Here is a 143238-nt window from a genome sequence, read left to right on the forward strand (position 1 = left end):
AGAGACCTAGGGGAATCCAAGGAGGGGTAACTTGCGGGGCTCGGACCAGGTTCTGTTACCCAGAATCCTTTGCAAACCCCAAAAAGTGGCTAAAAAAACAAGTTTTCCTCACATTTCGGTGACAGAAAGTTCTGGAATCTGAGAGGAGCCACAAATTTCCTTCCACCCAGCGTTCCCCCAAGTCTCCCGATAAAAATGATACCTCACTTGTGTGGGTAGGCCTAGCGCCCGCGTCAGGAAACGCCCCAAAGCGCAACGTGGACACATCCATATTTTTGGATGAAAACAGAGGTGTTTTTTGCGAAGTGCCTACCTGTAGATTTTGGCCTCTAGCTCAGCCGGCACCTAGGGAAACCTACCAAACCTGTGCATTTCTGAAAACTAGAGACATAGGGGAATTCAAGCAGAGGTGACTTGCAGGGCTCGGACCAGGTTCTGTTACCCAGAATCCTTTGCAAACCTCAAAAAGTGGCTAAAAAAACAAGTTTTCCTCACATTTCGGTGACAGAAAGTTCTGGAATCTGAGAGGAGCCACAAATTTCCTTCCACCCAGCGTTCCCCCAAGTCTCCCGATAAAAATGATACCTCACTTGTGTGGGTAGGCCTAGCGCCCGCGACAGGAAACGCCTCAAAGCGCAACGTGGACACATCCAAATTTTTGGAAGAAAGCAGAGGTGGTTTTTGCTAAGTGCCTACCTGTAGATTTTGGCCTCTAGATCAGCTGGCACCTAGTGAAACCTACCAAACCTGTGCATTTCTGAAAACTAGAGACCTAGGGGAATCCAAGGAGGGGTGACTTGCGGGGCTCGGACCAGGTTCTGTTACCCAGAATCCTTTGCAAACCCCAAAAAGTGGCTAAAAAAACAAGTTTTCCTCACATTTCGGTGACAGAAAGTTCTGGAATCTGAGAGGAGCCACAAATTTCCTTCCACCCAGCGTTCCCCCAAGTCTCCCGATAAAAATGATACCTCACTTGTGTGGGTAGGCCTATCGCCCACGTCAGGAAACGCCCCAAAGCGCAACGTGGACACATCCAAATTTTTGGATGAAAACAGAGGTGTTTTTTGCGAAGTGCCTTCCTGTAGATTTTGGCCTCTAGCTCAGCCGGCACCTAGGGAAACCTACCAAACCTGTGCATTTCTGAAAACTAGAGACATAGGGGAATTCAAGCAGAGGTGACTTGCGGGGCTCGGACCAGGTTCTGTTACCCAGAATCCTTTGCAAACCTCAAAAAGTGGCTAAAAAAACAAGTTTTCCTCACATTTCGGTGACAGAAAGTTCTGGAATCTGAGAGGAGCCACAAATTTCCTTCCACCCAGCGTTCCCCCAAGTCTCCCGATAAAAATGATACCTCACTTGTGTGGGTAGGCCTAGCGCCCGCGACAGGAAACGCCTCAAAGCGCAACGTGGACACATCCAAATTTTTGGAAGAAAGCAGAGGTGGTTTTTGCTAAGTGCCTACCTGTAGATTTTGGCCTCTAGATCAGCTGGCACCTAGTGAAACCTACCAAACCTGGGCATTTCTGAAAACTAGAGACCTAGGGGAATCCAAGGAGGGGTGACTTGCGGGGCTCGGACCAGGTTCTGTTACCCAGAATCCTTTGCAAACCTCAAAAAGTGGCTAAAAAAACAAGTTTTCCTCACATTTCGGTGACAGAAAGTTCTGGAATCTGAGAGGAGCCACAAATTTCCTTCCACCCAGCGTTCCCCCAAGTCTCCCGATAAAAATGATACCTCACTTGTGTGGGTAGGCCTAGCGCCCGCGTCAGGAAACGCCCCAAAGCGCAACGTGGACACATCCAAATTTTTGGATGAAAACAGAGGTGTTTTTTGCGAAGTGCCTACCTGTAGATTTTGGCCTCTAGCTCAGCCGGCACCTAGGGAAACCTACCAAACCTGTGCATTTCTGAAAACTAGAGACATAGGGGAATTCAAGCAGAGGTGACTTGCGGGGCTCGGACCAGGTTCTGTTACCCAGAATCCTTTTGCAAACCTCAAAAAGTGGCTAAAAAAACAAGTTTTCCTCACATTTCGGTGACAGAAAGTTCTGGAATCTGAGAGGAGCCACAAATTTCCTTCCACCCAGCGTTCCCCCAAGTCTCCCGATAAAAATGATACCTCACTTGTGTGGGTAGGCCAAGCGCCCGCGACAGGAAACCGCCCAAAGCGCAATGTGGACACATCCACATTTTTGGAAGAAAACAGAGGTGTTTTTTGCAAAGTGCCTACCTGTAGATTTTGGCCCCTAGCTCAGCCGGCACCTAGGGAAACCTACCAAACCTGTGCATTTCTGAAAACTAGATACCTAGGGGAATCCAAGGAGGGGTGACTTGTGGGGCTCGGACCAGGTTCTGTTACCCAGAATCCTTTGCAAACCTCAAAAAGTGGCTAAAAAAACAAGTTTTCCTCACATTTCGGTGACAGAAAGTTCTGGAATCTGAGAGGAGCCACAAATTTCCTTCCACCCAGCGTTCCCCCAAGTCTCCCGATAAAAATGATACCTCACTTGTGTGGGTAGGCCTAGCGCCCGCGTCAGGAAATGCCCCAAAGCGCAACGTGGACACATCCAAGTTTTTGGAAGAAAACAGAGGTGTTTTTTGCGAAGTGCCTACCTGTAGATTTTGGCCTCTAGCTCAGCCGGCACCTAGGGAAACCTACCAAACCTTTGCATTTCAGAAAACTAGAGACATAGGGGAATTCAAGGAGAGGTGACTTGCGGGGCTCGGACCAGGTTCTGTTACCCAGAATCCTTTGCAAACCTCAAAAAGTGGCTAAAAAAACAAGTTTTCCTCACATTTCGGTGACAGAAAGTTCTGGAATCTGAGAGGAGCCACAAATTTCCTTCCACCCAGCGTTCCCCCAAGTCTCCCGATAAAAATGATACCTCACTTGTGTGGGTAGGCCTAGCGCCCGCGACAGGAAACGCCCCAAAGCGCAACGTGGACACATCCAAATTTTTGGAAGAAAACAGAGGTGTTTTTTGCAAAGTGCCTACCTGTAGATTTTGGCCCCTAGCTCAGCCGGCACCCAGGGAAACCTACCAAACCTGTGCATTTCTGAAAACTAGATACCTAGGGGGATCCAAGGAGGGGTGACTTGTGGGGCTCGGACCAGGTTCTGTTACCCAGAATCCTTTGCAAACCTCAAAAAGTGGCTAAAAAAACAAGTTTTCCTCACATTTCGGTGACAGAAAGTTCTGGAATCTGAGAGGAGCCACAAATTTCCTTCCACCCAGCGTTCCCCCAAGTCTCCCGATAAAAATGATACCTCACTTGTGTGGGTAGGCCTAGCGCCGCGTCAGGAAACGCCCCAAAGCGCAACGTGGACACATCCAAGTTTTTGGAAGAAAACAGAGGTGTTTTTTGCGAAGTGCCTACCTGTAGATTTTGGCCTCTAGCTCAGCCGGCACCTAGGGAAACCTACCAAACCTGTGCATTTCTGAAAACTAGAGACCTAGGGGAATCCAAGGAGGGGTAACTTCCGGGGCTCGGACCAGGTTCTGTTACCCAGAATCCTTTGCAAACCTCAAAAAGTGGCTAAAAAAACAAGTTTTCCTCACATTTCGGTGACAGAAAGTTCTGGAATCTGAGAGGAGCCACAAATTTCCTTCCACCCAGCGTTCCCCCAAGTCTCCCGATAAAAATGATACCTCACTTGTGTGGGTAGGCCTAGCGCCCGCGACAGGAAACGCCTCAAAGCGCAACGTGGACACATCCAAATTTTTGGAAGAAAACAGAGGTGTTTTTTGCGAAGTGACTACCTGTAGATTTTGGCCTCTAGCTCAGCCGGCACCTAGGGAAACCTACCAAACCTGTGCATTTCTGAAAACTAGAGACCTAGGGGAATCCAAGGAGGGGTGACTTGTGGGGCTCGGACCAGGTTCTGTTACCCAGAATCCTTTGCAAACCTCAAAAAGTGGCTAAAAAAACAAGTTTTCCTCACATTTCGGTGACAGAAAGTTCTGGAATCTGAGAGGAGCCACAAATTTCCTTCCACCCAGCGTTCCCCCAAGTCTCCCGATAAAAATGATACCTCACTTGTGTGGGTAGGCCTAGCGCCCGCGTCAGGAAACGCCCCAAAGCGCAACGTGGACACATCCAAATTTTTGGATGAAAACAGAGGTGTTTTTTGCGAAGTGCCTACCTGTAGATTTTGGCCTCTAGCTCAGCCGGCACCTAGGGAAACCTACCAAACCTGTGCATTTCTGAAAACTAGAGACATAGGGGAATTCAAGCAGAGGTGACTTGCGGGGCTCGGACCAGGTTCTGTTACCCAGAATCCTTTGCAAACCTCAAAAAGTGGCTAAAAAAACAAGTTTTCCTCACATTTCGGTGACAGAAAGTTCTGGAATCTGAGAGGAGCCACAAATTTCCTTCCACCCAGCGTTCCCCCAAGTCTCCCGATAAAAATGATACCTCACTTGTGTGGGTAGGCCTAGCGCCCGCGACAGGAAACGCCTCAAAGCGCAACGTGGACACATCCAAATTTTTGGAAGAAAACAGAGGTGTTTTTTGCGAAGTGCCTACCTGTAGATTTTGGCCTCTAGCTCAGCCGGCACCTAGGGAAACCTACCAAACCTGTGCATTTCTGAAAACTAGAGACCTAGGGGAATCCAAGGAGGGGTGACTTGTGGGGCTCGGACCAGGTTCTGTTACCCAGAATCCTTTGCAAACCTCAAAAAGTGGCTAAAAAAACAAGTTTTCCTCACATTTCGGTGACAGAAAGTTCTGGAATCTGAGAGGAGCCACAAATTTCCTTCCACCCAGCGTTCCCCCAAGTCTCCCGATAAAAATGATACCTCACTTGTGTGGGTAGGCCTAGCGCCGCGTCAGGAAACGCCCCAAAGCGCAACGTGGACACATCCAAGTTTTTGGAAGAAAACAGAGGTGTTTTTTGCGAAGTGCCTACCTGTAGATTTTGGCCTCTAGCTCAGCCGGCACCTAGGGAAACCTACCAAACCTGTGCATTTCTGAAAACTAGAGACCTAGGGGAATCCAAGGAGGGGTAACTTCCGGGGCTCGGACCAGGTTCTGTTACCCAGAATCCTTTGCAAACCTCAAAAAGTGGCTAAAAAAACAAGTTTTCCTCACATTTCGGTGACAGAAAGTTCTGGAATCTGAGAGGAGCCACAAATTTCCTTCCACCCAGCGTTCCCCCAAGTCTCCCGATAAAAATGATACCTCACTTGTGTGGGTAGGCCTAGCGCCCGCGACAGGAAACGCCTCAAAGCGCAACGTGGACACATCCAAATTTTTGGAAGAAAACAGAGGTGTTTTTTGCGAAGTGCCTACCTGTAGATTTTGGCCTCTAGCTCAGCCGGCACCTAGGGAAACCTACCAAACCTGTGCATTTCTGAAAACTAGAGACCTAGGGGAATCCAAGGAGGGGTGACTTGTGGGGCTCGGACCAGGTTCTGTTACCCAGAATCCTTTGCAAACCTCAAAAAGTGGCTAAAAAAACAAGTTTTCCTCACATTTCGGTGACAGAAAGTTCTGGAATCTGAGAGGAGCCACAAATTTCCTTCCACCCAGCGTTCCCCCAAGTCTCCCGATAAAAATGATACCTCACTTGTGTGGGTAGGCCTAGCGCCCGCGACAGGAAACGCCTCAAAGCGCAACGTGGACACATCCAAATTTTTGGAAGAAAGCAGAGGTGGTTTTTGCTAAGTGCCTACCTGTAGATTTTGGCCTCTAGATCAGCTGGCACCTAGTGAAACCTACCAAACCTGTGCATTTCTGAAAACTAGAGACCTAGGGGAATCCAAGGAGGGGTGACTTGCGGGGCTCGGACCAGGTTCTGTTACCCAGAATCCTTTGCAAACCCCAAAAAGTGGCTAAAAAAACAAGTTTTCCTCACATTTCGGTGACAGAAAGTTCTGGAATCTGAGAGGAGCCACAAATTTCCTTCCACCCAGCGTTCCCCCAAGTCTCCCGATAAAAATGATACCTCACTTGTGTGGGTAGGCCTATCGCCCACGTCAGGAAACGCCCCAAAGCGCAACGTGGACACATCCAAATTTTTGGATGAAAACAGAGGTGTTTTTTGCGAAGTGCCTACCTGTAGATTTTGGCCTCTAGCTCAGCCGGCACCTAGGGAAACCTACCAAACCTGTGCATTTCTGAAAACTAGAGACATAGGGGAATTCAAGCAGAGGTGACTTGCGGGGCTCGGACCAGGTTCTGTTACCCAGAATCCTTTGCAAACCTCAAAAAGTGGCTAAAAAAACAAGTTTTCCTCACATTTCGGTGACAGAAAGTTCTGGAATCTGAGAGGAGCCACAAATTTCCTTCCACCCAGCGTTCCCCCAAGTCTCCCGATAAAAATGATACCTCACTTGTGTGGGTAGGCCTAGCGCCCGCGACAGGAAATGCCTCAAAGCGCAACGTGGACACATCCAAATTTTTGCAAGAAAGCAGAGGTGGTTTTTGCTAAGTGCCTACCTGTAGATTTTGGCCTCTAGATCAGCTGGCACCTAGTGAAACCTACCAAACCTGTGCATTTCTGAAAACTAGAGACCTAGGGGAATCCAAGGAGGGGTGACTTGCGGGGCTCGGACCAGGTTCTGTTACCCAGAATCCTTTGCAAACCTCAAAAAGTGGCTAAAAAAACAAGTTTTCCTCACATTTCGGTGACAGAAAGTTCTGGAATCTGAGAGGAGCCACAAATTTCCTTCCACCCAGCGTTCCCCCAAGTCTCCCGATAAAAATGATACCTCACTTGTGTGGGTAGGCCTAGCGCCCGCGTCAGGAAACGCCCCAAAGCGCAACGTGGACACATCCAAATTTTTGGATGAAAACAGAGGTGTTTTTTGCGAAGTGCCTACCTGTAGATTTTGGCCTCTAGCTCAGCCGGCACCTAGGGAAACCTACCAAACCTGTGCATTTCTGAAAACTAGAGACATAGGGGAATTCAAGCAGAGGTGACTTGCGGGGCTCGGACCAGGTTCTGTTACCCAGAATCCTTTTGCAAACCTCAAAAAGTGGCTAAAAAAACAAGTTTTCCTCACATTTCGGTGACAGAAAGTTCTGGAATCTGAGAGGAGCCACAAATTTCCTTCCACCCAGCCTTCCCCCAAGTCTCCCGATAAAAATGATACCTCACTTGTGTGGGTAGGCCTAGCGCCCGCGACAGGAAACGCCCCAAAGCGCAATGTGGACACATCCACATTTTTGGAAGAAAACAGAGGTGTTTTTTGCAAAGTGCCTACCTGTAGATTTTGGCCCCTAGCTCAGCCGGCACCTAGGGAAACCTACCAAACCTGTGCATTTCTGAAAACTAGATACCTAGGGGAATCCAAGGAGGGGTGACTTGTGGGGCTCGGACCAGGTTCTGTTACCCAGAATCCTTTGCAAACCTCAAAAAGTGGCTAAAAAAACAAGTTTTCCTCACATTTCGGTGACAGAAAGTTCTGGAATCTGAGAGGAGCCACAAATTTCCTTCCACCCAGCGTTCCCCCAAGTCTCCCGATAAAAATGATACCTCACTTGTGTGGGTAGGCCTAGCGCCCGCGTCAGGAAATGCCCCAAAGCGCAACGTGGACACATCCAAGTTTTTGGAAGAAAACAGAGGTGTTTTTTGCGAAGTGCCTACCTGTAGATTTTGGCCTCTAGCTCAGCCGGCACCTAGGGAAACCTACCAAACCTTTGCATTTCTGAAAACTAGAGACATAGGGGAATTCAAGGAGAGGTGACTTGCGGGGCTCGGACCAGGTTCTGTTACCCAGAATCCTTTGCAAACCTCAAAAAGTGTCTAAAAAAACAAGTTTTCCTCACATTTCGGTGACAGAAAGTTCTGGAATCTGAGAGGAGCCACAAATTTCCTTCCACCCAGCGTTCCCCCAAGTCTCCCGATAAAAATGATACCTCACTTGTATGGGTAGGCCTAGCGCCCGCGACAGGAAACGCCCCAAAGCGCAACGTGGACACATCCAAATTTTTGGAAGAAAACAGAGGTGTTTTTTGCAAAGTGCCTACCTGTAGATTTTGGCCCCTAGCTCAGCCGGCACCCAGGGAAACCTACCAAACCTGTGCATTTCTGAAAACTAGATACCTAGGGGAATCCAAGGAGGGGTGACTTGTGGGGCTCGGACCAGGTTCTGTTACCCAGAATCCTTTGCAAACCTCAAAAAGTGGCTAAAAAAACAAGTTTTCCACACATTTCGGTGACAGAAAGTTCTGGAATCTGAGAGGAGCCACAAATGTCCTTCCACCCAGCGTTCCCCCAAGTCTCCCGATAAAAATGATACCTCACTTGTGTGGGTAGGCCTAGCGCCGCGTCAGGAAACGCCCCAAAGCGCAACGTGGACACATCCAAGTTTTTGGAAGAAAACAGAGGTGTTTTTTGCGAAGTGCCTACCTGTAGATTTTGGCCTCTAGCTCAGCCGGCACCTAGGGAAACCTACCAAACCTGTGCATTTCTGAAAACTAGAGACCTAGGGGAATCCAAGGAGGGGTAACTTCCGGGGCTCGGACCAGGTTCTGTTACCCAGAATCCTTTGCAAACCTCAAAAAGTGGCTAAAAAAACAAGTTTTCCTCACATTTCGGTGACAGAAAGTTCTGGAATCTGAGAGGAGCCACAAATTTCCTTCCACCCAGCGTTCCCCCAAGTCTCCCGATAAAAATGATACCTCACTTGTGTGGGTAGGCCTAGCGCCCGCGTCAGGAAATGCCCCAAAGCGCAACGTGGACACATCCAAGTTTTTGGAAGAAAACAGAGGTGTTTTTTGCGAAGTGCCTACCTGTAGATTTTGGCCTCTAGCTCAGCCGGCACCTAGGGAAACCTACCAAACCTTTGCATTTCTGAAAACTAGAGACATAGGGGAATTCAAGGAGAGGTGACTTGCGGGGCTCGGACCAGGTTCTGTTACCCAGAATCCTTTGCAAACCTCAAAAAGTGTCTAAAAAAACAAGTTTTCCTCACATTTCGGTGACAGAAAGTTCTGGAATCTGAGAGGAGCCACAAATTTCCTTCCACCCAGCGTTCCCCCAAGTCTCCCGATAAAAATGATACCTCACTTGTATGGGTAGGCCTAGCGCCGCGTCAGGAAACGCCCCAAAGCGCAACGTGGACACATCCAAGTTTTTGGAAGAAAACAGAGGTGTTTTTTGCAAAGTGCCTACCTGTAGATTTTGGCCTCTAGCTCAGCCGGCACCTAGGGAAACCTACCAAACCTGTGCATTTCTGAAAACTAGAGACCTAGGGGAATCCAAGGAGGGGTAACTTCCGGGGCTCGGACCAGGTTCTGTTACCCAGAATCCTTTGCAAACCTCAAAAAGTGGCTAAAAAAACAAGTTTTCCTCACATTTCGGTGACAGAAAGTTCTGGAATCTGAGAGGAGCCACAAATTTCCTTCCACCCAGCGTTCCCCCAAGTCTCCCGATAAAAATGATACCTCACTTGTGTGGGTAGGCCTAGCGCCCGCGACAGGAAACGCCTCAAAGCGCAACGTGGACACATCCAAATTTTTGGAAGAAAACAGAGGTGTTTTTTGCGAAGTGCCTACCTGTAGATTTTGGCCTCTAGCTCAGCCGGCACCTAGGGAAACCTACCAAACCTGTGCATTTCTGAAAACTAGAGACCTAGGGGAATCCAAGGAGGGGTGACTTGTGGGGCTCGGACCAGGTTCTGTTACCCAGAATCCTTTGCAAACCTCAAAAAGTGGCTAAAAAAACAAGTTTTCCTCACATTTCGGTGACAGAAAGTTCTGGAATCTGAGAGGAGCCACAAATTTCCTTCCACCCAGCGTTCCCCCAAGTCTCCCGATAAAAATGATACCTCACTTGTGTGGGTAGGCCTAGCGCCCGCGTCAGGAAACGCCCCAAAGCGCAACGTGGACACATCCAAATTTTTGGATGAAAACAGAGGTGTTTTTTGCGAAGTGCCTACCTGTAGATTTTGGCCTCTAGCTCAGCCGGCACCTAGGGAAACCTACCAAACCTGTGCATTTCTGAAAACTAGAGACATAGGGGAATTCAAGCAGAGGTGACTTGCGGGGCTCGGACCAGGTTCTGTTACCCAGAATCCTTTGCAAACCTCAAAAAGTGGCTAAAAAAACAAGTTTTCCTCACATTTCGGTGACAGAAAGTTCTGGAATCTGAGAGGAGCCACAAATTTCCTTCCACCCAGCGTTCCCCCAAGTCTCCCGATAAAAATGATACCTTACTTGTGTGGGTAGGCCTAGCGCCCGCGACAGGAAACGCCTCAAAGCGCAACGTGGACACATCCAAATTTTTGGAAGAAAACAGAGGTGTTTTTTGCGAAGTGCCTACCTGTAGATTTTGGCCTCTAGCTCAGCCGGCACCTAGGGAAACCTACCAAACCTGTGCATTTCTGAAAACTAGAGACCTAGGGGAATCCAAGGAGGGGTGACTTGTGGGGCTCGGACCAGGTTCTGTTACCCAGAATCCTTTGCAAACCTCAAAAAGTGGCTAAAAAAACAAGTTTTCCTCACATTTCGGTGACAGAAAGTTCTGGAATCTGAGAGGAGCCACAAATTTCCTTCCACCCAGCGTTCCCCCAAGTCTCCCGATAAAAATGATACCTCACTTGTGTGGGTAGGCCTAGCGCCGCGTCAGGAAACGCCCCAAAGCGCAACGTGGACACATCCAAGTTTTTGGAAGAAAACAGAGGTGTTTTTTGCGAAGTGCCTACCTGTAGATTTTGGCCTCTAGCTCAGCCGGCACCTAGGGAAACCTACCAAACCTGTGCATTTCTGAAAACTAGAGACCTAGGGGAATCCAAGGAGGGGTAACTTCCGGGGCTCGGACCAGGTTCTGTTACCCAGAATCCTTTGCAAACCTCAAAAAGTGGCTAAAAAAACAAGTTTTCCTCACATTTCGGTGACAGAAAGTTCTGGAATCTGAGAGGAGCCACAAATTTCCTTCCACCCAGCGTTCCCCCAAGTCTCCCGATAAAAATGATACCTCACTTGTGTGGGTAGGCCTAGCGCCCGCGACAGGAAACGCCTCAAAGCGCAACGTGGACACATCCAAATTTTTGGAAGAAAACAGAGGTGTTTTTTGCGAAGTGCCTACCTGTAGATTTTAGCCTCTAGCTCAGCCGGCACCTAGGGAAACCTACCAAACCTGTGCATTTCTGAAAACTAGAGACCTAGGGGAATCCAAGGAGGGGTGACTTGTGGGGCTCGGACCAGGTTCTGTTACCCAGAATCCTTTGCAAACCTCAAAAAGTGGCTAAAAAAACAAGTTTTCCTCACATTTCGGTGACAGAAAGTTCTGGAATCTGAGAGGAGCCACAAATTTCCTTCCACCCAGCGTTCCCCCAAGTCTCCCGATAAAAATGATACCTCACTTGTGTGGGTAGGCCTAGCGCCCGCGACAGGAAACGCCTCAAAGCGCAACGTGGACACATCCAAATTTTTGGAAGAAAGCAGAGGTGGTTTTTGCTAAGTGCCTACCTGTAGATTTTGGCCTCTAGATCAGCTGGCACCTAGTGAAACCTACCAAACCTGTGCATTTCTGAAAACTAGAGACCTAGGGGAATCCAAGGAGGGGTGACTTGCGGGGCTCGGACCAGGTTCTGTTACCCAGAATCCTTTGCAAACCCCAAAAAGTGGCTAAAAAAACAAGTTTTCCTCACATTTCGGTGACAGAAAGTTCTGGAATCTGAGAGGAGCCACAAATTTCCTTCCACCCAGCGTTCCCCCAAGTCTCCCGATAAAAATGATACCTCACTTGTGTGGGTAGGCCTATCGCCCACGTCAGGAAACGCCCCAAAGCGCAACGTGGACACATCCAAATTTTTGGATGAAAACAGAGGTGTTTTTTGCGAAGTGCCTACCTGTAGATTTTGGCCTCTAGCTCAGCCGGCACCTAGGGAAACCTACCAAACCTGTGCATTTCTGAAAACTAGAGACATAGGGGAATTCAAGCAGAGGTGACTTGCGGGGCTCGGACCAGGTTCTGTTACCCAGAATCCTTTGCAAACCTCAAAAAGTGGCTAAAAAAACAAGTTTTCCTCACATTTCGGTGACAGAAAGTTCTGGAATCTGAGAGGAGCCACAAATTTCCTTCCACCCAGCGTTCCCCCAAGTCTCCCGATAAAAATGATACCTCACTTGTGTGGGTAGGCCTAGCGCCCGCGACAGGAAATGCCTCAAAGCGCAACGTGGACACATCCAAATTTTTGCAAGAAAGCAGAGGTGGTTTTTGCTAAGTGCCTACCTGTAGATTTTGGCCTCTAGATCAGCTGGCACCTAGTGAAACCTACCAAACCTGTGCATTTCTGAAAACTAGAGACCTAGGGGAATCCAAGGAGGGGTGACTTGCGGGGCTCGGACCAGGTTCTGTTACCCAGAATCCTTTGCAAACCTCAAAAAGTGGCTAAAAAAACAAGTTTTCCTCACATTTCGGTGACAGAAAGTTCTGGAATCTGAGAGGAGCCACAAATTTCCTTCCACCCAGCGTTCCCCCAAGTCTCCCGATAAAAATGATACCTCACTTGTGTGGGTAGGCCTAGCGCCCGCGTCAGGAAACGCCCCAAAGCGCAACGTGGACACATCCAAATTTTTGGATGAAAACAGAGGTGTTTTTTGCGAAGTGCCTACCTGTAGATTTTGGCCTCTAGCTCAGCCGGCACCTAGGGAAACCTACCAAACCTGTGCATTTCTGAAAACTAGAGACATAGGGGAATTCAAGCAGAGGTGACTTGCGGGGCTCGGACCAGGTTCTGTTACCCAGAATCCTTTTGCAAACCTCAAAAAGTGGCTAAAAAAACAAGTTTTCCTCACATTTCGGTGACAGAAAGTTCTGGAATCTGAGAGGAGCCACAAATTTCCTTCCACCCAGCGTTCCCCCAAGTCTCCCGATAAAAATGATACCTCACTTGTGTGGGTAGGCCTAGCGCCCGCGACAGGAAACGCCCCAAAGCGCAATGTGGACACATCCACATTTTTGGAAGAAAACAGAGGTGTTTTTTGCAAAGTGCCTACCTGTAGATTTTGGCCCCTAGCTCAGCCGGCACCTAGGGAAACCTACCAAACCTGTGCATTTCTGAAAACTAGATACCTAGGGGAATCCAAGGAGGGGTGACTTGTGGGGCTCGGACCAGGTTCTGTTACCCAGAATCCTTTGCAAACCTCAAAAAGTGGCTAAAAAAACAAGTTTTCCTCACATTTCGGTGACAGAAAGTTCTGGAATCTGAGAGGAGCCACAAATTTCCTTCCACCCAGCGTTCCCCCAAGTCTCCCGATAAAAATGATACCTCACTTGTGTGGGTAGGCCTAGCGCCCGCGTCAGGAAATGCCCCAAAGCGCAACGTGGACACATCCAAGTTTTTGGAAGAAAACAGAGGTGTTTTTTGCGAAGTGCCTACCTGTAGATTTTGGCCTCTAGCTCAGCCGGCACCTAGGGAAACCTACCAAACCTTTGCATTTCTGAAAACTAGAGACATAGGGGAATTCAAGGAGAGGTGACTTGCGGGGCTCGGACCAGGTTCTGTTACCCAGAATCCTTTGCAAACCTCAAAAAGTGTCTAAAAAAACAAATTTTCCTCACATTTCGGTGACAGAAAGTTCTGGAATCTGAGAGGAGCCACAAATTTCCTTCCACCCAGCGTTCCCCCAAGTCTCCCGATAAAAATGATACCTCACTTGTATGGGTAGGCCTAGCGCCCGCGACAGGAAACGCCCCAAAGCGCAACGTGGACACATCCAAATTTTTGGAAGAAAACAGAGGTGTTTTTTGCAAAGTGCCTACCTGTAGATTTTGGCCCCTAGCTCAGCCGGCACCCAGGGAAACCTACCAAACCTGTGCATTTCTGAAAACTAGATACCTAGGGGAATCCAAGGAGGGGTGACTTGTGGGGCTCGGACCAGGTTCTGTTACCCAGAATCCTTTGCAAACCTCAAAAAGTGGCTAAAAAAACAAGTTTTCCTCACATTTCGGTGACAGAAAGTTCTGGAATCTGAGAGGAGCCACAAATGTCCTTCCACCCAGCGTTCCCCCAAGTCTCCCGATAAAAATGATACCTCACTTGTGTGGGTAGGCCTAGCGCCGCGTCAGGAAACGCCCCAAAGCGCAACGTGGACACATCCAAGTTTTTGGAAGAAAACAGAGGTGTTTTTTGCGAAGTGCCTACCTGTAGATTTTGGCCTCTAGCTCAGCCGGCACCTAGGGAAACCTACCAAACCTGTGCATTTCTGAAAACTAGAGACCTAGGGGAATCCAAGGAGGGGTAACTTCCGGGGCTCGGACCAGGTTCTGTTACCCAGAATCCTTTGCAAACCTCAAAAAGTGGCTAAAAAAACAAGTTTTCCTCACATTTCGGTGACAGAAAGTTCTGGAATCTGAGAGGAGCCACAAATTTCCTTCCACCCAGCGTTCCCCCAAGTCTCCCGATAAAAATGATACCTCACTTGTGTGGGTAGGCCTAGCGCCCGCGTCAGGAAATGCCCCAAAGCGCAACGTGGACACATCCAAGTTTTTGGAAGAAAACAGAGGTGTTTTTTGCGAAGTGCCTACCTGTAGATTTTGGCCTCTAGCTCAGCCGGCACCTAGGGAAACCTACCAAACCTTTGCATTTCTGAAAACTAGAGACATAGGGGAATTCAAGGAGAGGTGACTTGCGGGGCTCGGACCAGGTTCTGTTACCCAGAATCCTTTGCAAACCTCAAAAAGTGTCTAAAAAAACAAGTTTTCCTCACATTTCGGTGACAGAAAGTTCTGGAATCTGAGAGGAGCCACAAATTTCCTTCCACCCAGCGTTCCCCCAAGTCTCCCGATAAAAATGATACCTCACTTGTATGGGTAGGCCTAGCGCCCGCGACAGGAAACGCCCCAAAGCGCAACGTGGACACATCCAAATTTTTGGAAGAAAACAGAGGTGTTTTTTGCAAAGTGCCTACCTGTAGATTTTGGCCCCTAGCTCAGCCGGCACCCAGGGAAACCTACCAAACCTGTGCATTTCTGAAAACTAGATACCTAGGGGAATCCAAGGAGGGGTGACTTGTGGGGCTCGGACCAGGTTCTGTTACCCAGAATCCTTTGCAAACCTCAAAAAGTGGCTAAAAAAACAAGTTTTCCTCACATTTCGGTGACAGAAAGTTCTGGAATCTGAGAGGAGCCACAAATTTCCTTCCACCCAGCGTTCCCCCAAGTCTCCCGATAAAAATGATACCTCACTTGTGTGGGTAGGCCTAGCGCCGCGTCAGGAAACGCCCCAAAGCGCAACGTGGACACATCCAAGTTTTTGGAAGAAAACAGAGGTGTTTTTTGCGAAGTGCCTACCTGTAGATTTTGGCCTCTAGCTCAGCCGGCACCTAGGGAAACCTACCAAACCTGTGCATTTCTGAAAACTAGAGACCTAGGGGAATCCAAGGAGGGGTAACTTCCGGGGCTCGGACCAGGTTCTGTTACCCAGAATCCTTTGCAAACCTCAAAAAGTGGCTAAAAAAACAAGTTTTCCTCACATTTCGGTGACAGAAAGTTCTGGAATCTGAGAGGAGCCACAAATTTCCTTCCACCCAGCGTTCCCCCAAGTCTCCCGATAAAAATGATACCTCACTTGTGTGGGTAGGCCTAGCGCCCGCGACAGGAAACGCCTCAAAGCGCAACGTGGACACATCCAAATTTTTGGAAGAAAACAGAGGTGTTTTTTGCGAAGTGCCTACCTGTAGATTTTGGCCTCTAGCTCAGCCGGCACCTAGGGAAACCTACCAAACCTGTGCATTTCTGAAAACTAGAGACCTAGGGGAATCCAAGGAGGGGTGACTTGTGGGGCTCGGACCAGGTTCTGTTACCCAGAATCTTTTGCAAACCTCAAAAAGTGGCTAAAAAAACAAGTTTTCCTCACATTTCGGTGACAGAAAGTTCTGGAATCTGAGAGGAGCCACAAATTTCCTTCCACCCAGCGTTCCCCCAAGTCTCCCGATAAAAATGATACCTCACTTGTGTGGGTAGGCCTAGCGCCCGCGTCAGGAAACGCCCCAAAGCGCAACGTGGACACATCCAAATTTTTGGATGAAAACAGAGGTGTTTTTTGCGAAGTGCCTACCTGTAGATTTTGGCCTCTAGCTCAGCCGGCACCTAGGGAAACCTACCAAACCTGTGCATTTCTGAAAACTAGAGACATAGGGGAATTCAAGCAGAGGTGACTTGCGGGGCTCGGACCAGGTTCTGTTACCCAGAATCCTTTGCAAACCTCAAAAAGTGGCTAAAAAAACAAGTTTTCCTCACATTTTGGTGACAGAAAGTTCTGGAATCTGAGAGGAGCCACAAATTTCCTTCCACCCAGCGTTCCCCCAAGTCTCCCGATAAAAATGATACCTCACTTGTGTGGGTAGGCCTAGCGCCCGCGACAGGAAACGCCTCAAAGCGCAACGTGGACACATCCAAATTTTTGGAAGAAAACAGAGGTGTTTTTTGCGAAGTGCCTACCTGTAGATTTTGGCCTCTAGCTCAGCCGGCACCTAGGGAAACCTACCAAACCTGTGCATTTCTGAAAACTAGAGACCTAGGGGAATCCAAGGAGGGGTGACTTGTGGGGCTCGGACCAGGTTCTGTTACCCAGAATCCTTTGCAAACCTCAAAAAGTGGCTAAAAAAACAAGTTTTCCTCACATTTCGGTGACAGAAAGTTCTGGAATCTGAGAGGAGCCACAAATTTCCTTCCACCCAGCGTTCCCCCAAGTCTCCCGATAAAAATGATACCTCACTTGTGTGGGTAGGCCTAGCGCCGCGTCAGGAAACGCCCCAAAGCGCAACGTGGACACATCCAAGTTTTTGGAAGAAAACAGAGGTGTTTTTTGCGAAGTGCCTACCTGTAGATTTTGGCCTCTAGCTCAGCCGGCACCTAGGGAAACCTACCAAACCTGTGCATTTCTGAAAACTAGAGACCTAGGGGAATCCAAGGAGGGGTAACTTCCGGGGCTCGGACCAGGTTCTGTTACCCAGAATCCTTTGCAAACCTCAAAAAGTGGCTAAAAAAACAAGTTTTCCTCACATTTCGGTGACAGAAAGTTCTGGAATCTGAGAGGAGCCACAAATTTCCTTCCACCCAGCGTTCCCCCAAGTCTCCCGATAAAAATGATACCTCACTTGTGTGGGTAGGCCTAGCGCCGCGTCAGGAAACGCCCCAAAGCGCAACGTGGACACATCCAAGTTTTTGGAAGAAAACAGAGGTGTTTTTTTGCGAAGTGCCTACCTGTAGATTTTGGCCTCTAGCTCAGCCGGCACCTAGGGAAACCTACCAAACCTGTGCATTTCTGAAAACTAGAGACCTAGGGGAATCCAAGGAGGGGTAACTTCCGGGGCTCGGACCAGGTTCTGTTACCCAGAATCCTTTGCAAACCTCAAAAAGTGGCTAAAAAAACAAGTTTTCCTCACATTTCGGTGACAGAAAGTTCTGGAATCTGAGAGGAGCCACAAATTTCCTTCCACCCAGCGTTCCCCCAAGTCTCCCGATAAAAATGATACCTCACTTGTGTGGGTAGGCCTAGCGCCCGCGTCAGGAAATGCCCCAAAGCGCAACGTGGACACATCCAAGTTTTTGGAAGAAAACAGAGGTGTTTTTTGCGAAGTGCCTACCTGTAGATTTTGGCCTCTAGCTCAGCCGGCACCTAGGGAAACCTACCAAACCTTTGCATTTCTGAAAACTAGAGACATAGGGGAATTCAAGGAGAGGTGACTTGCGGGGCTCGGACCAGGTTCTGTTACCCAGAATCCTTTGCAAACCTCAAAAAGTGTCTAAAAAAACAAGTTTTCCTCACATTTCGGTGACAGAAAGTTCTGGAATCTGAGAGGAGCCACAAATTTCCTTCCACCCAGCGTTCCCCCAAGTCTCCCGATAAAAATGATACCTCACTTGTGTGGGTAGGCCTAGCGCCGCGTCAGGAAACGCCCCCAAGCGCAACGTGGACACATCCAAGTTTTTGGAAGAAAACAGAGGTGTTTTTTTGCGAAGTGCCTACCTGTAGATTTTGGCCTCTAGCTCAGCCGGCAGCTAGGGAAACCTACCAAACCTGTGCATTTCTGAAAACTAGAGACCTAGGGGAATCCAAGGAGGGGTAACTTCCGGGGCTCGGACCAGGTTCTGTTACCCAGAATCCTTTGCAAACCTCAAAAAGTGGCTAAAAAAACAAGTTTTCCTCACATTTCGGTGACAGAAAGTTCTGGAATCTGAGAGGAGCCACAAATTTCCTTCCACCCAGCGTTCCCCCAAGTCTCCCGATAAAAATGATACCTCACTTGTGTGGGTAGGCCTAGCGCCCGCGACAGGAAACGCCTCAAAGCGCAACGTGGACACATCCAAGTTTTTGGAAGAAAACAGAGGTGTTTTTTTGCGAAGTGCCTACCTGTAGATTTTGGCCTCTAGCTCAGCCGGCACCTAGGGAAACCTACCAAACCTGTGCATTTCTGGAAAACTAGAGACCTAGGGGAATCCAAGGAGGGGTGACTTGTGGGGCTCGGACCAGGTTCTGTTACCCAGAATCTTTTGCAAACCTCAAAAAGTGGCTAAAAAAACAAGTTTCCTCACATTTCGGTGACAGAAAGTTCTGGAATCTGAGAGGAGCCACAAATTTCCTTCCACCCAGCGTTCCCCCAAGTCTCCCGATAAAAATGATACCTCACTTGTGTGGGTAGGCCTAGCGCCCGCGTCAGGAAACGCCCCAAAGCGCAACGTGGACACATCCAAATTTTTGGATGAAAACAGAGGTGTTTTTTGCGAAGTGCCTACCTGTAGATTTTGGCCTCTAGCTCAGCCCGGCACCTAGGGAAACCTACCAAACCTGTGCATTTCTGAAAACTAGAGACATAGGGGAATTCAAGCAGAGGTGACTTGCGGGGCTCGGACCAGGTTCTGTTTACCCAGAATCCTTTGCAAACCTCAAAAAGTGGCTAAAAAAACAAGTTTTCCTCACATTTCGGTGACAGAAAGTTCTGGAATCTGAGAGGAGCCACAAATTTCCTTCCACCCAGCGTTCCCCCAAGTCTCCCGATAAAAATGATACCTCACTTGTGTGGGTAGGCCTAGCGCCCGCGACAGGAAACGCCTCAAAGCGCAACGTGGACACATCCAAATTTTTGGAAGAAAACAGAGGTGTTTTTTGCGAAGTGCCTACCTGTAGATTTTGGCCTCTAGCTCAGCCGGCACCTAGGGAAACCTACCAAACCTGTGCATTTCTGAAAACTAGAGACCTAGGGGAATCCAAGGAGGGGTGACTTGTGGGGCTCGGACCAGGTTCTGTTACCCAGAATCCTTTGCAAACCTCAAAAAGTGGCTAAAAAAACAAGTTTTCCTCACATTTCGGTGACAGAAAGTTCTGGAATCTGAGAGGAGCCACAAATTTCCTTCCACCCAGCGTTCCCACAAGTCTCCCGATAAAAATGATACCTCACTTGTGTGGGTAGGCCTAGCGCCGCGTCAGGAAACGCCCCAAAGCGCAACGTGGACACATCCAAGTTTTTGGAAGAAAACAGAGGTGTTTTTTGCGAAGTGCCTACCTGTAGATTTTGGCCTCTAGCTCAGCCGGCACCTAGGGAAACCTACCAAACCTGTGCATTTCTGAAAACTAGAGACCTAGGGGAATCCAAGGAGGGGTAACTTCCGGGGCTCGGACCAGGTTCTGTTACCCAGAATCCTTTGCAAACCTCAAAAAGTGGCTAAAAAAACAAGTTTTCCTCACATTTCGGTGACAGAAAGTTCTGGAATCTGAGAGGAGCCACAAATTTCCTTCCACCCAGCGTTCCCCCAAGTCTCCCGATAAAAATGATACCTCACTTGTGTGGGTAGGCCTAGCGCCCGCGACAGGAAACGCCTCAAAGCGCAACGTGGACACATCCAAATTTTTGGAAGAAAACAGAGGTGTTTTTTGCGAAGTGCCTACCTGTAGATTTTGGCCTCTAGCTCAGCCGGCACCTATTGAAACCTACCAAACCTGTGCATTTCTGAAAACTAGAGACCTAGGGGAATCCAAGGAGGGGTGACTTGTGGGGCTCGGACCAGGTTCTGTTACCCAGAATCCTTTGCAAACCTCAAAAAGTGGCTAAAAAAACAAGTTTTCCTCACATTTCGGTGACAGAAAGTTCTGGAATCTGAGAGGAGCCACAAATTTCCTTCCACCCAGCGTTCCCCCAAGTCTCCCGATAAAAATGATACCTCACTTGTGTGGGTAGGCCTAGCGCCCGCGACAGGAAACGCCCCAAAGCGCAACGTGGACACATCCAAATTTTTGGAAGAAAACAGAGGTGTTTTTTGCGAAGTGCCTACCTGTAGATTTTGGCCCCTAGCTCAGCCGGCACCTAGGGAAACCTACCAAACCTGTGCATTTCTGAAAACTAGAGACCTAGGGGAATCCAAGGAGGTGTAACTTCCGGGGCTCGGACCAGGTTCTGTTACCCAGAATCCTTTGCAAACCTCAAAAAGTGGCTAAAAAAACAAGTTTTCCTCACATTTCGGTGACAGAAAGTTCTGGAATCTGAGAGGAGCCACAAATTTCCTTCCACCCAGCGTTCCCCCAAGTCTCCCGATAAAAATGATACCTCACTTGTGTGGGTAGGCCTAGCGCCCGCGTCAGGAAACGCCCCAAAGCGCAACGTGGACACATCCAAATTTTTGGATGAAAACAGAGGTGTTTTTTGCGAAGTGCCTACCTGTAGATTTTGGCCTCTAGCTCAGCCGGCACCTAGGGAAACCTACCAAACCTGTGCATTTCTGAAAACTAGAGACATAGGGGAATTCAAGCAGAGGTGACTTGCGGGGCTCGGACCAGGTTCTGTTACCCAGAATCCTTTGCAAACCTCAAAAAGTGGCTAAAAAAACAAGTTTTCCTCACATTTCGGTGACAGAAAGTTCTGGAATCTGAGAGGAGCCACAAATTTCCTTCCACCCAGCGTTCCCCCAAGTCTCCCGATAAAAATGATACCTCACTTGTGTGGGTAGGCCTAGCGCCCGCGACAGGAAACGCCTCAAAGCGCAACGTGGACACATCAAAATTTTTGGAAGAAAACAGAGGTGTTTTTTGCGAAGTGCCTACCTGTAGATTTTGGCCTCTAGCTCAGCCGGCACCTAGGGAAACCTACCAAACCTGTGCATTTCTGAAAACTAGAGACCTAGGGGAATCCAAGGAGGGGTGACTTGTGGGGCTCGGACCAGGTTCTGTTACCCAGAATCCTTTGCAAACCTCAAAAAGTGGCTAAAAAAACAAGTTTTCCTCACATTTCGGTGACAGAAAGTTCTGGAATCTGAGAGGAGCCACAAATTTCCTTCCACCCAGCGTTCCCCCAAGTCTCCCGATAAAAATGATACCTCACTTGTGTGGGTAGGCCTAGCGCCGCGTCAGGAAACGCCCCAAAGCGCAACGTGGACACATCCAAGTTTTTGGAAGAAAACAGAGGTGTTTTTTGCGAAGTGCCTACCTGTAGATTTTGGCCTCTAGCTCAGCCGGCACCTAGGGAAACCTACCAAACCTGTGCATTTCTGAAAACTAGAGACCTAGGGGAATCCAAGGAGGGGTAACTTCCGGGGCTCGGACCAGGTTCTGTTACCCAGAATCCTTTGCAAACCTCAAAAAGTGGCTAAAAAAACAAGTTTTCCTCACATTTCGGTGACAGAAAGTTCTGGAATCTGAGAGGAGCCACAAATTTCCTTCCACCCAGCGTTCCCCCAAGTCTCCCGATAAAAATGATACCTCACTTGTGTGGGTAGGCCTAGCGCCCGCGACAGGAAACGCCTCAAAGCGCAACGTGGACACATCCAAATTTTTGGAAGAAAACAGAGGTGTTTTTTGCGAAGTGCCTACCTGTAGATTTTGGCCTCTAGCTCAGCCGGCACCTAGGGAAACCTACCAAACCTGTGCATTTCTGAAAACTAGAGACCTAGGGGAATCCAAGGAGGGGTGACTTGTGGGGCTCGGACCAGCTTCTGTTACCCAGAATCCTTTGCAAACCTCAAAAAGTGGCTAAAAAAACAAGTTTTCCTCACATTTCGGTGACAGAAAGTTCTGGAATCTGAGAGGAGCCACAAATTTCCTTCCACCCAGCGTTCCCCCAAGTCTCCCGATAAAAATGATACCTCACTTGTGTGGGTAGGCCTAGCGCCCGCGACAGGAAACGCCCCAAAGCGCAACGTGGACACATCCAAATTTTTGGAAGAAAACAGAGGTGTTTTTTGCGAAGTGCCTACCTGTAGATTTTGGCCCCTAGCTCAGCCGGCACCTAGGGAAACCTACCAAACCTGTGCATTTCTGAAAACTAGATACCTAGGGGAATCCAAGGAGCGGTGACTTGTGGGGCTCGGACCAGGTTCTGTTACCCAGAATCCTTTGCAAACCTCAAAAAGTGGCTAAAAAAACAAGTTTTCCTCACATTTCGGTGACAGAAAGTTCTGGAATCTGAGAGGAGCCACAAATTTCCTTCCACCCAGCGTTCCCCTAAGTCTCCCGATAAAAATGATACCTCACTTGTGTGGGTAGGCTTGGCGCCCGCGACAGGAAACGCCCCAAAGCGCAACGTGGACACATCCAAATTTTTGGAAGAAAACAGAGGTGTTTTTTGCGAAGTGCCTACCTGTAGATTTTGGCCTCTAGCTCAGCCGGCACCTAGGGAAACCTACCAAACCTGTGCATTTCTGAAAACTAGAGACATAGGGGAATTCAAGGAGAGGTGACTTGCGGGGCTCGGGGTTCTGTTACCCAGAATCCTTTGCAAACCTCAAAAAGTGGCTAAAAAAACAAGTTTTCCTCACATTTCGGTGACAGAAAGTTTTGGAATCTGAGAGGAGCCACAAATTTCCTTCCACCCAGCGTTCCCCCAAGTCTCCCGATAAAAATGATACCTCACTTGTGTGGGTAGGCCTAGCGCCCGTGACAGGAAACGCCCCAAAGCGCAACGTGGACACATCCAAGTTTTTGGAAGAAAACAGAGGTGTTTTTTGCGAAGTGCCTACCTGTAGATTTTGGCCTCTAGCTCAGCCGGCACCTAGGGAAACCTACCAAACCTGTGCATTTCTGAAAACTAGAGACATAGGGGAATTCAAGCAGAGGTGACTTGCGGGGCTCGGACCAGGTTCTGTTACCCAGAATCCTTTGCAAACCTCAAAAAGTGGCTAAAAAAACAAGTTTTTCCTCACATTTCGGTGACAGAAAGTTCTGGAATCTGAGAGGAGCCACAAATTTCCTTCCACCCAGCGTTCCCCCAAGTCTCCCGATAAAAATGATACCTCACTTGTGTGGGTAGGCCTAGCGCCCGCGACAGGAAACGCCTCAAAGCGCAACGTGGACACATCCAAATTTTTGGAAGAAAGCAGAGGTGGTTTTTGCTAAGTGCCTACCTGTAGATTTTGGCCTCTAGATCAGCTGGCACCTAGTGAAACCTACCAAACCTGTGCATTTCTGAAAACTAGAGACCTAGGGGAATCCAAGGAGGGGTGACTTGTGGGGCTCGGACCAGGTTCTGTTACCCAGAATCCTTTGCAAACCTCAAAAAGTGGCTAAAAAAACAAGTTTTCCTCACATTTCGGTGACAGAAAGTTCTGGAATCTGAGAGGAGCCACAAATTTCCTTCCACCCAGCGTTCCCCCAAGTCTCCCGATAAAAATGATACCTCACTTGTGTGGGTAGGCCTAGCGCCCGCGTCAGGAAACGCCCCAAAGCGCAACGTGGACACATCCACATTTTTGGATGAAAACAGAGGTGTTTTTTGCGAAGTGCCTACCTGTAGATTTTGGCCTCTAGCTCAGCCGGCACCTAGGGAAACCTACCAAACCTGTGCATTTCTGAAAACTAGAGACATAGGGGAATTCAAGCAGAGGTGACTTGCGGGGCTCGGACCAGGTTCTGTTACCCAGAATCCTTTTGCAAACCTCAAAAAGTGGCTAAAAAAACAAGTTTTCCTCACATTTCGGTGACAGAAAGTTCTGGAATCTGAGAGGAGCCACAAATTTCCTTCCACCCAGCGTTCCCCCAAGTCTCCCGATAAAAATGATACCTCACTTGTGTGGGTAGGCCTAGCGCCCGCGACAGGAAACGCCCCAAAGCGCAATGTGGACACATCCACATTTTTGGAAGAAAACAGAGGTGTTTTTTGCAAAGTGCCTACCTGTAGATTTTGGCCCCTAGCTCAGCCGGCACCTAGGGAAACCTATCAAACCTGTGCATTTCTGAAAACTAGATACCTAGGGGAATCCAAGGAGGGGTGACTTGTGGGGCTCGGACCAGGTTCTGTTACCCAGAATCCTTTGCAAACCTCAAAAAGTGGCTAAAAAAACAAGTTTTCCTCACATTTCGGTGACAGAAAGTTCTGGAATCTGAGAGGAGCCACAAATTTCCTTCCACCCAGCGTTCCCCCAAGTCTCCCGATAAAAATGATACCTCACTTGTGTGGGTAGGCCTAGCGCCCGCGTCAGGAAATGCCCCAAAGCGCAACGTGGACACATCCAAGTTTTTGGAAGAAAACAGAGGTGTTTTTTGCGAAGTGCCTACCTGTAGATTTTGGCCTCTAGCTCAGCCGGCACCTAGGGAAACCTACCAAACCTTTGCATTTCTGAAAACTAGAGACATAGGGGAATTCAAGGAGAGGTGACTTGCGGGGCTCGGACCAGGTTCTGTTACCCAGAATCCTTTGCAAACCTCTAAAAGTGGCTAAAAAAACAAGTTTTCCTCACATTTCGGTGACAGAAAGTTCTGGAATCTGAGAGGAGCCACAAATTTCTTTCCACCCAGCGTTCCCCCAAGTCTCCCGATAAAAATGATACCTCACTTGTGTGGGTAGGCCTAGCGCCCGCGACAGGAAACGCCCCAAAGCGCAACGTGGACACATCCAAATTTTTGGAAGAAAACAGAGGTGTTTTTTGCAAAGTGCCTACCTGTAGATTTTGGCCCCTAGCTCAGCCGGCACCCAGGGAAACCTACCAAACCTGTGCATTTCTGAAAACTAGATACCTAGGGGAATCCAAGGAGGGGTGACTTGTGGGGCTCGGACCAGGTTCTGTTACCCAGAATCCTTTGCAAACCTCAAAAAGTGGCTAAAAAAACAAGTTTTCCTCACATTTCGGTGACAGAAAGTTCTGGAATCTGAGAGGAGCCACAAATTTCCTTCCACCCAGCGTTCCCCCAAGTCTCCCGATAAAAATGATACCTCACTTGTGTGGGTAGGCCTAGCGCCGCGTCAGGAAACGCCCCAAAGCGCAACGTGGACACATCCAAGTTTTTGGAAGAAAACAGAGGTGTTTTTTGCGAAGTGCCTACCTGTAGATTTTGGCCTCTAGCTCAGCCGGCACCTAGGGAAACCTACCAAACCTGTGCATTTCTGAAAACTAGAGACCTAGGGGAATCCAAGGAGGTGTAACTTCCGGGGCTCGGACCAGGTTCTGTTACCCAGAATCCTTTGCAAACCTCAAAAAGTGGCTAAAAAAACAAGTTTTCCTCACATTTCGGTGACAGAAAGTTCTGGAATCTGAGAGGAGCCACAAATTTCCTTCCACCCAGCGTTCCCCCAAGTCTCCCGATAAAAATGATACCTCACTTGTGTGGGTAGGCCTAGCGCCCGCGACAGGAAACGCCTCAAAGCGCAAAGTGGACACATCCAAATTTTTGGAAGAAAACAGAGGTGTTTTTTGCGAAGTGCCTACCTGTAGATTTTGGCCTCTAGCTCAGCCGGCACCTAGGGAAACCTACCAAACCTTTGCATTTCTGAAAACTAGAGACCTAGGGGAATCCAAGGAGGTGTAACTTCCGGGGCTCGGACCAGGTTCTGTTACCCAGAATCCTTTGCAAACCTCAAAAAGTGGCTAAAAAAACAAGTTTTCCTCACATTTCGGTGACAGAAAGTTCTGGAATCTGAGAGGAGCCACAAATTTCCTTCCACCCAGCGTTCCCCCAAGTCTCCCGATAAAAATGATACCTCACTTGTGTGGGTAGGCCTAGCGCCCGCGTCAGGAAACGCCCCAAAGCGCAACGTGGACACATCCAAATTTTTGGATGAAAACAGAGGTGTTTTTTGCGAAGTGCCTACCTGTAGATTTTGGCCTCTAGCTCAGCCGGCACCTAGGGAAACCTACCAAACCTGTGCATTTCTGAAAACTAGAGACATAGGGGAATTCAAGCAGAGGTGACTTGCGGGGCTCGGACCAGGTTCTGTTACTCAGAATCCTTTGCAAACCTCAAAAAGTGGCTAAAAAAACAAGTTTTCCTCACATTTCGGTGACAGAAAGTTCTGGAATCTGAGAGGAGCCACAAATTTCCTTCCACCCAGCGTTCCCCCAAGTCTCCCGATAAAAATGATACCTCACTTGTGTGGGTAGGCCTAGCGCCAGCGACAGGAAACGCCTCAAAGCGCAACGTGGACACATCCAAATTTTTGGAAGAAAACAGAGGTGTTTTTTGCGAAGTGCCTACCTGTAGATTTTGGCCTCTAGCTCAGCCGGCACCTAGGGAAACCTACCAAACCTGTGCATTTCTGAAAACTAGAGACAAAGGGGAATTCAAGGAGAGGTGACTTGCGGGGCTCGGGGTTCTGTTACCCAGAATCCTTTGCAAACCTCAAAAAGTGGCTAAAAAAACAAGTTTTCCTCACATTTCGGTGACAGAAAGTTCTGGAATCTGAGAGGAGCCACAAATTTCCTTCCACCCAGCGTTCCCCCAAGTCTCCCGATAAAAATGATACCTCACTTGTGTGGGTAGGCCTAGCGCCCGTGACAGGAAACGCCCCAAAGCGCAACGTGGACACATCCAAGTTTTTGGAAGAAAACAGAGGTGTTTTTTGCGAAGTGCCTACCTGTAGATTTTGGCCTCTAGCTCAGCCGGCACCTAGGGAAACCTACCAAACCTGTGCATTTCTGAAAACTAGAGACCTAGGGGAATCCAAGGAGGGGTAACTTGCGGGGCTCGGACCAGGTTCTGTTACCCAGAATCCTTTGCAAACCTCAAAAAGTGGCTAAAAAAACAAGTTTTCCTCACATTTCGGTGACAGAAAGTTCTGGAATCTGAGAGGAGCCACAAATTTCCTTCCACCCAGCGTTCCCCCAAGTCTCCCGATAAAAATGATACCTCACTTGTGTGGGTAGGCCTAGCGCCCGCGACAGGAAACGCCTCAAAGCGCAACGTGGACACATCCAAATTTTTGGAAGAAAGCAGAGGTGGTTTTTGCTAAGTGCCTACCTGTAGATTTTGGCCTCTAGATCAGCTGGCACCTAGTGAAACCTACCAAACCTGTGCATTTCTGAAAACTAGAGACCTAGGGGAATCCAAGGAGGGGTGACTTGCGGGGCTCGGACCAGGTTCTGTTACCCAGAATCCTTTGCAAACCCCAAAAAGTGGCTAAAAAAACAAGTTTTCCTCACATTTCGGTGACAGAAAGTTCTGGAATCTGAGAGGAGCCACAAATTTCCTTCCACCCAGCGTTCCCCCAAGTCTCCCGATAAAAATGATACCTCACTTGTGTGGGTAGGCCTAGCGCCCGCGACAGGAAACGCCCCAAAGCGCAACGTGGACACATCCAAATTTTTGGAAGAAAACAGAGGTGTTTTTTGCGAAGTGCCTACGTGTAGATTTTGGCCTCTAGCTCAGCCAGCACCTAGGGAAACCTACCAAACCTGTGCATTTCTGAAAACTGGAGACATAGGGGAATTCAAGGAGAGGTGACTTGCGGGGCTCGGATCAGGTTCTGTTATCCAGAATCCTTTGCAAACCTCAAAAAGTGGCTAAAAAAACAAGTTTTCCTCACATTTCGGTGACAGAAAGTTCTGGAATCTGAGAGGAGCCACAAATTTCCTTCCACCCAGCGTTCCCCCAAGTCTCCCGATAAAAATGATACCTCACTTGTGTGGGTAGGCCTAGCGCCCGCGACAGGAAACGCCCCAAAGCGCAACGTGGACACATCCAAATTTTTGGAAGAAAACAGAGGTGTTTTTTGCGAAGTGCCTACCTGTAGATTTTGGTCCCTAGCTCAGCCGGCACCTAGGGAAACCTACCAAACCTGTGCATTTCTGAAAACTAGATACCTAGGGGAATCCAAGGAGGGGTGACTTGTGGGGCTCGGACCAGGTTCTGTTACCCAGAATCCTTTGCAAACCTCAAAAAGTGGCTAAAAAAACAAGTTTTCCTCACATTTCGGTGACAGAAAGTTCTGGAATCTGAGAGGAGCCACAAATTTCCTTCCACCCAGCGTTCCCCCAAGTCTCCCGATAAAAATGATACCTCACTTGTGTGGGTAGGCTTGGCGCCCGCGACAGGAAACGCCCCATAGCGCAACGTGGACACATCCAAATTTTTGGAAGAAAACAGAGGTGTTTTTTGCGAAGTGCCTACCTGTAGATTTTGGCCTCTAGCTCAGCCGGCACCTAGGGAAACCTACCAAACCTGTGCATTTCTGAAAACTAGAGACAAAGGGGAATTCAAGGAGAGGTGACTTGCGGGGCTCGGGGTTCTGTTACCCAGAATCCTTTGCAAACCTCAAAAAGTGGCTAAAAAAACAAGTTTTCCTCACATTTCGGTGACAGAAAGTTCTGGAATCTGAGAGGAGCCACAAATTTCCTTCCACCCAGCGTTCCCCCAAGTCTCCCGATAAAAATGATACCTCACTTGTGTGGGTAGGCCTAGTGCCCGTGACAGGAAACGCCCCAAAGCGCAACGTGGACACATCCAAGTTTTTGGAAGAAAACAGAGGTGTTTTTTGCGAAGTGCCTACCTGTAGATTTTGGCCTCTAGCTCAGCCGGCACCTAGGGAAACCTACCAAACCTGTGCATTTCTGAAAACTAGAGACCTAGGGGAATCCAAGGAGGGGTAACTTGCGGGGCTCGGACCAGGTTCTGTTACCCAGAATCCTTTGCAAACCTCAAAAAGTGGCTAAAAAAACAAGTTTTCCTCACATTTCGGTGACAGAAAGTTCTGGAATCTAAGAGGAGCCACAAATTTCCTTCCACCCAGCGTTCCCCCAAGTCTCCCGATAAAAATGATACCTCACTTGTGTGGGTAGGCCTAGCGCCCGCGACAGGAAACGCCCCAAAGCGCAACGTGGACACATCCAAATTTTTGGAAGAAAACAGAGGTGTTTTTTGCGAAGTGCCTACGTGTAGATTTTGGCCTCTAGCTCAGCCAGCACCTAGGGAAACCTACCAAACCTGTGCATTTCTGAAAACTGGAGACATAGGGGAATTCAAGGAGAGGTGACTTGCGGGGCTCGGATCAGGTTCTGTTATCCAGAATCCTTTGCAAACCTCAAAAAGTGGCTAAAAAAACAAGTTTTCCTCACATTTCGGTGACAGAAAGTTCTGGAATCTGAGAGGAGCCACAAATTTCCTTCCACCCAGCGTTCCCCCAAGTCTCCCGATAAAAATGATACCTCACTTGTGTGGGTAGGCCTAGCGCCCGCGACAGGAAACGCCCCAAAGCGCAACGTGGACACATCCACATTTTTTGAAGAAAACAGAGGTGTTTTTTGCAAAGTGCCTACCTGTAGATTTTGGCCCCTAGCTCAGCCGGCACCTAGGGAAACCTACCAAACCTGTGCATTTCTGAAAACTAGATACCTAGGGGAATCCAAGGAGGGGTGACTTGTGGGGCTCGGACCAGGTTCTGTTACCCAGAATCCTTTGCAAACCTCAAAAAGTGGCTAAAAAAACAAGTTTTCCTCACATTTCGGTGACAGAAAGTTCTGGAATCTGAGAGGAGCCACAAATTTCCTTCCACCCAGCGTTCCCCCAAGTCTCCCGATAAAAATGATACCTCACTTGTGTGGGTAGGCCTAGCGCCCGCGACAGGAAACGCCTCAAAGCGCAACGTGGACACATCCAAATTTTTGGAAGAAAACAGAGGTGTTTTTTGCGAAGTGCCTACCTGTAGATTTTGGCCTCTAGCTCAGCCGGCCCCTAGGGAAACCTACCAAACCTGTGCATTTCTGAAAACTAGAGACCTAGGGGAATCCAAGGAGGGGTGACTTGTGGGGCTCGGACCAGGTTCTGTTACCCAGAATCCTTTGCAAACCTCAAAAAGTGGCTAAAAAAACAAGTTTTCCTCACATTTCGGTGACAGAAAGTTCTGGAATCTGAGAGGAGCCACAAATTTCCTTCCACCCAGCGTTCCCCCAAGTCTCCCGATAAAAATGATACCTCACTTGTGTGGGTAGGCCTAGCGCCCGCGACAGGAAACGCCCCAAAGCGCAACGTGGACACATCCAAATTTTTGGAAGAAAACAGAGGTGTTTTTTGCGAAGTGCCTACCTGTAGATTTTGGCCTCTAGCTCAGCCGGCACCTAGGGAAACCTACCAAACCTTTGCATTTCTGAAAACTAGAGACATAGGGGAATTCAAGGAGAGGTGACTTGCGGGGCTCGGACCAGGTTCTGTTACCCAGAATCCTTTGCAAACCTCAAAAAGTGGCTAAAAAAACAAGTTTTCCTCACATTTCGGTGACAGAAAGTTCTGGAATCTGAGAGGAGCCAAAAATTTCCTTCCACCCAGCGTTCCCCCAAGTCTCCCGATAAAAATGATACCTCACTTGTGTGGGTAGGCCTAGCGCCCGCGACAGGAAACGCCTCAAAGCGCAACGTGGACACATCCAAATTTTTGGAAGAAAGCAGAGGTGGTTTTTGCTAAGTGCCTACCTGTAGATTTTGGCCTCTAGATCAGCTGGCACCTAGTGAAACCTACCAAACCTGTGCATTTCTGAAAACTAGAGACCTAGGGGAATCCAAGGAGGGGTGACTTGCGGGGCTCGGACCAGGTTCTGTTACCCAGAATCCTTTGCAAACCTCAAAAAGTGGCTAAAAAAACAAGTTTTCATCACATTTCGGTGACAGAAAGTTCTGGAATCTGAGAGGAGCCACAAATTTCCTTCCACCCAGCCTTCCCCCAAGTCTCCCGATAAAAATGATACTTCACTTGTGTGGGTAGGCCTAGCGCCCGCGTCAGGAAACGCCCCAAAGCGCAACGTGGACACATCCACATTTTTGGATGAAAACAGAGGTGTTTTTTGCGAAGTGCCTACCTGTAGATTTTGGCCTCTAGCTCAGCCGGCACCTAGGGAAACCTACCAAACCTGTGCATTTCTGAAAACTAGAGACATAGGGGAATTCAAGCAGAGGTGACTTGCGGGGCTCGGACCAGGTTCTGTTACCCAGAATCCTTTTGCAAACCTCAAAAAGTGGCTAAAAAAACAAGTTTTCCTCACATTTCGGTGACAGAAAGTTCTGGAATCTGAGAGGAGCCACAAATTTCCTTCCACCCAGCGTTCCCCCAAGTCTCCCGATAAAAATGATACCTCACTTGTGTGGGTAGGCCTAGCGCCCGCGACAGGAAACGCCTCAAAGCGCAACGTGGACACATCCAAATTTTTGGAAGAAAGCAGAGGTGGTTTTTGCTAAGTGCCTACCTGTAGATTTTGGCCTCTAGATCAGCTGGCACCTAGTGAAACCTACCAAACCTGTGCATTTCTGAAAACTAGAGACCTAGGGGAATCCAAGGAGGGGTGACTTGTGGGGCTCGGACCAGGTTCTGTTACCCAGAATCCTTTGCAAACCTCAAAAAGTGGCTAAAAAAACAAGTTTTCCTCACATTTCGGTGACAGAAAGTTCTGGAATCTGAGAGGAGCCACAAATTTCCTTCCACCCAGCGTTCCCCCAAGTCTCCCGATAAAAATGATACCTCACTTGTGTGGGTAGGCCTAGCGCCCGCGTCAGGAAACGCCCCAAAGCGCAACGTGGACACATCCACATTTTTGGATGAAAACAGAGGTGTTTTTTGCGAAGTGCCTACCTGTAGATTTTGGCCTCTAGCTCAGCCGGCACCTAGGGAAACCTACCAAACCTGTGCATTTCTGAAAACTAGAGACATAGGGGAATTCAAGCAGAGGTGACTTGCGGGGCTCGGACCAGGTTCTGTTACCCAGAATCCTTTTGCAAACCTCAAAAAGTGGCTAAAAAAACAAGTTTTCCTCACATTTCGGTGACAGAAAGTTCTGGAATCTGAGAGGAGCCACAAATTTCCTTCCACCCAGCGTTCCCCCAAGTCTCCCGATAAAAATGATACCTCACTTGTGTGGGTAGGCCTAGCGCCCGCGACAGGAAACGCCCCAAAGCGCAATGTGGACACATCCACATTTTTGGAAGAAAACAGAGGTGTTTTTTGCAAAGTGCCTACCTGTAGATTTTGGCCCCTAGCTCAGCCGGCACCTAGGGAAACCTACCAAACCTGTGCATTTCTGAAAACTAGATACCTAGGGGAATCCAAGGAGGGGTGACTTGTGGGGCTCGGACCAGGTTCTGTTACCCAGAATCCTTTGCAAACCTCAAAAAGTGGCTAAAAAAACAAGTTTTCCTCACATTTCGGTGACAGAAAGTTCTGGAATCTGAGAGGAGCCACAAATTTCCTTCCACCCAGCGTTCCCCCAAGTCTCCCGATAAAAATGATACCTCACTTGTGTGGGTAGGCCTAGCGCCCGCGTCAGGAAATGCCCCAAAGCGCAACGTGGACACATCCAAGTTTTTGGAAGAAAACAGAGGTGTTTTTTGCGAAGTGCCTACCTGTAGATTTTGGCCTCTAGCTCAGCCGGCACCTAGGGAAACCTACCAAACCTTTGCATTTCTGAAAACTAGAGACATAGGGGAATTCAAGGAGAGGTGACTTGCGGGGCTCGGACCAGGTTCTGTTACCCAGAATCCTTTGCAAACCTCTAAAAGTGGCTAAAAAAACAAGTTTTCCTCACATTTCGGTGACAGAAAGTTCTGGAATCTGAGAGGAGCCACAAATTTCTTTCCACCCAGCGTTCCCCCAAGTCTCCCGATAAAAATGATACCTCACTTGTGTGGGTAGGCCTAGCGCCCGCGACAGGAAACGCCCCAAAGCGCAACGTGGACACATCCAAATTTTTGGAAGAAAACAGAGGTGTTTTTTGCAAAGTGCCTACCTGTAGATTTTGGCCCCTAGCTCAGCCGGCACCCAGGGAAACCTACCAAACCTGTGCATTTCTGAAAACTAGATACCTAGGGGAATCCAAGGAGGGGTGACTTGTGGGGCTCGGACCAGGTTCTGTTACCCAGAATCCTTTGCAAACCTCAAAAAGTGGCTAAAAAAACAAGTTTTCCTCACATTTCGGTGACAGAAAGTTCTGGAATCTGAGAGGAGCCACAAATTTCCTTCCACCCAGCGTTCCCCCAAGTCTCCCGATAAAAATGATACCTCACTTGTGTGGGTAGGCCTAGTGCCCGTGACAGGAAACGCCCCAAAGCGCAACGTGGACACATCCAAGTTTTTGGAAGAAAACAGAGGTGTTTTTTGCGAAGTGCCTACCTGTAGATTTTGGCCTCTAGCTCAGCCGGCACCTAGGGAAACCTACCAAACCTGTGCATTTCTGAAAACTAGAGACCTAGGGGAATCCAAGGAGGGGTAACTTGCGGGGCTCGGACCAGGTTCTGTTACCCAGAATCCTTTGCAAACCTCAAAAAGTGGCTAAAAAAACAAGTTTTCCTCACATTTCGGTGACAGAAAGTTCTGGAATCTAAGAGGAGCCACAAATTTCCTTCCACCCAGCGTTCCCCCAAGTCTCCCGATAAAAATGATACCTCACTTGTGTGGGTAGGCCTAGCGCCCGCGACAGGAAACGCCCCAAAGCGCAACGTGGACACATCCAAATTTTTGGAAGAAAACAGAGGTGTTTTTTGCGAAGTGCCTACGTGTAGATTTTGGCCTCTAGCTCAGCCAGCACCTAGGGAAACCTACCAAACCTGTGCATTTCTGAAAACTGGAGACATAGGGGAATTCAAGGAGAGGTGACTTGCGGGGCTCGGATCAGGTTCTGTTATCCAGAATCCTTTGCAAACCTCAAAAAGTGGCTAAAAAAACAAGTTTTCCTCACATTTCGGTGACAGAAAGTTCTGGAATCTGAGAGGAGCCACAAATTTCCTTCCACCCAGCGTTCCCCCAAGTCTCCCGATAAAAATGATACCTCACTTGTGTGGGTAGGCCTAGCGCCCGCGACAGGAAACGCCCCAAAGCGCAACGTGGACACATCCACATTTTTTGAAGAAAACAGAGGTGTTTTTTGCAAAGTGCCTACCTGTAGATTTTGGCCCCTAGCTCAGCCGGCACCTAGGGAAACCTACCAAACCTGTGCATTTCTGAAAACTAGATACCTAGGGGAATCCAAGGAGGGGTGACTTGTGGGGCTCGGACCAGGTTCTGTTACCCAGAATCCTTTGCAAACCTCAAAAAGTGGCTAAAAAAACAAGTTTTCCTCACATTTCGGTGACAGAAAGTTCTGGAATCTGAGAGGAGCCACAAATTTCCTTCCACCCAGCGTTCCCCCAAGTCTCCCGATAAAAATGATACCTCACTTGTGTGGGTAGGCCTAGCGCCCGCGACAGGAAACGCCTCAAAGCGCAACGTGGACACATCCAAATTTTTGGAAGAAAACAGAGGTGTTTTTTGCGAAGTGCCTACCTGTAGATTTTGGCCTCTAGCTCAGCCGGCACCTAGGGAAACATACCAAACCTGTGCATTTCTGAAAACTAGAGACCTAGGGGAATCCAAGGAGGGGTGACTTGTGGGGCTCGGACCAGGTTCTGTTACCCAGAATCCTTTGCAAACCTCAAAAAGTGGCTAAAAAAACAAGTTTTCCTCACATTTCGGTGACAGAAAGTTCTGGAATCTGAGAGGAGCCACAAATTTCCTTCCACCCAGCGTTCCCCCAAGTCTCCCGATAAAAATGATACCTCACTTGTGTGGGTAGGCCTAGCGCCCGCGACAGGAAACGCCCCAAAGCGCAACGTGGACACATCCAAATTTTTGGAAGAAAACAGAGGTGTTTTTTGCGAAGTGCCTACCTGTAGATTTTGGCCTCTAGCTCAGCCGGCACCTAGGGAAACCTACCAAACCTTTGCATTTCTGAAAACTAGAGACATAGGGGAATTCAAGGAGAGGTGACTTGCGGGGCTCGGACCAGGTTCTGTTACCCAGAATCCTTTGCAAACCTCAAAAAGTGGCTAAAAAAACAAGTTTTCCTCACATTTCGGTGACAGAAAGTTCTGGAATCTGAGAGGAGGCAAAAATTTCCTTCCACCCAGCGTTCCCCCAAGTCTCCCGATAAAAATGATACCTCACTTGTGTGGGTAGGCCTAGCGCCCGCGACAGGAAACGCCTCAAAGCGCAACGTGGACACATCCAAATTTTTGGAAGAAAGCAGAGGTGGTTTTTGCTAAGTGCCTACCTGTAGATTTTGGCCTCTAGATCAGCTGGCACCTAGTGAAACCTACCAAACCTGTGCATTTCTGAAAACTAGAGACCTAGGGGAATCCAAGGAGGGGTGACTTGCGGGGCTCGGACCAGGTTCTGTTACCCAGAATCCTTTGCAAACCTCAAAAAGTGGCTAAAAAAACAAGTTTTCCTCACATTTCGGTGACAGAAAGTTCTGGAATCTGAGAGGAGCCACAAATTTCCTTCCACCCAGCCTTCCCCCAAGTCTCCCGATAAAAATGATACTTCACTTGTGTGGGTAGGCCTAGCGCCCGCGTCAGGAAACGCCCCAAAGCGCAACGTGGACACATCCACATTTTTGGATGAAAACAGAGGTGTTTTTTGCGAAGTGCCTACCTGTAGATTTTGGCCTCTAGCTCAGCCGGCACCTAGGGAAACCTACCAAACCTGTGCATTTCTGAAAACTAGAGACATAGGGGAATTCAAGCAGAGGTGACTTGCGGGGCTCGGACCAGGTTCTGTTACCCAGAATCCTTTTGCAAACCTCAAAAAGTGGCTAAAAAAACAAGTTTTCCTCACATTTCGGTGACAGAAAGTTCTGAAATCTGAGAGGAGCCACAAATTTCCTTCCACCCAGCGTTCCCCCAAGTCTCCCGATAAAAATGATACCTCACTTGTGTGGGTAGGCCTAGCGCCCGCGACAGGAAACGCCTCAAAGCGCAACGTGGACACATCCAAATTTTTGGAAGAAAGCAGAGGTGGTTTTTGCTAAGTGCCTACCTGTAGATTTTGGCCTCTAGATCAGCTGGCACCTAGTGAAACCTACCAAACCTGTGCATTTCTGAAAACTAGAGACCTAGGGGAATCCAAGGAGGGGTGACTTGTGGGGCTCGGACCAGGTTCTGTTACCCAGAATCCTTTGCAAACCTCAAAAAGTGGCTAAAAAAACAAGTTTTCCTCACATTTCGGTGACAGAAAGTTCTGGAATCTGAGAGGAGCCACAAATTTCCTTCCACCCAGCGTTCCCCCAAGTCTCCCGATAAAAATGATACCTCACTTGTGTGGGTAGGCCTAGCGCCCGCGTCAGGAAACGCCCCAAAGCGCAACGTGGACACATCCACATTTTTGGATGAAAACAGAGGTGTTTTTTGCGAAGTGCCTACCTGTAGATTTTGGCCTCTAGCTCAGCCGGCACCTAGGGAAACCTACCAAACCTGTGCATTTCTGAAAACTAGAGACATAGGGGAATTCAAGCAGAGGTGACTTGCGGGGCTCGGACCAGGTTCTGTTACCCAGAATCCTTTTGCAAACCTCAAAAAGTGGCTAAAAAAACAAGTTTTCCTCACATTTCGGTGACAGAAAGTTCTGGAATCTGAGAGGAGCCACAAATTTCCTTCCACCCAGCGTTCCCCCAAGTCTCCCGATAAAAATGATACCTCACTTGTGTGGGTAGGCCTAGCGCCCGCGACAGGAAACGCCCCAAAGCGCAATGTGGACACATCCACATTTTTGGAAGAAAACAGAGGTGTTTTTTGCAAAGTGCCTACCTGTAGATTTTGGCCCCTAGCTCAGCCGGCACCTAGGGAAACCTACCAAACCTGTGCATTTCTGAAAACTAGATACCTAGGGGAATCCAAGGAGGGGTGACTTGTGGGGCTCGGACCAGGTTCTGTTACCCAGAATCCTTTGCAAACCTCAAAAAGTGGCTAAAAAAACAAGTTTTCCTCACATTTCGGTGACAGAAAGTTCTGGAATCTGAGAGGAGCCACAAATTTCCTTCCACCCAGCGTTCCCCCAAGTCTCCCGATAAAAATGATACCTCACTTGTGTGGGTAGGCCTAGCGCCCGCGTCAGGAAATGCCCCAAAGCGCAACGTGGACACATCCAAGTTTTTGGAAGAAAACAGAGGTGTTTTTTGCGAAGTGCCTACCTGTAGATTTTGGCCTCTAGCTCAGCCGGCACCTAGGGAAACCTACCAAACCTTTGCATTTCTGAAAACTAGAGACATAGGGGAATTCAAGGAGAGGTGACTTGCGGGGCTCGGACCAGGTTCTGTTACCCAGAATCCTTTGCAAACCTCTAAAAGTGGCTAAAAAAACAAGTTTTCCTCACATTTCGGTGACAGAAAGTTCTGGAATCTGAGAGGAGCCACAAATTTCTTTCCACCCAGCGTTCCCCCAAGTCTCCCGATAAAAATGATACCTCACTTGTGTGGGTAGGCCTAGCGCCCGCGACAGGAAACGCCCCAAAGCGCAACGTGGACACATCCAAATTTTTGGAAGAAAACAGAGGTGTTTTTTGCAAAGTGCCTACCTGTAGATTTTGGCCCCTAGCTCAGCCGGCACCCAGGGAAACCTACCAAACCTGTGCATTTCTGAAAACTAGATACCTAGGGGAATCCAAGGAGGGGTGACTTGTGGGGCTCGGACCAGGTTCTGTTACCCAGAATCCTTTGCAAACCTCAAAAAGTGGCTAAAAAAACAAGTTTTCCTCACATTTCGGTGACAGAAAGTTCTGGAATCTGAGAGGAGCCACAAATTTCCTTCCACCCAGCGTTCCCCCAAGTCTCCCGATAAAAATGATACCTCACTTGTGTGGGTAGGCCTAGCGCCGCGTCAGGAAACGCCCCAAAGCGCAACGTGGACACATCCAAGTTTTTGGAAGAAAACAGAGGTGTTTTTTGCGAAGTGCCTACCTGTAGATTTTGGCCTCTAGCTCAGCCGGCACCTAGGGAAACCTACCAAACCTGTGCATTTCTGAAAACTAGAGACCTAGGGGAATCCAAGGAGGTGTAACTTCCGGGGCTCGGACCAGGTTCTGTTACCCAGAATCCTTTGCAAACCTCAAAAAGTGGCTAAAAAAACAAGTTTTCCTCACATTTCGGTGACAGAAAGTTCTGGAATCTGAGAGGAGCCACAAATTTCCTTCCACCCAGCGTTCCCCCAAGTCTCCCGATAAAAATGATACCTCACTTGTGTGGGTAGGCCTAGCGCCCGCGACAGGAAACGCCTCAAAGCGCAAAGTGGACACATCCAAATTTTTGGAAGAAAACAGAGGTGTTTTTTGCGAAGTGCCTACCTGTAGATTTTGGCCTCTAGCTCAGCCGGCACCTAGGGAAACCTACCAAACCTTTGCATTTCTGAAAACTAGAGACCTAGGGGAATCCAAGGAGGTGTAACTTCCGGGGCTCGGACCAGGTTCTGTTACCCAGAATCCTTTGCAAACCTCAAAAAGTGGCTAAAAAAACAAGTTTTCCTCACATTTCGGTGACAGAAAGTTCTGGAATCTGAGAGGAGCCACAAATTTCCTTCCACCCAGCGTTCCCCCAAGTCTCCCGATAAAAATGATACCTCACTTGTGTGGGTAGGCCTAGCGCCCGCGTCAGGAAACGCCCCAAAGCGCAACGTGGACACATCCAAATTTTTGGATGAAAACAGAGGTGTTTTTTGCGAAGTGCCTACCTGTAGATTTTGGCCTCTAGCTCAGCCGGCACCTAGGGAAACCTACCAAACCTGTGCATTTCTGAAAACTAGAGACATAGGGGAATTCAAGCAGAGGTGACTTGCGGGGCTCGGACCAGGTTCTGTTACTCAGAATCCTTTGCAAACCTCAAAAAGTGGCTAAAAAAACAAGTTTTCCTCACATTTCGGTGACAGAAAGTTCTGGAATCTGAGAGGAGCCACAAATTTCCTTCCACCCAGCGTTCCCCCAAGTCTCCCGATAAAAATGATACCTCACTTGTGTGGGTAGGCCTAGCGCCCGCGACAGGAAACGCCTCAAAGCGCAACGTGGACACATCCAAATTTTTGGAAGAAAACAGAGGTGTTTTTTGCGAAGTGCCTACCTGTAGATTTTGGCCTCTAGCTCAGCCGGCACCTAGGGAAACCTACCAAACCTGTGCATTTCTGAAAACTAGAGACAAAGGGGAATTCAAGGAGAGGTGACTTGCGGGGCTCGGGGTTCTGTTACCCAGAATCCTTTGCAAACCTCAAAAAGTGGCTAAAAAAACAAGTTTTCCTCACATTTCGGTGACAGAAAGTTCTGGAATCTGAGAGGAGCCACAAATTTCCTTCCACCCAGCGTTCCCCCAAGTCTCCCGATAAAAATGATACCTCACTTGTGTGGGTAGGCCTAGCGCCCGTGACAGGAAACGCCCCAAAGCGCAACGTGGACACATCCAAGTTTTTGGAAGAAAACAGAGGTGTTTTTTGCGAAGTGCCTACCTGTAGATTTTGGCCTCTAGCTCAGCCGGCACCTAGGGAAACCTACCAAACCTGTGCATTTCTGAAAACTAGAGACCTAGGGGAATCCAAGGAGGGGTAACTTGCGGGGCTCGGACCAGGTTCTGTTACCCAGAATCCTTTGCAAACCTCAAAAAGTGGCTAAAAAAACAAGTTTTCCTCACATTTCGGTGACAGAAAGTTCTGGAATCTGAGAGGAGCCACAAATTTCCTTCCACCCAGCGTTCCCCCAAGTCTCCCGATAAAAATGATACCTCACTTGTGTGGGTAGGCCTAGCGCCCGCGACAGGAAACGCCTCAAAGCGCAACGTGGACACATCCAAATTTTTGGAAGAAAGCAGAGGTGGTTTTTGCTAAGTGCCTACCTGTAGATTTTGGCCTCTAGATCAGCTGGCACCTAGTGAAACCTACCAAACCTGTGCATTTCTGAAAACTAGAGACCTAGGGGAATCCAAGGAGGGGTGACTTGCGGGGCTCGGACCAGGTTCTGTTACCCAGAATCCTTTGCAAACCCCAAAAAGTGGCTAAAAAAACAAGTTTTCCTCACATTTCGGTGACAGAAAGTTCTGGAATCTGAGAGGAGCCACAAATTTCCTTCCACCCAGCGTTCCCCCAAGTCTCCCGATAAAAATGATACCTCACTTGTGTGGGTAGGCCTAGCGCCCGCGACAGGAAACGCCCCAAAGCGCAACGTGGACACATCCAAATTTTTGGAAGAAAACAGAGGTGTTTTTTGCGAAGTGCCTACGTGTAGATTTTGGCCTCTAGCTCAGCCAGCACCTAGGGAAACCTACCAAACCTGTGCATTTCTGAAAACTGGAGACATAGGGGAATTCAAGGAGAGGTGACTTGCGGGGCTCGGATCAGGTTCTGTTATCCAGAATCCTTTGCAAACCTCAAAAAGTGGCTAAAAAAACAAGTTTTCCTCACATTTCGGTGACAGAAAGTTCTGGAATCTGAGAGGAGCCACAAATTTCCTTCCACCCAGCGTTCCCCCAAGTCTCCCGATAAAAATGATACCTCACTTGTGTGGGTAGGCCTAGCGCCCGCGACAGGAAACGCCCCAAAGCGCAACGTGGACACATCCAAATTTTTGGAAGAAAACAGAGGTGTTTTTTGCGAAGTGCCTACCTGTAGATTTTGGTCCCTAGCTCAGCCGGCACCTAGGGAAACCTACCAAACCTGTGCATTTCTGAAAACTAGATACCTAGGGGAATCCAAGGAGGGGTGACTTGTGGGGCTCGGACCAGGTTCTGTTACCCAGAATCCTTTGCAAACCTCAAAAAGTGGCTAAAAAAACAAGTTTTCCTCACATTTCGGTGACAGAAAGTTCTGGAATCTGAGAGGAGCCACAAATTTCCTTCCACCCAGCGTTCCCCCAAGTCTCCCGATAAAAATGATACCTCACTTGTGTGGGTAGGCTTGGCGCCCGCGACAGGAAACGCCCCATAGCGCAACGTGGACACATCCAAATTTTTGGAAGAAAACAGAGGTGTTTTTTGCGAAGTGCCTACCTGTAGATTTTGGCCTCTAGCTCAGCCGGCACCTAGGGAAACCTACCAAACCTGTGCATTTCTGAAAACTAGAGACAAAGGGGAATTCAAGGAGAGGTGACTTGCGGGGCTCGGGGTTCTGTTACCCAGAATCCTTTGCAAACCTCAAAAAGTGGCTAAAAAAACAAGTTTTCCTCACATTTCGGTGACAGAAAGTTCTGGAATCTGAGAGGAGCCACAAATTTCCTTCCACCCAGCGTTCCCCCAAGTCTCCCGATAAAAATGATACCTCACTTGTGTGGGTAGGCCTAGTGCCCGTGACAGGAAACGCCCCAAAGCGCAACGTGGACACATCCAAGTTTTTGGAAGAAAACAGAGGTGTTTTTTGCGAAGTGCCTACCTGTAGATTTTGGCCTCTAGCTCAGCCGGCACCTAGGGAAACCTACCAAACCTGTGCATTTCTGAAAACTAGAGACCTAGGGGAATCCAAGGAGGGGTAACTTGCGGGGCTCGGACCAGGTTCTGTTACCCAGAATCCTTTGCAAACCTCAAAAAGTGGCTAAAAAAACAAGTTTTCCTCACATTTCGGTGACAGAAAGTTCTGGAATCTGAGAGGAGCCACAAATTTCCTTCCACCCAGCGTTCCCCCAAGTCTCCCGATAAAAATGATACCTCACTTGTGTGGGTAGGCCTAGCGCCCGCGACAGGAAACGCCCCAAAGCGCAACGTGGACACATCCAAATTTTTGGAAGAAAACAGAGGTGTTTTTTGCGAAGTGCCTACGTGTAGATTTTGGCCTCTAGCTCAGCCAGCACCTAGGGAAACCTACCAAACCTGTGCATTTCTGAAAACTGGAGACATAGGGGAATTCAAGGAGAGGTGACTTGCGGGGCTCGGATCAGGTTCTGTTATCCAGAATCCTTTGCAAACCTCAAAAAGTGGCTAAAAAAACAAGTTTTCCTCACATTTCGGTGACAGAAAGTTCTGGAATCTGAGAGGAGCCACAAATTTCCTTCCACCCAGCGTTCCCCCAAGTCTCCCGATAAAAATGATACCTCACTTGTGTGGGTAGGCCTAGCGCCCGCGACAGGAAACGCCCCAAAGCGCAACGTGGACACATCCACATTTTTTGAAGAAAACAGAGGTGTTTTTTGCAAAGTGCCTACCTGTAGATTTTGGCCCCTAGCTCAGCCGGCACCTAGGGAAACCTACCAAACCTGTGCATTTCTGAAAACTAGATACCTAGGGGAATCCAAGGAGGGGTGACTTGTGGGGCTCGGACCAGGTTCTGTTACCCAGAATCCTTTGCAAACCTCAAAAAGTGGCTAAAAAAACAAGTTTTCCTCACATTTCGGTGACAGAAAGTTCTGGAATCTGAGAGGAGCCACAAATTTCCTTCCACCCAGCGTTCCCCCAAGTCTCCCGATAAAAATGATACCTCACTTGTGTGGGTAGGCCTAGCGCCCGCGACAGGAAACGCCTCAAAGCGCAACGTGGACACATCCAAATTTTTGGAAGAAAACAGAGGTGTTTTTTGCGAAGTGCCTACCTGTAGATTTTGGCCTCTAGCTCAGCCGGCACCTAGGGAAACCTACCAAACCTGTGCATTTCTGAAAACTAGAGACCTAGGGGAATCCAAGGAGGGGTGACTTGTGGGGCTCGGACCAGGTTCTGTTACCCAGAATCCTTTGCAAACCTCAAAAAGTGGCTAAAAAAACAAGTTTTCCTCACATTTCGGTGACAGAAAGTTCTGGAATCTGAGAGGAGCCACAAATTTCCTTCCACCCAGCGTTCCCCCAAGTCTCCCGATAAAAATGATACCTCACTTGTGTGGGTAGGCCTAGCGCCCGCGACAGGAAACGCCCCAAAGCGCAACGTGGACACATCCAAATTTTGGGAAGAAAACAGAGGTGTTTTTTGCGAAGTGCCTACCTGTAGATTTTGGCCCCTAGCTCAGCCGGCACCTAGGGAAACCTACCAAACCTGTGCATTTCTGAAAACTAGATACCTAGGGGAATCCAAGGAGGGGTGACTTGTGGGGCTCGGACCAGGTTCTGTTACCCAGAATCCTTTGCAAACCTCAAAAAGTGGCTAAAAAAACAAGTTTTCCTCACATTTCGGTGACAGAAAGTTCTGGAATCTGAGAGGAGCCACAAATTTCCTTCCACCCAGCGTTCCCCCAAGTCTCCCGATAAAAATGATACCTCACTTGTGTGGGTAGGCCTAGCGCCCGTGACAGGAAACGCCCCAAAGCGCAACGTGGACACATCCAAGTTTTTGGAAGAAAACAGAGGTGTTTTTTGCGAAGTGCCTACCTGTAGATTTTGGCCTCTAGCTCAGCCGGCACCTAGGGAAACCTACCAAACCTGTGCATTTCTGAAAACTAGAGACATAGGGGAATTCAAGCAGAGGTGACTTGCGGGGCTCGGACCAGGTTCTGTTACCCAGAATCCTTTGCAAACCTCAAAAAGTGGCTAAAAAAACAAGTTTTCCTCACATTTCGGTGACAGAAAGTTCTGGAATCTGAGAGGAGTCAAAAATTTCCTTCCACCCAGCGTTCCCCCAAGTCTCCCGATAAAAATGATACCTCACTTGTGTGGGTAGGCCTAGCGCCCGCGACAGGAAACGCCTCAAAGCGCAACGTGGACACATCCAAATTTTTGGAAGAAAGCAGAGGTGGTTTTTGCTAAGTGCCTACCTGTAGATTTTGGCCTCTAGATCAGCTGGCACCTAGTGAAACCTACCAAACCTGTGCATTTCTGAAAACTAGAGACCTAGGGGAATCCAAGGAGGGGTGACTTGCGGGGCTCGGACCAGGTTCTGTTACCCAGAATCCTTTGCAAACCTCAAAAAGTGGCTAAAAAAACAAGTTTTCCTCACATTTCGGTGACAGAAAGTTCTGGAATCTGAGAGGAGCCACAAATTTCCTTCCACCCAGCCTTCCCCCAAGTCTCCCGATAAAAATGATACTTCACTTGTGTGGGTAGGCCTAGCGCCCGCGTCAGGAAACGCCCCAAAGCGCAACGTGGACACATCCACATTTTTGGATGAAAACAGAGGTGTTTTTTGCGAAGTGCCTACCTGTAGATTTTGGCCTCTAGCTCAGCCGGCACCTAGGGAAACCTACCAAACCTGTGCATTTCTGAAAACTAGAGACATAGGGGAATTCAAGCAGAGGTGACTTGCGGGGCTCGGACCAGGTTCTGTTACCCAGAATCCTTTTGCAAACCTCAAAAAGTGGCTAAAAAAACAAGTTTTCCTCACATTTCGGTGACAGAAAGTTCTGGAATCTGAGAGGAGCCACAAATTTCCTTCCACCCAGCGTTCCCCCAAGTCTCCCGATAAAAATGATACCTCACTTGTGTGGGTAGGCCTAGCGCCCGCGACAGGAAACGCCCCAAAGCGCAATGTGGACACATCCACATTTTTGGAAGAAAACAGAGGTGTTTTTTGCAAAGTGCCTACCTGTAGATTTTGGCCCCTAGCTCAGCCGGCACCTAGGGAAACCTACCAAACCTGTGCATTTCTGAAAACTAGATACCTAGGGGAATCCAAGGAGGGGTGACTTGTGGGGCTCGGACCAGGTTCTGTTACCCAGAATCCTTTGCAAACCTCAAAAAGTGGCTAAAAAAACAAGTTTTCCTCACATTTCGGTGACAGAAAGTTCTGGAATCTGAGAGGAGCCACAAATTTCCTTCCACCCAGCGTTCCCCCAAGTCTCCCGATAAAAATGATACCTCACTTGTGTGGGTAGGCCTAGCGCCCGCGTCAGGAAATGCCCCAAAGCGCAACGTGGACACATCCAAGTTTTTGGAAGAAAACAGAGGTGTTTTTTGCGAAGTGCCTACCTGTAGATTTTGGCCTCTAGCTCAGCCGGCACCTAGGGAAACCTACCAAACCTTTGTATTTCTGAAAACTAGAGACATAGGGGAATTCAAGGAGAGGTGACTTGCGGGGCTCGGACCAGGTTCTGTTACCCAGAATCCTTTGCAAACCTCAAAAAGTGGCTAAAAAAACAAGTTTTCCTCACATTTCGGTGACAGAAAGTTCTGGAATCTGAGAGGAGCCACAAATTTCTTTCCACCCAGCGTTCCCCCAAGTCTCCCGATAAAAATGATACCTCACTTGTGTGGGTAGGCCTAGCGCCCGCGACAGGAAACGCCCCAAAGCGCAACGTGGACACATCCACATTTTTGGAAGAAAACAGAGGTGTTTTTTGCAAAGTGCCTACCTGTAGATTTTGGCCCCTAGCTCAGCCGGCACCCAGGGAAACCTACCAAACCTGTGCATTTCTGAAAACTAGATACCTATGGGAATCCAAGGAGGGGTGACTTGTGGGGCTCGGACCAGGTTCTGTTACCCAGAATCCTTTGCAAACCTCAAAAAGTGGCTAAAAAAACAAGTTTTCCTCACATTTCGGTGACAGAAAGTTCTGGAATCTGAGAGGAGCCACAAATTTCCTTCCACCCAGCGTTCCCCCAAGTCTCCCGATAAAAATGATACCTCACTTGTGTGGGTAGGCCTAGCGCCGCGTCAGGAAACGCCCCAAAGCGCAACGTGGACACATCCAAGTTTTTGGAAGAAAACAGAGGTGTTTTTTGCGAAGTGCCTACCTGTAGATTTTGGCCTCTAGCTCAGCCGGCACCTAGGGAAACCTACCAAACCTGTGCATTTCTGAAAACTAGAGACCTAGGGGAATCCAAGGAGGTGTAACTTCCGGGGCTCGGACCAGGTTCTGTTACCCAGAATCCTTTGCAAACCTCAAAAAGAGGCTAAAAAAACAAGTTTTCCTCACATTTCGGTGACAGAAAGTTCTGGAATCTGAGAGGAGCCACAAATTTCCTTCCACCCAGCGTTCCCCCAAGTCTCCCGATAAAAATGATACCTCACTTGTGTGGGTAGGCCTAGCGCCCGCGACAGGAAACGCCTCAAAGCGCAAAGTGGACACATCCAAATTTTTGGAAGAAAACAGAGGTGTTTTTTGCGAAGTGCCTACCTGTAGATTTTGGCCTCTAGCTCAGCCGGCACCTAGGGAAACCTACCAAACCTGTGCATTTCTGAAAACTAGAGACCTAGGGGAATCCAAGGAGGGGTGACTTGTGGGGCTCGGACCAGGTTCTGTTACCCAGAATCCTTTGCAAACCTCAAAAAGTGGCTAAAAAAACAAGTTTTCCTCACATTTCGGTGACAGAAAGTTCTGGAATCTGAGAGGAGCCACAAATTTCCTTCCACCCAGCGTTCCCCCAAGTCTCCCGATAAAAATGATACCTCACTTGTGTGGGTAGGCCTAGCGCCCGCGTCAGGAAACGCCCCAAAGCGCAACGTGGACACATCCAAATTTTTGGATGAAAACAGAGGTGTTTTTTGCGAAGTGCCTACCTGTAGATTTTGGCCTCTAGCTCAGCCGGCACCTAGGGAAACCTACCAAACCTGTGCATTTCTGAAAACTAGAGACATAGGGGAATTCAAGCAGAGGTGACTTGCGGGGCTCGGACCAGGTTCTGTTACTCAGAATCCTTTGCAAACCTCAAAAAGTGGCTAAAAAAACAAGTTTTCCTCACATTTCGGTGACAGAAAGTTCTGGAATCTGAGAGGAGCCACAAATTTCCTTCCACCCAGCGTTCCCCCAAGTCTCCCGATAAAAATGATACCTCACTTGTGTGGGTAGGCCTAGCGCCCGCGACAGGAAACGCCTCAAAGCGCAACGTGGACACATCCAAATTTTTGGAAGAAAACAGAGGTGTTTTTTGCGAAGTGCCTACCTGTAGATTTTGGCCTCTAGCTCAGCCGGCACCTAGGGAAACCTACCAAACCTGTGCATTTCTGAAAACTAGAGACCTAGGGGAATCCAAGGAGGGGTGACTTGTGGGGCTCGGACCAGGTTCTGTTACCCAGAATCCTTTGCAAACCTCAAAAAGTGGCTAAAAAAACAAGTTTTCCTCACATTTCGGTGACAGAAAGTTCTGGAATCTGAGAGGAGCCACAAATTTCCTTCCACCCAGCGTTCCCCCAAGTCTCCCGATAAAAATGATACCTCACTTGTGTGGGTAGGCCTAGCGCCGCGTCAGGAAACGCCCCAAAGCGCAACGTGGACACATCCAAGTTTTTGGAAGAAAACAGAGGTGTTTTTTGCGAAGTGCCTACCTGTAGATTTTGGCCTCTAGCTCAGCCGGCACCTAGGGAAACCTACCAAACCTGTGCATTTCTGAAAACTAGAGACCTAGGGGAATCCAAGGAGGTGTAACTTCCGGGGCTCGGACCAGGTTCTGTTACCCAGAATCCTTTGTAAACCTCAAAAAGTGGCTAAAAAAACAAGTTTTCCTCACATTTCGGTGACAGAAAGTTCTGGAATCTGAGAGGAGCCACAAATTTCCTTCCACCCAGCGTTCCCCCAAGTCTCCCGATAAAAATGATACCTCACTTGTGTGGGTAGGCCTAGCGCCCGCGACAGGAAACGCCTCAAAGCGCAACGTGGACACATCCAAATTTTTGGAAGAAAACAGAGGTGTTTTTTGCGAAGTGCCTACCTGTAGATTTTGGCCTCTAGCTCAGCCGGCACCTAGGGAAACCTACCAAACCTGTGCATTTCTGAAAACTAGAGACCTAGGGGAATCCAAGGAGGGGTGACTTGTGGGGCTCGGACCAGGTTCTGTTACCCAGAATCCTTTGCAAACCTCAAAAAGTGGCTAAAAAAACAAGTTTTCCTCACATTTCGGTGACAGAAAGTTCTGGAATCTGAGAGGAGCCACAAATTTCCTTCCACCCAGCGTTCCCCCAAGTCTCCCGATAAAAATGATACCTCACTTGTGTGGGTAGGCCTAGCGCCCGCGACAGGAAACGCCCCAAAGCGCAACGTGGACACATCCAAATTTTTGGAAGAAAACAGAGGTGTTTTTTGCGAAGTGCCTACCTGTAGATTTTGGCCCCTAGCTCAGCCGGCACCTAGGGAAACCTACCAAACCTGTGCATTTCTGAAAACTAGATACCTAGGGGAATCCAAGGAGGGGTGACTTGTGGGGCTCGGACCAGGTTCTGTTACCCAGAATCCTTTGCAAACCTCAAAAAGTGGCTAAAAAAACAAGTTTTCCTCACATTTCGGTGACAGAAAGTTCTGGAATCTGAGAGGAGCCACAAATTTCCTTCCACCCAGCGTTCCCCCAAGTCTCCCGATAAAAATGATACCTCACTTGTGTGGGTAGGCTTGGCGCCCGCGACAGGAAACGCCCCATAGCGCAACGTGGACACATCCAAATTTTTGGAAGAAAACAGAGGTGTTTTTTGCGAAGTGCCTACCTGTAGATTTTGGCCTCTAGCTCAGCCGGCACCTAGGGAAACCTACCAAACCTGTGCATTTCTGAAAACTAGAGACAAAGGGGAATTCAAGGAGAGGTGACTTGCGGGGCTCGGGGTTCTGTTACCCAGAATCCTTTGCAAACCTCAAAAAGTGGCTAAAAAAACAAGTTTTCCTCACATTTCGGTGACAGAAAGTTCTGGAATCTGAGAGGAGCCACAAATTTCCTTCCACCCAGCGTTCCCCCAAGTCTCCCGATAAAAATGATACCTCACTTGTGTGGGTAGGCCTAGCGCCCGTGACAGGAAACGCCCCAAAGCGCAACGTGGACACATCCAAGTTTTTGGAAGAAAACAGAGGTGTTTTTTGCGAAGTGCCTACCTGTAGATTTTGGCCTCTAGCTCAGCCGGCACCTAGGGAAACCTACCAAACCTGTGCATTTCTGAAAACTAGAGACCTAGGGGAATCCAAGGAGGGGTAACTTGCGGGGCTCGGACCAGGTTCTGTTACCCAGAATCCTTTGCAAACCTCAAAAAGTGGCTAAAAAAACAAGTTTTCCTCACATTTCGGTGACAGAAAGTTCTGGAATCTGAGAGGAGCCACAAATTTCCTTCCACCCAGCGTTCCCCCAAGTCTCCCGATAAAAATGATACCTCACTTGTGTGGGTAGGCCTAGCGCCCGCGACAGGAAACGCCTCAAAGCGCAACGTGGACACATCCAAATTTTTGGAAGAAAGCAGAGGTGGTTTTTGCTAAGTGCCTACCTGTAGATTTTGGCCTCTAGATCAGCTGGCACCTAGTGAAACCTACCAAACCTGTGCATTTCTGAAAACTAGAGACCTAGGGGAATCCAAGGAGGGGTGACTTGCGGGGCCCGGACCAGGTTCTGTTACCCAGAATCCTTTGCAAACCCCAAAAAGTGGCTAAAAAAACAAGTTTTCCTCACATTTCGGTGACAGAAAGTTCTGGAATCTGAGAGGAGCCACAAATTTCCTTCCACCCAGCGTTCCCCCAAGTCTCCCGATAAAAATGATACCTCACTTGTGTGGGTAGGCCTAGCGCCCGCGACAGGAAACGCCCCAAAGCGCAACGTGGACACATCCAAATTTTTGGAAGAAAACAGAGGTGTTTTTTGCGAAGTGCCTACGTGTAGATTTTGGCCTCTAGCTCAGCCAGCACCTAGGGAAACCTACCAAACCTGTGCATTTCTGAAAACTGGAGACATAGGGGAATTCAAGGAGAGGTGACTTGCGGGGCTCGGATCAGGTTCTGTTATCCAGAATCCTTTGCAAACCTCAAAAAGTGGCTAAAAAAACAAGTTTTCCTCACATTTCGGTGACAGAAAGTTCTGGAATCTGAGAGGAGCCACAAATTTCCTTCCACCCAGCGTTCCCCCAAGTCTCCCGATAAAAATGATACCTCACTTGTGTGGGTAGGCCTAGCGCCCGCGACAGGAAACGCCCCAAAGCGCAACGTGGACACATCCAAATTTTTGGAAGAAAACAGAGGTGTTTTTTGCGAAGTGCCTACCTGTAGATTTTGGTCCCTAGCTCAGCCGGCACCTAGGGAAACCTACCAAACCTGTGCATTTCTGAAAACTAGATACCTAGGGGAATCCAAGGAGGGGTGACTTGTGGGGCTCGGACCAGGTTCTGTTACCCAGAATCCTTTGCAAACCTCAAAAAGTGGCTAAAAAAACAAGTTTTCCTCACATTTCGGTGACAGAAAGTTCTGGAATCTGAGAGGAGCCACAAATTTCCTTCCACCCAGCGTTCCCCCAAGTCTCCCGATAAAAATGATACATCACTTGTGTGGGTAGGCTTGGCGCCCACGACAGGAAACGCCCCATAGCTCAACGTGGACACATCCAAATTTTTGGAAGAAAACAGAGGTGTTTTTTGCGAAGTGCCTACCTGTAGATTTTGGCCTCTAGCTCAGCCGGCACCTAGGGAAACCTACCAAACCTGTGCATTTCTGAAAACTAGAGACCTAGGGGAATCCAAGGAGGTGTAACTTCCGGGGCTCGGACCAGGTTCTGTTACCCAGAATCCTTTGCAAACCTCAAAAAGTGGCTAAAAAAACAAGTTTTCCTCACATTTCGGTGACAGAAAGTTCTGGAATCTGAGAGGAGCCACAAATTTCCTTCCACCCAGCGTTCCCCCAAGTCTCCCGATAAAAATGATACCTCACTTGTGTGGGTAGGCCTAGCGCCCGTGACAGGAAACGCCCCAAAGCGCAACGTGGACACATCCAAGTTTTTGGAAGAAAACAGAGGTGTTTTTTGCGAAGTGCCTACCTGTAGATTTTGGCCTCTAGCTCAGCCGGCACCTAGGGAAACCTACCAAACCTGTGCATTTCTGAAAACTAGAGACCTAGGGGAATCCAAGGAGGGGTAACTTGCGGGGCTCGGACCAGGTTCTGTTACCCAGAATCCTTTGCAAACCTCAAAAAGTGGCTAAAAAAACAAGTTTTCCTCACATTTCGGTGACAGAAAGTTCTGGAATCTGAGAGGAGCCACAAATTTCCTTCCACCCAGCGTTCCCCCAAGTCTCCCGATAAAAATGATACCTCACTTGTGTGGGTAGGCCTAGCGCCCGCGACAGGAAACGCCTCAAAGCGCAACGTGGACACATCCAAATTTTTGGAAGAAAGCAGAGGTGGTTTTTGCTAAGTGCCTACCTGTAGATTTTGGCCTCTAGATCAGCTGGCACCTAGTGAAACCTACCAAACCTGTGCATTTCTGAAAACTAGAGACCTAGGGGAATCCAAGGAGGGGTGACTTGCGGGGCTCGGACCAGGTTCTGTTACCCAGAATCCTTTGCAAACCCCAAAAAGTGGCTAAAAAAACAAGTTTTCCTCACATTTCGGTGACAGAAAGTTCTGGAATCTGAGAGGAGCCACAAATTTCCTTCCACCCAGCGTTCCCCCAAGTCTCCCGATAAAAATGATACCTCACTTGTGTGGGTAGGCCTAGCGCCCGCGACAGGAAACGCCCCAAAGCGCAACGTGGACACATCCACATTTTTTGAAGAAAACAGAGGTGTTTTTTGCAAAGTGCCTACCTGTAGATTTTGGCCCCTAGCTCAGCCGGCACCTAGGGAAACCTACCAAACCTGTGCATTTCTGAAAACTAGATACCTAGGGGAATCCAAGGAGGGGTGACTTGTGGGGCTCGGACCAGGTTCTGTTACCCAGAATCCTTTGCAAACCTCAAAAAGTGGCTAAAAAAACAAGTTTTCCTCACATTTCGGTGACAGAAAGTTCTGGAATCTGAGAGGAGCCACAAATTTCCTTCCACCCAGCGTTCCCCCAAGTCTCCCGATAAAAATGATACCTCACTTGTGTGGGTAGGCCTAGCGCCCGCGACAGGAAACGCCCCAAAGCGCAACGTGGACACATCCAAATATTTGGAAGAAAACAGAGGTGTTTTTTTGCGAAGTGCCTACCTGTAGATTTTGGCCTCTAGCTCAGCCGGCACCTAGGGAAACCTACCAAACCTGTGCATTTCTGAAAACTAGAGACATAGGGGAATTCAAGGAGAGGTGACTTGCCTGGCTCGGACCAGGTTCTGTTACCCAGAATCCTTTGCAAACCTCAAAAACTGGCTAAAAAAACAAGTTTTCCTCACATTTCGGTGACAGAAAGTTCTGGAATCTGAGAGGAGCCACGAATTTCCTTCCACCCAGCGTTCCAGCAAGTCTCCCGATACAAATGATACCTCACTTGTGTGGGTAGGCCTAGCGCCCGTGACAGGAAACACCCCAAAGCGCAACGTGGACACATCCAAATTTTTGGAATAAAACAGAGGATTTTTTAGCGAAGTGCCTACCTGTAGATTTTGGCCTCTAGCTCAGCCGGCACCTAGGGAAACCTACCAAACCTGTGCATTTCTGAAATCTAGAGACCTAGGGGAATCCAAGGAGGGGTGACTTGCGGGGCTCGGACCAGGTTCTGTTACCCAGAATCCTTTGCAAACTTCAAAAAGTGGCTAAAAAAACAAGTTTTCCTCACATTTTGGTGACAGAAAGTTCTGGAATCTGAGAGGAGCCACAAATTTCCTTCCACCCAGCGTTCCCCGTGTCTCCCGATAAAAATGATACCTTACTTGTGTGGGTAGGCCTAGCGCCGGCAACAGGAAATGCCCCAAAACACAACATGGACACATCCTATTTTTTGATAGAAAACACATCTGTTTTTTACCAAAGGGCCAACCTGTAGATTTTGGCATCTAGCTCAGCCGGCCCCTAGGGAAACCTACCAAACCTGTGCATTTCTGAAAACTAGAGACCTAGGGGAATCCAAGGAGGGGTGACTTGCGGGGCTCGGACCAGGTTCTGTTACCCAGAATCCTTTGCAAACCTCAAAAAGTGGCTAAAAAAACAAGTTTTCCTCACATTTCGGTGACAGAAACTTCTGGAATCTGAGAGGAGCCACAAATTTCCTTCCACCCAGCGTTCCCCCCAAGTCTCCCGATAAAAATGATACCTCACTTGTGTGGGTAGGCCTAGCGCCCGCGACAGGAAACGCCTCAAAGCGCAACGTGGACACATCCAAATTTTTGGAAGAAAGCAGAGGTGGTTTTTGCTAAGTGCCTACCTGTAGATTTTGGCCTCTAGATCAGCTGGCACCTAGTGAAACCTACCAAACCTGTGCATTTCTGAAAAATAGAGACCTAGGGGAATCCAAGGAGGGGAGACTTGTGGGGCTCGGACCAGGTTCTGTTACCCAGAATCCTTTGCAAACCTCAAAAAGTGGCTAAAAAAACAAGTTTTCCTCACATTTCGGTGACAGAAAGTTCTGGAATCTGAGAGGAGCCACAAATTTCCTTCCACCCAGCGTTCCCCCAAGTCTCCCGATAAAAATGATACCTCACTTGTGTGGGTAGGCCTAGCGCCCGCGTCAGGAAACGCCCCAAAGCGCAACGTGGACACATCCAAGTTTTGGAAGAAAACAGAGGTGTTTTTTGCGAAGTGCCTACCTGTAGATTTTGGCCTCTAGCTCAGCCGGCACCTAGGGAAACCTACCAAACCTGTGCATTTCTGAAAACTAGAGACATAGGGAATTCAAGGAGAGGTGAGTTGCGGGGCTCGGATCAGGATCTGTTATCCAGAATCCTTTGCAAACCTCAAAAAGTGGCTGAAAAAAACAAGTTTTCCTCACATTTCGGTGACAGAAAGTTCTGGAATCTGAGAGGAGCCACAAATTTCCTTCCACCCAGCGTTCCCCCAAGTCTCCCGATAAAAATGATACCTCACTTGTGTGGGTAGGCCTAGCGCCCGCGACAGGAAACGCCCCAAAGCGCAACGTGGACACATCCAAATTTTTTGAAGAAAACAGAGGTGTTTTTTGCAAAGTGCCTACCTGTAGATTTTGGCCCCTAGCTCAGCCGGCACCTAGGGAAACCTACCAAACCTGTGCATTTCTGAAAACTAGATACCTAGGGGAATCCAAGGAGGGGTGACTTGTGGGGCTCGGACCAGGTTCTGTTACCCAGAATCCTTTGCAAACCTCAAAAAGTGGCTAAAAAAACAAGTTTTCCTCACATTTCGGTGACAGAAAGTTCTGGAATCTGAGAGGAGCCACAAATTTCCTTCCACCCAGCGTTCCCCCAAGTCTCCCGATAAAAATGATACCTCACTTGTGTGGGTAGGCTTGGCGCCCGCGACAGGAAACGCCCCAAAGCGCAACGTGGACACATCCAAATTTTTGGAAGAAAACAGAGGTGTTTTTTGCGAAGTGCCTACCTGTAGATTTTGGCCTCTAGCTCAGCCGGCATCTAGGGAAACCTACCAAACCTGTGCATTTCTGAAAACTAGAGACATAGGGGAATTCAAGGAGAGGTGACTTGCGGGGCTCGGACCAGGTTCTGTTACCCAGAATCCTTTGCAAACCTCAAAAAGTGGCTAAAAAAACAAGTTTTCCTCACATTTCGGTGACAGAAAGTTCTGGAATCTGAGAGGAGCCACAAATTTCCTTCCACCCAGCGTTCCCCCAAGTCTCCCGATAAAAATGATACCTCACTTGTGTGGGTAGGCCTAGCGCCCGTGACAGGAAACGCCCCAAAGCGCAACGTGGACACATCCAAGTTTTTGGAAGAAAACAGAGGTGTTTTTTGCGAAGTGCCTACCTTTAGATTTTGGCCTCTAGCTCAGCCGGCACCTAGGGAAACCTACCTAACCTGTGCATTTCTGAAAACTAGATACCTAGGGGAATCCAAGGAGGGGTGACTTGTGGGGCTCGGAACAGGTTCTGTTACCCAGAATCCTTTGCAAACCTCAAAAAGTGGCTAAAAAAACAAGTTTTCCTCACATTTCGGTGACAGAAAGTTCTGGAATCTGAGAGGAGCCACAAATTTCCTTCCACCCAGCGTTCCCCCAAGTCTCCCGATAAAAATGATACCTCACTTGTGTGGGTAGGCCTAGCGCCCGCGTCAGGAAACGCCCCAAAGCGCAACGTGGACACATCCAAATTTTTGGATGAAAACAGAGGTGTTTTTTGCGAAGTGCCTACCTGTAGATTTTGGCCTCTAGCTCAGCCGGCACCTAGGGAAACCTACCAAACCTGTGCATTTCTGAAAACTAGAGACATAGGGGAATTCAAGCAGAGGTGACTTGCGGGGCTCTGACCAGGTTCTGTTACCCAGAATCCTTTGCAAACCTCAAAAAGTGGCTAAAAAAACAAGTTTTCCTCACATTTCGGTGACAGAAAGTTCTGGAATCTGAGAGGAGCCACAAATTTCCTTCCACCCAGCGTTCCCCCAAGTCTCCCGATAAAAATGATACCTCACTTGTGTGGGTAGGCCTAGCGCCCGCGACAGGAAACGCCCCAAAGCGCAACGTGGACACATCCAAATTTTTGGAAGAAAACAGAGGTGTTTTTTGCAAAGTGCCTACCTATGGATTTTGGCCCCTAGCTCAGCCGGCACCTAGGGAAACCTACCAAACCTGTGCATTTCTGAAAACTAGATACCTAGGGGAATCCAAGGAGGGGTGACTTGTGGGGCTCGGACCAGGTTCTGTTACCCAGAATCCTTTGCAAACCCCAAAAAGTGGCTAAAAAAACAAGTTTTCCTCACATTTCGGTGACAGAAAGTTCTGGAATCTGAGAGGAGCCACAAATTTCCTTCCACCCAGCGTTCCCCCAAGTCTCCCGATAAAAATGATACCTCACTTGTGTGGGTAGGCCTAGCGCCCGCGACAGGAAACGCCCCAAAGCGCAACGTGGACACATCCAAATTTTTGGAAGAAAACAGAGGTGTTTTTTGCGAAGTGCCTACCTGTAGATTTTGGCCTCTAGCTCAGCCAGCACCTAGGGAAACCTACCAAACCTGTGCATTTCTGAAAACTAGAGACATAGGGGAATTCAAGGAGAGGTGAGTTGCGGGCTCGGATCAGGTTCTGTTATCCAGAATCCTTTGCAAACCTCAAAAAGTGGCTAAAAAAACAAGTTTTCCTCACATTTCGGTGACAGAAAGTTCTGGAATCTGAGAGGAGCCACAAATTTCCTTCCACCCAGCGTTCCCCCAAGTCTCCCGATAAAAATGATACCTCACTTGTGTGGGTAGGCCTAGCACCCGTGACAGGAAACGCCCCAAAGCGCAACGTGGACACATCCAAATTTTTGGAAGAAAACAGAGGTGTTTTTTGCAAAGTGCCTACCTGTAGATTTTGGCCCCTAGCTCAGCCGGCACCTAGGGAAACCTACCAAACCTGTGCATTTCTGAAAACTAGATACCTAGGGGAATCCAAGGAGGGGTGACTTGTGGGGCTCGGACCAGGTTCTGTTACCCAGAATCCTTTGCAAACCTCAAAAAGTGGCTAAAAAAAAAAGTTTTCCTCACATTTCGGTGACAGAAAGTTCTGGAATCTGAGAGGAGCCACAAATTTCCTTCCACCCAGCGTTCCCCCAAGTCTCCCGATAAAAATGATACCTCACTTGTGTGGGTAGGCCTAGCGCCCGCGACAGGAAACGCCCCAAAGCGCAACGTGGACACATCCAAATTTTTGGAAGAAAACAGAGGTGTTTTTTGCGAAGTGCCTACCTGTAGATTTTGGCCTCTAGCTCAGCCGGGCACCTAGGGAAACCTACCAAACCTGTGCATTTCTGAAAACTAGAGACATAGGGGAATTCAAGGAGAGGTGACTTGCGGGGCTCGGACCAGGTTCTGTTACCCAGAATCCTTTGCAAACCTCAAAAACTGGCTAAAAAAACAAGTTTTCCTCACATTTCGGTGACAGAAAGTTCTGGAATCTGAGAGGAACCACAAATTTCCTTCCACCCAGCGTTCCCCCAAGTCTCCCGATAAAAATGATACCTCTCTTGTGTGGGTAGGCTTGGCGCCCGCGACAGGAAACGCCCCAAAGCGCAACGTGGACACATCCAAATTTTTGGAAGAAAACAGAGGTGTTTTTTGCGAAGTGCTTACCTGTAGATTTTGGCCTCTAGCTCAGCCGGCACCTAGGGAAACATACCAAATCTGTGCATTTCTGAAAACTAGAGACATAGGGGAATTCAAGTAGAGGTGACTTGCGGGGCTCGGACCAAGTTCTGTTACCCAGAATCCTTTGCAAACCTCAAAAAGTGGCTAAAAAAACAAGTTTTCCTCACATTTCGGTGACAGAAAGTTCTGGAATCTGAGAGGCGCCACAAATTTCCTTCCACCCAGCGTTCCCCCAAGTCTCCCGATAAAAATGATACCTCACTTGTGTGGGTAGGCCTAGCGCCCGTGACAGGAAACGCCCCAAAGCGCAACGTGGACACATCCAAGTTTTTGGAAGAAAACAGAGGTGTTTTTTGCGAAGTGCCTACCTGTAGATTTTGGCCTCTAGCTCAGCCGGCACCTAGGGAAACCTACCAAACCTGTGCATTTCTGAAAACTAGAGACCTAGGGGAATCCAAGGAGGGGTAACTTGCGGGGCTCGGACCAGGTTCTGTTACCCAGAATCCTTTACAAACCTCAAAAAGTGGCTAAAAAAACAAGTTTTCCTCACATTTCGGTGACAGAAAGTTCTGGAATCTGAGAGGAGCCACAAATTTCCTTCCACCCAGCGTTCCCCAAGTCTCCCGATAAAAATGATACCTCACTTGTGTGGGTAGGCCTAGCGCCCGTGACAGGAAACGCCTCAAAGCGCAACGTGGACACATCCAAATTTTTGGAAGAAAGCAGAGGTGGTTTTTGCTAAGTGCCTACCTGTAGATTTTGGCCTCTAGATCAGCTGGCACCTAGTGAAACCTACCAAACCTGTGCATTTCTGAAAACTAGAGACCTAGGGGAATCCAAGGAGGGGTGACTTGCGGGGCTCGGACCAGGTTCTGTTACCCAGAATCCTTTGCAAACCCCAAAAAGTGGCTAAAAAAACAAGTTTTCCTCACATTTCGGTGACAGAAAGTTCTGGAATCTGAGAGGAGCCACAAATTTCCTTCCATCCAGCGTTCCCCCAAGTCTCCCGAAAAAAATGATACCTCACTTGTGTGGGTAGGCCTAGCGCCCGCGACAGGAAACGCCCCCAAAGCGCAACGTGGACACATCCACATTTTTGGAAAGAAAACAGAGGTGTTTTTTGCGAAGTGCCTACGTGTAGATTTTGGCCTCTAGCTCAGCCAGCACCTAGGGAAACCTACCAAACCTGTGCATTTCTGAAAACTGGAGACATAGGGGGAATTCAAGGAGAGGTGACTTGCGTGGCTCGGATCAGGTTCTGTTATCCAGAATCCTTTGCAAACCTCAAAAAGTGGCTAAAAAAACAAGTTTTCCTCACATTTCGGTGACAGAAAGTTCTGGAATCTGAGAGGAGCCACAAATTTCCTTCCACCCAGCGTTACCCCAAGTCTCCCGATAAAAATGATACCTCACTTGTGTGGGTAGGCCTTGCGCCCGCGATAGGAAACGCCCCAAAGCGCAACGTGGACACATCCAAATTTTTTGAAGAAAACAGAGGTGTTTTTTGCAAAGTGCCTACCTGTAGATTTTGGCCCCTAGCTCAGTCGGCACCTAGGGAAACCTACCAAACCTGTGCATTTCTGAAAACTAGATACCTAGGGGAATCCAAGGAGGGGTGACTTGTGGGGCTCGGACCAGGTTCTGTTACCCAGAATCCTTTGCAAACCTCAAAAAGTGGCTAAAAAAACAAGTTTTCCTCACATTTCGGTGACAGAAAGTTCTGGAATCTGAGAGGAGCCACAAATTTCCTTCCACCCAGCGTTCCCCCAAGTCTCCCGATAAAAATGATACCTCACTTGTGTGGGTAGGCCTAGCGCCCGCGACAGGAAACGCCCCAAAGCGCAACGTGGACACATCCAAATTTTTGGAAGAAAACAGAGGTGTTTTTTGCGAAGTGCCTACCTGTAGATTTTGGCCTCTAGCTCAGCCGGCACCTAGGGAAACCTACCAAACCTGTGCATTTCTGAAAACTAGAGACATAGGGGAATTCAAGGAAAGGTGACTTGCGGGGCTCGGACCAGGTTCTGTTACCCAGAATCCTTTGCAAACCTCAAAAAGTGGCTAAAAAAACAAGTTTTCCTCACATTTCGGTGACAGAAAGTTCTGGAATCTGAGAGGAGCCACAAATTTCCTTCCACCCAGCGTTCCCCCAAGTCTCCCGATAAAAATGATACCTCACTTGTGTGGGTAGGCCTAGCGCCCGCGACAGGAAACGCCCCAAAGCGCAACGTGGACACATCCAAATTTTTGGAAGAAAATAGAGGTGTTTTTTGCAAAGTGCCTACCTGTAGATTTTGGCCCCTAGCTCAGCCGGCACCTAGGGAAACCTACCAAACCTGTGCATTTCTGAAAACTAGATACCTAGGGGAATCCAAGGAGGGGTGACTTGTGGGGCTCGGACCAGGTTCTGTTACCCAGAATCCTTTGCAAACCTCAAAAAGTGGCTAAAAAAACAAGTTTTCCTCACATTTCGGTGACAGAAAGTTCTTGAATCTGAGAGGAGCCACGAATTTCCTTCCACCCAGCGTTCCAGCAAGTCTCCCGATACAAATGATACCTCACTTGTGTGGGTAGGCCTAGCGCCCGTGACAGGAAACACCCCAAAGCGCAACGTGGACACATCCAAATTTTTGGAATAAAACAGAGGATTTTTTAGCGAAGTGCCTACCTGTAGATTTTGGCCTCTAGCTCAGCCGGCACCTAGGGAAACCTATCAAACCTGTGCATTTCTGAAATCTAGAGACCTAGGGGAATCCAAGGAGGGGTGACTTGCGGGGCTCGGACCAGGTTCTGTTACCCAGAATCCTTTGCAAACTTCAAAAAGTGGCTAAAAAAACAAGTTTTCCTCATATTTCGGTGACAGAAAGTTCTGGAATCTGAGAGGAGCCACAAATTTCCTTCCACCCAGCGTTCCCCGTGTCTCCCGATAAAAATGATACCTTACTTGTGTGGGTAGGCCTAGCGCCCGCAACAGGAAATGCCCCAAAACACAACATGGACACATCCTATTTTTTGATAGAAAACACATCTGTTTTTTACCAAAGGGCCAACCTGTAGATTTTGGCATCTAGCTCAGCCGGCCCCTAGGGAAACCTACCAAACCTGTGCATTTCTGAAAACTAGAGACCTAGGGGAATCCAAGGAGGGGTGACTTGCGGGGCTCGGACCAGGTTCTGTTACCCAGAATCCTTTGCAAACCTCAAAAAGTGGCTAAAAAAACAAGTTTTCCTCACATTTCGGTGACAGAAAGTTCTGGAATCTGAGAGGAGCCACAAATTTCCTTCCACCCAGCGTTTCCCCAAGTCTCCCGATAAAAATGATACCTCACTTGTGTGGGTAGGCCTAGCGCCCGCGACAGGAAACGCCTCAAAGCGCAACGTGGACACATCCAAATTTTTGGAAGAAAGCAGAGGTGGTTTTTGCTAAGTGCCTACCTGTAGATTTTGGCCTCTAGATCAGCTGGCACCTAGTGAAACCTACCAAACCTGTGCATTTCTGAAAACTAGAGACCTAGGGGAATCCAAGGAGGGGTGACTTGTGGGGCTCGGACCAGGTTCTGTTACCCAGAATCCTTTGCAAACCTCAAAAAGTGGCTAAAAAAACAAGTTTTCCTCACATTTCGGTGACAGAAAGTTCTGGAATCTGAGACGAGCCACAAATTTCCTTCCACCCAGCGTTCCCCCAAGTCTCCCGATAAAATTGATACCTCACTTGTGTGGGTAGGCCTAGCGCCCGCGTCAGGAAACGCCCCAAATCGCAACGTGGACACATCCAAGTTTTTGGAAGAAAACAGAGGTGTTTTTTGCGAAGTGCCTACCTGTAGATTTTGGCCTCTAGCTCAGCCGGCACCTAGGGAAACCTACCAAACCTGTGCATTTCTGAAAACTAGAGACCTAGGGGAATCCAAGGAGGGGTGACTTGCGGGGTTCGGACCAGGTTCTGTTACCCAGAATCCTTTGCAAACCTCAAAAAGTGGCTAAAAAACACAAGTTTTCCTCACATTTCGGTGACAGAAAGTTCTGGAATCTGAGAGGAGCCACAAATTTCCTTCCACCCAGCGTTCCCCCAAGTCTCCCGATAAAAATTATACCTCACTTGTGTGGGTAGGCCTAGCGCCCGCGAAAGGAAACGCCCCAAAGCGCAACGTGGACACATCCACATTTTTGGAAGAAAACAGAGGTGTTTTTCGCGAAATGACTACCTGTAGATTTTGGCCCCTAGCTCAGCCGGCACCTAGGGAAACCTACCAAACCTGTGCATTTCTGAAAACTAGATACCTAGGGGAATCCAAGGAGGGGTGACTTGTGGGGCTCGGACCAGGTTCTGTTACCCAGAATCCTTTGCAAACCTCAAAAAGTGGCTAAAAAAACAAGTTTTCCTCACATTTCGGTGACAGAAAGTTCTGGAATCTGAGAGGAGCCACAAATTTCCTTCCACCCAGCGTTCCCCCAAGTCTCCCGATAAAAATGATAACTCACTTGTGTGGGTAGGCCTAGCGCCCGCGACAGGAAACGCCCCAAAGCGCAACGTGGACACATCCAAATTTTTGGAAGAAAACAGAGGTGTTTTTTGCGAAGTGCCTACCTGTAGATTTTGGCCTCTAGCTCAGCCGGCACCTAGGGAAACCTACCAAACCTTTGCATTTCTGAAAACTAGAGACATAGGGGAATTCAAGGAGAGGTGACTTGCGGGGCTCGGACCAGGTTCTGTTACCCAGAATCCTTTGCAAACCTCAAAAAGTGGCTAAAAAAACAAGTTTTCCTCACATTTCGGTGACAGAAAGTTCTGGAATCTGAGAGGAGCCACAAATTTCCTTCCACCCAGCGTTCCCCCAAATCTCCCGATAAAAATGATACCTCACTTGTGTGGGTAGGCCTAGCGCCCGCGACAGGAAACGCCCCAAAGCGCAACGTGGACACATCCAAATTTTTGGAAGAAAACAGAGGTGTTTTTTGCAAAGTGCCTACCTGTAGATTTTGGCCCCTAGCTCAGCCGGCACCTAGGGAAACCTACCAAACCTGTGCATTTCTGAAAACTAGATACCTAGGGGAATCCAAGGAGGGGTGACTTGTGGGGCTCGGACCAGGTTCTGTTACCCAGAATCCTTTGCAAACCTCAAAAAGTGGCTAAAAAAACAAGTTTTCCTCACATTTCGGTGACAGAAAGTTCTGGAATCTGAGAGGAGCCACAAATTTCCTTCCACCCAGCGTTCCCCCAAGTCTCCCGATAAAAATGATACCTCACTTGTGTGGGTAGGCCTAGCGCCCGCGTCAGGAAACGCCCCAATGCGCAACGTGGACACATCCAAGTTTTTGGAAGAAAACAGAGGTGTTTTTTGCGAAGTGCCTACCTGTAGATTTTGGCCTCTAGCTCAGCCGGCACCTAGGGAAACATACCAAACCTGTGCATTTCTGAAAACTAGAGACCTAGGGGAATCCAAGGAGGGGTAACTTGCGGGGCTCGGACCAGGTTCTGTTACCCAGAATCCTTTGCAAACCACAAAAAGTGGCTAAAAAAACAAGTTTTCCTCACATTTCGGTGACAGAAAGTTCTGGAATCTGAGAGGAGCCACAAATTTCCTTCCACCCAGCGTTCCCCCAAGTCTCCCGATAAAAATGATACCTCACTTGTGTGGGTAGGCCTAGCGCCCGCGACAGGAAACGCCTCAAAGCGCAACGTGGACACATCCAAATTTTTGGAAGAAAGCAGAGGTGGTTTTTGCTAAGTGCCTACCTGTAGATTTTGGCCTCTAGATCAGCTGGCACCTAGGGAAACCTACCAAACCTGTGCATTTCTGAAAACTAGAGACCTAGGGGAATCCAAGGAGGGGTGACTTGAGGGGCTCGGACCAGGTTCTGTTACCCAGAATCCTTTGCAAACCCCAAAAAGTGGCTAAAAAAACAAGTTTTCCTCACATTTCGGTGACAGAAAGTTCTGGAATCTGATAGGAGCCACAAATTTCCTTCCACCCAGCGTTCCCCCAAGTCTCCCGATAAAAATGATACCTCACTTGTGTGGGTAGGCCTAGCGCCCGCGACAGGAAACGCCCCAAAGCGCAACGTGGACACATCCAAATTTTTGGAAGAAAACAGAGGTGTTTTTTGCGAAGTGCCTACCTGTAGATTTTGGCCTCTAGCTCAGCCGGCACCTAGGGAAACCTACCAAACCTGTGCATTTCTGAAAACTAGGGACATAGGGGAATTCAAGGAGAGGTGACTTGCGGGGCTCGGACCATGTTCTGTTATCCAGAATCCTTTGCAAACCTCAAAAAGTGGCTAAAAAAACAAGTTTTCCTCACATTTCGGTGACAGAAAGTTCTGGAATCTGAGAGGAGCCACAAATTTCCTTCCACCCAGCGTTCCCCCAAGTCTCCCGATAAAAATGATACCTCACTTGTGTGGGTAGGCCTAGCGCCCGCGACAGGAAACGCCCCAAAGCGCAACGTGGACACATCCAAATTTTTTGAAGAAAACAGAGGTGTTTTTTGCAAAGTGCCTACCTGTAGATTTTGGCCCCTAGCTCAGCCGGCACCTAGGGAAACCTACCAAACCTGTGCATTTCTGAAACTTAGATACCTAGGGGAATCCAAAGAGGGGTGACTTGTGGGGCTCTGACCAGGTTCTGTTACCCAGAATCCTTTGCAAACCTCAAAAAGTGGCTAAAAAAACAAGTTTTCCTCACATTTCGGTGACAGAAAGTTCTGGAATCTGAGAGGAGCCACAAATTTACTTCCACCCAGCGTTCCCCCAAGTCTCCCGATAAAAATGATACCTCACTTGTGTGGGTAGGCCTAGCGCCCGCGTCAGGAAACGCCCCAAAGCGCAACGTGGACACATCCAAGTTTTTGGAAGAAAACAGAGGAGTTTATTGCGAAGTGCCTACCTGTAGATTTTGGCCTCTAGCTCAGCCGGCACCTAGGGAAAACTACCAAACCTGTGCATTTCTGAAAACTAGAGACCTAGGGGAATCCAAGGAGGGGGGACTTGCGGGGTTCGGACCAGGTTCTGTTACCCAGAATCCTTTGCAAACCTCAAAAAGAGGCTAAAAAACACAAGTTTTCCTCACATTTCGGTGACAGAAAGTTCTGGAATCTGAGAGGAGCCACAAATTTCCTTCCACCCAGCGTTCCCCCAAGTCTCCCGATAAAAATGATACCTCACTTGTGTGGGTAGGCCTAGCGCCCGCGACAGGAAACGCCCCAAAGTGCAACGTGGACACATCCAAATTTTTGGAAGAAAACAGAGGTTTTTTTTCGCAATGCCTACCTGTAGATTTTGGCCCCTAGCTCAGCCGGCACCTAGGGAAACCTACCAAACCTGTGCATTTCTGAAAACTAGATACCTAGGGGAATCCAAGGAGGGGTGACTTGTGGGGCTCAGACCAGGTTCTGTTACCCAGAATCCTTTGCAAACCTCAAAAAGTGGCTAAAAAAACAAGTTTTCCTCACATTTTGGTGACCGAAAGTTCTGGAATCTGAGAGGAGCCACAAATTTCCTTCCACCCAGCGTTCCCCCAAGTCTCCCGATAAAAATGATACCTCACTTGTGTGTGTAGGCCTAGCGCCCACGACAGGAAACGCCCCAAAGCGCAACGTGGACACATCCAAATTTTTGGAAGAAAACAGAGGTGTTTTTTGCGAAGTGCCTACCTGTAGATTTTGGCCTCTAGCTCAGCCGGCACCTAGGGAAACCTACCAACCCTGTGCATTTCTGAAAACTAGAGACATAGCGGAATTCAAGGAGAGGTGACTTGCGGGGCTCGGACCAGGTTCTGTTATCCAGAATCCTTTGCAAACCTCAAAAAGTGGCTAAAAAAACAAGTTTTCCTCACATTTCGGTGACAGAAAGTTCTGGAATCTGAGAGGAGCCACAAATTTCCTTCCACCCAGCGTTCCCCCAAGTCTCCCGATAAAAATGATACCTCACTTGTGTGGGTAGGCCTAGCGCCCACGACAGGAAACGCCCCAAAGCGCAACGTGGACACATCCAAATTTTTTGAAGAAAACAGAGGTGTTTTTTGCAAAGTGCCTACCTGTAGATTTTGGCCCCTAGCTCAGCCGGCACCTAGGGAAACCTACCAAACCTGTGCATTTCTGAAAACTAGATACCTAGGGGAATCCAAGGAGGGGTGACTTGTGGGGCTCGGACCAGGTTCTGTTACCCAGAATGCTTTGCAAACCTCAAAAAGTGGCTAAAAAAACAAGTTTTCCTCACATTTCGGTGACAGAAAGTTCTGGAATCTGAGAGGAGCCACAAATTTCCTTCCACCAAGCGTTCCCCCAAGTCTCCCGATAAAAATGATACCTCACTTGTGTGGGTAGGCCTAGCGCCCGCGTCAGGAAACGCCCCAAAGCGCAACGTGGACACATCCAAGTTTTTGGAAGAAAACAGAGGTGTTTTTTGCGAAGTGCCTACCTGTAGATTTTGGCCTCTAGCTCAGCCGGCACCTAGGGAAACCTACCAAACCTGTGCATTTCTGAAAACTAGAGACCTAGGGGAATCCAAGGAGGGGTGACTTGCGGGGTTCGGACCAGGTTCTGTTACCCAGAATCCTTTGCAAACCTCAAAAAGTGGCTAAAAAACACAAGTTTTCCTCACATTTCGGTGACAGAAAGTTCTGGAATCTGAGAGGAGCCACAAATTTCCTTCCACCCAGCGTTCCCCCAAGTCTCCCGATAAAAATGATACCTCACTTGTGTGGGTAGGCCTAGCACCCGCGACAGGAAACGCCCCAAAGCGCAACGTGGACACATCCAAATTTTTGGAAGAAAACAGAGGTGTTTTTCGCGAAATGCCTACCTGTAGATTTTGGCCCCTAGCTCAGCCGGCACCTAGGGAAACCTACCAAACCTGTACATTTCTGAAAACTAGATACCTAGGGGAATCCAAGGAGGGGTGACTTGTGGGGCTCGGACCAGGTTCTGTTACCCAGAATCCTTTGCAAACCTCAAAAAGTGGCTAAAAAACACAAGTTTTCCTCACATTTCGGTGACAGAAAGTTCTGGAATCTGAGAGGAGCCACAAATTTCCTTCCACCCAGCGTTCCCCCAAGTCTCCCGATAAAAATGATACCTCACTTGTGTGGGTAGGCCTAGCACCCGCGACAGGAAACGCCCCAAAGCGCAACGTGGACACATCCAAATTTTTGGAAGAAAACAGAAGTGTTTTTTGCGAAGTGCCTACCTGTAGATTTTGGCCTCTAGCTCAGCCGGCACCTAGGGAAACCTACCAAACCTGTGCATTTCTGAAAACTAGAGACATAGGGGAATTCAAGGAGAGGTGACTTGCGGGGCTCGGACCAGGTTCTGTTACCCAGAATACTTTGCAAACCTCAAAAAGTGGCTAAAAAAACAAGTTTTCCTCACATTTCGGTGACAGAAAGTTCTGGAATCTGAGAGGAGCCACAAATTTCCTTCCACCCAGCGTTCCCACAAGTCTCCCGATAAAAATGATACCTCACTTGTGTGGGTAGGCCTAGCGCCCGCGACAGGAAACGCCCCAAAGCGCAACGTGGACACATCCAAATTTTTTGAAGAAAACAGAGGTGTTTTTTGCAAAGTGCCTACCTGTAGATTTTGGCCCCTAGCTCAGCCGGCACCTAGGGAAACCTACCAAACCTGTGCATTTCTGAAAACTAGATACCTAGGGGAATCCAAGGAGGGGTGACTTGTGGGGCTCGGACCAGGTTCTGTTACCCAGAATGCTTTGCAAACCTCAAAAAGTGGCTAAAAAAACAAGTTTTCCTCTCATTTCGGTGACAGAAAGTTCTGGAATCTGAGTGGAGCCACAAATTTCCTTCCACCCAGCGTTCCCCCAAGTCTCCCGATAAAAATGATACCTCACTTGTGTGGGTAGGCCTAGCGCCCGCGTCAGGAAACGCCCCAAAGCGCAACGTGGACACATCCAAGTTTTTGGAAGAAAACAGAGGTGTTTTTTGCGAAGTGCCTACCTGTAGATTTTGGCCTCTAGCTCAGCCGGCACCTAGGGAAACCTACCAAACCTGTGCATTTCTGAAAACTAGAGACCTAGGGGAATCCAAGGAGGGGTGACTTGCGGGGTTCGGACCAGGTTCTGTTACCCAGAATCCTTTGCAAACCTCAAAAAGTGGCTAAAAAACACAAGTTTTCCTCACATTTCGGTGACAGAAAGTTCTGGAATCTGAGAGGAGCCACAAATTTCCTTCCACCCAGCGTTCCCCCAAGTCTCCCGATAAAAATGATACCTCACTTGTGTGGGTAGGCCTAGCACCCGCGACAGGAAACGCCCCAAAGCGCAACGTGGACACATCCAAATTTTTGGAAGAAAACAGAGGTGTTTTTCGCGAAATGCCTACCTGTAGATTTTGGCCCCTAGCTCAGCCGGCACCTAGGGAAACCTACCAAACCTGTACATTTCTGAAAACTAGATACCTAGGGGAATCCAAGGAGGGGTGACTTGTGGGGCTCGGACCAGGTTCTGTTACCCAGAATCCTTTGCAAACCTCAAAAAGTGGCTAAAAAAACAAGTTTTCCTCACATTTCGGTGACAGAAAGTTCTGGAATCTGAGAGGAGCCACAAATTTCCTTCCACCCAGCGTTCCCCCAAGTCTCCCGATAAAAATGATACCTCACTTGTGTGTGTAGGCCTAGCGCCCGCGACAGGAAACGCCCCAAAGCGCAACGTGGACACATCCAAATTTTTGGAAGAAAACAGAGGTGTTTTTTGCGAAGTGCCTACCTGTAGATTTTGGCCTCTAGCTCAGCCGGCACCTAGGGAAACCTACCAAACCTGTGCATTTCTGAAAACTAGAGACATAGGGGAATTCAAGGAGAGGTGACTTGCGGGGCTCGGACCAGGTTCTGTTACCCAGAATCCTTTGCAAACCTCAAAAAGTGGCTAAAAAAACAAGTTTTCCTCACATTTCGGTGACAGAAAGTTCTGGAATCTGAGAGGAGCCACAAATTTCCTTCCACCCAGCGTTCCCACAAGTCTCCCGATAAAAATGATACCTCACTTGTGTGGGTAGGCCTAGCGCCCACGACAGGAAACGCCCCAAAGCGCAACGTGGACACATCCAAATTTTTGGAAGAAAACAGAGGTGTTTTTTGCAAAGTGCCTACCTGTAGATTTTGGCCCCTAGCTCAGCCGGCACCTAGGGAAACCTACCAAACCTGTGCATTTCTGAAAACTAGATACCTAGGGGAATCCAAGGAGGGGTGACTTGTGGGGCTCGGACCAGGTTCTGTTACCCAGAATCCTTTGCAAACCTCAAAAAGTGGCTAAAAAAACAAGTTTTCCTCACATTTCGGTGACAGAAAGTTCTGGAATCTGAGAGGAGCCACAAATTTCCTTCCACCAAGCGTTCCCCCAAGTCTCCCGATAAAAATGATACCTCACTTGTGTGTGTAGGCCTAGCGCCCGCGACAGGAAACTCCCCAAAGCGCAACGTGGACACATCCAAATTTTTGGAAGAAAACAGAGGTGTTTTTTGCGAAGTGCCTACCTGTAGATTTTGGCCTCTAGCTCAGCCGGCACCTAGGGAAACCTACCAAACCTGTGCATTTCTGAAAACTAGAGACATAGGGGAATTCAAGGAGAGGTGACTTGCGGGGCTCGGACCAGGTTCTGTTATCCAGAATCCTTTGCAAACCTCAAAAAGTGGCTAAAAAAACAAGTTTTCCTCACATTTCGGTGACAGAAAGTTCTGGAATCTGAGAGGAGCCACAAATTTCCTTCCACCCAGCGTTCCCCCAAGTCTCCCGATACAAATGATACCTCACTTTTGTGGGTAGGCCTAGCGCCCGCGACAGGAAACGCCCCAAAGCGCAACGTGGACACATCCAAATTTTTTGAAGAAAACAGAGGTGTTTTTTGCAAAGTGCCTACCTTTAGATTTTGGCCCCTAGCTCAGCCGGCACCTAGGGAAACCTACCAAACCTGTGCATTTCTGAAAGCTAGATACCTAGGGGAATCCAAGGAGGGGTTACTTGTGGGGCTCGCACCAGGTTCTGTTACCCAGAATCCTTTGCAAACCTCAAAAAGTGGCTAAAAAAAAAAGTTTTCCTCACATTTCGGTGACAGAAAGTTCTGGAATCTGAGAGGAGCCACAAATTTCCTTCCACCCAGCGTTCCCCCAAGTCTCCCGATAAAAATGATACCTCACTTGTGTGGGTAGGCCTAGCGCCCGCGTCAGGAAATGCCCCAAAGCGCAACGTGGACACATCCAAGTTTTTGGAAGAAAACAGAGGTGTTTTTTGCGAAGTGCCTACCTGTAGATTTTGGCCTCTAGCTCAGCCGGCACCTAGGGAAACCTACCAAACCTGTGCATTTCTGAAAACTAGAGACCTAGGGGAATCCAAGGAGGGGTGACTTGCGGGGTTCGGACCAGGTTCTGTTACCCAGAATCCTTTGCAAACCTCAAAAAGTGGCTAAAAAACACAAGTTTTCCTCACATTTCGGTGACAGAAAGTTCTGGAATCTGAGAGGAGCCACAAATTTCCTTCCACCCAGCGTTCCCCCAAGTCTCCCGATAAAAATGATACCTCACTTGTGTGGGTAGGCCTAGCGCCAGCGACAGGAAACGCCCCAAAGCGCAACGTGGACACATCCAAATTTTTGGAAGAAAACAGAGGTGTTTTTCGCGAAATGCCTACCTGTAGATTTTGGCCCCTAGCTCAGCCGGCACCTAGGGAAACCTACCAAACCTGTGCATTTCTGAAAACTAGATACCTAGGGGAATCCAAGGAGGGGTGACTTGTGGGGCTCGGACCAGGTTCTGTTACCCAGAATCCTTTGCAAACCTCAAAAAGTGGCTAAAAAAACAAGTTTTCCTCACATTTCGGTGACAGAAAGTTCTGGAATCTGAGAGGAGCCACAAATTTCCTTCCACCCAGCGTTCCCCCAAGTCTCCCGATAAAAATGATACCTCACTTGTGTGTGTAGGCCTAGCGCCCGCGACAGGAAACGCCCCAAAGCGCAACGTGGACCCATCCAAATTTTTGGAAGAAAACAGAGGTGTTTTTTGCGAAGTGCCTACCTGTAGATTTTGGCCTCTAGCTCAGCCGGCACCTAGGGAAACCTACCAAACCTGTGCATTTCTGAAAACTAGAGACATAGGGGAATTCAAGGAGAGGTGACTTGCGGGGCTCGGACCAGGTTCTGTTACCCAGAATCCTTTGCAAACCTCAAAAAGTGGCTAAAAAAACAAGTTTTCCTCACATTTCGGTGACAGAAAGTTCTGGAATCTGAGAGGAGCCACAAATTTCCTTCCACCCAGCGTTCCCACAAGTCTCCCGATAAAAATGATACCTCACTTGTGTGGGTAGGCCTAGCGCCCACGACAGGAAACGCCCCAAAGCGCAACGTGGACACATCCAAATTTTTGGAAGAAAACAGAGGTGTTTTTTGCAAAGTGCCTACCTGTAGATTTTGGCCCCTAGCTCAGCCGGCACCTAGGGAAACCTACCAAACCTGTGCATTTCTGAAAACTAGATACCTAGGGGAATCCAAGGAGGGGTGACTTGTGGGGCTCGGACCAGGTTCTGTTACCCAGAATCCTTTGCAAACCTCAAAAAGTGGCTAAAAAAACAAGTTTTCCTCACATTTCGGTGACAGAAAGTTCTGGAATCTGAGAGGAGCCACAAATTTCCTTCCACCCACCGTTCCCCCAAGTCTCCCGATAAAAATGATACCTCACTTGTGTGGGTAGGCCTAGCGCCCGCGTCAGGAAACGCCCCAAAGCGCAACGTGGACACATCCAAGTTTTTGGAAGAAAACAGAGGTGTTTTTTGCGAAGTGCCTACCTGTAGATTTTGGCCTCTAGCTCAGCCGGCACCTAGGGAAACCTACCAAACCTGTGCATTTCTGAAAACTAGAGACCTAGGGGAATCCAAGGAGGGGTGACTTGCGGGGTTCGGACAAGGTTCTGTTACCCAGATTCCTTTGCAAACCTCAAAAAGTGGCTAAAAAACACATGTTTTCCTCACATTTCGGTGACAGAAAGTTCTGGAATCTGAGAGGAGCCACAAATTTCCTTCCACCCAGCGTTCCCCCAAGTCTCCCGATAAAAATGATACCTCACTTGTGTGGGTAGGCCTAGCGCCCGCGACAGGAAACGCCCCAAAGCGCAACGTGGACACATCCAAATTTTTGGAAGAAAACAGAGGTGTTTTTTGCAAAGTGCCTACCTGTAGATTTTGGCCCCTAGCTCAGCCGGCACCTAGGGAAACCTACCAAACCTGTGCATTTCTGAAAACTAGATACCTAGGGGAATCCAAGGAGGGGTGACTTGTGGGGCTCGGACCAGGTTCTCTTACCGAGAATCCTTTGCAAACCTCAAAAAGTGGCTAAAAAAACAAGTTTTCCTCACATTTCGGTGACAGAAAGTTCTGGAATCTGAGAGGAGCCACAAATTTCCTTCCACGCAGCGTTCCCCCAAGTCTCCCGATAAAAATGATACCTCACTTGTGTGGGTAGGCCTAGCGCCCGCGTCAGGAAACGCCCCAAAGCGCAACGTGGACACATCCAAGTTTTTGGAAGAAAACAGAGGTGTTTTTTGCGAAGTGCCTACCTGTAGATTTTGGCCTCTAGCTCAGCCGGCACCTAGGGAAACCTACCAAACCTGTGCATTTCTGAAAACTAGAGACCTAGGGGAATCCAAGGAGGGGTGACTTGCGGGGCGCGGACCAGGTTCTGTTACCCAGAATCCTTTGCAAACCCCAAAAAGTGGCTAAAAAAACAAGTTTTCCTCACATTTCGGTGACAGAAAGTTCTGGAATCTGATAGGAGCCACAAATTTCCTTCCACCCAGCGTTCCCCCAAGTCTCCCGATAAAAATGATACCTCACTTGTGTGGGTAGGCCTAGCGCCCGCGACAGGAAACGCCCCAAAGCGCAACGTGGACACATCCAAATTTTTGGAAGAAAACAGAGGTGTTTTTTGCGAAGTGCCTACCTGTAGATTTTGGCCTCTAGCTCAGCCGGCACCTAGGGAAACCTACCAAACCTGTGCATTTCTGAAAACTAGGGACATAGGGGAATTCAAGGAGAGGTGACTTGCGGGGCTCGGACCATGTTCTGTTATCCAGAATCCTTTGCAAACCTCAAAAAGTGGCTAAAAAAACAAGTTTTCCTCACATTTCGGTGACAGAAAGTTCTGGAATCTGAGAGGAGCCACAAATTTCCTTCCACCCAGCGTTCCCCCAAGTCTCCCGATAAAAATGATACCTCACTTGTGTGGGTAGGCCTAGCGCCCGCGACAGGAAACGCCCCAAAGCGCAACGTGGACACATCCAAATTTTTTGAAGAAAACAGAGGTGTTTTTTGCAAAGTGCCTACCTGTAGATTTTGGCCCCTAGCTCAGCCGGCACCTAGGGAAACCTACCAAACCTGTGCATTTCTGAAACCTAGATACCTAGGGGAATCCAAAGAGGGGTGACTTGTGGGGCTCTGACCAGGTTCTGTTACCCAGAATCCTTTGCAAACCTCAAAAAGTGGCTAAAAAAACAAGTTTTCCTCACATTTCGGTGACAGAAAGTTCTGGAATCTGAGAGGAGCCACAAATTTCCTTCCACCCAGCGTTCCCCCAAGTCTCCCGATAAAAATGATACCTCACTTGTGTGGGTAGGCCTAGCGCCCGCGTCAGGAAACGCCCCAAAGCGCAGCGTGGACACATCCAAGTTTTTGGAAGAAAACAGAGGAGTTTATTGCGAAGTGCCTACCTGTAGATTTTGGCCTCTAGCTCAGCCGGCACCTAGGGAAACCTACCAAACCTGTGCATTTCTGAAAACTAGAGACCTAGGGGAATCCAAGGAGGGGGGACTTGCGGGGTTCGGACCAGGTTCTGTTACCCAGAATCCTTTGCAAACCTCAAAAAGTGGCTAAAAAACACAAGTTTTCCTCACATTTCGGTGACAGAAAGTTCTGGAATCTGAGAGGAGCCACAAATTTCCTTCCACCCAGCGTTCCCCCAAGTCTCCCGATAAAAATGATACCTCACTTGTGTGGGTAGGCCTAGCGCCCGCGACAGGAAACGCCCCAAAGTGCAACGTGGACACATCCAAATTTTTGGAAGAAAACAGAGGTGTTTTTCGCGAAATACCTACCTGTAGATTTTGGCCCCTAGCTCAGCCGGCACCTAGGGAAACCTACCAAACCTGTGCATTTCTGAAAACTAGATACCTAGGGGAATCCAAGGAGGGGTGACTTGTGGGGCTCGGACCAGGTTCTGTTACCCAGAATCCTTTGCAAACCTCAAAAAGTGGCTAAAAAAACAAGTTTTCCTCACATTTCGGTGACAGAAAGTTCTGGAATCTGAGAGGAGCCACAAATTTCCTTCCACCCAGCGTTCCCCCAAGTCTCCCGATAAAAATGATACCTCACTTGTGTGTGTAGGCCTAGCGCCCGCGACAGGAAACGCCCCAAAGCGCAACGTGGACACATCCAAATTTTTGGAAGAAAACAGAGGTGTTTTTTGCGAAGTGCCTACCTGTAGATTTTGGCCTCTAGCTCAGCCGGCACCTAGGGAAACCTACCAAACCTGTGCATTTCTGAAAACTAGAGACATAGGGGAATTCAAGGAGAGGTGACTTGCGGGGCTCGGACCAGGTTCTGTTATCCAGAATCCTTTGCAAACCTCAAAAAGTGGCTAAAAAAACAAGTTTTCCTCACATTTCGGTGACAGAAAGTTCTGGAATCTGAGAGGAGCCACAAATTTCCTTCCACCCAGCGTTCCCCCAAGTCTCCCGATAAAAATGATACCTCACTTGTGTGGGTAGGCCTAGCGCCCGCGACAGGAAACGCCCCAAAGCGCAACGTGGACACATCCACATTTTTTGAAGAAAACAGAGGTGTTTTTTGCAAAGTGCCTACCTGTAGATTTTGGCCCCTAGCTCAGCCGGCACCTAGGGAAACCTACCACACCTGTGCATTTCTGAAAACTAGATACCTAGGGGAATCCAAGGAGGGGTGACTTGTGGGGCTCGGACCAGGTTCTGTTACCCAGAATGCTTTGCAAACCTCAAAAAGTGGCTAAAAAAACAAGTTTTCCTCACATTTCGGTGACAGAAAGTTCTGGAATCTGAGAGGAGCCACAAATTTCCTTCCACCCAGCGTTCCCCCAAGTCTCCCGATAAAAATGATACCTCACTTGTGTGGGTAGGCCTAGCGCCCGCGTCAGGAAACGCCCCAAAGCGCAACGTGGACACATCCAAATTTTTGGAAGAAAACAGAGGTGTTTTTCGCGAAATGCCTACCTGTAGATTTTGGCCCCTAGCTCAGCCGGCACCTAGGAAACCTACCAAACCTGTACATTTCTGAAAACTAGATACCTAGGGGAATCCAAGGAGGGGTGACTTGTGGGGCTCGGACCAGGTTCTGTTACCCAGAATCCTTTGCAAACCTCAAAAAGTGGCTAAAAAAACAAGTTTTCCTCACATTTCGGTGACAGAAAGTTCTGGAATCTGAGAGGAGCCACAAATTTCCTTCCACCCAGCGTTCCCCCAAGTCTCCCGATAAAAATGATACCTCACTTGTGTGTGTAGGCCTAGCGCCCGCGACAGGAAACGCCCCAAAGCGCAACGTGGACACATCCAAATTTTTGGAAGAAAACAGAGGTGTTTTTTGCGAAGTGCCTACCTGTAGATTTTGGCCTCTAGCTCAGCCGGCACCTAGGGAAACCTACCAAACCTGTGCATTTCTGAAAACTAGAGACATAGGGGAATTCAAGGAGAGGTGACTTGCGGGGCTCGGACCAGGTTCTGTTACCCAGAATCCTTTGCAAACCTCAAAAAGTGGCTAAAAAAACAAGTTTTCCTCACATTTCGGTGACAGAAAGTTCTGGAATCTGAGAGGAGCCACAAATTTCCTTCCACCCAGCGTTCCCACAAGTCTCCCGATAAAAATGATACCTCACTTGTGTGGGTAGGCCTAGCGCCCACGACAGGAAACGCCCCAAAGCGCAACGTGGACACATCCAAATTTTTGGAAGAAAACAGAGGTGTTTTTTGCAAAGTGCCTACCTGTAGATTTTGGCCCCTAGCTCAGCCGGCACCTAGGGAAACCTACCAAACCTGTGCATTTCTGAAAACTAGATACCTAGGGGAATCCAAGGAGGGGTGACTTGTGGGGCTCGGACCAGGTTCTGTTACCCAGAATCCTTTGCAAACCTCAAAAAGTGGCTAAAAAAACAAGTTTTCCTCACATTTCGGTGACAGAAAGTTCTGGAATCTGAGAGGAGCCACAAATTTCCTTCCACCAAGCGTTCCCCCAAGTCTCCCGATAAAAATGATACCTCACTTGTGTGTGTAGGCCTAGCGCCCGCGACAGGAAACGCCCCAAAGCGCAACGTGGACACATCCAAATTTTTGGAAGAAAACAGAGGTGTTTTTTGCGAAGTGCCTACCTGTAGATTTTGGCCTCTAGCTCAGCCGGCACCTAGGGAAACCTACCAAACCTGTGCATTTCTGAAAACTAGAGACATAGGGGAATTCAAGGAGAGGTGACTTGCGGGGCTCGGACCAGGTTCTGTTATCCAGAATCCTTTGCAAACCTCAAAAAGTGGCTAAAAAAACAAGTTTTCCTCACATTTCGGTGACAGAAAGTTCTGGAATCTGAGAGGAGCCACAAATTTCCTTCCACCCAGCGTTCCCCCAAGTCTCCCGATAAAAATGATACCTCACTTGTGTGGGTAGGCCTAGCGCCAGCGACAGGAAACGCCCCAAAGCGCAACGTGGACACATCCAAATTTTTTGAAGAAAACAGAGGTGTTTTTTGCAAAGTGCCTACCTTTAGATTTTGGCCCCTAGCTCAGCCGGCACCTAGGGAAACCTACCAAACCTGTGCATTTCTGAAAGCTAGATACCTAGGGGAATCCAAGGAGGGGTTACTTGTGGGGCTCGCACCAGGTTCTGTTACCCAGAATCCTTTGCAAACCTCAAAAAGTGGCTAAAAAAAAAAGTTTTCCTCACATTTCGGTGACAGAAAGTTCTGGAATCTGAGAGGAGCCACAAATTTCCTTCCACCCAGCGTTCCCCCAAGTCTCCCGATAAAAATGATACCTCACTTGTGTGGGTAGGCCTAGCGCCCGCGTCAGGAAATGCCCCAAAGCGCAACGTGGACACATCCAAGTTTTTGGAAGAAAACAGAGGTGTTTTTTGCGAAGTGCCTACCTGTAGATTGTGGCCTCTAGCTCAGCCGGCACCTAGGGAAACCTACCAAACCTGTGCATTTCTGAAAACTAGAGACCTAGGGGAATCCAAGGAGGGGTGACTTGCGGGGTTCGGACCAGGTTCTGTTACCCAGAATCCTTTGCAAACCTCAAAAAGTGGCTAAAAAACACAAGTTTTCCTCACATTTCGGTGACAGAAAGTTCTGGAATCTGAGAGGAGCCACAAATTTCCTTCCACCCAGCGTTCCCCCAAGTCTCCCGATAAAAATGATACCTCACTTGTGTGGGTAGGCCTAGCGCCAGCGACAGGAAACGCCCCAAAGCGCAACGTGGACACATCCAAATTTTTGGAAGAAAACAGAGGTGTTTTTCGCGAAATGCCTACCTGTAGATTTTGGCCCCTAGCTCAGCCAGCACCTAGGGAAACCTACCAAACCTGTGCATTTCTGAAAACTAGATACCTAGGGGAATCCAAGGAGGGGGTGACTTGTGGGGCTCGGACCAGGTTCTGTTACCCAGAATCCTTTGCAAACCTCAAAAAGTGGCTAAAAAAACAAGTTTTCCTCACATTTCGGTGACAGAAAGTTCTGGAATCTGAGAGGAGCCACAAATTTCCTTCCACCCAGCGTTCCCCCAAGTCTCCCGATAAAAATGATACCTCACTTGTGTGTGTAGGCCTAGCGCCCGCGACAGGAAACGCCCCAAAGCGCAACGTGGACACATCCAAATTTTTGGAAGAAAACAGAGGTGTTTTTTGCGAAGTGCCTACCTGTAGATTTTGGCCTCTAGCTCAGCCGGCACCTAGGGAAACCTACCAAACCTGTGCATTTCTGAAAACTAGAGACATAGGGGAATTCAAGGAGAGGTGACTTGCGGGGCTCGGACCAGGTTCTGTTACCCAGAATCCTTTGCAAACCTCAAAAAGTGGCTAAAAAAACAAGTTTTCCTCACATTTCGGTGACAGAAAGTTCTGGAATCTGAGAGGAGCCACAAATTTCCTTCCACCCAGCGTTCCCACAAGTCTCCCGATAAAAATGATACCTCACTTGTGTGGGTAGGCCTAGCGCCCACGACAGGAAACGCCCCAAAGCGCAACGTGGACACATCCAAATTTTTGGAAGAAAACAGAGGTGTTTTTTGCAAAGTGCCTACCTGTAGATTTTGGCCCCTAGCTCAGCCGGCACCTAGGGAAACCTACCAAACCTGTGCATTTCTGAAAACTAGATACCTAGGGGAATCCAAGGAGGGGTGACTTGTGGGGCTCGGACCAGGTTCTGTCACCCAGAATCCTTTGCAAACCTCAAAAAGTGGCTAAAAAAACAAGTTTTCCTCACATTTCGGTGACAGAAAGTTCTGGAATCTGAGAGGAGCCACAAATTTCCTTCCACCCACCGTTCCCCCAAGTCTCCCGATAAAAATGATACCTCACTTGTGTGGGTAGGCCTAGCGCCCGCGTCAGGAAACGCCCCAAAGCGCAACGTGGACACATCCAAGTTTTTGGAAGAAAACAGAGGTGTTTTTTGCGAAGTGCCTACCTGTAGATTTTGGCCTCTAGCTCAGCCGGCACCTAGGGAAACCTACCAAACCTGTGCATTTCTGAAAACTAGAGACCTAGGGGAATCCAAGGAGGGGTGACTTGCGGGGTTCGGACAAGGTTCTGTTACCCAGATTCCTTTGCAAACCTCAAAAAGTGGCTAAAAAACACATGTTTTCCTCACATTTCGGTGACAGAAAGTTCTGGAATCTGAGAGGAGCCACAAATTTCCTTCCACCCAGCGTTCCCCCAAGTCTCCCGATAAAAATGATACCTCACTTGTGTGGGTAGGCCTAGCGCCCGCGACAGGAAACGCCCCAAAGCGCAACGTGGACACATCCAAATTTTTGGAAGAAAACAGAGGTGTTTTTTGCAAAGTGCCTACCTGTAGATTTTGGCCCCTAGCTCAGCCGGCACCTAGGGAAACCTACCAAACCTGTGCATTTCTGAAAACTAGATACCTAGGGGAATCCAAGGAGGGGTGACTTGTGGGGCTCGGACCAGGTTCTCTTACCCAGAATCCTTTGCAAACCTCAAAAAGTGGCTAAAAAAACAAGTTTTCCTCACATTTCGGTGACAGAAAGTTCTGGAATCTGAGAGGAGCCACAAATTTCCTTCCACGCAGCGTTCCCCCAAGTCTCCCGATAAAAATGATACCTCACTTGTGTGGGTAGGCCTAGCGCCCGCGTCAGGAAACGCCCCAAAGCGCAACGTGGACACATCCAAGTTTTTGGAAGAAAACAGAGGTGTTTTTTGCGAAGTGCCTACCTGTAGATTTTGGCCTCTAGCTCAGCCGGCACCTAGGGAAACCTACCAAACCTGTGCATTTCTGAAAACTAGAGACCTAGGGGAATCCAAGGAGGGGTGACTTGCGGGGCTCGGACCAGGTTCTGTTACCCAGAATCCTTTGCAAACCCCAAAAAGTGGCTAAAAAAACAAGTTTTCCTCACATTTCGGTGACAGAAAGTTCTGGAATCTGATAGGAGCCACAAATTTCCTTCCACCCAGCGTTCCCCCAAGTCTCCCGATAAAAATGATACCTCACTTGTGTGGGTAGGCCTAGCGCCCGCGACAGGAAACGCCCCAAAGCGCAACGTGGACACATCCAAATTTTTGGAAGAAAACAGAGGTGTTTTTTGCGAAGTGCCTACCTGTAGATTTTGGCCTCTAGCTCAGCCGGCACCTAGGGAAACCTACCAAACCTGTGCATTTCTGAAAACTAGGGACATAGGGGAATTCAAGGAGAGGTGACTTGCGGTGCTCGGACCATGTTCTGTTATCCAGAATCCTTTGCAAACCTCAAAAAGTGGCTAAAAAAACAAGTTTTCCTCACATTTCGGTGACAGAAAGTTCTGGAATCTGAGAGGAGCCACAAATTTCCTTCCACCCAGCGTTCCCCCAAGTCTCCCGATAAAAATGATACCTCACTTGTGTGGGTAGGCCTAGCGCCCGCGACAGGAAACGCCCCAAAGCGCAACGTGGACACATCCAAATTTTTTGAAGAAAACAGAGGTGTTTTTTGCAAAGTGCCTACCTGTAGATTTTGGCCCCTAGCTCAGCCGGCACCTAGGGAAACCTACCAAACCTGTGCATTTCTGAAACCTAGATACCTAGGGGAATCCAAAGAGGGGTGACTTGTGGGGCTCTGACCAGGTTCTGTTACCCAGAATCCTTTGCAAACCTCAAAAAGTGGCTAAAAAAACAAGTTTTCCTCACATTTCGGTGACAGAAAGTTCTGGAATCTGAGAGGAGCCACAAATTTCCTTCCACCCAGCGTTCCCCCAAGTCTCCCGATAAAAATGATACCTCACTTGTGTGGGTAGGCCTAGCGCCCGCGTCAGGAAACGCCCCAAAGCGCAGCGTGGACACATCCAAGTTTTTGGAAGAAAACAGAGGAGTTTATTGCGAAGTGCCTACCTGTAGATTTTGGCCTCTAGCTCAGCCGGCACCTAGGGAAACCTACCAAACCTGTGCATTTCTGAAAACTAGAGACCTAGGGGAATCCAAGGAGGGGGGACTTGCGGGGTTCGGACCAGGTTCTGTTACCCAGAATCCTTTGCAAACCTCAAAAAGTGGCTAAAAAACACAAGTTTTCCTCACATTTCGGTGACAGAAAGTTCTGGAATCTGAGAGGAGCCACAAATTTCCTTCCACCCAGCGTTCCCCCAAGTCTCCCGATAAAAATGATACCTCACTTGTGTGGGTAGGCCTAGCGCCCGCGACAGGAAACGCCCCAAAGTGCAACATGGACACATCCAAATTTTTGGAAGAAAACAGAGGTGTTTTTCGCGAAATACCTACCTGTAGATTTTGGCCCCTAGCTCAGCCGGCACCTAGGGAAACCTACCAAACCTGTGCATTTCTGAAAACTAGATACCTAGGGGAATCCAAGGAGGGGTGACTTGTGGGGCTCGGACCAGGTTCTGTTACCCAGAATCCTTTGCAAACCTCAAAAAGTGGCTAAAAAAACAAGTTTTCCTCACATTTCGGTGACAGAAAGTTCTGGAATCTGAGAGGAGCCACAAATTTCCTTCCACCCAGCGTTCCCCCAAGTCTCCCGATAAAAATGATACCTCACTTGTGTGTGTAGGCCTAGCGCCCGCGACAGGAAACGCCCCAAAGCGCAACGTGGACACATCCAAATTTTTGGAAGAAAACAGAGGTGTTTTTTGCGAAGTGCCTACCTGTAGATTTTGGCCTCTAGCTCAGCCGGCACCTAGGGAAACCTACCAAACCTGTGCATTTCTGAAAACTAGAGACATAGGGGAATTCAAGGAGAGGTGACTTGCGGGGCTCGGACCAGGTTCTGTTATCCAGAATCCTTTGCAAACCTCAAAAAGTGGCTAAAAAAACAAGTTTTCCTCACATTTCGGTGACAGAAAGTTCTGGAATCTGAGAGGAGCCACAAATTTCCTTCCACCCAGCGTTCCCCCAAGTCTCCCGATAAAAATGATACCTCACTTGTGTGGGTAGGCCTAGCGCCCGCGACAGGAAACGCCCCAAAGCGCAACGTGGACACATCCACATTTTTTGAAGAAAACAGAGGTGTTTTTTGCAAAGTGCCTACCTGTAGATTTTGGCCCCTAGCTCAGCCGGCACCTAGGGAAACCTACCACACCTGTGCATTTCTGAAAACTAGATACCTAGGGGAATCCAAGGAGGGGTGACTTGTGGGGCTCGGACCAGGTTCTGTTACCCAGAATGCTTTGCAAACCTCAAAAAGTGGCTAAAAAAACAAGTTTTCCTCACATTTCGGTGACAGAAAGTTCTGGAATCTGAGAGGAGCCACAAATTTCCTTCCACCCAGCGTTCCCCCAAGTCTCCCGATAAAAATGATACCTCACTTGTGTGGGTAGGCCTAGCGCCCGCGTCAGGAAACGCCCCAAAGCGCAACGTGGACACATCCAAGTTTTTGGAAGAAAACAGAGGTGTTTTTTGCGAAGTGCCTACCTGTAGATTTTGGCCTCTAGCTCAGCCGGCACCTAGGGAAACCTACCAAACCTGTGCATTTCTGAAAACTAGAGACCTAGGGGAATCCAAGGAGGGGTGACTTGCGGGGTTCGGACCAGGTTCTGTTACCCAGAATCCTTTGCAAACCTCAAAAAGTGGCTAAAAAACACAAGTTTTCCTCACATTTCGGTGACAGAAAGTTCTGGAATCTGAGAGGAGCCACAAATTTCCTTCCACCCAGCGTTCCCCCAAGTCTCCCGATAAAAATGATACCTCACTTGTGTGGGTAGGCCTAGCGCCCGCGACAGGAAACGCCTCAAAGCGCAACGTGGACACATCCAAATTTTTGGAAGAAAACAGAGGTGTTTTTTGCGAAGTGCCTACCTGTAGATTTTGGCCTCTAGCTCAGCCGGCACCTAGGGAAACCTACCAAACCTGTGCATTTCTGAAAACTAGAGACCTAGGGGAATCCAAGGAGGGGTGACTTGTGGGGCTCGGACCAGGTTCTGTTACCCAGAATCCTTTGCAAACCTCAAAAAGTGGCTAAAAAAACAAGTTTTCCTCACATTTCGGTGACAGAAAGTTCTGGAATCTGAGAGGAGCCACAAATTTCCTTCCACCCAGCGTTCCCCCAAGTCTCCCGATAAAAATGATACCTCACTTGTGTGGGTAGGCCTAGCGCCCGCGTCAGGAAACGCCCCAAAGCGCAACGTGGACACATCCACATTTTTGGATGAAAACAGAGGTGTTTTTTGCGAAGTGCCTACCTGTAGATTTTGGCCTCTAGCTCAGCCGGCACCTAGGGAAACCTACCAAACCTGTGCATTTCTGAAAACTAGATACCTAGGGGAATCCAAGGAGGGGTGACTTGTGGGGCTCGGACCAGGTTCTGTTACCCAGAATCCTTTGCAAACCTCAAAAAGTGGCTAAAAAAACAAGTTTTCCTCACATTTCGGTGACAGAAAGTTCTGGAATCTGAGAGGAGCCACGAATTTCCTTCCACCCAGCGTTCCAACAAGTCTCCCGATACAAATGATACCTCACTTGTGTGGGTAGGCCTAGCGCCCGTGACAGGAAACACCCCAAAGCGCAACGTGGACACATCCAAATTTTTGGAATAAAACAGAGGATTTTTTAGCGAAGTGCCTACCTGTAGATTTTGGCCTCTAGCTCAGCCGGCACCTAGGGAAACCTACCAAACCTGTGCATTTCTGAAATCTAGAGACCTAGGGGAATCCAAGGAGGGGTGACTTGCGGGGCTCGGACCAGGTTCTGTTACCCAGAATCCTTTGCAAACTTCAAAAAGTGGCTAAAAAAACAAGTTTTCCTCACATTTTGGTGACAGAAAGTTCTGGAATCTGAGAGGAGCCACAAATTTCCTTCCACCCAGCGTTCCCCGTGTCTCCCGATAAAAATGATACCTTACTTGTGTGGGTAGGCCTAGCGCCGGCAACAGGAAATGCCCCAAAACACAACATGGACACATCCTATTTTTTGATAGAAAACACATCTGTTTTTTACCAAAGGGCCAACCTGTAGATTTTGGCATCTAGCTCAGCCGGCCCCTAGGGAAACCTACCAAACCTGTGCATTTCTGAAAACTAGAGACCTAGGGGAATCCAAGGAGGGGTGACTTGCGGGGCTCGGACCAGGTTCTGTTACCCAGAATCCTTTGCAAACCTCAAAAAGTGTCTAAAAAAACAAGTTTTCCTCACATTTCGGTGACAGAAAGTTCTGGAATCTGAGAGGAGCCACAAATTTCCTTCCACCCAGCGTTCCCCCAAGTCTCCCGATAAAAATGATACCTCACTTGTGTGGGTAGGCCTAGCGCCCGCGACAGGAAACGCCTCAAAGCGCAACGTGGACACATCCAAATTTTTGGAAGAAAGCAGAGGTGGTTTTTGCTAAGTGCCTACCTGTAGATTTTGGCCTCTAGATCAGCTGGCACCTAGTGAAACCTACCAAACCTGTGCATTTCTGAAAAATAGAGACCTAGGGGAATCCAAGGAGGGGTGACTTGTGGGGCTCGGACCAGGTTCTGTTACCCAGAATCCTTTGCAAACCTCAAAAAGTGGCTAAAAAAACAAGTTTTCCTCACATTTCGGTGACAGAAAGTTCTGGAATCTGAGAGGAGCCACAAATTTCCTTCCACCCAGCGTTCCCCCAAGTCTCCCGATAAAAATGATACCTCACTTGTGTGTGTAGGCCTAGCGCCCGCGTCAGGAAACGCCCCAAAGCGCAACGTGGACACATCCAAGTTTTTGGAAGAAAACAGAGGTGTTTTTTGCGAAGTGCCTACCTGTAGATTTTGGCCTCTAGCTCAGCCGGCACCTAGGGAAACCTACCAAACCTGTGCATTTCTGAAAACTAGAGACATAGGGGAATCCAAGGAGGGGTGACTTGCGGGGCTCGGACCAGGTTCTGTTACCCAGAATCCTTTGCAAACCTCAAAAAGTGGCTAAAAAAACAAGTTTTCCTCACATTTCGGTGACAGAAAGTTCTGGAATCTGAGAGGAGCCACAAATTTCCTTCCACCCAGCGTTCCCCCAAGTCTCCCGATAAAAATGATACCTCACTTGTGTGGGTAGGCCTAGTGTCCGCGACAGGAAACGCCCCAAAGCGCAATGTGGACACATCCAAATTTTGGGAAGAAAACAGAGGTGTTTTTTGCAAAGTGACTACCTGTAGATTTTGGCCCCTAGCTCAGCCGGCACCTAGGGAAACCTACCAAACCTGTGCATTTCTGAAAACTAGATACCTAGGGGAATCCAAGGAGGGGTGACTTGTGGGGCTTGGACCAGGTTCTGTTACCCAGAATCCTTTGCAAACCTCAAAAAGTGGCTAAAAAAATAAGTTTTCCTCACATTTCGGTGACAGAAAGTTCTGGAATCTGAGAGGAGCCACAAATTTCCTTCCACCCAGCGTTCCCCCAAGTCTCCCGATAAAAATGATACCTCACTTGTGTGGGTAGGCCTAGCGCCCGCGTCAGGAAATGCCCCAAAGCGCAACGTGGACACATCCAAGTTTTTGGAAGAAAACAGAGGTGTTTTTTGCGAAGTGCCTACCTGTAGATTTTGGCCTCTAGCTCAGCCGGCACCTAGGGAAACCTACCAAACCTTTGCATTTCTGAAAACTAGAGACATAGGGGAATTCAAGGAGAGGTGACTTGCGGGGCTCGGACCAGGTTCTGTTACCCAGAATCCTTTGCAAACCTCAAAAACTGGCTAAAAAAACAAGTTTTCCTCACATTTCGGTGACAGAAAGTTCTGGAATCTGAGAGGAGCCACAAATTTCCTTCCACCCAGCGTTCCCCCAAGTCTCCCGATAAAAATGATACCTCACTTGTGTGGGTAGGCCTAGCGCCGGCGACAGGAAACGCCCCAAAGCGCAACGTGGACACATCCAAATTTTTGGAAGAAAACAGAGGTGTTTTTTGCAAACTGCCTACCTGTAGATTTTGGCCCCTAGCTCAGCCGGCACCTAGGGAAACCTACCAAACCTGTGCATTTCTGAAAACTAGATACCTAGGGGAATCCAAGGAGGGGTAACTTGCGGGGCTCGGACCAGGTTCTGTTACCCAGAATCCTTTGCAAACCTCAAAAAGTGGCTAAAAAAACAAGTTTTCCTCACATTTCGGTGACAGAAAGTTCTGGAATCTGAGAGGAGCCACAAATTTCCTTCCACCCAGCGTTCCCCCAAGTCTCCCGATAAAAATGATACCTCACTTGTGTGGGTAGGCCTAGCGCCCGCGACAGGAAACGCCTCAAAGCGCAACGTGGACACATCCAAATTTTTGGAAGAAAGCAGAGGTGGTTTTTGCTAAGTGCCTACCTGTAGATTTTGGCCTCTAGATCAGCTGGCACCTAGTGAAACCTACCAAACCTGTGCATTTCTGAAAACTAGAGTCCTAGGGGAATCCAAGGAGGGGTGACTTGCGGGGCTCGGACCAGGTTCTGTTACCCAGAATCCTTTGCAAACCCCAAAAAGTGGCTAAAAAAACAAGTTTTCCTCACATTTCGGTGACAGAAAGTTCTGGAATCTGAGAGGAGCCACATATTTCCTTCCACCCAGCGTTCCCCCAAGTCTCCCGATAAAAATGATACCTCACTTGTGTGGGTAGGCCTAGCGCCCGCGAAAGGAAACGCCCCAAAGCGCAACGTGGACACATCCAAATTTTTGCAAGAAAACAGATGTGTTTTTTGCGAAGTGCCTACCTGTAGATTTTGGCCTCTAGCTCAGCCGGCACCTAGGGAAACCTACCAAACCTGTGCATTTCTGAAAACTAGAGACATAGGGGAATTCAAGGAGAGGTGACTTGCGGGGCTCGGACCAGGTTCTGTTATCCAGAATCCTTTGCAAACCTCAAAAAGTGGCTAAAAAAACAAGTTTTCCTCACATTTCGGTGACAGAAAGTTCTGGAATCTGAGAGGAGCCACAAATTTCCTTCCACCCAGCGTTCCCCCAAGTCTCCCGATAAAAATGATACCTCACTTGTGTGGGTAGGCCTAGCGCCCGCGACAGGAAACGCCCCAAAGCGCAACGTGGACACATCCAAATTTTTTGAAGAAAACAGAGGTGTTTTTTGCAAAGTGCCTACCTGTAGATTTTGGCCCCTAGCTCAGCCGGCACCTAGGGAAACCTACCAAACCTGTGCATTTCTGAAAACTAGATACCTAGGGGAATCCAAGGAGGGGTGACTTGTGGGGCTCGGACCAGGTTCTGTTACCCAGAATCCTTTGCAAACCTCAAAAAGTGGCTAAAAAAACAAGTTTTCCTCACATTTCGGTGACAGAAAGTTCTGGAATCTGAGAGGAGCCACAAATTTCCTTCCACCCAGCGTTCCCCCAAGTCTCCCGATAAAAATGATACCTCACTTGTGTGGGTAGGCTTGGCGCCCGCGACATGAAACGCCCCAAAGCGCAACGTGGACACATCCAAATTTTTGGAAGAAAACAGAGGTGTTTTTTGCGAAGTGCCTACCTGTAGATTTTGGCCTCTAGCTCAGCCGGCACCTAGGGAAACCTACCAAACCTGTGCATTTCTGAAAACTAGAGACATAGGGGAATTCAAGGAGAGGTGACTTGCGGGGCTCGGACCAGGTTCTGTTACCCAGAATCCTTTGCAAACCTCAAAAAGTGGCTAAAAAAACAAGTTTTCCTCACATTTCGGTGACAGAAAGTTCTGGAATCTGAGAGGAGCCACAAATTTCCTTCCACCCAGCGTTCCCCCAAGTCTCCCGATAAAAATGATACCTCACTTGTGTGGGTAGGCCTAGCGCCCGTGACAGGAAACGCCCCAAAGCGCAACGTGGACACATCCAAGTTTTTGGAAGAAAACAGAGGTGTTTTTTGCGAAGTGCCTACCTGTAGATTTTGGCCTCTAGCTCAGCCGGCACCTAGGGAAACCTACCTAACCTGTGCATTTCTGAAAACTAGATACCTAGGGGAATCCAAGGAGGGGTGACTTGTGGGGCTCGGAACAGGTTCTGTTACCCAGAATCCTTTGCAAACCTCAAAAAGTGGCTAAAAAAACAAGTTTTCCTCACATTTCGGTGACAGAAAGTTCTGGAATCTGAGAGGAGCCACAAATTTCCTTCCACCCAGCGTTCCCCCAAGTCTCCCGATAAAAATGATACCTCACTTGGGTGGGTAGGCCTAGCGCCCGCGTCAGGAAACGCCCCAAAGCGCAACGTGGACACATCCAAATTTTTGGATGAAAACAGAGGTGTTTTTTGCGAAGTGCCTACCTGTAGATTTTGGCCTCTAGCTCAGCCGGCACCTAGGGAAACCTACCAAACCTGTGCATTTCTGAAAACTAGAGACATAGGGGAATTCAAGCAGAGGTGACTTGCGGGGCTCGGACCAGGTTCTGTTACCCAGAATCCTTTGCAAACCTCAAAAAGTGGCTAAAAAAACAAGTTTTCCTCACATTTCGGTGACAGAAAGTTCTGGAATCTGAGAGGAGCCACAAATTTCCTTCCACCCAGCGTTCCCCCAAGTCTCCCGATAAAAATGATACCTCACTTGTGTGGGTAGGCCTAGCGCCCGCGTCAGGAAATGCCCCAAAGCGCAACGTGGACACATCCAAGTTTTTGGAAGAAAACAGAGGTGTTTTTTGCGAAGTGCCCACCTGTAGATTTTGGCCTCTAGCTCAGCCGGCACCTAGGGAAACCTACCAAACCTTTGCATTTCTGAAAACTAGAGACATAGGGGAATTCAAGGAGAGGTGACTTGCGGGGCTCGGACCAGGTTCTGTTACCCAGAATCCTTTGCAAACCTCAAAAAGTGGCTAAAAAAACAAGTTTTCCTCACATTTCGGTGACAGAAAGTTCTGGAATCTGAGAGGAGCCACAAATTTCCTTCCACCCAGCGTTCCCCCAAGTCTCCCGATAAAAATGATACCTCACTTGTGTGGGTAGGCCTAGCGCCCGCGACAGGAAACGCCCCAAAGCGCAACGTGGACACATCCAAATTTTTGGAAGAAAACAAAGGTGTTTTTTGCAAAGTGCCTACCTGTAGATTTTGGCCCCTAGCTCAGCCGGCACCTAGGGAAACCTACCAAACCTGTGCATTTCTGAAAACTAGATACCTAGGGGAATCCAAGGAGGGGTGACTTGTGGGGCTCGGACCAGGTTCTGTTACCCAGAATCCTTTGCAAACCTCAAAAAGTGGCTAAAAAAACAAGTTTTCCTCACATTTCGGTGACAGAAAGTTCTGGAATCTGAGAGGAGCCACAAATTTCCTTCCACCCAGCGTTCCCCCAAGTCTCCCGATAAAAATGATACCTCACTTGTGTGGGTCGGCCTAGCGCCCGCGACAGGAAACGCCTCAAAGCGCAACGTGGACACATCCAAATTTTTGGAATAAAGCAGAGGTGGTTTTTGCTAAGTCCCTACCTGTAGATTTTGGCCTCTAGATCAGCTGGCACCTAGTGAAACCTACCAAACCTGTGCATTTCTGAAAACTAGAGACCTAGGGGAATCCAAGGAGGGGTGACTTGCGGGGCTCGGACCAGGTTCTGTTACCCAGAATCCTTTGCAAACCCCAAAAAGTGGCTAAAAAAACAAGTTTTCCTCACATTTCGGTGACAGAAAGTTCTGGAATCTGAGAGGAGCCACAAATTTCCTTCCACCCAGCGTTCCCCCAAGTCTCCCGATAAAAATGATACCTCACTTGTGTGGGTAGGCCTAGCGCCCGCGACAGGAAACGCCCCAAAGCGCAACGTGGACACATCCAAATTTTTGGAAGAAAACAGAGGTGTTTTTTGCGAAGTGCCTACCTGTAGATTTTGGCCTCTAGCTCAGCCAGCACCTAGGGAAACCTACCAAACCTGTGCATTTCTGAAAACTAGAGACATAGGGGAATTCAAGGAGAGGTGAGTTGCGGGGCTCGGATCAGGTTCTGTTATCCAGAATCCTTTGCAAACCTCAAAAAGTGGCTAAAAAAACAAGTTTTCCTCACATTTCTGTGACAGAAAGTTCTGGAATCTGAGAGGAGCCACAAATTTCCTTCCACCCAGCGTTCCCCCAAGTCTCCCGATAAAAATGATACCTCACTTGTGTGGGTAGGCCTCGCGCCCGCGTCAGGAAACGCCCCAAAGCGCAACGTGGACACATCCAAGTTTTTGGAAGAAAACAGAGGTGTTTTTTGCGAAGTGCCTACCTGTAGATTTTGGCCTCTAGCTCAGCCGGCACCTAGGGAAACCTACCAAACCTGTGCATTTCTGAAAACTAGAGACCTAGGGGAATCCAAGGAGGGGTAACTTCCGGGGCTCGGACCAGGTTCTGTTACCCAGAATCCTTTGCAAACTTCAAAAAGTGGCTAAAAAAACAAGTTTTCCTCACATTTCGGTGACAGAAAGTTCTGGAATCTGAGAGGAGCCACAAATTTCCTTCCACCCAGCGTTCCCCCAAGTCTCCCGATAAAAATGATACCTCACTTGTGTGGGTCGGCCTAGCGCCCGCGACAGGAAACGCCTCAAAGCGCAACGTGGACACATCCAAATTTTTGGAATAAAGCAGAGGTGGTTTTTGCTAAGTCCCTACCTGTAGATTTTGGCCTCTAGATCAGCTGGCACCTAGTGAAACCTACCAAACCTGTGCATTTCTGAAAACTAGAGACCTAGGGGAATCCAAGGAGGGGTGACTTGCGGGGCTCGGACCAGGTTCTGTTACCCAGAATCCTTTGCAAACCCCAAAAAGTGGCTAAAAAAACAAGTTTTCCTCACATTTCGGTGACAGAAAGTTCTGGAATCTGAGAGGAGCCACAAATTTCCTTCCACCCAGCGTTCCCCCAAGTCTCCCGATAAAAATGATACCTCACTTGTGTGGGTAGGCCTAGCGCCCGCGACAGGAAACGCCCCAAAGCGCAACGTGGACACATCCAAATTTTTGGAAGAAAACAGAGGTGTTTTTTGCGAAGTGCCTACCTGTAGATTTTGGCCTCTAGCTCAGCCAGCACCTAGGGAAACCTACCAAACCTGTGCATTTCTGAAAACTAGAGACATAGGGGAATTCAAGGAGAGGTGAGTTGCGGGGCTCGGATCAGGTTCTGTTATCCAGAATCCTTTGCAAACCTCAAAAAGTGGCTAAAAAAACAAGTTTTCCTCACATTTCGGTGACAGAAAGTTCTGGAATCTGAGAGGAGCCACAAATTTCCTTCCACCCAGCGTTCCCCCAAGTCTCCCGATAAAAATGATACCTCACTTGTGTGGGTAGGCCTAGCACCCGCGACAGGAAACGCCCCAAAGCGCAACGTGGACACATCCAAATTTTTTGAAGAAAACAGAGGTGTTTTTTGCAAAGTGCCTACCTGTAGATTTTGGCCCCTAGCTCAGCCGGCACCTAGGGAAACCTACCAAACCTGTGCATTTCTGAAAACTAGATACCTAGGGGAATCCAAGGAGGGGTGACTTGTGGGGCTCGGACCAGGTTCTGTTACCCAGAATCCTTTGCAAACCTCAAAAAGTGGCTAAAAAAACAAGTTTTCCTCACATTTCGGTGACAGAAAGTTCTGGAATCTGAGAGGAGCCACAAATTTCCTTCCACCCAGCGTTCCCCCAAGTCTCCCGATAAAAATGATACCTCACTTGTGTGGGTAGGCTTGGCGCCCGCGACAGGAAACGCCCCAAAGCGCAACGTGGACACATCCAAATTTTTGGAAGAAAACAGAGGTGTTTTTTGCGAAGTGCCTACCTGTAGATTTTGGCCTCTAGCTCAGCCGGCACCTAGGGAAACCTACCAAACCTGTGCATTTCTGAAAACTAGAGACATAGGGGAATTCAAGGAGAGGTGACTTGCGGGGCTCGGACCAGGTTCTGTTACCCAGAATCCTTTGCAAACCTCAAAAAGTGGCTAAAAAAACAAGTTTTCCTCACATTTCGGTGACAGAAAGTTCTGGAATCTGAGAGGCGCCACAAATTTCCTTCCACCCAGCGTTCCCCCAAGTCTCCCGATAAAAATGATACCTCACTTGTGTGGGTAGGCCTAGCGCCCGTGACAGGAAACGCCCCAAAGCGCAACGTGGACACATCCAAGTTTTTGGAAGAAAACAGAGGTGTTTTTTGCGAAGTGCCTACCTGTAGATTTTGGCCTCTAGCTCAGCCGGCACCTAGGGAAACCTACCAAACCTGTGCATTTCTGAAAACTAGAGACCTAGGGGAATCCAAGGAGGGGTAACTTGCGGGGCTCGGACCAGGTTCTGTTACCCAGAATCCTTTGCAAACCTCAAAAAGTGGCTAAAAAAACAAGTTTTCCTCACATTTCGGTGACAGAAAGTTCTGGAATCTGAGAGGAGCCACAAATTTCCTTCCACCCAGCGTTCCCCCAAGTCTCCCGATAAAAATGATACCTCACTTGTGTGGGTAGGCCTAGCGCCCGCGACAGGAAACGCATCAAAGCGCAACGTGGACACATCCAAATTTTTGGAAGAAAGCAGAGGTGGTTTTTGCTAAGTGCCTACCTGTAGATTTTGGCCTCTAGATCAGCTGGCACCTAGTGAAACCTACCAAACCTGTGCATTTCTGAAAACTAGAGACCTAGGGGAATCCAAGATGGGGTGACTTGTGTGGCTCGGACCAGGTTCTGTTACCCAGAATCCTTTGCAAACCTCAAAATTTGGCTAAAAAAACACATGTTCCTCACATTTCTGTGGCAGAAAGTTCTGGAATCTGAGAGGAGCCACAAATTTCCTTCCACCCAGCGTTCCCCCAAGTCTCCCGATAAAAATGATACCTCACTTGTGTGGGTAGGCCTAGCGCCCGCGACAGGAAACGCCCCAAAGCGCAACGTGGACACATCCAAATTTTTGGAAGAAAACAGAGGTGTTTTTTGCGAAGTGCCTACGTGTAGATTTTGGCCTCTAGCTCAGCCAGCACCTAGGGAAACCTACCAAACCTGTGCATTTCTGAAAACTGGAGACATAGGGGAATTCAAGGAGAGGTGACTTGCGTGGCTCGGATCAGGTTCTGTTATCCAGAATCCTTTGCAAACCTCAAAAAGTGGCTAAAAAAACAAGTTTTCCTCACATTTCGGTGACAGAAAGTTCTGGAATCTGAGAGGAGCCACAAATTTCCTTCCACCCAGCGTTCCCCCAAGTCTCCCGATAAGAATGATACCTCACTTGTGTGGGTAGGCCTAGCGCCCGCGACAGGAAACGCCCCAAAGCGCAACGTGGACACATCCAAATTTTTTGAAGAAAACAGAGGTGTTTTTTGCAAAGTGCCTACCTGTAGATTTTGGCCCCTAGCTCAGCCGGCACCTAGGGAAACCCACCAAACCTGTGCATTTCTGAAAACTAGATACCTAGGGGAATCCAAGGAGGGGTGACTTGTGGGGCTCGGACCAGGTTCTGTTACACAGAATCCTTTGCAAACCTCAAAAAGTGGCTAAAAAAAAAAGTTTTCCTCACATTTCGGTGACAGAAAGTTCTGGAATCTGAGAGGAGCCACAAATTTCCTTCCACCCAGCGTTCCCCCAAGTCTCCCGATAAAAATGATACCTCACTTGTGTGGGTAGGCCTAGCGCCCGCGACAGGAAACGCCCCAAAGCGCAACGTGGACACATCCAAATTTTTGGAAGAAAACAGAGGTGTTTTTTGCGAAGTGCCTACCTGTAGGTTTTGGCCTCTAGCTCAGCCGGCACCTAGGGAAACCTACCAAACCTGTGCATTTCTGAAAACTAGAGACATAGGGGAATTCAAGGAGAGGTGACTTGCGGGGCTCGGACCAGGTTCTGTTACCCAGAATCCTTTGCAAACCTCAAAAAGTGGCTAAAAAAACAAGTTTTCCTCACATTTCGGTGACAGAAAGTTCTGGAATCTGAGAGGAGCCACAAATTTCCTTCCACCCAGCGTTCCCCCAAGTCTCCCGATAAAAATGATACCTCACTTGTGTGGGTAGGCTTGGCGCCCGCGACAGGAAACGCCCCAAAGCGCAACGTGGACACATCCAAATTTTTGGAAGAAAACAGAGGTGTTTTTTGCGAAGTGCCTACCTGTAGATTTTGGCCTCTAGCTCAGCCGGCACCTAGGGAAACATACCAAACCTGTGCATTTCTGAAAACTAGAGACATAGGGGAATTCAAGGAGAGGTGACTTGCGGGGCTCGGACCAGGTTCTGTTACCCAGAATCCTTTGCAAACCTCAAAAAGTGGCTAAAAAAACAAGTTTTCCTCACATTTCGGTGACAGAAAGTTCTGGAATCTGAGAGGCGCCACAAATTTCCTTCCACCCAGCGTTCCCCCAAGTCTCCCGATAAAAATGATACCTCACTTGTGTGGGTAGGCCTAGCGCCCGTGACAGGAAACGCCCCAAAGCGCAACGTGGACACATCCAAGTTTTTGGAAGAAAACAGAGGTGTTTTTTGCGAAGTGCCTACCTGTAGATTTTGGCCTCTAGCTCAGCCGGCACCTAGGGAAACCTACCAAACCTGTGCATTTCTGAAAACTAGAGACCTAGGGGAATCCAAGGAGGGGTAACTTGCGGGGCTCGGACCAGGTTCTGTTACCCAGAATCCTTTACAAACCTCAAAAAGTGGCTAAAAAAACAAGTTTTCCTCACATTTCGGTGACAGAAAGTTCTGGAATCTGAGAGGAGCCACAAATTTCCTTCCACCCAGCGTTCCCCCAAGTCTCCTGATAAAAATGATACCTCACTTGTGTGGGTAGGCCTAGCGCCCGCGACAGGAAACGCCTCAAAGCGCAACGTGGACACATCCACATTTTTGGAAGAAAGCAGAGGTGGTTTTTGCTAAGTGCCTACCTGTAGATTTTGGCCTCTAGATCAGCTGGCACCTAGTGAAACCTACCAAACCTGTGCATTTCTGAAAACTAGAGACCTAGGGAAATCCAAGGAGGGGTGACTTGCGGGGCTCGGACCAGGTTCTGTTACCCAGAATCCTTTGCAAACCCCAAAAAGTGGCTAAAAAAACAAGTTTTCCTCACATTTCGGTGACAGAAAGTTCTGGAATCTGAGAGGAGCCACAAATTTCCTTCCACCCAGCGTTCCCCTAAGTCTCCCGAAAAAAATGATACCTCACTTGTGTGGGTAGGCCTAGCGCCCGCGACAGGAAACGCCCCAAAGCGCAACGTGGACACATCCAAATTTTGGGAAGAAAACAGAGGTGTTTTTTGCGAAGTGCCTACGTGTAGATTTTGGCCTCTAGCTCAGCCAGCACCTAGGGAAACCTACCAAACCTGTGCATTTCTGAAAACTGGAGACATAGGGGAATTCAAGGAGAGGTGACTTGCGTGGCTCGGATCAGGTTCTGTTATCCAGAATCCTTTGCAAACCTCAAAAAGTGGCTAAAAAAACAAGTTTTCCTCACATTTCGGTGACAGAAAGTTCTGGAATCTGAGAGGAGCCACAAATTTCCTTCCACCCAGCGTTCCCCCAAGTCTCCCGATAAAAATGATACCTCACTTGTGTGGGTAGGCCTAGCGCCCGCGACAGGAAACGCCCCAAAGCGCAACGTGGACACATCCAAATTTTTTGAAGAAAACAGAGGTGTTTTTTGCAAAGTGCCTACCTGTAGATTTTGGCCCCTAGCTCAGCCGGCACCTAGGGAAACCTACCAAACCTGTGCATTTCTGAAAACTAGATACCTAGGGGAATCCAAGGAGGGGTGACTTGTGGGGCTCGGACCAGGTTCTGTTACCCAGAATCCTTTGCAAACCTCAAAAAGTGGCTAAAAAAACAAGTTTTCCTCACATTTCGGTGACAGAAAGTTCTGGAATCTGAGAGGAGCCACAAATTTCCTTCCACCCAGCGTTCCCCCAAGTCTCCCGATAAAAATGATACCTCACTTGTGTGGGTAGGCCTAGCGCCCGCAACAGGAAACGCCCCAAAGCGCAACGTGGACACATCCAAATTTTTGGAAGAAAATAGAGGTGTTTTTTGCGAAGTGCCTACCTGTAGATTTTGGCCTCTAGCTCAGCCGGCACCTAGGGAAACCTACCAAACCTGTGCATTTCTGAAAACTAGAGACATAGGGGAATTCAAGGAGAGGTGACTTGCGGGGCTCGGACCAGGTTCTCTTACCCAGAATCCTTTGCAAACCTCAAAAAGTGGCTAAAAAAACAAGTTTTCCTCACATTTCGGTGACAGAAAGTTCTGGAATCTGAGAGGAGCCACAAATTTCCTTCCACCCAGCGTTCCCCCAAGTCTCCCGATAAAAATGATACCTCACTTGTGTGGGTAGGCCTAGCGCCCGCGACAGGAAACGCCCCAAAGCGCAACGTGGACACATCCAAATTTTTGGAAGAAAATAGAGGTGTTTTTTGCAAAGTGCCTACCTGTAGATTTTGGCCCCTAGCTCAGCCGGCACCTAGGGAAACCTACCAAACCTGTGCATTTCTGAAAACTAGATACCTAGGGGAATCCAAGGAGGGGTGACTTGTGGGGCTCGGACCAGGTTCTGTTACCCAGAATCCTTTGCAAACCTCAAAAAGTGGCTAAAAAAACAAGTTTTCCTCACATTTCGGTGACAGAAAGTTCTTGAATCTGAGAGGAGCCACGAATTTCCTTCCACCCAGCGTTCCAGCAAGTCTCCCGATACAAATGATACCTCACTTGTGTGGGTAGGCCTAGCGCCCGTGACAGGAAACACCCCAAAGCGCAACGTGGACACATCCAAATTTTTGGAATAAAACAGAGGATTTTTTAGCGAAGTGCCTACCTGTAGATTTTGGCCTCTAGCTCAGCCGGCACCTAGGGAAACCTACCAAACCTGTGCATTTCTGAAATCTAGAGACCTAGGGGAATCCAAGGAGGGGTGACTTGTGGGGCTCGGACCAGGTTCTGTTACCCAGAATCCTTTGCAAACTTCAAAAAGTGGCTAAAAAAACAAGTTTTCCTCACATTTTGGTGACAGAAAGTTCTGGAATCTGAGAGGAGCCACAAATTTCCTTCCACCCAGCGTTCCCCGTGTCTCCCGATAAAAATGATACCTTACTTGTGTGGGTAGGCCTAGCGCCCGCAACAGGAAATGCCCCAAAACACAACATGGACACATCCTATTTTTTGATAGAAAACACATCTGTTTTTTACCAAAGGGCCAACCTGTAGATTTTGGCATCTAGCTCAGCCGGCCCCTAGGGAAACCTACCAAACCTGTGCATTTCTGAAAACTAGAGACCTAGGGGAATCCAAGGAGGGGTGACTTGCGGGGCTCGGACCAGGTTCTGTTACCCAGAATCCTTTGCAAACCTCAAAAAGTGGCTAAAAAAACAAGTTTTCCTCACATTTCGGTGACAGAAAGTTCTGGAATCTGAGAGGAGCCACAAATTTCCTTCCACCCAGCGTTCCCCCAAGTCTCCCGATAAAAATGATACCTCACTTGTGTGGGTAGGCCTAGCGCCCGCGACAGGAAACGCCTCAAAGCGCAACGTGGACACATCCAAATTTTTGGAAGAAAGCAGAGGTGGTTTTTGCTAAGTGCCTACCTGTAGATTTTGGCCTCTAGATCAGCTGGCACCTAGTGAAACCTACCAAACCTGTGCATTTCTGAAAACTAGAGACCTAGGGGAATCCAAGGAGGGGTGACTTGTGGGGCTCGGACCAGGTTCTGTTACCCAGAATCCTTTGCAAACCTCAAAAAGTGGCTAAAAAAACAAGTTTTCCTCACATTTCGGTGACAGAAAGTTCTGGAATCTGAGACGAGCCACAAATTTCCTTCCACCCAGCGTTCCCCCAAGTCTCCCGATAAAAATGATACCTCACTTGTGTGGGTAGGCCTAGCACCCACGTCAGGAAACGCCCCAAATCGCAACGTGGACACATCCAAGTTTTTGGAAGAAAACAGAGGTGTTTTTTGCGAAGTGCCTACCTGTAGATTTTGGCCTCTAGCTCAGCCGGCACCTAGGGAAACCTACCAAACCTGTGCATTTCTGAAAACTAGATACCTAGGGGAATCCAAGGAGGGGTGACTTGTGGGGCTCGGACCAGGTTCTGTTACCCAGAATCCTTTGCAAACCTCAAAAAGTGGCTAAAAAAACAAGTTTTCCTCACATTTCGGTGACAGAAAGTTCTTGAATCTGAGAGGAGCCACGAATTTCCTTCCACCCAGCGTTCCAGCAAGTCTCCCGATACAAATGATACCTCACTTGTGTGGGTAGGCCTAGCGCCCGTGACAGGAAACACCCCAAAGCGCAACGTGGACACATCCAAATTTTTGGAATAAAACAGAGGATTTTTTAGCGAAGTGCCTACCTGTAGATTTTGGCCTCTAGCTCAGCCGGCACCTAGGGAAACCTACCAAACCTGTGCATTTCTGAAATCTAGAGACCTAGGGGAATCCAAGGAGGGGTGACTTGCGGGGCTCGGACCAGGTTCTGTTACCCAGAATCCTTTGCAAACTTCAAAAAGTGGCTAAAAAAAACAAGTTTTCCTCACATTTCGGTGACAGAAAGTTCTGGAATCTGAGAGGAGCCACAAATTTCCTTCCACCCAGCGTTCCACGTGTCTCCCGATAAAAATGATACCTTACTTGTGTGGGTAGGCCTAGCGCCCGCAACAGGAAATGCCCCAAAACACAACATGGACACATCCTATTTTTTGATAGAAAACACATCTGTTTTTTACCAAAGGGCCAACCTGTAGATTTTGGCATCTAGCTCAGCCGGCCCCTAGGGAAACCTACCAAACCTGTGCATTTCTGAAAACTAGAGACCTAGGGGAATCCAAGGAGGGGTGACTTGCGGGGCTCGGACCAGGTTCTGTTACCCAGAATCCTTTGCAAACCTCAAAAAGTGGCTAAAAAAACAAGTTTTCCTCACATTTCGGTGACAGAAAGTTCTGGAATCTGAGAGGAGCCACAAATTTCCTTCCACCCAGCGTTCCCCCAAGTCTCCCGATAAAAATGATACCTCACTTGTGTGGGTAGGCCTAGCGCCCGCGACAGGAAACGCCTCAAAGCGCAACGTGGACACATCCAAATTTTTGGAAGAAAGCAGAGGTGGTTTTTGCTAAGTGCCTACCTGTAGATTTTGGCCTCTAGATCAGCTGGCACCTAGTGAAACCTACCAAACCTGTGCATTTCTGAAAACTAGAGACCTAGGGGAATCCAAGGAGGGGTGACTTGTGGGGCTCGGACCAGGTTCTGTTACCCAGAATCCTTTGCAAACCTCAAAAAGTGGCTAAAAAAACAAGTTTTCCTCACATTTCGGTGACAGAAAGTTCTGGAATCTGAGACGAGCCACAAATTTCCTTCCACCCAGCGTTCCCCCAAGTCTCCCGATAAAAATGATACCTCACTTGTGTGGGTAGGCCTAGCGCCCACGTCAGGAAACGCCCCAAATCGCAACGTGGACACATCCAAGTTTTTGGAAGAAAACAGAGGTGTTTTTTGCGAAGTGCCTACCTGTAGATTTTGGCCTCTAGCTCAGCCGGCACCTAGGGAAACCTACCAAACCTGTGCATTTCTGAAAACTAGAGACCTAGGGGAATCCAAGGAGGGGTGACTTGCGGGGTTCGGACCAGGTTCTGTTACCCAGAATCCTTTGCAAACCTCAAAAAGTGGCTAAAAAACACAAGTTTTCCTCACATTTCGGTGACAGAAAGTTCTGGAATCTGAGAGGAGCCACAAATTTCCTTCCACCCAGCGTTCCCCCAAGTCTCCCGATAAAAATTATACCTCAATTGTGTGGGTAGGCCTAGCGCCCGCGACAGGAAACACCCCAAAGCGCAACGTGGACACATCCACATTTTTGGAAGAAAGCAGAGGTGGTTTTTGCTAAGTGCCTACCTGTAGATTTTGGCCTCTAGATCAGCTGGCACCTAGTGAAACCTACCAAACCTGTGCATTTCTGAAAACTAGAGACCTAGGGGAATCCAAGGAGGGGTGACTTGTGGGGCTCGGACCAGGTTCTGTTACCCAGAATCCTTTGCAAACCTCAAAAAGTGGCTAAAAAAACAAGTTTTCCTCACATTTCGGTGACAGAAAGTTCTGGAATCTGAGACGAGCCACAAATTTCCTTCCACCCAGCGTTCCCCCAAGTCTCCCGATAAAAATGATACCTCACTTGTGTGGGTAGGCCTAGCGCCCACGTCAGGAAACGCCCCAAATCGCAACGTGGACACATCCAAGTTTTTGGAAGAAAACAGAGGTGTTTTTTGCGAAGTGCCTACCTGTAGATTTTGGCCTCTAGCTCAGCCGGCACCTAGGGAAACCTACCAAACCTGTGCATTTCTGAAAACTAGATACCTAGGGGAATCCAAGGAGGGGTGACTTGTGGGGCTCGGACCAGGTTCTGTTACCCAGAATCCTTTGCAAACCTCAAAAAGTGGCTAAAAAAACAAGTTTTCCTCACATTTCGGTGACAGAAAGTTCTTGAATCTGAGAGGAGCCACGAATTTCCTTCCACCCAGCGTTCCAGCAAGTCTCCCGATACAAATGATACCTCACTTGTGTGGGTAGGCCTAGCGCCCGTGACAGGAAACACCCCAAAGCGCAACGTGGACACATCCAAATTTTTGGAATAAAACAGAGGATTTTTTAGCGAAGTGCCTACCTGTAGATTTTGGCCTCTAGCTCAGCCGGCACCTAGGGAAACCTACCAAACCTGTGCATTTCTGAAATCTAGAGACCTAGGGGAATCCAAGGAGGGGTGACTTGCGGGGCTCGGACCAGGTTCTGTTACCCAGAATCCTTTGCAAACTTCAAAAAGTGGCTAAAAAAACAAGTTTTCCTCACATTTCGGTGACAGAAAGTTCTGGAATCTGAGAGGAGCCACAAATTTCCTTCCACCCAGCGTTCCACGTGTCTCCCGATAAAAATGATACCTTACTTGTGTGGGTAGGCCTAGCGCCCGCAACAGGAAATGCCCCAAAACACAACATGGACACATCCTATTTTTTGATAGAAAACACATCTGTTTTTTACCAAAGGGCCAACCTGTAGATTTTGGCATCTAGCTCAGCCGGCCCCTAGGGAAACCTACCAAACCTGTGCATTTCTGAAAACTAGAGACCTAGGGGAATCCAAGGAGGGGTGACTTGCGGGGCTCGGACCAGGTTCTGTTACCCAGAATCCTTTGCAAACCTCAAAAAGTGGCTAAAAAAACAAGTTTTCCTCACATTTCGGTGACAGAAAGTTCTGGAATCTGAGAGGAGCCACAAATTTCCTTCCACCCAGCGTTCCCCCAAGTCTCCCGATAAAAATGATACCTCACTTGTGTGGGTAGGCCTAGCGCCCGCGACAGGAAACGCCTCAAAGCGCAACGTGGACACATCCAAATTTTTGGAAGAAAGCAGAGGTGGTTTTTGCTAAGTGCCTACCTGTAGATTTTGGCCTCTAGATCAGCTGGCACCTAGTGAAACCTACCAAACCTGTGCATTTCTGAAAACTAGAGACCTAGGGGAATCCAAGGAGGGGTGACTTGTGGGGCTCGGACCAGGTTCTGTTACCCAGAATCCTTTGCAAACCTCAAAAAGTGGCTAAAAAAACAAGTTTTCCTCACATTTCGGTGACAGAAAGTTCTGGAATCTGAGACGAGCCACAAATTTCCTTCCACCCAGCGTTCCCCCAAGTCTCCCGATAAAAATGATACCTCACTTGTGTGGGTAGGCCTAGCGCCCACGTCAGGAAACGCCCCAAATCGCAACGTGGACACATCCAAGTTTTTGGAAGAAAACAGAGGTGTTTTTTGCGAAGTGCCTACCTGTAGATTTTGGCCTCTAGCTCAGCCGGCACCTAGGGAAACCTACCAAACCTGTGCATTTCTGAAAACTAGAGACCTAGGGGAATCCAAGGAGGGGTGACTTGCGGGGTTCGGACCAGGTTCTGTTACCCAGAATCCTTTGCAAACCTCAAAAAGTGGCTAAAAAACACAAGTTTTCCTCACATTTCGGTGACAGAAAGTTCTGGAATCTGAGAGGAGCCACAAATTTCCTTCCACCCAGCGTTCCCCCAAGTCTCCCGATAAAAATTATACCTCAATTGTGTGGGTAGGCCTAGCGCCCGCGACAGGAAACACCCCAAAGCGCAACGTGGACACATCCACATTTTTGGAAGAAAGCAGAGGTGGTTTTTGCTAAGTGCCTACCTGTAGATTTTGGCCTCTAGATCAGCTGGCACCTAGTGAAACCTACCAAACCTGTGCATTTCTGAAAACTAGAGACCTAGGGGAATCCAAGATGGGGTGACTTGTGTGGCTCGGACCAGGTTCTGTTACCCAGAATCCTTTGCAAACCTCAAAATTTGGCTAAAAAAACACATGTTCCTCACATTTCTGTGGCAGAAAGTTCTGGAATCTGAGAGGAGCCACAAATTTCCTTCCACCCAGCGTTCCCCCAAGTCTCCCGATAAAAATGATACCTCACTTGTGTGGGTAGGCCTAGCGCCCGCGACAGGAAACGCCCCAAAGCGCAACGTGGACACATCCAAATTTTTGGAAGAAAACAGAGGTGTTTTTTGCGAAGTGCCTACGTGTAGATTTTGGCCTCTAGCTCAGCCAGCACCTAGGGAAACCTACCAAACCTGTGCATTTCTGAAAACTGGAGACATAGGGGAATTCAAGGAGAGGTGACTTGCGTGGCTCGGATCAGGTTCTGTTATCCAGAATCCTTTGCAAACCTCAAAAAGTGGCTAAAAAAACAAGTTTTCCTCACATTTCGGTGACAGAAAGTTCTGGAATCTGAGAGGAGCCACAAATTTCCTTCCACCCAGCGTTCCCCCAAGTCTCCCGATAAGAATGATACCTCACTTGTGTGGGTAGGCCTAGCGCCCGCGACAGGAAACGCCCCAAAGCACAACGTGGACACATCCAAATTTTTTGAAGAAAACAGAGGTGTTTTTTGCGAAGTGCCTACCTGTAGATTTTGGCCTCTAGCTCAGCCGGCACCTAGGGAAACCTACCAAACCTGTGCATTTCTGAAAACTAGAGACATAGGGGAATTCAAGGAGAGGTGACTTGCGGGGCTCGGACCAGGTTCTCTTACCCAGAATCCTTTGCAAACCTCAAAAAGTGGCTAAAAAAACAAGTTTTCCTCACATTTCGGTGACAGAAAGTTCTGGAATCTGAGAGGAGCCACAAATTTCCTTCCACCCAGCGTTCCCCCAAGTCTCCCGATAAAAATGATACCTCACTTGTGTGGGTAGGCCTAGCGCCCGCGACAGGAAACGCCCCAAAGCGCAACGTGGACACATCCAAATTTTTGGAAGAAAATAGAGGTGTTTTTTGCAAAGTGCCTACCTGTAGATTTTGGCCCCTAGCTCAGCCGGCACCTAGGGAAACCTACCAAACCTGTGCATTTCTGAAAACTAGATACCTAGGGGAATCCAAGGAGGGGTGACTTGTGGGGCTCGGACCAGGTTCTGTTACCCAGAATCCTTTGCAAACCTCAAAAAGTGGCTAAAAAAACAAGTTTTCCTCACATTTCGGTGACAGAAAGTTCTTGAATCTGAGAGGAGCCACGAATTTCCTTCCACCCAGCGTTCCAGCAAGTCTCCCGATACAAATGATACCTCACTTGTGTGGGTAGGCCTAGCGCCCGTGACAGGAAACACCCCAAAGCGCAACGTGGACACATCCAAATTTTTGGAATAAAACAGAGGATTTTTTAGCGAAGTGCCTACCTGTAGATTTTGGCCTCTAGCTCAGCCGGCACCTAGGGAAACCTACCAAACCTGTGCATTTCTGAAATCTAGAGACCTAGGGGAATCCAAGGAGGGGTGACTTGTGGGGCTCGGACCAGGTTCTGTTACCCAGAATCCTTTGCAAACTTCAAAAAGTGGCTAAAAAAACAAGTTTTCCTCACATTTTGGTGACAGAAAGTTCTGGAATCTGAGAGGAGCCACAAATTTCCTTCCACCCAGCGTTCCCCGTGTCTCCCGATAAAAATGATACCTTACTTGTGTGGGTAGGCCTAGCGCCCGCAACAGGAAATGCCCCAAAACACAACATGGACACATCCTATTTTTTGATAGAAAACACATCTGTTTTTTACCAAAGGGCCAACCTGTAGATTTTGGCATCTAGCTCAGCCGGCCCCTAGGGAAACCTACCAAACCTGTGCATTTCTGAAAACTAGAGACCTAGGGGAATCCAAGGAGGGGTGACTTGCGGGGCTCGGACCAGGTTCTGTTACCCAGAATCCTTTGCAAACCTCAAAAAGTGGCTAAAAAAACAAGTTTTCCTCACATTTCGGTGACAGAAAGTTCTGGAATCTGAGAGGAGCCACAAATTTCCTTCCACCCAGCGTTCCCCCAAGTCTCCCGATAAAAATGATACCTCACTTGTGTGGGTAGGCCTAGCGCCCGCGACAGGAAACGCCTCAAAGCGCAACGTGGACACATCCAAATTTTTGGAAGAAAGCAGAGGTGGTTTTTGCTAAGTGCCTACCTGTAGATTTTGGCCTCTAGATCAGCTGGCACCTAGTGAAACCTACCAAACCTGTGCATTTCTGAAAACTAGAGACCTAGGGGAATCCAAGGAGGGGTGACTTGTGGGGCTCGGACCAGGTTCTGTTACCCAGAATCCTTTGCAAACCTCAAAAAGTGGCTAAAAAAACAAGTTTTCCTCACATTTCGGTGACAGAAAGTTCTGGAATCTGAGACGAGCCACAAATTTCCTTCCACCCAGCGTTCCCCCAAGTCTCCCGATAAAAATGATACCTCACTTGTGTGGGTAGGCCTAGCGCCCACGTCAGGAAACGCCCCAAATCGCAACGTGGACACATCCAAGTTTTTGGAAGAAAACAGAGGTGTTTTTTGCGAAGTGCCTACCTGTAGATTTTGGCCTCTAGCTCAGCCGGCACCTAGGGAAACCTACCAAACCTGTGCATTTCTGAAAACTAGATACCTAGGGGAATCCAAGGAGGGGTGACTTGTGGGGCTCGGACCAGGTTCTGTTACCCAGAATCCTTTGCAAACCTCAAAAAGTGGCTAAAAAAACAAGTTTTCCTCACATTTCGGTGACAGAAAGTTCTTGAATCTGAGAGGAGCCACGAATTTCCTTCCACCCAGCGTTCCAGCAAGTCTCCCGATACAAATGATACCTCACTTGTGTGGGTAGGCCTAGCGCCCGTGACAGGAAACACCCCAAAGCGCAACGTGGACACATCCAAATTTTTGGAATAAAACAGAGGATTTTTTAGCGAAGTGCCTACCTGTAGATTTTGGCCTCTAGCTCAGCCGGCACCTAGGGAAACCTACCAAACCTGTGCATTTCTGAAATCTAGAGACCTAGGGGAATCCAAGGAGGGGTGACTTGCGGGGCTCGGACCAGGTTCTGTTACCCAGAATCCTTTGCAAACTTCAAAAAGTGGCTAAAAAAACAAGTTTTCCTCACATTTCGGTGACAGAAAGTTCTGGAATCTGAGAGGAGCCACAAATTTCCTTCCACCCAGCGTTCCACGTGTCTCCCGATAAAAATGATACCTTACTTGTGTGGGTAGGCCTAGCGCCCGCAACAGGAAATGCCCCAAAACACAACATGGACACATCCTATTTTTTGATAGAAAACACATCTGTTTTTTACCAAAGGGCCAACCTGTAGATTTTGGCATCTAGCTCAGCCGGCCCCTAGGGAAACCTACCAAACCTGTGCATTTCTGAAAACTAGAGACCTAGGGGAATCCAAGGAGGGGTGACTTGCGGGGCTCGGACCAGGTTCTGTTACCCAGAATCCTTTGCAAACCTCAAAAAGTGGCTAAAAAAACAAGTTTTCCTCACATTTCGGTGACAGAAAGTTCTGGAATCTGAGAGGAGCCACAAATTTCCTTCCACCCAGCGTTCCCCCAAGTCTCCCGATAAAAATGATACCTCACTTGTGTGGGTAGGCCTAGCGCCCGCGACAGGAAACGCCTCAAAGCGCAACGTGGACACATCCAAATTTTTGGAAGAAAGCAGAGGTGGTTTTTGCTAAGTGCCTACCTGTAGATTTTGGCCTCTAGATCAGCTGGCACCTAGTGAAACCTACCAAACCTGTGCATTTCTGAAAACTAGAGACCTAGGGGAATCCAAGGAGGGGTGACTTGTGGGGCTCGGACCAGGTTCTGTTACCCAGAATCCTTTGCAAACCTCAAAAAGTGGCTAAAAAAACAAGTTTTCCTCACATTTCGGTGACAGAAAGTTCTGGAATCTGAGACGAGCCACAAATTTCCTTCCACCCAGCGTTCCCCCAAGTCTCCCGATAAAAATGATACCTCACTTGTGTGGGTAGGCCTAGCGCCCACGTCAGGAAACGCCCCAAATCGCAACGTGGACACATCCAAGTTTTTGGAAGAAAACAGAGGTGTTTTTTGCGAAGTGCCTACCTGTAGATTTTGGCCTCTAGCTCAGCCGGCACCTAGGGAAACCTACCAAACCTGTGCATTTCTGAAAACTAGAGACCTAGGGGAATCCAAGGAGGGGTGACTTGCGGGGTTCGGACCAGGTTCTGTTACCCAGAATCCTTTGCAAACCTCAAAAAGTGGCTAAAAAACACAAGTTTTCCTCACATTTCGGTGACAGAAAGTTCTGGAATCTGAGAGGAGCCACAAATTTCCTTCCACCCAGCGTTCCCCCAAGTCTCCCGATAAAAATTATACCTCAATTGTGTGGGTAGGCCTAGCGCCCGCGACAGGAAACACCCCAAAGCGCAACGTGGACACATCCACATTTTTGGAAGAAAGCAGAGGTGGTTTTTGCTAAGTGCCTACCTGTAGATTTTGGCCTCTAGATCAGCTGGCACCTAGTGAAACCTACCAAACCTGTGCATTTCTGAAAACTAGAGACCTAGGGGAATCCAAGATGGGGTGACTTGTGTGGCTCGGACCAGGTTCTGTTACCCAGAATCCTTTGCAAACCTCAAAATTTGGCTAAAAAAACACATGTTCCTCACATTTCTGTGGCAGAAAGTTCTGGAATCTGAGAGGAGCCACAAATTTCCTTCCACCCAGCGTTCCCCCAAGTCTCCCGATAAAAATGATACCTCACTTGTGTGGGTAGGCCTAGCGCCCGCGACAGGAAACGCCCCAAAGCGCAACGTGGACACATCCAAATTTTTGGAAGAAAACAGAGGTGTTTTTTGCGAAGTGCCTACGTGTAGATTTTGGCCTCTAGCTCAGCCAGCACCTAGGGAAACCTACCAAACCTGTGCATTTCTGAAAACTGGAGACATAGGGGAATTCAAGGAGAGGTGACTTGCGTGGCTCGGATCAGGTTCTGTTATCCAGAATCCTTTGCAAACCTCAAAAAGTGGCTAAAAAAACAAGTTTTCCTCACATTTCGGTGACAGAAAGTTCTGGAATCTGAGAGGAGCCACAAATTTCCTTCCACCCAGCGTTCCCCCAAGTCTCCCGATAAGAATGATACCTCACTTGTGTGGGTAGGCCTAGCGCCCGCGACAGGAAACGCCCCAAAGCACAACGTGGACACATCCAAATTTTTTGAAGAAAACAGAGGTGTTTTTTGCAAAGTGCCTACCTGTAGATTTTGGCCCCTAGCTCAGCCGGCACCTAGGGAAACCTACCAAACCTGTGCATTTCTGAAAACTAGATACCTAGGGGAATCCAAGGAGGGGTGACTTGTGGTGCTCGGACCAGGTTCTGTTACCCAGAATCCTTTGCAAACCTCAAAAAGTGGCTAAAAAAACAAGTTTTCCTCACATTTCGGTGACAGAAAGTTCTGGAATCTGAGAGGAGCCACAAATTTCCTTCCACCCAGCGTTCCCCCAAGTCTCCCGATAAAAATGATACCTCACTTGTGTGGGTAGGCCTAGCGCCCGCGTCAGGAAACGCCCCAAAGCGCAACGTGGACACATCCAAGTTTTTGGAAGAAAACAGAGGTGTATTTTGCGAAGTGCCTACCTGTAGATTTTGGCCTCTAGCTCAGCCGGCACCTAGGGAAACCTACCAAACCTGTGCATTTCTGAAAACTAGAGACCTAGGGGAATCCAAGGAGGGGTAACTTGCGGGGCTCGGACCAGGTTCTGTTACCCAGAATCCTTTGCAAACCTCAAAAAGTGGCTAAAAAAACAAGTTTTCCTCACATTTCGGTGACAGAAAGTTCTGGAATCTGAGAGGAGCCACAAATTTCCTTCCACCCAGCGTTCCCCCAAGTCTCCCGATAAAAATGATACCTCACTTGTGTGGGTAGGCCTAGCGCCCGCGACAGGAAACGCCTCAAAGCGCAACGTGGACACATCCAAATTTTTGGAAGAAAGCAGAGGTGGTTTTTGCTAAGTGCCTACCTGTAGATTTTGGCCTCTAGATCAGCTGCCACCTAGGGAAACCTACCAAACCTGTGCATTTCTGAAAACTAGAGACCTAGGGGAATCCAAGGAGGGGTGACTTGCGGGGCTCGGACCAGGTTCTGTTACCCAGAATCCTTTGCAAACCCCAAAAAGTGGCTAAAAAAACAAGTTTTCCTCACATTTCGGTGACAGAAAGTTCTGGAATCTGATAGGAGCCACAAATTTCCTTCCACCCAGCGTTCCCCCAAGTCTCCCGATAAAAATGATACCTCACTTGTGTGGGTAGGCCTAGCGCCCGCGACAGGAAACGCCCCAAAGCGCAACGTGGACACATCCAAATTTTTGGAAGAAAACAGAGGTGTTTTTTGCGAAGTGCCTACCTGTAGATTTTGGCCTCTAGCTCAGCTTGCACCTAGGGAAACCTACCAAACCTGTGCATTTCTGAAAACTAGGGACATAGGGGAATTCAAGGAGAGGTGACTTGCGGGGCTCGGACCATGTTCTGTTATCCAGAATCCTTTGCAAACCTCAAAAAGTGGCTAAAAAAACAAGTTTTCCTCACATTTCGGTGACAGAAAGTTCTGGAATCTGAGAGGAGCCACAAATTTCCTTCCACCCAGCGTTCCCCCAAGTCTCCCGATAAAAATGATACCTCACTTGTGTGGGTAGGCCTAGCACCCGCGACAGGAAACGCCCCAAAGCGCAACGTGGACACATCCACATTTTTTGAAGAAAACAGAGGTGTTTTTTGCAAAGTGCCTACCTGTAGATTTTGGCCCCTAGCTCAGCCGGCACCTAGGGAAACCTACCAAACCTGTGCATTTCTGAAACCTAGATACCTAGGGGAATCCGACAGAGGGGTGACTTGTGGGGCTCTGACCAGGTTCTGTTACCCAGAATCCTTTGCAAACCTCAAAAAGTGGCTAAAAAAACAAGTTTTCCTCACATTTCGGTGACAGAAAGTTCTGGAATCTGAGAGGAGCCACAAATTTCCTTCCACCCAGCGTTCCCCCAAGTCTCCCGATAAAAATGATACCTCACTTGTGTGGGTAGGCCTAGCGCCCGCGTCAGGAAACGCCCCAAAGCGCAACGTGGACACATCCAAGTTTTTGGAAGAAAACAGAGGAGTTTATTGCGAAGTGCCTACCTGTAGATTTTGGCCTCTAGCTCAGCCGGCACCTAGGGAAACCTACCAAACCTGTGCATTTCTGAAAACTAGAGACCTAGGGGAATCCAAGGAGGGGGGACTTGCGGGGTTCGGACCAGGTTCTGTTACCCAGAATCCTTTGCAAACCTCAAAAAGTGGCTAAAAAACACGTTTTCCTCACATTTCGGTGACAGAAAGTTCTGGAATCTGAGAGGAGCCACAAATTTCCTTCCACCCAGCGTTCCCCCAAGTCTCCCGATAAAAATGATACCTCACTTGTGTGGGTAGGCCTAGCGCCCGCGACAGGAAACGCCCCAAAGTGCAATGTGGACACATCCAAATTTTTGGAAGAAAACAGAGGTGTTTTTCGCGAAATGCCTACCTGTAGATTTTGGCCCCTAGCTCAGCCGGCACCTAGGGAAACCTACCAAACCTGTGCATTTCTGAAAACTAGATACCTAGGGGAATCCAAGGAGGGGTGACTTGTGGGGCTCGGACCAGGTTCTGTTACCCAGAATGCTTTGCAAACCTCAAAAAGTGGCTAAAAAAACAAGTTTTCCTCACATTTCGGTGACAGAAAGTTCTGGAATCTGAGAGGAGCCACAAATTTCCTTCCACCCAGCGTTCCCCCAAGTCTCCCGATAAAAATGATACCTCACTTGTGTGGGTAGGCCTAGCGCCCGCGTCAGGAAACGCCCCAAAGCGCAACGTGGACACATCCAAGTTTTTGGAAGAAAACAGAGGTGTTTTTTGCGAAGTGCCTACCTGTAGATTTTGGCCTCTAGCTCAGCCGGCACCTAGGGAAACCCACCAAACCTGTGCATTTCTGAAAACTAGAGACCTAGGGGAATCCAAGGAGGGGTGACTTGCGGGGTTCGGACCAGGTTCTGTTACCCAGAATCCTTTGCAAACCTCAAAAAGTGGCTAAAAAACACAAGTTTTCCTCACATTTCGGTGACAGAAAGTTCTGGAATCTGAGAGGAGCCACAAATTTCCTTCCACCCAGCGTTCCCCCAAGTCTCCCGATAAAAATGATACCTCACTTGTGTGGGTAGGCCTAGCACCCGTGAAAGGAAACGCCCCAAAGCGCAACGTGGACACATCCAAATTTTTGGAAGAAAACAGAGGTGTTTTTCGCGAAATGCCTACCTGTAGATTTTGGCCCCTAGCTCAGCCGGCACCTAGGGAAACCTACCAAACCTGTACATTTCTGAAAACTAGATACCTAGGGGAATCCAAGGAGGGGTGACTTGTGGGGCTCGGACCAGGTTCTGTTACCCAGAATCCTTTGCAAACCTCAAAAAGTGGCTAAAAAAACAAGTTTTCCTCACATTTCGGTGACAGAAAGTTCTGGAATCTGAGAGGAGCCACAAATTTCCTTCCACCCAGCGTTCCCCCAAGTCTCCCGATAAAAATGATACCTCACTTGTGTGTGTAGGCCTAGCGCCCGCGACAGGAAACGCCCCAAAGCGCAACGTGGACACATCCAAATTTTTGGAAGAAAACAGAGGTGTTTTTTGCGAAGTGCCTACCTGTAGATTTTGGCCTCTAGCTCAGCCGGCACCTAGGGAAACCTACCAAACCTGTGCATTTCTGAAAACTAGAGACATAGGGGAATTCAAGGAGAGGTGACTTGCGGGGCTCGGACCAGGTTCTGTTACCCAGAATCCTTTGCAAACCTCAAAAAGTGGCTAAAAAAAACAAGTTTTCCTCACATTTCGGTGACAGAAAGTTCTGGAATCTGAGAGGAGCCACAAATTTCCTTCCACCCAGCGTTCCCACAAGTCTCCCGATAAAAATGATACCTCACTTGTGTGGGTAGGCCTAGCGCCCGCGACAGGAAACGCCCCAAAGCGCAACGTGGACACATCCAAATTTTTTGAAGAAAACAGAGGTGTTTTTTGCAAAGTGCCTACCTGTAGATTTTGGCCCCTAGCTCAGCCGGCACCTAGGGAAACCTACCAAACCTGTGCATTTCTGAAAACTAGATACCTAGGGGAATCCAAGGAGGGGTGACTTGTGGGGCTCGGACCAGGTTCTGTTACCCAGAATGCTTTGCAAACCTCAAAAAGTGGCTAAAAAAACAAGTTTTCCTCACATTTCGGTGACAGAAAGTTCTGGAATCTGAGAGGAGCCACAAATTTCCTTCCACACAGCGTTCCCCCAAGTCTCCCGATAAAAATGATACCTCACTTGTGTGGGTAGGCCTAGCGCCCGCGTCAGGAAACACCCCAAAGCGCAACGTGGACACATCCAAGTTTTTGGAAGAAAACAGAGGTGTTTTTTGCGAAGTGCCTACCTGTAGATTTTGGCCTCTAGCTCAGCCGGCACCTAGGGAAACCTACCAAACCTGTGCATTTCTGAAAACTAGAGACCTAGGGGAATCCAAGAAGGGGTGACTTGCGGGGTTCGGACCAGGTTCTGTTACCCAGAATCCTTTGCAAACCTCAAAAAGTGGCTAAAAAACACAAGTTTTCCTCACATTTCGGTGACAGAAAGTTCTGGAATCTGAGAGGAGCCACAAATTTCCTTCCACCCAGCGTTCCCCCAAGTCTCCCGATAAAAATGATACCTCACTTGTGTGGGTAGGCATAGCACCCGCGACAGGAAACGCCCCAAAGCGCAACGTGGACACATCCAAATTTTTGGAAGAAAACAGAGGTGTTTTTCGCGAAATGCCTACCTGTAGATTTTGGCCCCTAGCTCAGCCGGCACCTAGGGAAACCTACCAAGCCTGTACATTTCTGAAAACTAGATACCTAGGGGAATCCAAGGAGGGGTGACTTGTGGGGCTCGGACCAGGTTCTGTTACCCAGAATCCTTTGCAAACCTCAAAAAGTGGCTAAAAAAAACAAGTTTTCCTCACATTTCGGTGACAGATAGTTCTGGAATCTGAGAGGAGCCACAAATTTCCTTCCACCCAGCGTTCCCCCAAGTCTCCCGATAAAAATGATACCTCACTTGTGTGTGTAGGCCTAGCGCCCGCGACAGGAAACGCCCCAAAGCGCAACGTGGACACATCCAAATTTTTGGAAGAAAACAGAGGTGTTTTTTGCGAAGTGCCTACCTGTAGATTTTGGCCTCTAGCTCAGCCGGCACCTAGGGAAACCTACCAAACCTGTGCATTTCTGAAAACTAGAGACATAGGGGAATTCAAGGAGAGGTGACTTGCGGGGCTCGGACCAGGTTCTGTTACCCAGAATCCTTTGCAAACCTCAAAAAGTGGCTAAAAAAACAAGTTTTCCTCACATTTCGGTGACAGAAAGTTCTGGAATCTGAGAGGAGCCACAAATTTCCTTCCACCCAGCGTTCCCACAAGTCTCCCGATAAAAATGATACCTCACTTGTGTGGGTAGGCCTAGCGCCCGCGACAGGAAACGCCCCAAAGCGCAACGTGGACACATCCAAATTTTTGGAAGAAAACAGAGGTGTTTTTTGCGAAGTGCCTACGTGTATATTTTGGCCTCTAGCTCAGCCAGCACCTAGGGAAACCTACCAAACCTGTGCATTTCTGAAAACTGGAGACATAGGGGAATTCAAGGAGAGGTGACTTGCGTGGCTCGGATCAGGTTCTGTTATCCAGAATCCTTTGCAAACCTCAAAAAGTGGCTAAAAAAACAAGTTTTCCTCACATTTCGGTGACAGAAAGTTCTGGAATCTGAGAGGAGCCACAAATTTCCTTCCACCCAGCGTTCCCCCAAGTCTCCCGATAAGAATGATACCTCACTTGTGTGGGTAGGCCTAGCGCCCGCGACAGGAAACGCCCCAAAGCGCAACGTGGACACATCCAAATTTTTTGAAGAAAACAGAGGTGTTTTTTGCAAAGTGCCTACCTGTAGATTTTGGCCCCTAGCTCAGCCGGCACCTAGGGAAACCTACCAAACCTGTGCATTTCTGAAAACTAGATACCTAGGGGAATCCAAGGAGGGGTGACTTGTGGTGCTCGGACCAGGTTCTGTTACCCAGAATCCTTTGCAAACCTCAAAAAGTGGCTAAAAAAACAAGTTTTCCTCACATTTCGGTGACAGAAAGTTCTGGAATCTGAGAGGAGCCACAAATTTCCTTCCACCCAGCGTTCCCCCAAGTCTCCCGATAAAAATGATACCTCACTTGTGTGGGTAGGCCTAGCGCCCGCGTCAGGAAACGCCCCAAAGCGCAACGTGGACACATCCAAGTTTTTGGAAGAAAACAGAGGTGTTTTTTGCTAAGTGCCTACCTGTAGATTTTGGCCTCTAGCTCAGCCGGCACCTAGGGAAACCTACCAAACCTGTGCATTTCTGAAAACTAGAGACCTAGGGGAATCCAAGGAGGGGTAACTTGCGGGGCTCGGACCAGGTTCTGTTACCCAGAATCCTTTGCAAACCTCAAAAAGTGGCTAAAAAAACAAGTTTTCCTCACATTTCGGTGACAGAAAGTTCTGGAATCTGAGAGGAGCCACAAATTTCCTTCCACCCAGCGTTCCCCCAAGTCTCCCGATAAAAATGATACCTCACTTGTGTGGGTAGGCCTAGCGCCCGCGACAGGAAACGCCTCAAAGCGCAACGTGGACACATCCAAATTTTTGGAAGAAAGCAGAGGTGGTTTTTGCTAAGTGCCTACCTGTAGATTTTGGCCTCTAGATCAGCTGGCACCTAGGGAAACCTACCAAACCTGTGCATTTCTGAAAACTAGAGACCTAGGGGAATCCAAGGAGGGGTGACTTGCGGGGCTCGGACCAGGTTCTGTTACCCAGAATCCTTTGCAAACCCCAAAAAGTGGCTAAAAAAACAAGTTTTCCTCACATTTCGGTGACAGAAAGTTCTGGAATCTGATAGGAGCCACAAATTTCCTTCCACCCAGCGTTCCCCCAAGTCTCCCGATAAAAATGATACCTCACTTGTGTGGGTAGGCCTAGCGCCCGCGACAGGAAACGCCCCAAAGCGCAACGTGGACACATCCAAATTTTTGGAAGAAAACAGAGGTGTTTTTTGCGAAGTGCCTACCTGTAGATTTTGGCCTCTAGCTCAGCCGGCACCTAGGGAAACCTACCAAACCTGTGCATTTCTGAAAACTAGGGACATAGGGGAATTCAAGGAGAGGTGACTTGCGGGGCTCGGACCATGTTCTGTTATCCAGAATCCTTTGCAAACCTCAAAAAGTGGCTAAAAAAACAAGTTTTCCTCACATTTCGGTGACAGAAAGTTCTGGAATCTGAGAGGAGCCACAAATTTCCTTCCACCCAGCGTTCCCCCAAGTCTCCCGATAAAAATGATACCTCACTTGTGTGGGTAGGCCTAGCGCCCGCGACAGGAAACGCCCCAAAGCGCAACGTGGACACATCCAAATTTTTTGAAGAAAACAGAGGTGTTTTTTGCAAAGTGCCTACCTGTAGATTTTGGCCCCTAGCTCAGCCGGCACCTAGGGAAACCTACCAAACCTGTGCATTTCTGAAACCTAGATACCTAGGGGAATCCAAAGAGGGGTGACTTGTGGGGCTCTGACCAGGTTCTGTTACCCAGAATCCTTTGCAAACCTCAAAAAGTGGCTAAAAAAACAAGTTTTCCTCACATTTCGGTGACAGAAAGTTCTGGAATCTGAGAGGAGCCACAAATTTCCTTCCACCCAGCGTTCCCCCAAGTCTCCCGATAAAAATGATACCTCACTTGTGTGGGTAGGCCTAGCGCCCGCGTCAGGAAACGCCCCAAAGCGCAACGTGGACACATCCAAGTTTTTGGAAGAAAACAGAGGAGTTTATTGCGAAGTGCCTACCTGTAGATTTTGGCCTCTAGCTCAGCTGGCACCTAGGGAAACCTACCAAACCTGTGCATTTCTGAAAACTAGAGACCTAGGGGAATCCAAGGAGGGGGGACTTGCGGGGTTCGGACCAGGTTCTGTTACCCAGAATCCTTTGCAAACCTCAAAAAGTGGCTAAAAAACACGTTTTCCTCACATTTCGGTGACAGAAAGTTCTGGAATCTGAGAGGAGCCACAAATTTCCTTCCACCCAGCGTTCCCCCAAGTCTCCCGATAAAAATGATACCTCACTTGTGTGGGTAGGCCTAGCGCCCGCGACAGGAAACGCCCCAAAGTGCAACGTGGACACATCCAAATTTTTGGAAGAAAACAGAGGTGTTTTTCGCGAAATGCCTACCTGTAGATTTTGGCCCCTAGCTCAGCCGGCACCTAGGGAAACCTACCAAACCTGTGCATTTCTGAAAACTAGATACCTAGGGGAATCCAAGGAGGGGTGACTTGTGGGGCTCGGACCAGGTTCTGTTACCCAGAATCCTTTGCAAACCTCAAAAAGTGGCTAAAAAAACAAGTTTTCCTCACATTTCGGTGACAGAAAGTTCTGGAATCTGAGAGGAGCCACAAATTTCCTTCCACCCAGCGTTCCCCCAAGTCTCCCGATAAAAATGATACCTCACTTGTGTGGGTAGGCCTAGCGCCCGCGACAGGAAACGCCCCAAAGCGCAACGTGGACACATCCAAATTTTTTGAAGAAAACAGAGGTGTTTTTTACAAAGTGCCTACCTGTAGATTTTGGCCCCTAGCTCAGCCGGCACCTAGGGAAACCTACCAAACCTGTGCATTTCTGAAAACTAGATACCTAGGGGAATCCAAGGAGGGGTGACTTGTGGGGCTCGGACCAGGTTCTGTTACCCAGAATGCTTTGCAAACCTCAAAAAGTGGCTAAAAAAACAAGTTTTCCTCACATTTCGGTGACAGAAAGTTCTGGAATCTGAGAGGAGCCACAAATTTCCTTCCACCCAGCGTTCCCCCAAGTCTCCCGATAAAAATGATACCTCACTTGTGTGGGTAGGCCTAGCGCCCGCGACAGGAAACGCCCCAAAGCGCAACGTGGACACATCCAAATTTTTTGAAGAAAACAGAGGTGTTTTTTGCAAAGTGCCTACCTGTAGATTTTGGCCCCTAGCTCAGCCGGCACCTAGGGAAACCTACCAAACCTGTGCATTTCTGAAACCTAGATACCTAGGGGAATCCGACAGAGGGGTGACTTGTGGGGCTCTGACCAGGTTCTGTTACCCAGAATCCTTTGCAAACCTCAAAAAGTGGCTAAAAAAACAAGTTTTCCTCACATTTCGGTGACAGAAAGTTCTGGAATCTGAGAGGAGCCACAAATTTCCTTCCACCCAGCGTTCCCCCAAGTCTCCCGATAAAAATGATACCTCACTTGTGTGGGTAGGCCTAGCGCCCGCGTCAGGAAACGCCCCAAAGCGCAACGTGGACACATCCAAGTTTTTGGAAGAAAACAGAGGAGTTTATTGCGAAGTGCCTACCTGTAGATTTTGGCCTCTAGCTCAGCCGGCACCTAGGGAAACCTACCAAACCTGTGCATTTCTGAAAACTAGAGACCTAGGGGAATCCAAGGAGGGGGGACTTGCGGGGTTCGGACCAGGTTCTGTTACCCAGAATCCTTTGCAAACCTCAAAAAGTGGCTAAAAAACACGTTTTCCTCACATTTCGGTGACAGAAAGTTCTGGAATCTGAGAGGAGCCACAAATTTCCTTCCACCCAGCGTTCCCCCAAGTCTCCCGATAAAAATGATACCTCACTTGTGTGGGTAGGCCTAGCGCCCGCGACAGGAAACGCCCCAAAGTGCAACGTGGACACATCCTAATTTTTGGAAGAAAACAGAGGTGTTTTTCGCGAAATGCCTACCTGTAGATTTTGGCCCCTAGCTCAGCCGGCACCTAGGGAAACCTACCAAACCTGTGCATTTCTGAAAACTAGATACCTAGGGGAATCCAAGGAGGGGTGACTTGTGGGGCTCGGACCAGGTTCTGTTACCCAGAATCCTTTGCAAACCTCAAAAAGTGGCTAAAAAAACAAGTTTTCCTCTCATTTCGGTGACAGAAAGTTCTGGAATCTGAGAGGAGCCACAAATTTCCTTCCACCCAGCGTTCCCCCAAGTCTCCCGATAAAAATGATACCTCACTTGTGTGTGTAGGCCTAGCGCCCGCGACAGGAAACGCCCCAAAGCGCAACGTGGACACATCCAAATTTTTGGAAGAAAACAGAGGTGTTTTTTGCGAAGTGCCTACCTGTAGATTTTGGCCTCTAGCTCAGCCGGCACCTAGGGAAACCTACCAACCCTGTGCATTTCTGAAAACTAGAGACATAGGGGAATTCAAGGAGAGGTGACTTGCGGGGCTCGGACCAGGTTCTGTTACCCAGAATCCTTTGCAAACCTCAAAAAGTGGCTAAAAAAACAAGTTTTCCTCACATTTCGGTGACAGAAAGTTCTGGAATCTGAGAGGAGCCACAAATTTCCTTCCACCCAGCGTTCCCACAAGTCTCCCGATAAAAATGATACCTCACTTGTGTGGGTAGGCCTAGCGCCCACGACAGGAAACGCCCCAAAGCGCAACGTGGACACATCCAAATTTTTGGAAGAAAACAAAGGTGTTTTTTGCAAAGTGCCTACCTGTAGATTTTGGCCCCTAGCTCAGCCGGCACCTAGGGAAACCTACCAAACCTGTGCATTTCTGAAAACTAGATACCTAGGGGAATCCAAGGAGGGGTGACTTGTGGGGCTCGGACCAGGTTCTGTTACCCAGAATCCTTTGCAAACCTCAAAAAGTGGCTAAAAAAACAAGTTTTCCTCACATTTCGGTGACAGAAAGTTCTGGAATCTGAGAGGAGCCACAAATTTCCTTCCACCCAGCGTTCCCCCAAGTCTCCCGATAAAAATGATACCTCACTTGTGTGTGTAGGCCTAGCGCCCGCGACAGGAAACGCCCCAAAGCGCAACGTGGACACATCCAAATTTTTTGAAGAAAACAGAGGTGTTTTTTGCAAAGTGCCTACCTGTAGATTTTGGCCCCTAGCTCAGCCGGCACCTAGGGAAACTTACCAAACCTGTGCATTTCTGAAAGCTAGATACCTAGGGGAATCCAAGGAGGGGTTACTTGTGGGGCTCGGACCAGGTTCTGTTACCCAGAATCCTTTGCAAACCTCAAAAAGTGGCTAAAAAAAAAAGTTTTCCTCACATTTCGGTGACAGAAAGTTCTGGAATCTGAGAGGAGCCACAAATTTCCTTCCACCCAGCGTTCCGCCAAGTCTCCCGATAAAAATGATACCTCACTTGTGTGGGTAGGCCTAGCGCCCGCGTCAGGAAACGCCCCAAAGCGCAACGTGGACACATCCAAGTTTTTGGAAGAAAACAGAGGTGTTTTTTGCGAAGTGCCTACCTGTAGATTTTGGCCTCTAGCTCAGCCGGCACCTAGGGAAACCTACCAAACCTGTGCATTTCTGAAAACTAGAGACCTAGGGGAATCCAAGGAGGAGTGACTTGCGGGGTTCGGACCAGGTTCTGTTACCCAGAATCCTTTGCAAACCTCAAAAAGTGGCTAAAAAACACAAGTTTTCCTCACATTTCGGTGACAGAAAGTTCTGGAATCTGAGAGGAGCCACAAATTTCCTTCCACCCAGCGTTCCCCCAAGTCTCCCGATAAAAATGATACCTCACTTGTGTGGGTAGGCCTAGCACCCGCGACAGGAAACGCCCCAAAGCGCAACGTGGACACATCCAAATTTTTGGAAGAAAACAGAGGTGTTTTTCGCGAAATGCCTACCTGTAGATTTTGGCCCCTAGCTCAGCCGGCACCTAGGGAAACCTACCAAACCTGTACATTTCTGAAAACTAGATACCTAGGGGAATCCAAGGAGGGGTGACTTGTGGGGCTCGGACCAGGTTCTGTTACCCAGAATCCTTTGCAAACCTCAAAAAGTGGCTAAAAAAACAAGTTTTCCTCACATTTCGGTGACAGAAAGTTCTGGAATCTGAGAGGAGCCACAAATTTCCTTCCACCCAGCGTTCCCCCAAGTCTCCCGAGAAAAATGATACCTCACTTGTGTGTGTAGGCCTAGCGCCCGCGACAGGAAACGGCCCAAAGCGCAACGTGGACACATCCAAATTTTTGGAAGAAAACAGAGGTGTTTTTTGCGAAGTGCGTACCTGTAGATTTTGGCCTCTAGCTCAGCCGGCACCTAGGGAAACCTACCAAACCTGTGCATTTCTGAAAACTAGAGACATAGGGGAATTCAAGGAGAGGTGACTTGCGGGGCTCGGACCAGGTTCTGTTACCCAGAATCCTTTGCAAACCTCAAAAAGTGGCTAAAAAAACAAGTTTTCCTCACATTTCGGTGACAGAAAGTTCTGGAATCTGAGAGGAGCCACAAATTTCCTTCCACCCAGCGTTCCCACAAGTCTCCCGATAAAAATGATACCTCACTTGTGTGGGTAGGCCTAGCGCCCGCGACAGGAAACGCCTCAAAGCGCAACGTGGACACATCCAAATTTTTGGAAGAAAGCAGAGGTGGTTTTTGCTAAGTGCCTACCTGTAGATTTTGGCCTCTAGATCAGCTGGCACCTAGTGAAACCTACCAAACCTGTGCATTTCTGAAAACTAGAGACCTAGGGAAATCCAAGGAGGGGTGACTTGCGGGGCTCGGACCAGGTTCTGTTACCCAGAATCCTTTGCAAACCCCAAAAAGTGGCTAAAAAAACAAGTTTTCCTCACATTTCGGTGACAGAAAGTTCTGGAATCTGAGAGGAGCCACAAATTTCCTTCCACCCACCGTTCCCCCAAGTCTCCCGAAAAAAATGATACCTCACTTGTGTGGGTAGGCCTAGCGCCCGCGACAGGAAACGCCCCAAAGCGCAACGTGGACACATCCAAATTTTTGGAAGAAAACAGAGGTGTTTTTTGCGAAGTGCCTACGTGTAGATTTTGGCCTCTAGCTCAGCCAGCACCTAGGGAAACCTACCAAACCTGTGCATTTCTGAAAACTGGAGACATAGGGGAATTCAAGGAGAGGTGACTTGCGTGGCTCGGATCAGGTTCTGTTATCCAGAATCCTTTGCAAACCTCAAAAAGTGGCTAAAAAAACAAGTTTTCCTCACATTTCGGTGACAGAAAGTTCTGGAATCTGAGAGGAGCCACAAATTTCCTTCCACCCAGCGTTCCCCCAAGTCTCCCGATAAAAATGATACCTCACTTGTGTGGGTAGGCCTAGCGCCCGCGACAGGAAACGCCCCAAAGCGCAACGTGGACACATCCAAATTTTTTGAAGAAAACAGAGGTGTTTTTTGCAAAGTGCCTACCTGTAGATTTTGGCCCCTAGCTCAGCCGGCACCTAGGGAAACCTACCAAACCTGTGCATTTCTGAAAACTAGATACCTAGGGGAATCCAAGGAGGGGTGACTTGTGGGGCTCGGACCAGGTTCTGTTACCCAGAATCCTTTGCAAACCTCAAAAAGTGGCTAAAAAAACAAGTTTTCCTCACATTTCGGTGACAGAAAGTTCTGGAATCTGAGAGGAGCCACAAATTTCCTTCCACCCAGCGTTCCCCCAAGTCTCCCGATAAAAATGATACCTCACTTGTGTGGGTAGGCCTAGCGCCCGCGACAGGAAACGCCCCAAAGCGCAACGTGGACACATCCAAATTTTTGGAAGAAAACAGAGGTGTTTTTTGCGAAGTGCCTACCTGTAGATTTTGGCCTCTAGCTCAGCCGGCACCTAGGGAAACCTACCAAACCTGTGCATTTCTGAAAACTAGAGACCTAGGGGAATCCAAGGAGGGGTGACTTGCGGGGTTCGGACCAGGTTCTGTTACCCAGAATCCTTTGCAAACCTCAAAAAGTGGCTAAAAAACACAAGTTTTCCTCACATTTCGGTGACAGAAAGTTCTGGAATCTGATAGGAGCCACAAATTTCCTTCCACCCAGCGTTCCCCCAAGTCTCCCGATAAAAATTATACCTCACTTGTGTGGGTAGGCCTAGCGCCCGCGACAGGAAACGCCCCAAAGCGCAACGTGGACACATCCACATTTTTGGAAGAAAGCAGAGGTGGTTTTTGCTAAGTGCCTACCTGTAGATTTTGGCCTCTAGATCAGCTGGCACCTAGTGAAACCTACCAAACCTGTGCATTTCTGAAAACTAGAGACCTAGGGGAATCCAAGATGGGGTGACTTGTGTGGCTCGGACCAGGTTCTGTTACCCAGAATCCTTTGCAAACCTCAAAATTTGGCTAAAAAAACACATGTTCCTCACATTTCTGTGGCAGAAAGTTCTGGAATCTGAGAGGAGCCACAAATTTCCTTCCACCCAGCGTTCCCCCAAGTCTCCCGATAAAAATGATACCTCACTTGTGTGGGTAGGCCTAGCGCCCGCGACAGGAAACGCCCCAAAGCGCAACGTGACACATCCAAATTTTTGGAAGAAAACAGAGGTGTTTTTTGCGAAGTGCCTACGTGTAGATTTTGGCCTCTAGCTCAGCCGGCACCTAGGGAAACCTACCAAACCTGTGCATTTCTGAAAACTAGGGACATAGGGGAATTCAAGGAGAGGTGACTTGCGGGGCTCGGACCATGTTCTGTTATCCAGAATCCTTTGCAAACCTCAAAAAGTGGTTAAAAAAACAAGTTTTCCTCACATTTCGGTGACAGAAAGTTCTGGAATCTGAGAGGAGCCACAAATTTCCTTCCACCCAGCGTTCCCCCAAGTCTCCCGATAAAAATGATACCTCACTTGTGTGGGTAGGCCTAGCGCCCGCGACAGGAAACGCCCCAAAGCGCAACGTGGACACATCCAAGTTTTTGGAAGAAAACAGAGGTGTTTTTTGCGAAGTGCCTACCTGTAGATTTTGGCCTCTAGCTCAGCCGGCACCTAGGGAAACCTACCAAACCTGTGCATTTCTGAAAACTAGAGCCCTAGGGGAATCCAAGGAGGGGTGACTTGCGGGGTTCGGACCAGGTTCTGTTACCCAGAATCCTTTGCAAACCTCAAAAAGTGGCTAAAAAACACAAGTTTTCCTCACATTTCGGTGACAGAAAGTTCTGGAATCTGAGAGGAGCCACAAATTTCCTTCCACCCAGCGTTCCCCCAAGTCTCCCGATAAAAATGATACCTCACTTGTGTGGGTAGGCCTAGCACCCGTGACAGGAAACGCCCCAAAGCGCAACGTGGACACATCCAAATTTTTGGAAGAAAACAGAGGTGTTTTTCGCGAAATGCCTACCTGTAGATTTTGGCCCCTAGCTCAGCCGGCACCTAGGGAAACCTACCAAACCTGTACATTTCTGAAAACTAGATACCTAGGGGAATCCAAGGAGGGGTGACTTGTGGGGCTCGGACCAGTTTCTGTTACCCAGAATCCTTTGCAAACCTCAAAAAGTGGCTAAAAAAACAAGTTTTCCTCACATTTCGGTGACAGAAAGTTCTGGAATCTGAGAGGAGCCACAAATTTCCTTCCACCCAGCGTTCCCCCAAGTCTCCCGATAAAAATGATACCTCACTTGTGTGTGTAGGCCTAGCGCCCGCGACAGGAAACGCCCCAAAGCGCAACGTGGACACATCCAAATTTTTGGAAGAAAACAGAGGTGTTTTTTGCGAAGTGCCTACCTGTAGATTTTGGCCTCTAGCTCAGCCGGCACCTAGGGAAACCTACCAAACCTGTGCATTTCTGAAAACTAGAGACATAGGGGAATTCAAGGAGAGGTGACTTGCGGGGCTCGGACCAGGTTCTGTTACCCAGAATCCTTTGCAAACCTCAAAAAGTGGCTAAAAAAACAAGTTTTCCTCACATTTCGGTGACAGAAAGTTCTGGAATCTGAGAGGAGCCACAAATTTCCTTCCACCCAGCGTTCCCACAAGTCTCCCGATAAAAATGATACCTCACTTGTGTGGGTAGGCCTAGCGCCCGCGACAGGAAACGCCCCAAAGCGCAACGTGGACACATCCAAATTTTTTGAAGAAAACAGAGGTGTTTTTTGCAAAGTGCCTACCTGTAGATTTTGGCCCCTAGCTCAGCCGGCACCTAGGGAAACCTACCAAACCTGTGCATTTCTGAAAACTAGATACCTAGTGGAATCCAAGTAGGGGTGACTTGTGGGGCTCGGACCAGGTTCTGTTACCCAGAATGCTTTGCAAACCTCAAAAAGTGGCTAAAAAAACAAGTTTTCCTCACATTTCGGTGACAGAAAGTTCTGGAATCTGAGAGGAGCCACAAATTTCCTTCCACCCAGCGTTCCCCCAAGTCTCCCGATAAAAATGATACCTCACTTGTGTGGGTAGGCCTAGCGCCCGCGTCAGGAAACGCCCCAAAGCGCAACGTGGACACATCCAAGTTTTTGGAAGAAAACAGAGGTGTTTTTTGCGAAGTGCCTACCTGTAGATTTTGGCCTCTAGCTCAGCCGGCACCTAGGGAAACCTACCAAACCTGTGCATTTCTGAAAACTAGAGACCTAGGGGAATCCAAGGAGGGGTGACTTGCGGGGTTCGGACCAGGTTCTGTTACCCAGAATCCTTTGCAAACCTCAAAAAGTGGCAAAAAAACATAAGTTTTCCTCACATTTCGGTGACAGAAAGTTCTGGAATCTGAGAGGAGCCACAAATTTCCTTCCACCCAGCGTTCCCCCAAGTCTCCCGATAAAAATGATACCTCACTTGTGTGGGTAGGCCTAGCACCCGCGACAGGAAACGCCCCAAAGCGCAACGTGGACACATCCAAATTTTTGGAAGAAAACAGAGGTGTTTTTCGCGAAATGCCTACCTGTAGATTTTGGCCCCTAGCTCAGCCGGCACCTAGGGAAACCTACCAAACCTGTACATTTCTGAAAACTAGATACCTAGGGGAATCCAAGGAGGGGTGACTTGTGGGGCTCGGACCAGGTTCTGTTACCCAGAATCCTTTGCAAACCTCAAAAAGTGGCTAAAAAAACAAGTTTTCCTCACATTTCGGTGACAGAAAGTTCTGGAATCTGAGAGGAGCCACAAATTTCCTTCCACCCAGCGTTCCCCCAAGTCTCCCGATAAAAATGATACCTCACTTGTGTGTGTAGGCCTAGCGCCCGCGACAGGAAACGCCCCAAAGCGCAACGTGGACACATCCAAATTTTTGGAAGAAAACAGAGGTGTTTTTTGCGAAGTGCCTACCTGTAGATTTTGGCCTCTAGCTCAGCCGGCGCCTAGGGAAACCTACCAAACCTGTGCATTTCTGAAAACTAGAGACATAGGGGAATTCAAGGAGAGGTGACTTGCGGGGCTCGGACCAGGTTCTGTTACCCAGAATCCTTTGCAAACCTCAAAAAGTGGCTAAAAAAACAAGTTTTCCTCACATTTCGGTGACAGAAAGTTCTGGAATCTGAGAGGAGCCACAAATTTCCTTCCACCCAGCGTTCCCACAAGTCTCCCGATAAAAATGATACCTCACTTGTGTGGGTAGGCCTAGCGCCCACGACAGGAAACGCCCCAAAGCGCAACGTGGACACATCCAAATTTTTGGAAGAAAACAGAGGTGTTTTTTGCAAAGTGCCTACCTGTAGATTTTGGCCCCTAGCTCAGCCGGCACCTAGGGAAACCTACCAAACCTGTGCATTTCTGAAAACTAGATACCTAGGGGAATCCAAGGAGGGGTGACTTGTGGGGCTCGGACCAGGTTCTGTTACCCAGAATCCTTTGCAAACCTCAAAAAGTGGCTAAAAAAACAAGTTTTCCTCACATTTCGGTGACAGAAAGTTCTGGAATCTGAGAGGAGCCACAAATTTCCTTCCACCCAGCGTTCCCCCAAGTCTCCCGATAAAAATGATACCTCACTTGTGTGGGTAGGCCTAGCGCCCGCGACAGGAAACGCCCCAAAGCGCAACGTGGACACATCCAAATTTTTTGAAGAAAACAGAGGTGTTTTTTGCAAAGTGCCTACCTGTAGATTTTGGCCCCTAGCTCAGCCGGCACCTAGGGAAACCTACCAAACCTGTGCATTTCTGAAACCTAGATACCTAGGGGAATCCAAAGAGGGGTGACTTGTGGGGCTCTGACCAGGTTCTGTTACCCAGAATCCTTTGCAAACCTCAAAAAGTGGCTAAAAAAACAAGTTTTCCTCACATTTCGGTGACAGAAAGTTCTGGAATCTGAGAGGAGCCACAAATTTCCTTCCACCCAGCGTTCCCCCAAGTCTCCCGATAAAAATGATACCTCACTTGTGTGGGTAGGCCTAGCGCCCGCGTCAGGAAACGCCCCAAAGCGCAACGTGGACACATCCAAGTTTTTGGAAGAAAACAGAGGAGTTTATTGCGAAGTGCCTACCTGTAGATTTTGGCCTCTAGCTCAGCCGGCACCTAGGGAAACCTACCAAACCTGTGCATTTCTGAAAACTAGAGACCTAGGGGAATCCAAGGAGGGGGGACTTGCGGGGTTCGGACCAGGTTCTGTTACCCAGAATCCTTTGCAAACCTCAAAAAGTGGCTAAAAAACACGTTTTCCTCACATTTCGGTGACAGAAAGTTCTGGAATCTGAGAGGAGCCACAAATTTCCTTCCACCCAGCGTTCCCCCAAGTCTCCCGATAAAAATGATACCTCACTTGTGTGGGTAGGCCTAGCGCCCGCGACAGGAAACGCCCCAAAGTGCAACGTGGACACATCCAAATTTTTGGAAGAAAACAGAGGTGTTTTTCGCGAAATGCCTACCTGTAGATTTTGGCCCCTAGCTCAGCCGGCACCTAGGGAAACCTACCAAACCTGTGCATTTCTGAAAATTAGATACCTAGGGGAATCCAAGGAGGGGTGACTTGTGGGGCTCGGACCAGGTTCTGTTACCCAGAATCCTTTGCAAACCTCAAAAAGTGGCTAAAAAAACAAGTTTTCCTCACATTTCGGTGACAGAAAGTTCTGGAATCTGAGAGGAGCCACAAATTTCCTTCCACCCAGCGTTCCCCCAAGTCTCCCGATAAAAATGATACCTCACTTGTGTGTGTAGGCCTAGCGCCCGCGACAGGAAACGCCCCAAAGCGCAACGTGGACACATCCAAATTTTTGGAAGAAAACAGAGGTGTTTTTTGCGAAGACATAGGGGAATTCAAGGAGAGGTGACTTGCGGGGCTCGGACCAGGTTCTGTTATCCAGAATCCTTTGCAAACCTCAAAAAGTGGCTAAAAAAACAAGTTTTCCTCACATTTCGGTGACAGAAAGTTCTGGAATCTGAGAGGAGCCACAAATTTCCTTCCACCCAGCGTTCCCCCAAGTCTCCCGATAAAAATGATACCTCACTTGTGTGGGTAGGCCTAGCGCCCGCGACAGGAAACGCCCCAAAGCGCAACGTGGACACATCCAAATTTTTTGAAGAAAACAGAGGTGTTTTTTGCAAAGTGCCTACCTGTAGATTTTGGCCTCTAGCTCAGCCGGCACCTAGGGAAACCTACCAAACCTGTGCATTTCTGAAAACTAGAGACCTAGGGGAATCCAAGGAGGGGTGACTTGCGGGGTTCGGACCAGGTTCTGTTACCCAGAATCCTTTGCAAACCTCAAAAAGTGGCTAAAAAACACAAGTTTTCCTCACATTTCGGTGACAGAAAGTTCTGGAATCTGAGAGGAGCCACAAATTTCCTTCCACCCAGCGTTCCCCCAAGTCTCCCGATAAAAATGATACCTCACTTGTGTGGGTAGGCCTAGCGCCCGCGACAGGAAACGCCCCAAAGCGCAACGTGGACACATCCAAATTTTTGGAAGAAAACAGAGGTGTTTTTCGCGAAATGCCTACCTGTAGATTTTGGCCCCTAGCTCAGCCGGCACCTAGGGAAACCTACCAAACCTGTGCATTTCTGAAAACTAGATACCTAGGGGAATCCAAGGAGGGGTGACTTGTGGGGCTCGGACCAGGTTCTGTTACCCAGAATCCTTTGCAAACCTCAAAAAGTGGCTAAAAAAACAAGTTTTCCTCACATTTCGGTGACAGAAAGTTCTGGAATCTGAGAGGAGCCACAAATTTCCTTCCACCCAGCGTTCCCCCAAGTCTCCCGATAAAAATGATACCTCACTTGTGTGTGTAGGCCTAGCGCCCGCGACAGGAAACGCCCCAAAGCGCAACGTGGACACATCCAAATTTTTGGAAGAAAACAGAGGTGTTTTTTGCGAAGTGTCTACCTGTAGATTTTGGCCTCTAGCTCAGCCGGCACCTAGGGAAACCTACCAAACCTGTGCATTTCTGAAAACTGGAGACATAGGGGAATTCAAGGAGAGGTGACTTGCGGGGCTCGGACCAGGTTCTGTTACCCAGAATCCTTTGCAAACCTCAAAAAGTGGCTAAAAAAACAAGTTTTCCTCACATTTCGGTGACAGAAAGTTCTGGAATCTGAGAGGAGCCACAAATTTCCTTCCACCCAGCGTTCCCACAAGTCTCCCGATAAAAATGATACCTCACTTGTGTGGGTAGGCCTAGCGCCCACGACAGGAAACGCCCCAAAGCGCAACGTGGACACATCCAAATTTTTGGAAGAAAACAGAGGTGTTTTTTGCAAAGTGCCTACCTGTAGATTTTGGCCCCTAGCTCAGCCGGCACCTAGGGAAACCTACCAAACCTGTGCATTTCTGAAAACTAGATACCTAGGGGAATCCAAGGAGGGGTGACTTGTGGGGCTCGGACCAGGTTCTGTTACCCAGAATCCTTTGCAAACCTCAAAAAGTGGCTAAAAAAACAAGTTTTCCTCACATTTCGGTGACAGAAAGTTCTGGAATCTGAGAGGAGCCACAAATTTCCTTTCACCCACCGTTCCCCCAAGTCTCCCGATAAAAATGATACCTCACTTGTGTGGGTAGGCCTAGCGCCCGCGTCAGGAAACGCCCCAAAGCGCAACTTGGACACATCCAAGTTTTTGGAAGAAAACAGAGGTGTTTTTTGCGAAGTGCCTACCTGTAGATTTTGGCCTCTAGCTCAGCCGGCACCTAGGGAAACCTACCAAACCTGTGCATTTCTGAAAACTAGAGACCTAGGGGAATCCAAGGAGGGGTGACTTGCGGGGTTCGGACCAGGTTCTGTTACCCAGAATCCTTTGCAAACCTCAAAAAGTGGCTAAAAAACACAAGTTTTCCTCACATTTCGGTGACAGAAAGTTCTGGAATCTGAGAGGAGCCACAAATTTCCTTCCACCCAGCGTTCCCACAAGTCTCCCGATAAAAATGATACCTCACTTGTGTGGGTAGGCCTAGCACCCGTGACAGGAAACGCCTCAAAGCGCAACGTGGACACATCCAAATTTTTGGAAGAAAACAGAGGTGTTTTTCGCGAAATGCCTACCTGTAGATTTTGGCCCCTAGCTCAGCCGGCACCTAGGGAAACCTACCAAACCTGTACATTTCTGAAAACTAGATACCTAGGGGAATCCAAGGAGGGGTGACTTGTGGGGCTCGGACCAGTTTCTGTTACCCAGAATCCTTTGCAAACCTCAAAAAGTGGCTAAAAAAACAAGTTTTCCTCACATTTCGGTGACAGAAAGTTCTGGAATCTGAGAGGAGCCACAAATTTCCTTCCACCCAGCGTTCCCCCAAGTCTCCCGATAAAAATGATACCTCACTTGTGTGTGTAGGCCTAGCGCCCGCGACAGGAAACGCCCCAAAGCGCAACGTGGACACATCCAAATTTTTGGAAGAAAACAGAGGTGTTTTTTGCGAAGTGCCTACCTGTAGATTTTGGCCTCTAGCTCAGCCGGCACCTAGGGAAACCTACCAAACCTGTGCATTTCTGAAAACTAGAGACATAGGGGAATTCAAGGAGAGGTGACTTGCGGGGCTCGGACCAGGTTCTGTTACCCAGAATCCTTTGCAAACCTCAAAAAGTGGCTAAAAAAACAAGTTTTCCTCACATTTCGGTGACAGAAAGTTCTGGAATCTGAGAGGAGCCACAAATTTCCTTCCACCCAGCGTTTCCACAAGTCTCCCGATAAAAATGATACCTCACTTGTGTGGGTAGGCCTAGCGCCCGCGACAGGAAACGCCCCAAAGCGCAACGTGGACACATCCAAATTTTTTGAAGAAAACAGAGGTGTTTTTTGCAAAGTGCCTACCTGTAGATTTTGGCCCCTAGCTCAGCCGGCACCTAGGGAAACCTACCAAACCTGTGCATTTCTGAAAACTAGATACCTAGTGGAATCCAAGTAGGGGTGACTTGTGGGGCTCGGACCAGGTTCTGTTACCCAGAATGCTTTGCAAACCTCAAAAAGTGGCTAAAAAAACAAGTTTTCCTCACATTTCGGTGACAGAAAGTTCTGGAATCTGAGAGGAGCCACAAATTTCCTTCCACCCAGCGTTCCCCCAAGTCTCCCGATAAAAATGATACCTCACTTGTGTGGGTAGGCCTAGCGCCCGCGTCAGGAAACGCCCCAAAGCGCAACGTGGACACATCCAAGTTTTTGGAAGAAAACAGAGGTGTTTTTTGCGAAGTGCCTACCTGTAGATTTTGGCCTCTAGCTCAGCCGGCACCTAGGGAAACCTACCAAACCTGTGCATTTCTGAAAACTAGAGACCTAGGGGAATCCAAGGAGGGGTGACTTGCGGGGTTCGGACCAGGTTCTGTTACCCAGAATCCTTTGCAAACCTCAAAAAGTGGCTAAAAAACACAAGTTTTCCTCACATTTCGGTGACAGAAAGTTCTGGAATCTGAGAGGAGCCACAAATTTCCTTCCACCCAGCGTTCCCCCAAGTCTCCCGATAAAAATGATACCTCACTTGTGTGGGTAGGCCTAGCACCCGCGACAGGAAACGCCCCAAAGCGCAACGTGGACACATCCAAATTTTTGGAAGAAAACAGAGGTGTTTTTCGCGAAATGCCTACCTGTAGATTTTGGCCCCTAGCTCAGCCGGCACCTAGGGAAACCTACCAAACCTGTACATTTCTGAAAACTAGATACCTAGGGGAATCCAAGGAGGGGTGACTTGTGGGGCTCGGACCAGGTTCTGTTACCCAGAATCCTTTGCAAACCTCAAAAAGTGGCTAAAAAAACAAGTTTTCCTCACATTTCGGTGACAGAAAGTTCTGGAATCTGAGAGGAGCCACAAATTTCCTTCCACCCAGCGTTCCCCCAAGTCTCCCGATAAAAATGATACCTCACTTGTGTGTGTAGGCCTAGCGCCCGCGACAGGAAACGCCCCAAAGCGCAACGTGGACACATCCAAATTTTTGGAAGAAAACAGAGGTGTTTTTTGCGAAGTGCCTACCTGTAGATTTTGGCCTCTAGCTCAGCCGGCACCTAGGGAAACCTACCAAACCTGTGCATTTCTGAAAACTAGAGACATAGGGGAATTCAAGGAGGGGTGACTTGCGGGGTACGGACCAGGTTCTGTTATCCAGAATCCTTTGCAAACCTCAAAAAGTGGCTAAAAAACACAAGTTTTCCTCACATTTCGGTGACAGAAAGTTCTGGAATCTGAGAGGAGCCACAAATTTCCTTCCACCCAGCGTTCCCCCAAGTCTCCCGATAAAAATGATACCTCACTTGTGTGGGTAGGCCTAGCGCCCGCGACAGGAAACGCCCCAAAGCGCAACGTGGACACATCCACATTTTTTGAAGAAAACAGAGGTGTTTTTTGCAAAGTGCCTACCTGTAGATTTTGGCCCCTAGCTCAGCCGGCACCTAGGGAAACCTACCAAACCTGTGCATTTCTGAAAGCTAGATACCTAGGGGAATCCAAGGAGGGGTTACTTGTGGGGCTCGGACCAGGTTCTGTTACCCAGAATCCTTTGCAAACCTCAAAAAGTGGCTAAAAAAAAAAGTTTTCCTCCCATTTCGGTGACAGAAAGTTCTGGAATCTGAGAGGAGCCACAAATTTCCTTCCACCCAGCGTTTCCCCAAGTCTCCCGATAAAAATGATACCTCACTTGTGTGGGTAGGCCTAGCGCCCGCGTCAGGAAACGCCCCAAAGCGCAACGTGGACACATCCAAGTTTTTGGAAGAAAACAGAGGTGTTTTTTGCGAAGTGCCTACCTGTAGATTTTGGCCTCTAGCTCAGCCGGCACCTAGGGAAACCTACCAAACCTGTGCATTTCTGAAAACTAGAGACCTAGGGGAATCCAAGGAGGGGTGACTTGCGGGGTTCGGACCAGGTTCTGTTACCCAGAATCCTTTGCAAACCTCAAAAAGTGGCTAAAAAACACAAGTTTTCCTCACATTTCGGTGACAGAAAGTTCTGGAATCTGAGAGGAGCCACAAATTTCCTTCCACCCAGCGTTCCCCCAAGTCTCCCGATAAAAATGATACCTCACTTGTGTGGGTAGGCCTAGCGCCCGCGACAGGAAACGCCCCAAAGCGCAACGTGGACACATCCAAATTTTTGGAAGAAAACAGAGGTGTTTTTCGCGAAATGCCTACCTGTAGATTTTGGCCCCTAGCTCAGCCGGCACCTAGGGAAACCTACCAAACCTGTGCATTTCTGAAAACTAGATACCTAGGGGAATCCAAGGAGGGGTGACTTGTGGGGCTCGGACCAGGTTCTGTTACCCAGAATCCTTTGCAAACCTCAAAAAGTGGCTAAAAAAACAAGTTTTCCTCACATTTCGGTGACAGAAAGTTCTGGAATCTGAGAGGAGCCACAAATTTCCTTCCACCCAGCGTTCCCCCAAGTCTCCCGATAAAAATGATACCTCACTTGTGTGTGTAGGCCTAGCGCCCGCCACAGGAAACGCCCCAAAGCGCAACGTGGACACATCCAAATTTTTGGAAGAAAACAGAGGTGTTTTTTGCGAAGTGCCTACCTGTAGATTTTGGCCTCTAGCTCAGCCGGCACCTAGGGAAACCTACCAAACCTGTGCATTTCTGAAAACTAGAGACATAGGGGAATTCAAGGAGAGGTGACTTGCGGGGCTCGGACCAGGTTCTGTTACCAAGAATCCTTTGCAAACCTCAAAAAGTGGCTAAAAAAACAAGTTTTCCTCACATTTCGGTGACAGAAAGTTCTGGAATCTGAGAGGAGCCACAAATTTCCTTCCACTCAGCGTTCCCACAAGTCTCCCGATAAAAATGATACCTCACTTGTGTGGGTAGGCCTAGCGCCCACGACAGGAAACGCCCCAAAGCGCAACGTGGACACATCCAAATTTTTGGAAGAAAACAGAGGTGTTTTTTGCAAAGTGCCTAACTGTAGATTTTGGCCCCTAGCTCAGCCGGCACCTAGGGAAACCTACCAAACCTGTGCATTTCTGAAAACTAGATACCTAGGGGAATCCAAGGAGGGGTGACTTGTGGGGCTCGGACCAGGTTCTGTTACCCAGAATCCTTTGCAAACCTCAAAAAGTGGCTAAAAAAACAAGTTTTCCTCACATTTCGGTGACAGAAAGTTCTGGAATCTGAGAGGAGCCACAAATTTCCTTTCACCCACCGTTCCCCCAAGTCTCCCGATAAAAATGATACCTCACTTGTGTGGGTAGGCCTAGCGCCCGCGTCAGGAAACGCCCCAAAGCGCAACGTGGACACATCCAAGTTTTTGGAAGAAAACAGAGGTGTTTTTTGCGAAGTGCCTACCTGTAGATTTTGGCCTCTAGCTCAGCCGGCACCTAGGGAAACCTACCAAACCTGTGCATTTCTGAAAACTAGGGACATAGGGGAATTCAAGGAGAGGTGACTTGCGGGGCTCGGACCATGTTCTGTTATCCAGAATCCTTTGCAAACCTCAAAAAGTGGCTAAAAAAACAAGTTTTCCTCACATTTCGGTGACAGAAAGTTCTGGAATCTGAGAGGAGCCACAAATTTCCTTCCACCCAGCGTTCCCCCAAGTCTCCCGATAAAAATGATACCTCACTTGTGTGGGTAGGCCTAGCGCCCGCGACAGGAAACGCCCCAAAGCGCAACGTGGACACATCCAAATTTTTTGAAGAAAACAGAGGTGTTTTTTGCAAAGTGCCTACCTGTAGATTTTGGCCCCTAGCTCAGCCGGCACCTAGGGAAACCTACCAAACCTGTGCATTTCTGAAACCTAGATACCTAGGGGAATCCAAAGAGGGGTGACTTGTGGGGCTCTGACCAGGTTCTGTTACCCAGAATCCTTTGCAAACCTCAAAAAGTGGCTAAAAAAACAAGTTTTCCTCACATTTCGGTGACAGAAAGTTCTGGAATCTGAGAGGAGCCACAAATTTCCTTCCACCCAGCGTTCCCCCAAGTCTCCCGATAAAAATGATACCTCACTTGTGTGGGTAGGCCTAGCGCCCGCGTCAGGAAACGCCCCAAAGCGCAGCGTGGACACATCCAAGTTTTTGGAAGAAAACAGAGGAGTTTATTGCGAAGTGCCTACCTGTAGATTTTGGCCTCTAGCTCATCCGGCACCTAGGGAAACCTACCAAACCTGTGCATTTCTGAAAACTAGAGACCTAGGGGAATCCAAGGAGGGGGGACTTGCGGGGTTCGGACCAGGTTCTGTTACCCAGAATCCTTTGCAAACCTCAAAAAGTGGCTAAAAAACACAAGTTTTCCTCACATTTCGGTGACAGAAAGTTCTGGAATCTGAGAGGAGCCACAAATTTCCTTCCACCCAGCGTTCCCCCAAGTCTCCCGATAAAAATGATACCTCACTTGTGTGGGTAGGCCTAGCGCCCGCGACAGGAAACGCCCCAAAGTGCAACGTGGACACATCCAAATTTTTGGAAGAAAACAGAGGTGTTTTTCGCGAAATGCCTACCTGTAGATTTTGGCCCCTAGCTCAGCCGGCACCTAGGGAAACCTACCAAACCTGTGCATTTCTGAAAACTAGATACCTAGGGGAATCCAAGGAGGGGTGACTTGTGGGGCTCGGACCAGGTTCTGTTACCCAGAATCCTTTGCAAACCTCAAAAAGTGGCTAAAAAAACAAGTTTTCCTCACATTTCGGTGACAGAAAGTTCTGGAATCTGAGAGGAGCCACAAATTTCCTTCCACCCAGCGTTCCCCCAAGTCTCCCGATAAAAATGATACCTCACTTGTGTGTGTAGGCCTAGCGCCCGCGACAGGAAACGCCCCAAAGCGCAACGTGGACACATCCAAATTTTTGGAAGAAAACAGAGGTGTTTTTTGCGAAGTGCCTACCTGTAGATTTTGGCCTCTAGCTCAGCCGGCACCTAGGGAAACCTACCAAACCTGTGCATTTCTGAAAACTAGAGACATAGGGGAATTCAAGGAGAGGTGACTTGCGGGGCTCGGACCAGGTTCTGTTATCCAGAATCCTTTGCAAACCTCAAAAAGTGGCTAAAAAAACAAGTTTTCCTCACATTTCGGTGACAGAAAGTTCTGGAATCTGAGAGGAGCCACAAATTTCCTTCCACCCAGCGTTCCCCCAAGTCTCCCGATAAAAATGATACCTCACTTGTGTGGGTAGGCCTAGCGCCCGCGACAGGAAACGCCCCAAAGCGCAACGTGGACACATCCAAATTTTTTGAAGAAAACAGAGGTGTTTTTTGCAAAGTGCCTACCTGTAGATTTTGGCCCCTAGCTCAGCCGGCACCTAGGGAAACCTACCAAACCTGTGCATTTCTGAAAACTAGATACCTAGGGGAATCCAAGGAGGGGTGACTTGTGGGGCTCGGACCAGGTTCTGTTACCCAGAATGCTTTGCAAACCTCAAAAAGTGGCTAAAAAAACAAGTTTTCCTCACATTTCGGTGACAGAAAGTTCTGGAATCTGAGAGGAGCCACAAATTTCCTTCCACCCAGCGTTCCCCCAAGTCTCCCGATAAAAATGATACCTCACTTGTGTGGGTAGGCCTAGCGCCCGCGTCAGGAAACGCCCCAAAGCGCAACGTGGACAGATCCAAGTTTTTGGAAGAAAACAGAGGTGTTTTTTGCGAAGTGCCTACCTGTAGATTTTGGCCTCTAGCTCAGCCGGCACCTAGGGAAACCTACCAAACCTGTGCATTTCTGAAAACTAGAGACCTAGGGGAATCCAAGGAGGGGTGACTTGCGGGGTTCGGACCAGGTTCTGTTACCCAGAATCCTTTGCAAACCTCAAAAAGTGGCTAAAAAACACAAGTTTTCCTCACATTTCGGTGACAGAAAGTTCTGGAATCTGAGAGGAGCCACAAATTTCCTTCCACCCAGCGTTCCCCCAAGTCTCCCGATAAAAATGATACCTCACTTGTGTGGGTAGGCCTAGCACCCGCGACAGGAAACGCCCCAAAGCGCAACGTGGACACATCCAAATTTTTGGAAGAAAACAGAGGTGTTTTTCGCGAAATGCCTACCTGTAGATTTTGGCCCCTAGCTCAGCCGGCACCTAGGGAAACCTACCAAACCTGTACATTTCTGAAAACTAGATACCTAGGGGAATCCAAGGAGGGGTGACTTGTGGGGCTCGGACCAGGTTCTGTTACCCAGAATCCTTTGCAAACCTCAAAAAGTGGCTAAAAAAACAAGTTTTCCTCACATTTCGGTGACAGAAAGTTCTGGAATCTGAGAGGAGCCACAAATTTCCTTCCACCCAGCGTTCCCCCAAGTCTCCCGATAAAAATGATACCTCACTTGTGTGTGTAGGCCTAGCGCCCGCGACAGGAAACGCCCCAAAGCGCAACGTGGACACATCCAAATTTTTGGAAGAAAACAGAGGTGTTTTTTGCGAAGTGCCTACCTGTAGATTTTGGCCTCTAGCTCAGCCGGCACCTAGGGAAACCTACCAAACCTGTGCATTTCTGAAAACTAGAGACATAGGGGAATTCAAGGAGAGGTGACTTGCGGGGCTCGGACCAGGTTCTGTTACCCAGAATCCTTTGCAAACCTCAAAAAGTGGCTAAAAAAACAAGTTTTCCTCACATTTCGGTGACAGAAAGTTCTGGAATCTGAGAGGAGCCACAAATTTCCTTCCACCCAGCGTTCCCACAAGTCTCCCGATAAAAATGATACCTCACTTGTGTGGGTAGGCCTAGCGCCCACGACAGGAAACGCCCCAAAGCGCAACGTGGACACATCCAAATTTTTGGAAGAAAACAGAGGTGTTTTTTGCAAAGTGCCTACCTGTAGATTTTGGCCCCTAGCTCAGCCGGCACCTAGGGAAACCTACCAAACCTGTGCATTTCTAAAAACTAGATACCTAGGGGAATCCAAGGAGGGGTGAGTTGTGGGGCTCGGACCAGGTTCTGTTACCCAGAATCCTTTGCAAACCTCAAAAAGTGGCTAAAAAAACAAGTTTTCCTCACATTTCGGTGACAGAAAGTTCTGGAATCTGAGAGGAGCCACAAATTTCCTTCCACCCAGCGTTCCCGCAAGTCTCCCGATAAAAATGATACCTCACTTGTGTGTGTAGGCCTAGCGCCCGCGACAGGAAACGCCCCAAAGCGCAACGTGGACACATCCAAATTTTTGGAAGAAAACAGAGGTGTTTTTTGCGAAGTGCCTACCTGTAGATTTTGGCCTCTAGCTCAGCCGGCACCTAGGGAAACCTACCAAACCTGTGCATTTCTGAAAGCTAGATACCTAGGGGAATCCAAGGAGGGGTTACTTGTGGGGCTCGGACCAGGTTCTGTTACCCAGAATCCTTTGCAAACCTCAAAAAGTGGCTAAAAAAACAAGTTTTCCTCACATTTCGGTGACAGAAAGTTCTGGAATCTGAGAGGAGCCTCAAATTTCCTTCCACCCAGCGTTCCCCCAAGTCTCCCGATAAAAATGATACCTCACTTGTGTGGGTAGGCCTAGCGCCCGCGTCAGGAAACGCCCCAAAGCGCAACGTGGACACATCCAAGTTTTTGGAAGAAAACAGAGGTGTTTTTTGCGAAGTGCCTACCTGTAGATTTTGGCCTCTAGCTCAGCCGGCACCTAGGGAAACCTACCAAACCTGTGCATTTCTGAAAACTAGAGACCTAGGGGAATCCAAGGAGGGGTGACTTGCGGGGTTCGGACCAGGTTCTGTTACCCAGAATCCTTTGCAAACCTCAAAAAGTGGCTAAAAAACACAAGTTTTCCTCACATTTCGGTGACAGAAAGTTCTGGAATCTGAGATGAGCCACAAATTTCCTTCCACCCAGCGTTCCCCCAAGTCTCCCGATAAAAATGATACCTCACTTGTGTGGGTAGGCCTAGCGCCCGCGACAGGAAACGCCCCAAAGCGCAACGTGGACACATCCAAATTTTTGGAAGAAAACAGAGGTGTTTTTCGCGAAATGCCTACCTGTAGATTTTGGCCCCTAGCTCAGCCGGCACCTAGGGAAACCTACCAAACCTGTACATTTCTGAAAACTAGATACCTAGGGGAATCCAAGGAGGGGTGACTTGTGGGGCTCGGACCAGGTTCTGTTACCCAGAATCCTTTGCAAACCTCAAAAAGTGGCTAAAAAAACAAGTTTTCCTCACATTTCGGTGACAGAAAGTTCTGGAATCTGAGAGGAGCCACAAATTTCCTTCCACCCAGCGTTCCCCCAAGTCTCCCGATAAAAATGATACCTCACTTGTGTGTGTAGGCCTAGCGCCCGCGACAGGAAACGCCCCAAAGAGCAAAGTGGACACATCCAAATTTTTGGAAGAAAACAGAGGTGTTTTTTGCAAAGTGCCTACCTGTAGATTTTGGCCTCTAGCTCAGCCGGCACCTAGGGAAACCTACCAAACCTGTGCATTTCTGAAAACTAGAGACATAGGGGAATTCAAGGAGAGGTGACTTGCGGGGCTCGGACCAGGTTCTGTTACCCAGAATCCTTTGCAAACCTCAAAAAGTGGCTAAAAAAACAAGTTTTCCTCACATTTCGGTGACAGAAAGTTCTGGAATCTGAGAGGAGCCACAAATTTCCTTCCACCCAGCGTTCCCACAAGTCTCCCGATAAAAATGATACCTCACTTGTGTGGGTAGGCCTAGCGCCCACGACAGGAAACGCCCCAAAGCGCAACGTGGACACATCCAAATTTTTGGAAGAAAACAGAGGTGTTTTTTGCAAAGTGCCTACCTGTAGATTTTGGCCCCTAGCTCAGCCGGCACCTAGGGAAACCTACCAAACCTGTGCATTTCTGAAAACTACATACCTAGGGGAATCCAAGGAGGGGTGACTTGTGGGGCTCGGACCAGGTTCTGTTACCCAGAATCCTTTGCAAACCTCAAAAAGTGGCTAAAAAAACAAGTTTTCCTCACATTTCGGTGACAGAAAGTTCTGGAATCTGAGAGGAGCCACAAATTTCCTTCCACCCACCGTTCCCCCAAGTCTCCCGATAAAAATGATACCTCACTTGTGTGGGTAGGCCTAGCGCCCGCGTCAGGAAACGCCCCAAAGCGCAACGTGGACACATCCAAGTTTTTGGAAGAAAACAGAGGTGTTTTTTGCGAAGTGCCTACCTGTAGATTTTGGCCTCTAGCTCAGCCGGCACCTAGGGAAACCTACCAAACCTGTGCATTTCTGAAAACTAGAGACCTAGGGGAATCCAAGGAGGGGTGACTTGCGGGGTTCGGACCAGGTTCTGTTACCCAGATTCCTTTGCAAACCTCAAAAAGTGGCTAAAAAACACAAGTTTTCCTCACATTTCGGTGACAGAAAGTTCTGGAATCTGAGAGGAGCCACAAATTTCCTTCCACCCAGCGTTCCCCCAAGTCTCCCGATAAAAATGATACCTCAATTGTGAGGGTAGGCCTAGCGCCCGCGACAGGAAACGCCCCAAAGCGCAACGTGGACACATCCAAATTTTTGGAAGAAAACAGAGGAGTTTTTTGCGAAGTGCCTACCTGTAGATTTTGGCCCCTAACTCAGCCGGCACTTAGGGAAACCTACCAAACCTGTGCATTTCTGATAACTAGATACCTAAGGGAATCCAAAGAGGGGTGACTTGTGGGGCTCGGACCAGGTTCTGTTACCCAGAATCCTTTGCAAACCCCAAAAAGTGGCTTAAAAAACAAGTTTTCCTCACATTTCGGTGACAGAAAGTTCTGGAATCTGAGAGGAGCCACAAATTTCCTTCCACCCAGCATTCCCCCAAGTCTCCCGATAAAAATGATACCTCACTTGTGTGGGTAGGCCTAGCGCCCGCGACAGGAAACACCCCAAAGCGCAACGTGGACACATCCAAATTTTTGGAAGAAAACAGAGGTGTTTTTTGCGAAGTGCCTACCTGTAGATTTTGGCCTCTAGCTCAGCCGGCACCTAGGGAAACCTACCAAACCTGTGCATTTCTGAAAACTAGAGACCTAGGGGAATCCAAGGAGGGGTGACTTGCGGGGCTCGGAACAGGTTCTGTTACCCAGAATCCTTTGCAAACCTCAAAAAGTGGCTAAAAAAACAAGTTTTCCTCACATTTCGGTGACAGAAAGTTCTGGAATCTGAGAGGAGCCACAAATTTCCTTCCACTCAGCGTTCCCCCAAGTCTCCCGATAGAAATGATACCTCACTTGTGTGGGTAGGCCTAGCGCCCGCGTCAGGAAACGCCCCAAAGCGCAACGTGGACACATCCAAGTTTTTGGAAGAAAACAGAGGTGTTTTTTGCGAAGTGCCTACCTGTAGATTTTGGCCTCTAGCTCAGCCGGCACCTAGGGAAACCTACCAAACCTGTGCATTTCTGAAAACTAGAGACCTAGGGGAATCCAAGGAGGGGTGACTTGCGGGGCTCGGACCAGGTTCTGGTACCCAGAATCCTTTGCAAACCTCAAAAAGTGGCTAAAAAAACAAGTTTTCCTCGCATTTCGGTGACAGAAAGTTCTGGAATCTGAGAGGAGCCACAAATTTCCTTCCACCCAGCGTTCCCCCAAGTCTCCCGATAAAAATGATACCTCACTTGTGTGGGTAGGCCTAGCGCCCGCGACAGGAAACGCCCCAAAGCGCAACGTGGACACATCCAAATTTTTGGAAGAAAACAGAGGTGTTTTTTGCAAAGTGCCTACCTGTAGATTTTGGCACCTAGCTCAGCCGGCACCTAGGGAAACCTACCAAACCTGTGCATTTCTGAAAACTAGATACCTAGGGGAATCCAAGGAGGGGTGACTTGTGGGGCTCGGACCAGGTTCTGTTACCCAGAATCCTTTGCAAACCTCAAAAAGTGGCTAAAAAAACAAGTTTTCCTCACATTTCGGTGACAGAAAGTTCTGGAATCTGAGAGGAGCCACAAATTTCCTTCCACCCAGCGTTCCCACAAGTCTCCCGATAAAAATGATACCTCACTTGTGTGGGTAGGCCTAGCGCCCACGACAGGAAACGCCCCAAAGCGCAACGTGGACACATCCAAATTTTTGGAAGAAAACAGAGGTGTTTTTTGCAAAGTGCCTACCTGTAGATTTTGGCCCCTAGCTCAGCCGGCACCTAGGGAAACCTACCAAACCTGTGCATTTCTGAAAACTAGATACCTAGGGGAATCCAAGGAGGGGTGACTTGTGGGGCTCGGACCAGGTTCTGTTACCCAGAATCCTTTGCAAACCTCAAAAAGTGGCTAAAAAAACAAGTTTTCCTCACATTTCGGTGACAGAAAGTTCTGGAATCTGAGAGGAGCCACAAATTTCCTTCCACCCACCGTTCCCCCAAGTCTCCCGATAAAAATGATACCTCACTTGTGTGGGTAGGCCTAGCGCCCGCGTCAGGAAACGCCCCAAAGCGCAACGTGGACACATCCAAGTTTTTGGAAGAAAACAGAGGTGTTTTTTGCGAAGTGCCTACCTGTAGATTTTGGCCTCTAGCTCAGCCGGCACCTAGGGAAACCTACCAAACCTGTGCATTTCTGAAAACTAGAGACCTAGGGGAATCCAAGGAGGGGTGACTTGCGGGGTTCGGTCCAGGTTCTCTTACCCAGATTCCTTTGCAAACCTCAAAAAGTGGCTAAAAAACACAAGTTTTCCTCACATTTCGGTGACAGAAAGTTCTGGAATCTGAGAGGAGCCACAAATTTCCTTCCACCCAGCGTTCCCCCAAGTCTCCCGATAAAAATGATACCTCAATTGTGTGGGTAGGCCTAGCGCCCGCGACAGGAAACGCCCCAAAGCGCAACGTGGACACATCCAAATTTTTGGAAGAAAACAGAGGAGTTTTTTGCGAAGTGCCTACCTGTAGATTTTGGCCCCTAACTCAGCCGGCACCTAGGGAAACCTACCAAACCTGTGCATTTCTGAAAACTAGAGACCTAGGGGAATCCAAAGAGGGGTGACTTGTGGGGCTCGGACCAGGTTCTGTTACCCAGAATCCTTTGCAAACCTCAAAACGTGGCTTAAAAAACAAGTTTTCCTCACATTTCGGTGACAGAAAGTTCTGGAATCTGAGAGGAGCCACAAATTTCCTTCCACCCAGCATTCCCCCAAGTCTCCCGATAAAAATGATACCTCACTTGTGTGGGTAGGCCTAGCGCCCGCGACAGGAAACACCCCAAAGCGCAACGTGGACACATCCAAATTTTTGGAAGAAAACAGAGGTGTTTTTTGCGAAGTGCCTACCTGTAGATTTTGGCCTCTAGCTCAGCCGGCACCTAGGGAAACCTACCAAACCTGTGCATTTCTGAAAACTAGAGACCTAGGGGAATCCAAGGAGGGGTGACTTGCGGGGCTCGGAACAGGTTCTATTACCCAGAATCCTTTGCAAACCTCAAAAAGTGGCTAAAAAAACAAGTTTTCCTCACATTTCGGTGACAGAAAGTTCTGGAATCTGAGAGGAGCCACAAATTTCCTTCCACTCAACGTTCCCCCAAGTCTCCCGATAGAAATGATACCTCACTTGTGTGGGTAGGCCTAGCGCCCGCGTCAGGAAACGCCCCAAAGCGCAACGTGGACACATCCAAGTTTTTGGAAGAAAACAGAGGTGTTTTTTGCGAAGTGCCTACCTGTAGATTTTGGCCTCTAGCTCAGCCGGCACCTAGGGAAACCTACCAAACCTGTGCATTTCTGAAAACTAGAGACCTAGGGGAATCCAAGGAGGGGTGACTTGCGGGGCTCGGACCAGGTTCTGGTACCCAGAATCCTTTGCAAACCTCAAAAAGTGGCTAAAAAAACAAGTTTTCCTCGCATTTCGGTGACAGAAAGTTCTGGAATCTGAGAGGAGCCACAAATTTCCTTCCACCCAGCGTTCCCCCAAGTCTCCCGATAAAAATGATACCTCACTTGTGTGGGTAGGCCTAGCGCCCGCGACAGGAAACGCCCCAAAGCGCAACGTGGACACATCCAAATTTTTGGAAGAAAACAGAGGTGTTTTTTGCGAAGTGCCTACCTGTAGATTTTGGCCTCTAGCTCAGCCGGCACCTAGGGAAACCTACCAAACCTGTGCATTTCTGAAAACTAGAGACCTAGGGGAATCCAAGGAGGGGTGACTTGCGGGGCTCGGACCAGGTTCTGTTACCCAGAATCCTTTGCAAACCTCAAAAAGTGGCTAAAAAAACAAGTTTTCCTCGCATTTCGGTGACAGAAAGTTCTGGAATCTGAGAGGAGCCACAAATTTCCTTCCACCCAGCGTTCCCCCAAGTCTCCCGATAAAAATGATACCTCACTTGTGTGGGTAGGACTAGCGCCCGCAACAGGAGATGCCCCAAAACGCAACGTGGACACCTCAAATTTTTTCATAGAAAACATTGCCTACCTGTGGATTTTGGCCTCCAGCTCAGCCGGCACCTGGGGAAACCTAGCAAACCAGCACATTTTTGAAAACTAGAAACCCAGGGGAATCCAAGATGAGGTAACTTGCAGGGCTTGGACCAGGTTCTGTTACCCAGAATCCTTTGTAAACCTCAAAAAGTGGCTAAAAAAACAAGTTTTCCTCACATTTCGGTGACAGAAAGTTCTGGAATCTGAGAGGAGCCACAAATTTCCTTCCACCCAGCGTTCCCCCAAGTCTCCCGATAAAAATGAATCCTCACTTGTGTGGGTAGGCCTAGCGCCTGCGACAAGAATGGATCACACAAGGGTCAATTGTAGTCTTTGCTTGAGGTCTACTGTTAACCCTGGAGTGATTCATTCCTGAAGCATGCACTAGGCGCAGGCACACAAGCGGGGTTGTGTTTTTATCAGGACAAGTGGGGAAACACTGGGTGGTAGGAATTTTGAGGATCCCTGCAGATCCCTGGACTTCTGCTCATTGGAATGCAAGGAAAATGTGTTTTTTAAGCACATAATGTAATTTCAAGGGGATTCTGGGTGAAGGAAAACTGGTGAGAGCCATGCAAGTCCTGCACCCTTGGACTCCCCTGGTACTAGTTTGTTAAAGTTAACCCACCACTCACACTGGTTGGTTTAGGACCTCCAGAAATTATGGTTTCAAAGCATGATTACTTATCAAAGTATCTGAATATTGAAACCAAGCCTTCTGAAGGTGGGCCATAAAGACGCGTCCAGGCACCAACCTCTTTATGGTCCATTCACACGCCATACACGCACAACAAACAACCCTTTCATATCGCCAGCCACGGGCCCAATTCAATCAATCACTCCACTCACATTAACTTACCGCTGCCAGACAAGGGCCCATCACATTCACACGCCACAGAACGGAATAAGTTTGACTACATTTTACCACCTGTCAAGTAACTGCCTCCTTCTTCCTTAACATTACCAAATGCATGCGTAACAAAACTTTACTAATGACTCCTGTGACAGCCACCTGAGGCTCAGGAAGACATGTTTTTCATGCGCCTTTAACGCACTCTCTGTGCTAAATCCAACTCCTTCCAGGTTGTGGATGCAAGTTGGGGGTGTCCGAGTATGCCGTACAAAGCGATTCCTCGAACTGAGTGAGCATATCTACCTTTGAAACTAAGGGATACATGCTGGGGATTTCTCATGCTGTTACCTAAAGAGAAGGTCATAGGCTACCTGCCTCCTTCTTCCTTAACATTACCAAATGCATGCGTAACAAACCTTTACTAATGACTCCTGTTACAGCCACCTGAGGCTCAGGAAGACATGTTTTTCATGCGCCTTCAACGCACTCTCTGTGCTAAATCCAACTCCTTCCAGTTTGTGGATGCAAGTTGGGGGTGTCCGAGTATGCCGTACAAAGCGATTCCTCGAACTGAGTGAGCATATCTACCTTTGAAACTAAGGGAGACATGCTGGGGATTTCTCATGATGCTCCCTAAAGAGAAGGTCATAGGCTATGGAAAAGGGTAGTGTTTGGTACATAGGGGAGTCCATGAGAACGTAGCATATGTCCCAGCCAACATTATGTGCAGTAATGTGACTATAATGCACTTATACAGCAAACTGAACATCTACTAAGTTCTGATGGAGGATGAACATGAAAAGCAGGTCAAACACTAACCTATACAAGTCATTCTCCTTCAGGGCTGGGATTGCACCAATGGGTTTGAATCCATAGGTGTAGATGATGTACATCTGTACTACCTTTACTATCTGCCTTCTACCTGTGCAATAACCCTGTGAAGGCACTCCTACCATAAGCTTTCCTTACCCATCCATGTCTCTGTTCTCATCAGAGTCCTGGCTAATCCTGTATAATAGCCAAGTGAACCTATACTAGTTTGTGGAAGCAAGTTGGGGGCTTCCAAGTATGCCCTACAAAGTGTTTCCTCGAACTGAGAGAGCATATCTACCGTTGAAAGTAAGGTAGACATGCAGGTGAAGAAAGGGTACTCCGTGGCAATGTGGAATATGTTCTGTCCACTAGTATATGCATTAGGGGGAAGAAAATGCATGTTAATTGAACAGAACACCGACCACGCCAAAAGGAAGTCCATGATGAAGTAAAATTCTGTGGCTCCTTGCCTAACGAAGCAGTGGCCCATGGACGTTCGGTATGCATGCACTGCCACTGAAAGGATTACCCAACAGCAGCTCAACCTCAGTCGATTTCCCAGAACTTTGCTTTAGTATGATACAACGTAAAGCAAGTAGGGATACAGAGGCCTGGTTGTGATGGACACTGGGGACAGTAATACCGACTCTCCTGCCGCTTTCCATGCTTTGAGCACACTTTACAGCGACGACATGGACGATCCTTTTTGGGTGTTTTAGGTATGCGATCAGCAAAGTGTCGCTCCTGCAGCCTTGCCACATCCTCCAGAACATATGAGGTGGA

This window comes from Pleurodeles waltl, chromosome 7 (assembly GCF_031143425.1).
Source record: "Pleurodeles waltl isolate 20211129_DDA chromosome 7, aPleWal1.hap1.20221129, whole genome shotgun sequence".
NCBI classification, from domain to species: domain Eukaryota; kingdom Metazoa; phylum Chordata; class Amphibia; order Caudata; family Salamandridae; genus Pleurodeles; species Pleurodeles waltl.